We start from the raw sequence: 144,179 nt of genomic DNA, 5'->3' as shown, positions 1-144,179 counted from the left end.
TTCTTGTAAAGAAAATCTACTGGTAGTGAATTCTCTTAGGTTTCTTGTCTGAGAAAGTATTTCTCTTTCACTCATGAAGATAATTTTGCTGGATGCTGAATTCTAGGTTGTTGAGATTTTTCTTCTTCAACGCTTTACATACTTTATCCCATGTCTTATTTTATTCATGATTTCTGACAATAAGTCTTCTGTAATTCTTATCAATGTTTATCTTTTCGTGTTCCTTTTTTCTCTATCTTACAAGATTGTACTATTTTTCTTTTGTTTTGTGCAGTTTGAATGTGAAATACCTTGATGGACTTCTTTTTCTTTTTGGTATTTCTATTTTGTAGTCTTCAAGCTTCCTGTATCCGTTGGTTGGTGTCGCCTTTAATTTTGAAAACTCATGATTACTTCAAACATTTCTTCTATTCTCTTTTCTCTTTCTTCTTCTAATATTCCAATTATGAATTACACCTTTTGTGTAATCATTCCACAATTCCTGAACATTTTGTTTCTCCTTCTTTTTTCCACTTTACATTTCTGTTTGGGAAGTTTCTAGTAGCCTGTTTTTAAGTTCACTGATTCTTACCTCAGCCACACTGAGTGTACTAATAAGCCTATAAAAGGCTTTTTTTTTTTTTCATTTCTCTTATGGCATTATTTTTTATTTCTAGCATTTCCTTTTGATTCTTTCTTAGATTTCCACTGCTATACTTATACTATCCATCAGTCTTATATGTATTTACTTTTCCTTTAAAGTCCTTACCATATAACTTAATTATTATTAATTATTTAAAATTCCCTATTTGATAATTCCAAAATCTGTGTCATACATGAATCTATTCATAATTTTCGGTCATCATTTCAGATTGTGTTTTTTCTTTCCTTTAGGCATAACTGGTAGTTTGTTGTTGCTGCAAGATTCATAAGTTGAACTGCATAATAGGAATTGAAGAAAACAAGTTTCTAGTGTGAGGATTTATATTAATCAGGCTAAAAGTTGGGTTTTAATGATTGCTACAAGTGTCAGAGGGCTCAAATTCCTATATTATCTTTGATTTTATCTCCCCTCTTAGCTTTTGGTTTCACTAAACACTCCCCATCTAAGAATCTTTTTCCTGCATCTCTTCCAAGAGTAATCCTCTATTACTGTACTGGAGCCCTTTTAATAGGATAGTAAGGTGTGGAGGAGAGGAATAATCTTATGATTGATTAAATCTGAACCTTTTGTGTTTCTGGGCTGTGACCTTCACGGTGTTTCTGCTTATATGGCTCCTCTCACCCTCTGAGGGGAGACATGAAAGTTCCAGGGAACTGAAGTGAGAGGGATGTTCTTCCCCCATGGCTTTGTTATGGAGAAGGCTCTGGACATATTTGACAAGGATTGCTCCTTCCCTCCCTCTGATAGAGCCATAAAAGGGGTCTTTCTTCAGATGTTCATTATGAGAATCTGGTATGGTAACTGGAGGTAAAGCCCATGAAAGTGAGAGATTCTTTAAAAGGACACTTGGAATGATTGTGAGTTATTTCTCCTCACTGCTATTCACTGTATACCACATTGCAACCTATTTTACTTCCCACTCTCTATCAGCACAAATAACATTGGGTGAACATTCTCATACACGTCCATTTCCATACTTGGTGAGCGTATCTCTGAAATACATCACCAGGAATGAGGTGTCTGGAGTAAAGAGCATATACATTCTTCCAGAAATATTACTAAATACTGACATTTCCCCTTCCAGAAGGGCTGAAATAATTTACAATCACATTAGCTGTTTATAAGAGCTCTTTTTGTGCCACTTCCTTGTCATTATATAGTACCACCTGAGTTACTAACTTTTGCCATCCTAGTGCATGTAAAATGGTATTTGTTTGGTTTAATTTGCATTCCTCAGATGACTAATAAGTTTGACCACTTCTTCACATACCTATAAGTCATGTGGACTTTCTCTTCTAAAATGACTGCTCATTTTCGATACCCTTTTTCCTTGTGTTTTCCTTTTCGTTGGTTAAAAAAAATACCTCCACAAATCATTGTATACTCTTCCCCTCAAGAAGTGTTGCTTACTTCTCCTCTTGAGTGTGGGCTGGACTTCTAAAGAATAGAATGTAGCAGAAGTAATGCTGTATCACTTGATGTGGCCCAAATTGTTACTACCTGTATTGGAATGATTATTCATATTACCCCGTCTTTCTGTAATGTCTTCATATGTAATAGAATGAGTGTCAGGCTTTTAAAAGTTAAATGAATAAACAAAACTAACTTTTTTTTTTTTTTTTTAAATTTTTTTTTTTCAACGTTTATTTATTTTTGGGACAGAGAGAGACAGAGCATGAATGGGGGAGGGGCAGAGAGAGAGGGAGACACAGAACCGGAAACAGGCTCCAGGCTCTGAGCCATCAGCCCAGAGCCCGACGCGGGGCTCGAACTCACGGACCGCGAGATCGTGACCTGGCTGAAGTCGGACGCTTAACCGACTGCGCCACCCAGGCGCCCCAACAAAACTAACTTTTAAAAGTAAACCTATTTGTCTTAATCTTCCATATTTTAAAATGTTGACTCTTCCAATAATACCAGCTTAAATGGAATTTTCAAAAATGGAAATGCCATTATTCTCCTACAATAAAATAGAAATTTGTGTAAAAAGTTCACATTCTTTTTATTCCCCAATATACACAATATCCAAGCAATATTTAGATACTACTTATAGCACTTTGACCTCTCTACCCATAGATAGGACCCTCCACTTTCTAAGCCTTAAATTGCATGAGCACAGACATCAAAATATGGCATATACCTATAGCCAAAGTTCTTCAATAAATGTTGATACAACTGCTTCAGCAAACAGGAAAGAATTCCTGATTTTTTTTCCTACAAATTTTCTTAGAGCAACTGAATGGCAAAATTTATTCACAAAAATTCTTAGTCTTAATATACTTAAGCATTAACCCATTACTATATTCTGTTAGAATTGAAAAAACTTTTAAAAAGTAGATATTTTAAGTATGAATGCTTTTACAACTGGATTCTTATGTCTATTTTTGTTTTGCTCAGAGAACAATCTAACTTGTCCATCTAACACAGGGAGATCTCCAGTAAAAGATCGTGATTGCAATATTATAGTATCTTCTCTTCTAATTAGAAGAAAAAATATTACATAGTAGTATTAACAGGATTATTGATCCCAGTTGGTAATTTTTCTTATAAATGGTATAGATAAGGGTTTATTGTGGATAATTTGGAGTATTAAAACACATAAGACTGTATCATTCAGGGTTTTTTTTTTTTTCAATATATAATAGAACATAAAGTAATCAAGCTGCTTGAGATCAAGCCTCACCTGAAATGACTTATTTTGATACTTCCCAGTTAAGAGAACTAAACAATTCCCTGTTTTGGTTGAGTCAGTTTAAGATGGGTTTTATGTCACTGCAACTTCAAGTCTCCTAATTAAGGCATGATACAAAGCTCAAGTTAGGCTAAGATTTAAATGGTAGGCCCTCCAAATTACTTGGATTGTTTGTATAACTAACAGAATCTAAACTTCATTTGAAATACTTTGTGCTTCTAAACACATCCCAAATATCCTAAATAATCTCAAGTAGTAATAAGAAAGTGACCCATAGCCTGTGGCTGTCGAACAATAAGGTTAACTCATGGAGAGAAGCTAACATCATAGGAAGATCAGCACACACAGCTGTAAAGGAAAACTAAGTGAGGAAATTATTTCTCCAGAATTTTCTAAGGTAATGGAGATATTTTGCTCCACTTGATATAGAAAGGAGTATAGAACACTATAAACATTTTATTGAAATTCTTTGTATGATTGTTATTTAAAATGCAGTTCAAGAAATCTTTTCAGTAGCTGATAATGGTTTGAGATAAGATGTTCTTTGTAAAGCAATTTCCATTATTTTCCATCTACACCAATTTAATGTATTCAGTTGTTTAAAACAGCTATTTTTATATTCAGTTAAATGTAATATTACAGTTCATATCATTTTCTTTTCACAGGAAAGTGACTCCATGAATCTAAATCTAAAAATCTAAATCAAGAGAAAACAAATGTAGTATTTTCACATGAAAAAATTGTGGAATAATAAATCAGTTACATGACTTAACTGGGTCAACTAATTGTTTCTGAAAATCAACCAATTATTTAATTAAATGGGCTGGCCAATTTAGTAAAAATAGTAACCCAGTTTGATTTATAGAAATCTTTCTCTTGCATGCCTTTTACTTATTTAGGACTTAGCCAGCTGACAGGTGACCTCACTCACAAGGCAGTGGACTGATCCTTTTATCATTTTACTCCCAGTTTTCCCAAGGGTTCCAATAGCATCTTGTGTTTATCCCTGTTATTGCTCTTATAATAACAAGAGTTATGTGTGGCAGGCACAGCTCTTGAAGTACGTTATCTCATTTAAACTTCAACGAATCTATGAGACAATTTTGTTGCTGCTGGTGGTGTTTGTTTAACAAATGAAGATACTCAGGCTCAGCAAGTAAATTAATTTACCCTCAAAGTTAATTAATACATAACAAAGAGAAAGTATGATCAGTGACACAAGAGGAGAACTATGTACAGTGTTTGGTCTCAGATGTCAAAAGAAAAAGAAGTACAAGAAGGAAAGTATAGTGAAGAAAATCAAGGTAGGAGAAATAAGAGCTAAGGGCAATAATTATCATTGTATAGTTTTAGTGTGGTGTTGGTGGCAGAATCTAAATTGTGCTATAAAAAGGCAGTATGTAAAGAAGTAGTAAAGATTCAAATCTAGATCTAATTGATTTGAAAAGCTCATGGGTTTTTTCCTCTGTACTAGTAGTTCTCAAATATCAGTATGCAAAGGAAGTATCTAAAGATATTTCTGTGAATGCAGGTTCCTGTCCCAAACAGCAAATCTATAGATTGTTTTCAAATTCTTATTATTTAAAAAATTTTTAATTCCACTATAGTTAATATACTGAGGCCTTGCATTTTTTTTTTTTAAATTTTTTTTTCAACGTTTATTTATTTTTGGGACAGAGAGAGACAGAGCATGAACGGGGGAGGGGCAGAGAGAGGGAGACACAGAATCGGAAACAGGCTCCAGGCTCTGAGCCATCAGCCCAGAGCCTGACGCGGGGCTCGAACTCATGGACCGCGAGATCGTGACCTGGCTGAAGTCGGACGCTTAACCGACTGCGCCACCCAGGCGCCCCTGAGGCCTTGCATTTTTAAGAAGTACCATACATGGGGTGCCTGGGTGGCTCAGTAGGTTAAGCATTCGACTTGAGCTTGGGTCATGATGTCACGACTTGTGGGTTCCAGCCCACATAGGGCTCTGTGCTGACAGCTCAGAGCTTGGAACCTGCTTCGGATTCTGTGTCTCCCTCTCTCTCTGCCCCTCCCTCACTCATGCTCTGTCTCTCTTTCTCTCTCTCTCTCTCAAAAATAAATAAACATTAAAAAAAAAAAAAGTACCATCCAGGTGATTCTGATGAAGTTGCCAATGGACCACACTTTTAGAAACACAGCACTATTATGCCAACTCTAACAGGGAGCTTCTTGAAGGCAAGGACTTCATGGGTTTTCAGTAGTGAGCATAATGCTTGACAGAACCTCATGTAGATTCACAGAGCTAAGCTGCACAGTGGTTTGGAAAAAAAAAAATTGACTATAATTTGAAACTATTCATGTTACATGGACATGGCCATAATCTCCATAAACTCAAACACCCTGTTGTTTGTGTTTTGAATGTGCACACTTGGGGCACCTGGGTGGCTATTGATTAAGCATCTGACTCTTGATTTTGGCTCAGGTCATGATCTCACAGTTTGTGAGTTTGAGACCTGCATCGGGCTCTACTCTGACAGTGCGGAGCCTGCTTGGGATTCTCTTTCCCTCTCTCTCTGTCCCTCCCCCACTTCTGTTCTCTCCTTCTCTCTCTCTCTCAAAATGAATACATAAAAACTTAATAAAAAACATGCACATCGATGCTAAACAGTGTCACTTTTTGCTGCCTAGTAAAATCCTGAAGAGATTTGGATCTTTGCCCTGTGAATGGTCTCCTTACTTATTTCAACCTATAACAATTTTCATCATCTGTTATAACAATTTATTTTACAGGGCTTTAATCTTCCTTAAAACAAACTGGTTTATCTCAATCTATTTTTTAACTCTTGTGATTTTTTTTCTTATTCCAAAAATAATATATGCTTATTATTGAAATCTTCAAAATTTTAAATAAGCAATAAATATATCTCATTATTCCACAATAGATGATATATTCATATGCCTCCTTTCAGCCTTATAATTATTTACACATATTTATAAAAAAAGTATTATAAAATACATATCATTTTGTAACCTCCCTTTGAACTTCATTCTAAATCATTAATAATTTTTGTACTATTAATTTTCTTTAAAACCACACTTTAAATAGCCTCATACATAAAAACGTTGAAAAAAAAATTTTTTAAATAGCCTCATACATATGTAACAATTTTTAATCATTTGTAGCATATTTTTGGACTTTCAGGCTAATTTTAATGGCTTCATACTACAAACAATGTTGGGGAAATTCTTATATTTATATTTTAGCTCACTTTTTTTTATTATTCCTCTAGTGTATATTCCTAAAAGTAGAATTACGAGCTCAAAATAGAAGTATATTCGGGAATTTTTAAGTTTGCCATCTAAATTGTTTTACAATTACATTCTTCAAGCAGTATATGAAAATATCTGTTTCTAGGACTCTCACTAACAATGGATTTTATTTCTTGAAAAAAAAAACTTGGGTCATTTTGATAGTGACAAATAATTTTAAGTAATGTTTTAACTTAATTACCAGGAAGCGGAATCATTTCTTGTTTTATTATTTGTTAACATTTATTTTACTGCCGAATGCCTCTTATGTCCTCTTTGCTGAATGGAATTACTAATCTCCCAGCACTTTATGACAGACCAGAGGGATGACTTTCCCACCTTTGGTGTAAGATTCAACATTATTTTCTGATTTCATCATTGTTGAAGTGTTTCATCAAGCACTACTGATCCTCTGTTGTCAGGTCTGACCCTGAGTTATGGCGAGGATTAATGAGGTACAGAGGTAAATGAGATAAAGAAAGTAAAAGCTTGTCTCAGTAACAGATGGCTTAAAATTAGACTCTTTAGCAATTTGTACTGCTAAGATTTTTATAAAATTCAGTATTACTGCACATACATATTTTATTTGCATTTTCCCTCTAAGCTTATTTAATTTCTTTTTTTTTAATTTTTTAAAATACTTTTATTTATTTTTGAAGGAGAGAGAAACAGAGCATGAGCAGGGGAAGACCAGAGAGAGAGGGAGACACTGAATTCGAAGCAGGCTCCAGGCTCTGAGCTGTCAGCACACAGCCCTATGTGGGGCTCAAACTCATGAACTGTGAGACCATGACCTGAGCTGAAGTTGGTTGCTTAACCGGCTGAGACACGCAGGTGCCCCAAAGCTTATTTATATTTCTTAATATTTTCCCCTTACCATCATAAAAAATCCAAGACCAGATAGCTTCACTGATGAATTCTACCAAACATTCAAAAAAGACTTAATACCTATCCCTCTTAAACTCTTTCAAAAAACTGAAGAGGAAAGAAGGCTTCCAAACTCATTTTACAAGGCCAGCATTACCCTGATACTAGAACCAGACAAGGACACCACAAAAAAAAATGAAATTATAAGCCAACATTCTTGATGTACACTGATGCAAAAATCCTCAACAAAATATTAACAAATCAATTCAACAATACATTAAAAAGATTGTACACTATGACCAAGTGGGATTTATTCCAGGAGTGCAAAGATAGTTCAACATCTGCACACCAATCAATGTGATACACCACATTAACAAAATGAAAGATGAAAATCAGATGGGGATCTCATAGATGCCCAAAAAGCACTTGAAAAAATTCAACATCCTTTCATGATAAAAAAAAATCTCAACAAAGTGAATATAGAGGGACTATATCTCAATATAATAAATGTCATAGTAATATCATACTGAATGGTAAAAAGCTGAAAGCTTCTCCTCTAAGATAAGGAAGATCCAAGAGGATGCCTTCTCTTGCCACTTTTATTCAACATTTCACTGAAAGTCCTAGCCAGGGCAATTTGGCAAGAAAAGGAATAAAAGGCATCCAAATTGGAAAAGAAGTAAAATTGTCACTATTTGCAGATAACATTATACCACATATGGAAAACCCTGAATTCCACCACAAACCTGTTACAACTAATAATAAATTCAATAAAGTTGCAGGGTATAAAATTAATATGCATAATGTGTTGCATTTCTATACACTAATAATGAACATCAGAAAGAAAGAAATAAAGAAAACAATCCCATTCACAATTGTATCATAGAGAATAAAAAAACCTAAGAATAAAATTAACTAAGGAGGTGAAAGACCTGCACACTGATATGGATGAAAAGAAATTAATGGGAAGAAAGTGAGGAAGACAAAAGTAAAAGGAAGGATATTATGTGCTCACAGACTGGAAGAATTAATATTAAAATGTCCATAGTACCAAAAGAAACCTACAGATTCAATGTAATTCTTATCAAAATTCCAATGACATTTTTCACAGAAATAGAATAAATTCTAAAATTGGTATAGAACAAAAGATCCCAGATAGCCAAATAACCTTGACAAAAGAACAAAGCTGGAGGTATCATTCTTTCTTATTTTAAACTATAAAATGAAACTATAGTAAACAAGTAGTATGGTATTGACATAAAAACAGACAGATCAATGGAACAGAATAAAGAGTCCAGTAATAAACCTATGTATATATGGTCAGTTAACTGACAACAAAGGAGACAAAAATACACAACAGGGAAATTACAGTTTCTTTAATAAATGTCATTGGGAAAACTGGACAACTACATGCAAAAGAATGAAATTGGACCACTATATTACATCATATACAACCATTAACTCAAAACTGATTAAAGACTTCAGTTAAGGGGTGCCTGGGTGGTCAGTCAGTTAAGGGTCCAACTTTGGTTTAGGTCATGATCTCACAGCTCGTGAGTTCAATCTCTGTGTTGGGCTCTGTGCTGACAGCTCAGAGCCTGGAGCCTGCTCCAGATTCTGTGTCTCCCTCTCTCTTCCCCTCTCCCATTCACTCTCTGTATCTCTCTCATAAATAAAATAAAAACGTTAAAAAAAAAGACTTCCATTAAGACTGAAACCATAAAAATCCTAGAAGAAAACATAGGTATGTGTGAGCTCCTCGACATCAGTCTTAGTGATGATTTTTTTGGATCTGAGTCCAAAGGTAAGTGAAACAAAAGCAAAAGTAAACAGCTGGGACTACATCAAACTAAAAAGCTTCTGCACAGCTTAGAAAACCATCAACAAAACAGAAAGGCAACCTACTGAATGAGATAAGATATTTGCAAATCATATACCTGATAAGTGGTTAATCCAAATATATAAAGAACGCATACAACTCAATTACAAAAGAAACAAAACCAAAAACAACAATCAGTTATGAAAAACAGAGAATCTGAATAGACATTTTTCCAAAAAAGACATACAAATGGTGAATAAATTCATGAAAAGATGCTCAATGTCACTAATCATTAGGGAAATGCAAATCAAAACCACAGTGAGTTATCACCTTACACCTGTCAGAATGGCTTTAAGTATTGGCAAGGATATGGAGTAAAGAGAATCCTTATGCACTGTTGGTGGGAATGTAAGTTTGTGCAACTACTATAGAAAACAGCATGAAATTTCCTCAAATAGTCAAAAACAGAGCTACCATGGGGCACCTGGGTGGCTGAGTCAGTTGAGCAGCTGTCTTCGGCTCAGGTCATGATCTCATGGCTCATGAGTTTGAGCCCTGCATCAGGCTCACTGCTGTCAGAGTGAAGCCCACTCGCATCCTCTGTCCCCTTTCTCTTTGCTCCTCCCCCACTCGTGCTCTCACTTGCTCTCTCTCTCAAAAATAAATAAAACATTAAAAAAAATAGAGCTACCATAGGGGCTCCTGGATGGCTCAGTCAGTTGAGAGACTGACTCTTGATTTTCACTCAGGTCATGATCCCAGGATCATGGGATCAAGCCCCAGATCAGGCTCAGTGCTGAGTGTGGAGCCTATTTAGATCCTCTCTCTCTCACTCTCTCTCTCTCTCTCTCTCTCTCTCTCTCTCTCTGTCCCCCTTATCCCTCTGCCCCTACCCCACTTGCTCTTTCTCTTGAAAAAAATTAAAATTAGAATTCCCATATAATCCAGCAATTCTACTACTTGATATCTATCCAAAGAAAATGAAAACACTAATTTGAAAAGATATAAGTATCCCTATGTTCATGCATTATTTACAAGAGCCAAATATAGAAACAACCTAAGTGTCCATAGATGGGTGAATGGATAAAGAAGATGTGATATATATGTATATATCATATGTAGATGTATGAATATGTATATGTACACACATATATACACACATGGAATACTACTCAATCATTAAAAAGAAGGGAATCTTGCCATTTACAACATGGACATAACTTGATGGTATATACTAAGTGAAATAAGTCAGACAGAGAAAGATAAATACTATATTATTTCACTTATATGTAGAATCTAAAAAACAAAACAAACAAACAAAACAAAACAAAAACGAGACATACAGATACAGAGAACATATTGGTGATTTTTCACAGGGAAGGGGGGATAAGGGAAGCAAAATGGGTGAAGGGAATTAAGAAGTACAAACTTCCAAAATTAGTCCTGGGGATATAATGTATAGCATGAGGAATACAGTAAATTGTATACAGATATAGATATAGATCTAGAGATCTAGGTATCTAGAGATAGTCAATAGTATTGACTATATCTAGAGATCTAGATATAGTCAATAGTATTGTATTAACTTTATAAGGTAACAGATGTAGCCAGACTCATTGTGGTGCCCATTTTGCAATGTATATAGATGTTGAATTAGTACATTGTTTACCTAAGTCAAATACAACATTATATGTTGTACCTCAATTATACCTCAGTTAAAAAAATTTAATTACCAATGCAGTGTTCTTTTTTTCATGGTAACTAAAATAGATTTTGTATTTCATATTGAGTCTGTTTTAGAGCAAATTGTATTTTTCCAGGAATTCTTACATTTTCTCTCATACAGTTATTTTTCAGGAAAAACATTTTCTTACTATTTTATCTCAATTTCAAGCCTATTATGCATTCTTTTCTTTTTATTATTGACTATGTCTGCCTTTTTTTTATTTTTGACTATTCCTGCCAGAAATTTGTTTCATTAGTCTTTAGACACACTGTCAAATTTTTCCATCGTTGACCATCTATTACTTCTTTGTTTTTCATTTACATCAATTTCTGCTACTTATTAATTTTTCTTCTAGGCTAGTGATTTTTCCTTCTTTTTCTAACTTTTAAAGTGTGTGCTTAGCTTACTAATCCATTTTTTAAGTTTATTTATTTATTGTGTGTGTGTGTGTGTGTGTGTGAGAGAGAGAGAGAGAGAGAGAGAGAGAAAGAGAGCACATGTGTGCATGCATATAAACGTGCTCTAGCAGGGATGGGTAGAGAGAGGGAGAGGGAATCCCAAGCAGGCTCTGCACGGTCAGCATGGAGCCTGACGTGGGGTTTGAACCCACAAACCATAAGATCATGACCTGAGCTGAAACAAAGAATCGGATGCTCACCGGACTGAGCCACCCAGGCAACCCCAACTTTTTTCTAATAAGAGTATTTAAGGTTATAGTTTTCTTTTGGGTGTTGCTGCTGTGCACTGAAGTCCTTTGGTTTACTCTTTTCTTTTTAATTAATAGTCTTAATTTTTTAGAGTGGTTTTAAGTTTTAGAGCAGTTTTTTTTTGTTCTGTCATATTTCATTATAATATTTTTGAACATGTTTTTAATTTTGAAATGTATACTTTCTTTAGTTTTGTCTTTGTTTGTAATTTCTAAATTGATAGCATTTTGGTAAAAAAAACAAAGACAAAACCCAAAACCCTGATTTGTAGGATACCAATTCTTTGAAAGTTTGGAGGCTTATTTGCTGGATTTTGGTAATCATTCCTTATGTTTGAAAATAATGTATATTCAACATGTGAGTTCAGTGTCTAATATCTTTATATAAGTAATTTCCATAAGGACTGGGATTTTATTTTTCTGTTGTAGTCCATGCTGCATGTATGTTAAACTGTGTCTAGTCCTTAACAGGCACTCAATGAATATTTGTTGAATGAACAAGTTCTAGATTAAGATTGTTAACTGTGTTGCTCAAATCTTCTAGACTTTAACAGTTTTTTGAATTTATCAATTTCTCCTACTTCTGCCAATTTTTGCTTTATATATTTAAAAATAATATAGCTATATATCATTAGAATTGTTATATGCATCTGATAAACTTTACCATTTAGTTATAGCTAGAAATGCTTTTTATCCTAGAGAAAAATGTGTATTATTAAAAATTACTTTATCATCTTTAAAATATTGTTTTCCCAGTATCTTTTTTTAAATTTAAATTGTTATTTTTTCTTATGTTTTATGTGTGTTTTACATATTTTTTCTTATGTTTTATCCGAATCTTACAACCCCCAATTGGCTGAATGGCTTTTGAGGACATGCTTTTTAAATGGAACATTTAGTTTATTTATTTTAATCACTAATATAGATCGTTTTTTTCTATCATTTTCTTTGGGTTTTCTATTTCATATTTTCTGTTTTTCCTCATATATGAAGGCCTTTTTAAAAAATATAAGTTCTTTAGTGGCAGACTGTTGGTTAAGATGAGAAAATCTATCTGAAACTGTCATTATTTCATTCAGTATAGCATTCATTGTAAGTTGAATATTGTTTTCTTTTAGAGTACTTTGAGGATATTATTTCACTGTTTTCTACTTGTATTTCTAACTATTAGTTTATTATTGTTCCTTTTTACATAATTTGTCTTTTTGTCTGCTTATGTTTGTTAATCTATATTTTGACTGGTGTACAAATGAGTTTTTTTTTTTTATTGTAGTTTGGGATTTCTTTGCTTCCTAAATGTGAAGATTGCTAACTATAATCAATTCTAGATTTGTTTTTTCCAGCTACATGTCTCTCCCATTTGCTCTATTATCTCCTCTGGAAATCTGGTGCCTCATACCTTCCCTCATGTTTCTTATGCTTAATTTCATCTTACCTGTCACTTTGTCTCTCTAGCCACAATTTTGAGTAATTACTTCATATCTACCTTCTAGTTCACTAATTTACCCTTTCACAATATTCAATCTGTTCTTTAATCCTTCCTTGGAGTTTTTTTTTTTAATGTTTATTTTTAAGAGAGAGAGTGACAAAGTGCGAATGGGGGAGGGGCAGAGAGAGAGGGAGACACAGAAATCTGAAGCAGACTCCAGGCTCTGAGCTGTCAGCACAGAGCCCGATGCGGAGCTCAATCCTACAAACTGTGAGATTACGTCCTGAAGTCGGATGCCCAACCAACTGAATCACCCAGGCGCCCCATAATCCTTCCTTTGAGTTTTTAATTTTAATTATGGTATTTTCCATTTGTAGAAGTTGTGTTTTTCCCCCCTCAAATTTACCTGGTCATTTTGATAGTCTCTTGCAGCTAATTCATATTTTTTATTCATTCCTATTATTTTTTAAGCTTTTTTATTTGCATATAGTTGGCACACAATGTTATATTAGTTTTAGGTGTTAAATGATTTCTGTTTGCTTTTGCCAGATACCTTGAGATGCTATCAACCTTTGTTGACTTTTATAAAATTCTCAACTATGACTATTCGAGTTGCAAAATTAAAAAAGATTCAAAATTTTAAACCACAAACAAGCCTACTAAAGGCTATGATTTCTCACAACAAACTTTTGCCCCTTTTCCTCTCAGAACCAAAGCTGAGAGCAATAGCCTCTCTTGATGTCTGCCTCTGAGGAAAGATGCTCCCCCACCACCCCAGTTTATCCCTTCTTGAAGTACAGCCTTTCCTGAGCCCTAGCTTTATTAGTGGGAGAGGTCTCTGGTATGACCTGTGAACACTGTGATAGCCAGGGCTTTTTCTTTTGCTACCTGGCCATACACAGTAATTGAAACAGTGGTTTAGACTTCTCAAACTCTACTTCTCGAATTTAGTATGTACACAGGTCACTTAGGTATTTTGTTAAAAGACAAACTCTCAGTTACCAGGTCTGTGGTGGAGCCTGAGACTCTGCACGTCCAATGGTGATGCCAACACTGCTGGTCTGAGAAGCAGCATTGAATAGCAAGACTATGACTATTAGGGACTGCACACCCTGTACGTATTCAATGGCTTCATCACTGGTTTACCTCCAGGGATTTCTCCTCCTAGTGTATTGCTGGCCACAGATGAATTCACTTAATTTAGTACAATTTCATACATTCAATAAAAAGGATGTATTATATTCAGGGGTGCCTGGGTGGCTCAGTCAGTTCAGTGTCTGACTCTTGACTTCAGCTCAGGTCATGATCTCACAGTTTGTGGGTTCAAGTCCCACATTGGGCTCTGTGCTCACAGCACAGAGCCTGCTTGGGATCCCCAGGCTCCTTCTCCCTCTGCCCCTCTGCTCATGCTTTCTCTCTCTCTCAAAATAAATAAACTTTAAAAATAAATAAATAAAGGATGTGTTACAGTTTATCTAGCATGTTTACGTGTTTTGTAGTATGCAGATTTTAGTCTACTATGTTGTAGGAAACAGAATTCTTCTCCAAATAAGGAAGAGAGTCTTAAAATCTGTGGCATTCATGCTTAAACTCATCCCATTAAGCATTTTTTTGTGTGTGAACTATAAAGTACGTTGTACTGATAGAGATTTGGTCACACATCTTCATATGGAATAGATATTGGTCATTTTAAGTGACTTTTGGATTTGCTTTAATGATACATATGAAAAGAAAAAAAGAAGAAATGAAATGAAGATAGAATGAACTTTTAGATAATTTATACAAATGACAGATGAAAAATAGATCTCATACAAACATGCTAGAAATCCATAGCTTGACTATTTCCTAAAGCAGGGTCTCATTAGAAGATATTTACTCTACTTTTGATCACTACATTTAAAATTTTTTTAACATGTATTTATTTTTGAGAGACAGACAGAGTGTGAGTGGGGGAGGGGCAGAGAGAGAGGGAGACACAGAACCCAAAGCAGACTCCAGGCTCTGAGAAATGTCAGCACAGAGCCCAATGCAAGGCTTGAACTCACAAACCAGGAGATCATGACCTGAGCCGAAGTTAGATGCTCAACCAACTGAGCCACCCAGGTACCCCTTGACCACTACATTTTAAAACATACTTTAAAACCCTCTCTGTCTCTGTCTCTGTCTCTGTCTCTGTCTCTCTCTCTCCATAGATATAGATATAGATATAGATATAGATATAGATATAGATATGTATAGATAGATATAGATACAGATATATGTATATATGTGTATATATATATACATATACACTTTTGTATATGAATTGCAACCATTTGATATTTTTCATATAAATGTTTAGATTACTTAAAAAATATTCATCCAAACTCACTCTGTATTATTTTATAGCTTTGATTAGATATCTAATGATGCAGAATAATTGATTTCTGGTTGTTTCATGCCAGGCAGGTGAATTCCGCTAAAAACCTGCTCTCTAATTATTAAAGTCCCACTGCAATGACTATTTTTTAAAGAATAAAAGGTTAGTACAAACTATGATTATTTTGTTTAACTGCGTTATAAAACAACCAACCTCTTAAAGGTTATCTTAATCAAAATCTCAAAAAGCTGCTCAAATCAACAGTGAAAACTTGACACGTCGGGTGGCATTTGGATCTTCGAAGAGCTCAAGATCAGACAAATGAATGCTAAAGATTTGAATGTAGATATTATTTATAAAGTCACCTAAGATCATTTTTATTTAAAAAAATAAAACAAAATGTTCCTTATGCACATTGTAAAGCACATTCTAAAGAAGCATAAGCCAACAATAGATTTTAAAAAAGAAAAAGAAGAAATAACCCATTCTTTCTCCACATGAAACAGCGCACCAGAAACGAAACTCAAATGAGGATAGGTTGTTTCAAGTAAGGTATACAAATAAAATAAGCAAAGACATAAAGCACAATGAATTACTTGCATAGAAACATAAAGTGAATGAGAATTGTCCCCCCAGATATAGCAAAAGGAAATGATGAGATTAGCTAAAGGTAAAATACGTACTGCTAATGAGAATAAAAACAGAGACATGAAATAAATCATACCTTTAATGGTTACTGTTCTGAGTTAAGAGAGACCATCTGATTCACTGAGAAATACACAGATTCTTTAAAAAGGGTCATTGGCAAAAGAAATGCCAGGGGAACGAGGAGACAACTTGAACACACACAAATTTCCAAATCCGGATGCCACAGATTATGAAAACTTCACGAGGAACTTGCAATCATTTTCACAGACTCCCTTAAAATTATTCTTAAGATATTCTTAAGAACAAGACATGTTTGAGAGGAATTAAAAAGCAAAAATAGAACATAAAATATAAAACTGACTTAAAAACTGAGTCAAGTAATCTTGGATATGGCTTAATGTAAGTCTGCTAAGAAAAAGTAAATATTATGAGGCTATACCTCGTAAGTTAAGTTCTTAAGAGTAATAAGGATTGTATCTTTTCAATAGATTTAAAAAAGTTCTTGGTGATGGTTTCTCCCTGGGATAATAGTAAAGTTTAGGGATAGAACAGATGTCAGATCCTCCAACTCAGTGTTTTAATGTAAAACACAGGGACTGCTGAGTGAAATATGAAGATCATCTACTATTTTGTCCATCCTCTGTTTGTGTTCATACATGTGGCTCGGCTAAAGAAATGCACCTATGTCCCTTCCGAAAGAACACAGAATCAAGTCACGTTTCCCTCAGTCACTCTCTGATCAAAATGGCTAACACCGCTTTCTGTGATTTTTGGTGTTTTTGCTAAGAAGTGAAGGAGGTGGCGCTTCATCACAAAAAATGAAGAGGCTGGAAATAATGTTTTAAAAGACTTTTATACAGCTTACATTCTAAATATCTCATATAATAAAATTCAAAACAATAAGCTATTAATAACCCATGTTCACATAACCTTATAAATAAGGCAGTGTACTTTGAGAATCTTAAATCACTAATGTATTTTATGCCTGTGTTTTTTTCTTCTATATGAACAGGTCTGCACTAGTCTGCATTAATTAAATTTAAGTAGGATTTCTGAGCCTGGATCATCATTAAGTCTGTGGCCCTGATTTAAATCTGCAGTAAAACATTTCTCCATTAAGTCTTGTGCTTTTGTGTCATATTTCATACACTAGTTGTCTCTTAATTAAATCCATGATGGTCCACCAACACAGACTATTAAAATAACTATACTTTGCTCTTGACATATTTATGAGACAGAGTCATAAGACTATAGACTGATACTTGAACTACTCACTAGAAATGCTAATAAGATTATGATGAAGGTAAGATTAGAACATTCCTCTTCTTTCTCTTCTCTTCTTTCTCGAGATTTATTTTTATAACTGCACACTTCTATTTCAGGTTCTGACTCTTTCCCCAGACCATCTGAAAGCTCTTTCATTGTGGAATAACTGCAAATTAATAGTCAATGGAAACCTTGTAAAGTGTTAATTTATATCACATGATGTTAATATAAACATTGAGATATAGTCTCCTCTGAGTTTTGCTCTATTCACAGCTGCAAGTAAATACATTAATCTAGACATGTTTGCCAAGCCTTTAGGTGTTCAGAGTGAAGAAAATTTACAAGGACTGAAAAGAGAAAATAACCCTGAGTGAGAAAGCAGTTAACTTTTAGATGGGGCGAAAGGAAGTCCACATATGTCAACCTCAGATATACTGAATTTTCAATCTGCTCTCCACAAAGAATGATGGTCTCTTCCTGGGTGAATTTCCAGAGAACTTAGCATATGGTGAAAGAGAGTTTCCAGTTTCTTTTGTTTGCTTTCAGTAGCTTGAGATACGCTTTGGGTTTTGTTTCATTTTTCTTAGAAACATTTTTTGTTTGTTTGTTTGCCATGGAAGGGTAGGGCCTTTAAAGGGGGAGAAGTGTTCTTAAAAGGATCAGGAAGTTTCAAATGCCTGGAAGCTGTGTCAAAGCAGAGAACACAGACAGAAACAACAGGAGACTCTTCATCAGGTGATCTAACAGGGGCAGGCATTATCTAATACAAATACAGGGAAGAGTTCACAGTCTTTAAATCCATTTATTTGCTTCTTACTGGTATCAGTAAATGTTCTGCAGCTTTTAAAAATAATACCGTGCAATTCATCATTCAGCTCTGCTTTTTTAGCTGAAGTTTTTAAAAGTACTGCAACATGAGAGATAGACTTAAAATAAAATATAGTTTTATTACAGCCTTGGTCTGCAGTGATCAATGCAAGTATAAAATAAATTCTAATGTCTTGTCAAGAATAGCAGCTACAGTCAGGCAGCTTCACTAAACACATTAAATCTAATAAAATCACCCTCACGTACTCCTGACACTAGTAGTAATTAAAATAACTTGTTTCAAAAAAATTGGTCCTATACATGAATACTTATTGGCAATTATTTCTTAGTTCTTCAAACCAAAGATAACATAATTTGATTCTCACACAATTTTCTTGTAAATGCGGTTCATATTGGGTTTTATATGCAGCTTAAGACTGTTAATTGCCATTTTGAGCCTCACAGTAAAATAGAGTTCAATATGTCGCTTTTCTCAAGCATAGAGAAATGTTTGAGAAATGCTTGTCTTAGTCTAATGAACTGTGAATAATTTACATCCCGAGTCCTATTTTTCAGTATAAGTGGTTCTGACTTTTCTTAAAGCTTGTAAAGCCTAATCAACTTGTTACATTCATCTGATTAAAGAAATCTATGGCAAAGTAGAAAGATGAATCCAGTGCTTCTGAAAGGCTGCTTTGGTTGTTGTTTTGATTTTCTTAAGGCCACTTTTTCATTTGGATCTATTTTTCCTTTCCCTTTCTAGACCACGTATTATAAACTAAGGATTGTACTTTCCATATCTGTGAGAAAATATTATCTGACTTAGAATATTTTCAAAACCCCCTACCTCCTGGCAGGCACACTCGATAACTTCCTGAATTTACAGAGACCTAGCTGTTCTGTCAGAAGGAAAAAGGAGCTGTTTCAGGGTGCGAACATTTTTCATTTCTGAAAGAATCACAATTATGAGATGTGATTCCGGCTCTTTCGGAGCACGTGTGCTTAACAGAACTAGCCAAAGAGATCAAGACAGTGAATCTATATTCAACAACGACCCCTGAAAACAGCAGCTTTGTGTCACCGGCATGAGAGGGTGGTGCAGACATTTTATCTTGCCCAGGAGCTTGGAAAAGAAGTAAGCTAATTTCATATTTGCTATGTATTTGCTCAAGGATCATTTTTTTGCAAAGGCATCTTTTCAGAAGGACTTAGAAATATATTAGGGAATGTGTGAGTCCAAAGGAATTTTAGAGACAATTTGATTTTACTCATTTTGTGACAGAGGAAACTGAGATCCAGAGAAATTAAGTAACACATTTATTCTTTCATAACCATGCAGCAGAATGATTGATAACAGAACAAAGGGAAATCAGGATGTCGATTATTTGAAACCAGGAATGTGAAAAGAAGATGTGGGAAATATCAGTGAAGGGAACTGCGAACAGTGTTCTTTCTGAGACCATTTTACGCTATTGCTGCCAATATAAGAGATCTCTGCTTGAAGCTACTTGCCTGCCAGCTATGTGATTTCCTTATCCTCAATGTGAATGTGAAAGGGCTTATATGTAGTAGAAAATGAAGGGGAGGGGAGAAAGAAAATACTTTATTTGCATTTCGAACCTGCTCAAATATTGAAAATCCATGAAGTTAAAAGGCAGAAGGGAGTCCCACTGTGTTTGCATATGTAATGCAATATATATTGTTCCAGGGCAAACCGTTAATTAGAATACGTCAGAAGAATCAGCAGACAAAGCAAGAATGTGGATATCAACCACCCAAAAAGGCCAAGGTATGGAAACTAAAACGGAGACACTGACAAGAAAGATGAGGGAATACTGGAGTCAAGTTTGGCAGTAACTGAGCAACCAGGAGACGGTAGGCCAGGAGGCTAAAACAAGATAAGTGATGACTTACGTGTTGTAGGAAATCAGAATCTAGGTATAAATGAGCAAAATATATAATCAGGAGCTAGCAATCTTTTTCTGTAAATGGCTAGATGATAAATATCTGGGACTTTGAAGGTTATATAGTTATATCCTCCACTTTGTCAGCCATATACAATATATAAAATGGGCATAGCTGTATTCTAATAAAATTTTATTTATAAAAAGAAGCACCAGGTAGATTTGGCCTACAGACTATAATTTGTCTATGCTTGTTTTAGATAGAAAGGTGGGTCTAGATAGATAGATAGATAGATAGATAGATAGATAGATAGATAAGAGAGAGAGAGAGAGTTAGTGATGTAAATTCTTTTTCCTCTATTAGCAACACACCTACCTATTTCTGAGTTGTATCTAAATACAATCTAAGAATGATGGAGGAATATAGACTCCTATTAAAAATAAAGAACACATGTTTGCTCCAAATAAACTCCATACCATGGCCAGAAAAACGTTAAAAATATAAATCAGAACCTATGATTAAAACCCTTCCATGGTTTCCCATTACAAGCAGAATAAAACTCAAAGTTTAGGACCATGTCTAACTCTCAAATTTCACATTTTACCATTCTCTCCCTTATTCACTACACTTTAACCAAACTGGCCTTTTGATTTTTTTTGAGCACTAAAATTGACACCAAAGTCATTTAACAAACTATCATCACTGCACGAAACCCACCTCTTCATATATTGGTACGATTAGCTTCATTTCAATATTCAGGTCATCAGAGACACCTTCCTTTTTTCCCTTTCTTCATAGCACACTCATTAGTGTTGGAATTTACTTTATTCATGCACTTGTTTATTTTCTATCTCCCTCACTAGAATAAAACTTCTATAAGGAAAATAAATATGTCTGTGATAGTCCTCACTACATTCTAGGACTCACAGAAGTGACTAACACATGGCAGATGTTCATTAAATATTTTTAAGTGAATGAATAAATGAATGAACCTTATGGAACTTTTTCATACATCTTCTTTTGTGTTGCTCAGAACAGCCTTGCAAGGTATTGTATTACTGCCACATAATAGAACAAGCTCTCATAGAAGTTATATGATTTGTCCACATTTACTGAGCTATAAAATGGCATAACTATAACTTTAAGTTCAATATTTGTCTCTGAACCCAGTTTATTTAACATTTGTTATCTATCAAAAACTCTATTAACATTTTACAAATATTAGCTCTTTGTAAAGCCTCTGTGCCATAAATACTACTCTTATCATTTTATAGGTGGGAAAAGTGAGGTACAGGAGAGGTCATATAACTGCACAAAGTCTCATGAAAAGCCAGTGGCACAGCTTGGGTTCAAACCCAAGTATTAGGGCTCTAGAGTCCTTGTTCTTAACCAATACCTCATGCTGTATTTGTAAGACGTAACCTGTCCACGAGACTCTTGGATTTGAACAATCAGAAACATTATTTGCTTCCTCAAATTAGTGACTTAAAATAGCACCAACTTATTCTTTTACACTTCTGGAGATCAGCAATCTGGAATAAATCTTATGGGACTAAAATCAAGGGGTCAGCAAGACTAGTTCTGTTTGGAATCCCCAGGATCGAATTAATTCCACTGTCTCTTTTAGCATCTAGAGGCCCAGTGTATCTCTAGGCTTGTGGTCCCTCCCTTTATCTTCAAAATTGGTGGATAGTAATTTCTGTTTTTGACACTGACCCTTCTACATCCCTCTTATAAGGACTTTCCTGATTGTATTAGGCCCACCTTGATAATCCAAGATAAACTGCTTTTTTTTTTTTTTTAATTTTTTTAACGTTTATTTTATTTTTGGGACAGAGAGAGACAGAGCATGAACGGGGGAGGGTCAGAGAGAGAGGGAGACACAGAATCGGAAACAGGCTCCAGGCTCTGAGCCATCAGCCCAGAGCCTGACGCGGGGCTCGGACTCACGGACCGCGAGATCGTGACCTGGCTGAAGTCGGACGCTTAACCGACTGCGCCACCCAGGCGCCCCTAAACTGCTCTTTTTAATAAACTTAAATCACATCTGCCAAGTGTCATTCACCTTCTGAGGTAACATTAATAGGTTCTGGAGATTCGATTGTGAAGATCTTTGGAAGACTACGGCAAATAATATCTATCCAATTGCTTAATATCAGGTATTTTAACCATTTAACCAAGTATAAGTGGGATAAAAGTCAATCAGTAATACTGTCACTGCCCAAGTATCAGCTCAGTAATGTCTACCCCGACTGACTCCTTACTCTAAATTGCCATCCCTGTATCCATTACCTGCATCTCATTTTCAATCTGCTCTAATTTTTCCCACAGCGCTGCCACCATTAACCACTATAAAATCTATTGTGTCTCTTCATCTAGAACATAAACTCTGTGAAGGAATGAGTTTTGATGGATTTGTTCACAGATATACTCCATCCCTATGCCTTAAAAAGTATCTAGGACTTGGAGCACATGGGTGGTTCAGTTGGTTGAGTGTCCAACTCTTGATTTCAGCCAGGTCAAGCCCCTTGTGGGTTCAAGCCCCGTGTCGGGCTCTGTGCTGACTATGCAGAGCCTGCTTAGGATTTCCTCTCCCCCTCTCTCTGCCTCTCTCTCTAAATAAATAAATAAATAGATAAATAAACTTAAAAAATATCTAGTGCATAATAGGCACTCAATAACTGTTTGGTAAATAACAAATCTACAAATAAACATCAGCACACAGATCAGTCTCTGAGACAGTAGGGTAAGATTGATAAAATAATAGCTTTGTTTCAATTAGTTTTTACTTGACTCTTTAAAAAATAATTTATGTGGATGCTTCCACTACAATTGTATGGTCTTACTATTAAACCCTTTGTGGGGCGCCTGGGTGGCTCAGTCGGTTAAGCGTCCGACTTCAGCCAGGTCACGATCTCGCGGTCCGTGAGTTCGAGCCCCGCGTCGGGCTCTGGGCTGATGGCTCAGAGCCTGGAGCCTGTTTCCGATTCTGTGTCTCCCTCTCTCTCTGCCCCTCCCCCGTTTGTGCTCTGTCTCTCTCTGTCCCAAAAATAACTAAACGTTGAAAAAAGAAAAAAAAAAAATTAAACCCTTTGTGAGGGCAAAAACAAGCAATCTAATGTTATAATAATACATTTAGGGGATAACATAATATCTGGCACATAACAGTCACTCAATAAAATTTTCTAAATAACTGAATAGATCAAAGATTTGGGTACACAAAGAGTTAACTCATTTGCTATGTTCATAGTTAAAAATGAATCTTGGGGTGATTGGGTGGCTCAGTCAGTTAAACATCTGGCTCCTGATTTCAGCTCAGGTCATGATCTCAGTTTATGGGTTCAAGCTCCACACTGAGCTCTGCACTGGCAGTACAGAGCCTGCTTGGGATTTTCTCTCTCTCCCTCTCTCTCTGCCCCTCCTGTGCTCTCTCTCTCTCAAAATAAATAAAATAAACTTAAAAAAAAATAAAAATGGGGGCACCTGGTGGCTCAGTCGGTTAAGCAACCGACTACAGCTCAGGTCATGATCTCACGTTTCATGAGTTCAAGCCCCATGACGGGCTCTGTGCTGACAGCTCAAGTATGGAGCCTGTTTCAATTTTGTGTCTCCCTCTCTCTCTCTGCCTCTCTCCTGCTTGCACTCTCTGTCTCTCTCAACAATAAACATTAAAAAATCATTTAAAAGGTTATAAAAATGAATCTTTTAGTATGCTAAAAAAAGATTATGCTTATTGATTATACCAGAATTCTAACAGTATATTTTAATACTGTCTTTAAATATATACATCCTCTATTGTTTTTAGTGCAAACTGTGTGTTATTGTATGTGTGTGAGAGAGAAAGAGAGACAGAGAAAGAGTTGGAATATCACTATAATGAAATGGAATTGTTTTCATTAAAAAAATTCAAATAGATTTTAGTTCACTTTTTTTGGTACCGGAACTTCTGAGTTATTTTGACAAAAGCAAATGGGAGTCTGGAGCCCATCTACTCAATGTCAGGACTTAGAACAATCAGTTACTTTGTTATAAGCAAATATAAAAAAGACTATACTGATTCCTTTGACCACATCATGATCAAGATAAAGCTTTAAGCTGATGGATCACTGAGATGAGAGTTAACACTGGACTATATTGCTATGTGCAAATTATCTAAAAGTCTGAAATGAGGCAGATTTTATTTAGTCAAGATCATCTCAAGAATTTTTTTCTTTGTTTTTTAAGTTTATTTATTTTGAGAGAGAGAGAGAGAGAACACGAGAATGTGAGGAGGGGAGGAGCAGAGAAAGAGGGAGAGAGAGAATCCCAAGCAGGCTCCATGCTGTCAGTGCAGAGCCCACATGGGGTTCAACTCACAAAACCATGAGATCATGACCTGAGCCAAAATCCAGAATCAGGCACTTAACCAACTGTACCACCTGGGCACCCGTTTTTCTTTTACAGTTTCTAATTCAGTCAGCCATTTCCATATGAACAGATAGTAGAATTAATTTTGACCTATATCACTAGATCATCCTTATGACATAAAGAACATAAACATTTGCACTATTGCTTGAATTTAACTTTAAAAAAAATTAAATGTTTATTTATTCATTTTGAGGGAGAGAGAGTGAGAAAGCAAGCAGGGGAGGGGCAGGGAGAAGGAGAGAGAATTTGAAGCAGGCTCTGTGCTGATAGCACAGAGCCCACGAGGAGCTCAAACTCACGGACCATGAGATCATGACCTGAGCCAAAATCAAGAGTCAGATGCTTAACTGACTAATCCACCCACACCCATGAACTGTGAGATCACAACCTGAGCCAAAATCAAGCGTCGGATACATAACAGACTGAGCCACCCACCCCCACCCCCCTGTATTTAACTTTTAGAAGAGCGTTCTAGGCTGTATAGGATATAGTAGTTTGAGAGTTAACTGTTCCATCCTCCTCTAGAGTAGTTCACTTTTTGTCATTTGTGTGGGTGTCTATGAGTAACTCACATGATGCACTCCCTGCATTTGAGAGTTCTCCTTAGTCCTAACTGAAATACCTATTCAAATACATCTTGTTTTATTTTCTTTTGCTTTTAAAATGTTAGCTCTTTCTGTGGACAGTAGTTCTTCTTCCATTTGAATTTACTAGATCACTCCATAGTTTAACTGTGGTACATAACTCTTTTGAAATTGTCCTTTAAAAAGCAAAGACCCTAACTTTCCAGAAAGCCTTTTATGATTAATGTGAAATGGCTATCTGCCGGTACAGGAGCCTCACAAGGCTCTCTGTCAGAGTGCCAAACCGTAGTTAGAAGTGCCCCAAAAACTCCTGTGAATGCAGAATTGAAATTACCTTGCATTATCATTGCATTGACATGTCTTCATTTCAGACCAGATAAAGTGTCAATTCTATTTAAATAAACCTCACCCTCACAGAGGCTAGAACTGTCCTTCACTCCTCCATTCCTCCCCTATCTTTTTTTTTTAATTGAAACCACCACAAAGCTGGAATTGTGAATGTTTTACTTGAATGTTTTAAAGTAAAAGTTGAGTTGGCAGTGATGTTAAAATTTATTGGCCCACTTCAGTAAAAAAACAAAATCTACAGATGGACTTATAATATTTCACTTTTATTCTTATTCTACATAGCTGGACTCCTGCTTAAGTAGGAGGTGTGGAAATTAATTATTTTCCTCCCATGTGTACCATCCTCTTGTGGCTTCTGTCACAGATCAGTACACTGTGGGGTTTTATAATCAGAATTCTGCCTCCAAGGATGCCTCGTTAAGTGAATAATATCACCAAATCTTACTTGGCGACTGGCTCATTTGAGTCATGTGACTGGCTGGCCCTCTCTTCAGTATTGAGGTAGGGTAAGGGCAGCCTCTCATTAGTTATATTTACAAGGTAGCAGAGCTCAAAATGCAGAAAGAGAACACAGAAATTTCAAGCCTAAGAGACCTGAAAGTACATGTAACTAGTCTCTTCATTTTCAATGAAGAAAATTACTCTGGAGAGTTTTAGAGCATTGTCTAGGATCCCATGGGTACTTTGAGGCAAGGCTTTCCAACTATACTGTGCTGTGTCACTGTCTTTACCCTATGAAACAGAATCCCCGCAGCAGCAAAGTAGACCTACTATTAAGACACGTGTGTATGCATTAGATGTCATTTCAGAAATCTAACCACATCACTCTGTCTTAAAATCATTTTATGGCCTCCTCTCATTGCCTTCAGCATAAAGTACAAAGCTGGACATTGATGTCCCTTTACAATCTGCCTCTTGACTTACGGTTTCCTGTGTTAAGACCACCTCACAGGCACCCTTATTAGCATTTCACTAAATACACCATGTTCTAACTCATATCCCCCTTCTTGAAAATAAAACTTATTGCCTCTACCTGGAGTTGTCTTTAGTCAGAGATAACCAGCTAATGACACTGTCCTTCATGAACAGAGCATTACTTTCTTGGAAGCATTTCCTAAGCCTCTATAGGCCATTTAGGGCTGCTTCTCCATGCTTTTCCCATAATACCTATTTTATATCTCTCATAACACTCTACCATTTCTGGAATCCTCCCATCGATATGAGCACCATGATCACAGAGACTTTAACTTTTTAATTTCTGTATTCCCAGTGCTCAGCATAGTGTCTGACCCTGGTAGGCATGCAATAGATGTTTGTTGAATGAACAGATGAAAATAAACATGTGTTTAATTGATGATCACACACCTCTCTCCTCCCCATTTTATCTTCATTTCCACCTCTGTGCTTATGGCCATCACTACTTAAGAGTTCTACCATCTTTTTTTCTTTCAGGCAGATGAGCACGTTATTCCTAATAATAAAATAATTCCCAGCAACTCTTTAATTGCTTTCATTTTCAACCATAATTCCCAGGGGTACATAATAAAGACTAAGACCTTATGCAACACAAAGCAAAGTGGGGATTTGGCCACTTGACCATTAACTAAATCAGTGTAGATAAGCAACTCGAATAATTTAATTTCTGCAGTAGAGGATAAGTGACTTTATTTGACATCATACTTCATATTTATGTTTCGTTAAGAAACATGAAATATGTGGAAATCATGTGGATACTCAGATAGCTCAGATTGAGCTCTCCTTCTGTTATGTTTTCATAGATCAAATCAATGAGATGTATGTTGAACTTTCACTTCGTTTTTTGTGGATTCATTGTCTAAATGGGTAGTCTTTTTCCTGAAGGCTCATCACTGGAAAGAAGATATAAAATATGCCTCAGAGGAAAGGAGTCTTGCTATGATACCGGGGAAAAAATATAAAAAATAGGGGCGCCTGGGTGGCGCAGTCGGTTAAGCGTCCGACTTCAGCCAGGTCACGATCTCGCGGTCCGTGAGTTCGAGCCCCGCGTCGGGCTCTGGGCTGATGGCTCGGAGCCTGGAGCCTGTTTCCGATTCTGTGTCTCCCTCTCTCTCTGCCCCTCGCCCATTCATGCTCTGTCTCTCTCTGTCCCAAAAATAAATAAACGTTGAAAAAAAAATATATAAAAAATAAACAAAACAAAGCAAGAATAAAAAACAACTGGATTTAGAACAGACTGACTAGCTCCAACCCAAGTTATCATGTGACAAGTCGTGAAACCACAGATAATATTAAAACATTCTACTTAGCTAATCAGATGAAGTATGATAAAATTTTGTATATGTAATATCATGTTTTTAAAAGAGAATTAAATTTTAGGCTATTTTCTAAGTCCATTAATTTCTAGAATTAGAAAACTTCACTAATGGGAATATAGCAGACCTAAATAGAGTTCCCTACGTAAGTAATTTTAAATGCATAGTTCTTTTTTAAATGGTCACATAAAAGTTCAATTTATAATAATATTTTGAGACAACTGGTTAATGTTGTTAAACTATTCAAATGTAGTGCTTTGTAATGATTCATTCCCAGAATGCCATACCCTGAATGACAAATGCTTAGAAAAATAAAATACAAAGAAAATTAAAAAATAAACTATTATATAGACCTTTTTGTGAGAAATATATTACAGATTGGTAAAGAAAACTAAAAATTCCTTTCTGCTTAGATGAATTGGATATATATATATCCAATAGTTAATGTTCTTGGCCAGTGAGAATAGACACAGGGGTGTATGTGTTTTGTGAATCTGCAGAACCAAAAGCAAACCATAGCACCAGGAAACACTAAAACAAATATATCACACAAAGTACTTGCATTTTTAAGACATATATTCTCTGTCAGTTTCTAAGATATTCATTTCTTTTTTTCTTGATATCTATTATGATATATCTTGCAAACTGAGAAGATGGCAGTTTGAGAATACATGATGATTTCCTTCCATGTAGGAGATAAAGAGAGCCACCTACAAAGGGTTTTCTGTAGACTGGGGACTGTAGCCAGTTATTCAAGAAAGCTCTTCTTCCTCCTTGAAGTAGTACTTAATGAACCGGGAAAAACAAGAAACTGGGTATCTTAATGCTCTTTTCACAGGACCCTGGACGATAATCTCAAACTCTCCAGACTAATTTTTTTCCCAAGGCCTTGTAGAATGTTTCCCACCGAAAGGTAAGAAATTATTGAAGAACGAATAATATCTGATATTCAAGGTCAGAGACATTGACAAACTGTCCCCAAATTCAAGCATATTTTTCTATAGAACTTTTCTAAATTCACTCTGCAGCTCACTAAAAGTGTGGAAAGAAGAGCATTCCCAGGCCGGGGTAGATATGGGGGGACATGTGGGGAGGAGAAGACATCATAGTCCATGATCTGCTAGGAGTAATGTTGTTGACTCTAAGAATGGCACCATATTATTTTGACTATCAAATTAGATAAAGTATAATATTCTTTGTAAACTATTAAGATGCTACTAGCTTCAGGTATTAAAATTATCAGTCATTGAGAGTGATCTTTGTAATTTTTGTTTCTTGCATTTTTCCTGCCACTATTCTTTTTTTTAAGCTTATTTATTTATTTTTGAGAGAGAGAGAGAGAGACCAAGCACACGAGCTGGGAAGGGACAGAGAGAGAGAGAGAGGGAGACACAGATGAAGCAGGCTCCAGTCTCCAAGCTGTCAGCACAGAGCCCAATGTGGGGCTCGAACCCACAAACCACGAGATCATGACTTGAGTTGAAGTCGGACACTCAACCGACAGAGCCACCCAGATGCTCTCCTGCCACTATTCTTAAAATATATTTAGTTTCTCCAGGATGTCTTGTGAGTATAAAAATTTTACTGTTTCTTCCTTTAACTTTCTCCACAGAACCTAGAGAATGTTTATTCACTCAGCATTTCTTGGTGAATGATAAGTAGTTCCACAGGTGTTATGAAAATTCACTGATATTTGGAAGCTCTCTGTCCCATGCTAATCACAGGCTTCCTAACTTTCTTTTATCAGATGCTTAGAGTAACCCAAATCTGATTGTTCAGTGAAAAATTTCATTCAATGAATCAATCAACGACACAGTTTTTTTTGTATGAAAAGAACACATATTTACTGTTGTGACAAAGACTGCAGTTGTGAAGCATGCTAACATCACAGAAATTTCCACAGAATTTATTATTTTTTGTATTGTCATTATTATTTCAGGTATCATTCCAAGACATCACACTGTAATGAGCTATGGGTTTTGTGATGGATGACATCATTTCTTTATATTCTGATGGCTGGAATAGCCCAACTGTTCCCAATTCTGTGTCTGCACTCTTTCAGCTTTTAGAGAGGTGTCTTTTTCAGCTAGCAATAGCATAAGGCTCTGCCTCTAGAGTAACAACGATAGCATGTCAAGGAGGGAAATAGGCTTCGTTGTACCTGTGGTTTGATGTAATGGTTGTTAGGCACGGATCCACAGAGAGAAATTTCACATAGCTCAGAGATATTCAACATCTGCCATAAGCCTTGACCCTATTCTACAACAGTGTCTATAAGCTATGGGGGGAACATGTTATTGAAGGATGTCTGATTCCAAGAACCATCACAGCTGTCACTGGGGTTTATTCTATCCACTGGCTGATATGCTTATCATAAAACCACAAACCTTGTATCGACTCGTGTTCAGATCTTGACTGTTCCCATTATACAAGAAAGAGTTAGAAAATAAACACTTGTAGCAGTTTCAGCTTAATGCTTTTTGGAATTGTGTCGGCTAGACAGCAAATCAAATATTCCCCCTCCTTCCCCCTCCTTTTCTACTCTTCCATTAAAACAAACACATAAAAATCAAATAAAGCATCAGATCACAGATCTTTGTGGTCACACTGCTAATGCTTGGAACTTGAAAATTGGACCTGAGAAACAGATGTGGTTCAGCTAGTAGAGATATGTAAATCAGCACAAGCTCTGGGCTAAGAAGAAGAACAACAACAAAAATCAGGTCAGGTCTGGAAGAAATCATGCTCTTTGAAAGTAAGAGTTTAAGCAACATTGTGCCTCACAGTCTCAAGTGCTATTCTATCGATATTTATGGCTATTAGGTACACTATCATGAAGATGCAGAACATGAAAGCAGAGAGACAGAGAATAGAAATATTTTTCAACTTATCTACTAGGTTGTTCATCTTATCTGAGAAGTAGTTTTTGGTTTCTGGTACCCCCATGTCCGAATAGCCATCAGTAGTTCTTATATAATTACTGTGGTCATTTCACTGCCTCAAAGTGCCAAGACTGTGATTCTTAGGAACATCACCTCTGTTTCTGTTTAACTAGCCAGAGCAATCCCCAGAACCATGCAGGCTTCTTTTTTCACCGTCTTTGATGTACACTTAGCACAGTGTTATGTAATGGAACTAAATACAAAAAAGTATTTCATAACAGTGAGTTAGGTGGAAGTTGTTAGACAAGGCAATTAGTCTCTTGTGCCATTGCTTGCACCTGACTGCCAGTAGTTAGGGTGTCCTTCACCTCACTCATAGTGTCTACACATGAGAGAAAAGATCTGGCTTTGAGACTGTTCCCTGATATTCTTCACTATAGTGCTCTTTGATATTTATACTCTTTATTGTACTACTCTAAGTCATCCTGGGTATATATTCCAGTTTTCTCGGCTTTCTGGGGCCTTGAAGCTGCTTTGGGATTGCCTTAGCTGTGACTACTCTCTTCACTACATGGATCCTGCACACAGTATAGACTTCACAGCGCGAAAGGAGAACAACTGAATTCCTGCAGCTCATTCTCTTCTCTATGCCAATAGCTTAGCATTGAGTGTTTTTTTTGGTTGGTTGTTTTTTTGTTGTTTGCTCTTTTAGCCAAGCAGGAAAACATTTTTGGCCTCCGAGGAGTCACAAAACAAACCAGAAACAAACAAACAAAAAGAACAGATCTCCATTTCTCTGGTCTTACTGTATCTTACCATAGAATCTATGCTCATTACCAGTCACCACTGAGTTAGCACTGCCTTCTTTTATACCTAATGGTACATTTCTCTGGAAGTGTACCATCTTTGGAAGTACTGGTTGTCATATCTCCTATGCTTTCATACTCAAGATTCTCTAAAATGCTAAATAATCAGCATTAAAAATGTTATTTAAAAACATTTGCTGACTCCCCTTGCCACTGAGCAGGTACTCCTGCTTGTCCTAATGCTCCTGAGATCCCTCGAGCTCCTCTGTGAGATTGCTGTGTGTCCTAGCCTGACAAGTGACTCACAACAGAAACACTGTAGTGGTAAGGGCTCCCATATAAACAGCTTTGTTCCCAAACTCCAAGTTGGTCTATAAAAACAATGCTTTATTACTGTGGCTATAACAGCCATAGTTTCTTCTGCTTAACTCTTATTTACAACATACAAAAAAGTTCTCTTCTGGGTTTGAACTGCCCATGGATTCCCTGAATATCCCCACGCAGATCACCATGGATCCACTGCTAACCGTGAATGATCCTGATGCCATCTGTGCATGCTAGAGGCCCGGATCATGTGGCAGAATTATCCAGAGAACCATATTAAACTGTTTATTCTCATCTCCTACCACAAACTTACTGAATTAGGATGGTCACGGCAGTGCTAAGGGAAACAATTCTCAGATGAGAAAATTGTTAACATTTAAAAATATTTTATTTTTTTTAATTTTTTTTTACGTTTATTTATTTTTGAGACAGAGAGAGACAGAGCATGAATGGGGGAGGGTCACAGAGAGAGGGAGACACAGAATCTGAAATAGGCTCCAGGCTCTGAGCTGTCAGCACAGAGCCCGATGCGGGGCTCGAACTCATGGACTGCAAGATCATGACCTGAGCCGAAGTCGGTCGCCCAACCGACTGAGCCACCCAGGCGCCCCTAAAAAAATCTTTCAAACAAGTTCCCTCTCCAGCCAGCCCAGCCTGAGTCTGCCGATATGCTGATATGAGGACCACCATTTAAACTGCACTTACCCTGTTTGAAAGACAAGGAACCTGTGTAGGACAAGATGTCAGTCCTTTGGTAAAGCCAACGTAGCTTATTGCTGTGCTTCCTGTTCATATTGTAGGACTTTACTCTGTCAAGAAAGGAGATTTTATATGTTTGCTAAGGATATAGTAGATGGTAATTATACCCATAAATTCATTTTGTGATGATTTTCCTGTTATTTCTCTGGTCACAGAAATTAGCAATCCGTTTTGTTTTCTAAGTATCAGAGGATCATTTATTCAGTATAAGTGATTATTTGCCAGGAGCTTACTCTATACCAGGCACTCTAAAGGTGTTCTGCTTCTCCTGCTGAACACTGACTGATATATACATTGTCATGTATGATTGAGAATTAGTGATACACGTAAATCCCAAAGCAAAAATAATTGGAATATTTGAATGAAATGTGAAGACGTTCTTGATATTATCAAATTAGCGAAGTACAAATATTTATTTTATAAAAATGAAAATAATACAATAAATCCTTCATTGTAACAGGTCCATTGCAGTTGTCTGACCCTACATATGCAGGGTGTGGTCCCCTAGAGAATTCTATAAAGGTTGAGAGCTCACTTCAAGAGGGATTGACACCAGTAATACACAAAGGAACCAATCACAGTGACTATACAGGAAATGACCCCAGCAGGAAAAGAAAAAGTTTGGCTTTATTTAGATACCAAGAATTCGCCAATCTACACTCAGGCCACTGAGCAGAAGAAGCCCTTGCCAGTCTGAGAAGAAATTCCTAAGCTTCCATGCAAAATACCACATGGTACCTGTGGATGTGATACAACATCTGTGAGGAGTAATATAGCATGGAAGCTTCGCTGAGGCCTGGAGACGAAAAGTATTAAAAATGTACTCAGCAAAAAATATACTGGAGCATAAAATTATTCACCAGCAAAGGGGAAATGACATTCTCAGAGCCAGATTTCTAGTAGAAAGGATCCCAACAAAAGGAAACAGGTCAGTGGACCTGCTGGAATGGCAACACACCTGGGTAAAAGAATTACATGGCCCATACCTGTGGTTCCCAACCTTGCCTATGTACTCTGTCACTGAAGCATATTCATAAAATAGTCTGGGATGACTTTAAACCATAGTGCTTGTTTTTGTTTGTATAATCTTTGCAGCTACTTCTCCATTCTTTTGCTAAAATTTCAGCTTGATAGATTGTTTCTAATATGCTTACTAGCCAATCTCCTGTACTGGCAGAAGGAGCAGCTGACCAGGTCTGCATGTAGAGGAGAGATACTGTCCTTAGTTTCACTTCTTCTAAATGGAGATTCCAGCACAGTGACTAAAGATGAATTCCTTGACGGCATGGGCTCTATCAAGTTATTGGCTTGTCTTTTGGACTCTACAGTTCTACCCTTAATGGTGTGCCTGTGGCTGGTGTTCAACTCCAGCTCCCATCGGGCCCCTGGAAGGATGCTGAACACATAGGAGTATAGTGTGTTATTCAAATGTTCATTTGTAGAATGAACCAATGAAGAATCTTGGCAGCCTAGAAAGAATACTGAAAATTTTAGATGCTTCAGCCAATGTGAGCTATATGTAATGGTCTTAGCCAAATATATTTATCAAACACTTGGAACTCTGATTTAATACCCAAAATTCTATTGAGTTCCTGAGGTGCAACAAATTATAAATCAAGACACTTGGCATGTTTTCTTGGCTGAGTGGGCAAATATTTACCCAAAAAAGCCAGGAAATCACTGTCTTAGTTTTTTGATCCATGAAATGGGGATAATGTCAGCCTCATGTGGTTGTTGCTATGGTTGGCCAAGACACTCTATGTGAAAATGCTATTAAAAGTACTAACAACTATATAAACATTAGAGTTGTTGTCTTATATTACAAATGCCAGATACTGAATTGATTATTTGCTTCTCTGTGTCTCCTACATTTTTACATGTGTAAATATATGGACAAATAAAAAATGAGGAGAAAAACTACTTAAACAGTATCCAGACCAAATATTTTTAGTATTCTTTACTATGCTTCTAAATATTTAATAGATTATTAGTAGATACAAACATAGAAGACACTATTTCACATTTGCATGTTAATGAAAAATCATGAATTATACATTATTTGCTGTGTGGAGTAGTGGAAACAGTATTCATTTTTTATGGCCATAAAAACTTAGATTGTCTCCTGAAACACACATCAAATCCCCTTCTGTAATAGTGCCAGAAAGATCTGCAAGCTTTTTAAAACCATCTCCAGCGAAATTAGATAGATTTGTTTGTGCCGCTTTGCAACACGTTAGTGTGAAAGTTCATTTTAAACAAAATAGTTTTAATAATGTCATTACTAATGTATATTTGGTCATCACTAAAAAAATGGGGTTTTAATATGAATGCTTCATTTTAATAAACGACAGAGGAAGCAAGTTGCCCTGAGTCAGCAGGAAGTGGTTATACACCAGAGAACAGCCTGATTGTGTTAGATTCATCCAGAACACTGAACAGTCCAGAGACGGTCCAAGAAAAAACAACTGGCTTTATTCAAATGATTAGGCTTACTGCAGCTCAATAGTGAGATTCACACATTCCCCTATTATTTCTTGACCTTGTGCCAAAAACTCCCACTTACAGTAATAATTAGAATTAGTGTTTCCAGTGCATGCCTCCATCTTCCTAACCAACAGAAAAAAAAAATGTGGCGCTTACAAACTATGCGTTAATGAAAATTTTCTTTACTTTGTTTGATTAATACAGCTTCATTTTCCTAACTCTTTACCATTATGACAAGTGTATATATACCTTCAGTTGCTAAATCCCTACAAGTGCCATCACCAGTATTGCCAATCCTACAGTTTTGAAAGGAACCAGTGTTTCTTTCTGCCTCTCATTAAATTTTAAAGAAATTCCTTTCATTTTCCTGGTCGGAGCACATATGTAAAGCTGTCTTTGACTGCTGTCAATCTGGGCTGCGTGCATTTTTTCATCAGTAAATGGAAAACTGTAAACACTTCAAATACTGAATCGCAAATGCTGGGATTAGCAAATAGTACAAATTACTGTGCCTACATTTTAATGAGAGGCACAGTTTGTGAGAACGGTCTGGAAGGGCCAATCTTCATTGATGTCCATGACATGGTTCTGTCTAAGAGACCCATCTGAACTACTCACTAGGCTTCCCGTTACGCTCAGTCTGCACTGTTACGATGGAGATGGCGAGAAGAGAGTCATGTCATATTTATGCATCTAGTGATTCTTGTAGCACTGTGGTTATTACCACTCACAGAAGCCTAACACATACATCCAAGGAGTTTACCCTTAGTTGGCAGGATCTAATGGGAAATCGAATAGAAATCAAAAGGTGTGAAAAACAAACAGGATAAAAATAATCAAAATTTAAAATATATAGTTAATAGAATAAATCTGATTGCTAAGCCAAGTGAGATCTGAATTCCTTGTAAGAGATACAGCTCAAGATTGGAATCCCAAAATCTATACTGGACCCTACGGCTCCGACACTAACTAATTTTACTTTGCCTTGATGAGGCATCTAGCTGGAGGCACTTGCACATTCTGAACCTTAGTTTTCTTATTTCTCAGACTGGGAGAATAAAATCTCTATTTCCACCACCTCCACTTGTTTGTTGCCATGAACAAATGAATAGAGATGAATCTTGTAAACTCTACATGGCTACATGTTGATGCTATTTTTGAGCTCATGGCAAGAGCCTGTATTGTAAATCCATGGTCTCATTCCCCTGCTTCCCATGGAGGCCCCCCATGGCTTCACAGAGCACTCTGTTCAGGGCCTTCAAGTCTTTCCACAACCTGGGCTCTGCTGCTCCCTCCACTATGATCCATTATGTCATACTAGCCTGGGGATAGGCCAAGATCATTTCCACTTCAAGGCCTGTTACGCGCAAGACCCTCTGACTGGGATGCTCTTTTCCCAGGTCTTTATGTGGCTGGCACCTCTTCCTTCCAAACCAGTGAAATTTTACCTCTGCAGCTGGTCTTCTTTAGACGCTCGCTAAGGTGTCCTGTCCCACAACATTCTCTGCCTATTGTCTTTTCACACTCTGAAATTGTCTGCCTCACTTATTTGTTTACCTGTTGTGAGTGCACATAGAACACAAGCTCCCTAAGAGCTTAGTGCTTATTAAATTGCCTGTCATGTTCACTACTTTAAAGTTGGCACCTAGAAAAATGCCCAACCCATAGCGGGGACTCAGTAATATTTGTATGAATGATGGCTGTTGGCAGCTCACTGGGAGTGGCAGAGGGACAGAAAGGCTTAGCTGGTGTCTAAAGACCTTGACTACTTCCCTTTTGGTAAACTGTCCCAAATCTGTCCCCTGCCCTCCTACAATGGCTCCTAATCTTTCCCTATACCAGCTGTCCAGTGCCCTCTATCTTCTCTCCTAAGATTAAAAATAGTAACAGTAATAATAAGTGAGCACTAACATGTAGCTAGGTATTTCACAATACATGATCACATTTAAATCTTCAGAACATTTTACTCTCGAGTGAACAGAGACTTAGAGAGATTCAATAATTTTTAAAGCTCTCACCCCCAGAGACAGAGCTTATTCTCAAATGCATGTTGGTCGGACACCCATGCTGTCTCCTGCACCCCAATGCTTTCTGTATAGCCAAGCTCTTGCAGACAGTGACTCACAGTCTCGCTTCAGCACACCTTGACTCCCCTTTTCTCTACACTGGCACCCCCTATCCTGGGTGATGAATTGACTGAATTACCAGAGACATGAATCAGGTAGATCATGCTCATGTTTTCCCATGAAGGTATATATCTTATCACAAGCCTTCTGAATACAAAATAACTGACAAGGGAACATGCCAGATTGATGATCATAATAACAGCTTACATTTATGGAGCACACACTGAATGTTAGCCCCTTGAAGCTTCATGACAACTCTGTGAAATGGGTACTCTTTCTATTCTTTTTTACAAATGAGGAAACGGAAGCATGATGGGGTTTCATTATTTGCCCAACTCACATGGCTAGCAAGTGTTGGAGCTGGCACTTATAGTCACTAGTGTGACTAGAAAGCCAGTGTGCTTAATCACTGTGTTAAACTAAGCCACTACGAGGGAGAGGCAAGGGCTAGTTGGCTTAGCCTATATATAAAACTCACCTCTAACAGCAACTCATTTTTCCATGGAACATCTGGTCTGAGATGAGCTTTTAAATAAATCACCTTCCATTTCTGGCAATGTTACGTAGTGCTTTCATCTCGTGATTATATTTAATATTAGAATGATTTTTTAAAAAAGCAGAGTCTTGGCAAATAATCTATTTTTCATTTGATGCAGATGAGCCATCAAGCTAACAATATCATTAATCACATTAATATATCTACCACCATCACTTTCTCTAGAATTGTTTCTTTCTCTTTCAAGGAGAATCATAGGAAATAAAACAACTGTGCCATAAGAAATCATGCAAAGAATTCACTGTTTCTATTTCAAGTTTTTTTTTTTTTTGGCTGCTGTCGTTAAGATCTCAAATCATATATTTTAGATATACAATTTCTTTAAGCCACACTAGCTTAAATAAGGGAGGATTCTAAAAGGAAGTGGAAATAGTTATATAAAAACCCGTAAGTACAGGCAGTTTTAATGAGAATTATTTCTTTTAAAATGAGACATTCTTTTAAGAAAGTCAATCAAAAGGAGGAAAAAAAAAATAGGACAGATAGAGACTTGTGGATCAGGCGTTTTAGTAATTAACCACCAAACTTCCACATGATATGGAAGAAAGCAAGTAATGTCTTGGAGAAATTACCCTCTGGAGTAAAAGGGGGAAAAAAAAAGATTTTGAGTTTGACAGTACAACCTTGTAGCAACACCAGTTTCTTCTCCTGCTGGTTCAAGGAGTTCTAAGCACCCTTCTGTAAATCATCATCTCACATCTATTTATTATCTTCCAGCTCAGTGCACAATACTATCTGTTACACATGGATACCAGCAATAATACACGAGGGGCTCCCGCATAAGAGGCAGCAAGCTCTGTGCTCATCTGCGTCTGAGTCTCATCCTGCAATGGAGTTTCTGCTCACGCCATAGGCACCATCATCAGCAATTAGAACAAAAGTATTCTGTTTGTAATATTTGCTCCTCTGTATTTTACCCATGCAATGTGATGTTTGTCATCTAGTGCCATATGAATAAAGTGTTTGACTGCCTTAGAGTAGCATAGGTTGAAGACTTTGTTTTCCTTTATTTTTTTACTTTATCTTATTTTATTTATTTATTTATTTATTTATTTATTTATTTATTTACTTATTTGCTGTTAGAGTGGGCAATTCCATAGCACTTTGGTAACCTATGTTACAAGATGCTTGTACACACAGTAGCACTGTTTCTCTTCAGTGGAGAGCTAAAATGAAATGAATCTCACATTCCCTCTACAATGCTACTAAAATGTTAGCTATTACTGCAGAAGAGGAAATCAGACTGTGTGGAACAAAAAATAACTCTAAATGTATGACGTGTTGCAGTGATTCTCAACATAGGCTATAAGAATCACCTGGAATGTTTTAAAAAAATACAGACACTCAGGTCCCTCATTCACGGGAGATGCTGATTCAGTTAGTCTGGGGCGGGGCCCAGACACTTGTCTTTTTTTTTTTTTTTTTTTTTGAAAGGTTCTCAGATAATTACCATTTGCAGGCAGGACTGAGAACAACTGTTATGGAAGAAAAGAAACTTCAGAGTCCAATTGTTGCTTTAATACTAGCACATGGTTAACTACTTATGAGACTGAACAAGTTTTTCAGTTCCTTTGTGGTTTCATCTATCATACAGAGTTGTCATAATGACTAATTAAACTATGTAAGTGAAACTATCTTGACAAGCATAAAATGTTATAAAATATATATTTTTTAAGTCCCTGAAATTGAGGAATCCTGAGGTCTATTGTAGATTAAGACATGAGTGTTAGAGGCAGGAAATTTGTCTGCCATCAAGAGTATCCTTTTATATCTCTTCACCATATTTCCTTACCTGTAAAATGGAAACAGTTTATTCAACTTATCAAGCAGGAAAAAGAGAAAGATAAATGTTCCCATTTGATAAAAGTGTGAGGATTAAAAAGTAACATATTTAAGGTGCAATTTCAATGCATTCTATTTTGCTTTGGTTTTGTTCCCTTTCTTTCAAAATCTCTCTGAGGATCAAATGAGTTCATTTATGTGAAAGCACATTATAACTATAATTTATTATCATTATGCTGTTATTATTATGTTGTTATTATGCCTCAATTTCTTCAACTGTAAAATGAGAGTACTGAACTAAATCATTCTAAAAATGTCCTCCAAGCACTAAAAATCTGTGGTTCTTAAAAGGGGAGAATTGTACAACCTTTCTCTTCATTTGATTCTTGTTCAGTGTGTGAGTGTGTATGTTTTGGACAGCATTAATGGAAAGAAGGTTCTTGGGTTGTCCTACCCTAGAATCATCACATTCTGTGACTTTATTCCTCTGGAATAACCTACAGGAGAATTCTGAAGAGTTTATAAATAAAAATCTCTTTGCATTCCAGAAGCCTAAGTGCACCTTGCCTTCTGCTGGTTTTAACTCACTGGGTGCTCAGATCACTTGGTTTCAAGCTAGAAGGCCAAAGGGCCAAGTCCACTGACTATATCTGCTCTACAGAATAGCCCTGAAAGGCCCATGTTGCTTTCCTGTGACTCACTTAGAAACAGAGCTGCCCACCTCCTCAAACAGATATTGTGTCCAAACTTCTGATGTTAGTTTGGGGGAGGGAAACACATTTCTGCATTTGGGTCAGCATTCAAGGGAAGTAACAGAAAAATGCTGCACTCTTTTAGTAGATGTATGTCTGTGTGGTCTCCTTGTTTATTGTGTGAATCTTTAAGCAGTCCTCTGTGCTGGCTCATTTCCTTTATAATATAAATATGCTCAGGTTTCTCCAATTTTAAAACAAAACAAAAGGAAATTGAAATTAAAAATCCTTCCTTCCACCTAATATAATTTTCTAGCTATCCCACTGTCTTCTTACTTTCATAACCAACACCCTTGAAGAGTTGTCAACACCTGCTGCTTATATTCCACCTCTTCCAATTCATTCCTAAATCTCCAGTAACCTGGCTTTGTCTCTAGTTTTGGCCAAGGTCAGCAATGACCTCCAAGGTGTTAATTTTAAAACGTCCATTCTTCTTTTATTTGAGCGCACTGACCCCCACTGCATCTCTGATTCCACTGATGGCTCCTACTTCCCCCTCTCTGCCCCGTCCTTAGCTTCCTTCAGGCTCCCTGCATCTCACATAGATCTTAAATACTGGTTACCCAGAAATCTGTGCCTTGACCCTTCTTCTGATCACCCTGCACACACTTTCTGGCTGACCTCATCCAAATGCCTGGGAGCGGTCATCACTTTCCCACACCATTTAGAAAGCAGCCTGAGGGAGGCAAACCCTTACATACCATTACCTCTGTAGGAAGTGCAACCTCAGAGAAGCATGAATGAGCACAAAGGGTGAGGAGTAGGAATACAAGGAGATCGCTCCTTCACTTTTGTGTAAAATACAGCTGATTTTGCTATCTCACTGTTGGCTTCAAAAAGACCATATAAAATCGTAGCGTGTCAGAAGAGACTGAAGAGCAGGGAAGAAGAATTTGCCCACTAATTCCTTTCCCAGTTGACCAAAGTCTGCCCCATGGGCACCAACACCTCCACAAAGAGTTGTGTCCTCCAGACCTTTTGGGTGTTGTCAGATCTATTAGTTTTCTATGGCTGTTGTAACAAATTACTAAAAACAGTGACTTAAATACAAATCAGAGGATGCAGAGAACCACAGCCTTACCAATCCATACAGGGACACAGACTGCTCTTTACCCAAATCCTGAAAACTCCCAAATTGATACTTACCATTCAGCCCTTCTTCTGGGTCCAATTCAAACAGAGGTCTCACATGTTCTTTGTACTAAACATATGCGATGTTAAATTCAACATCTTTTCTAACTTTCTGCTCCCAAGATCTATTCCTCCTACAGGATTTCATTTCATTAACCCAAGAACCACAAACCAGAAAGCAAACAGTCATCCCTGACTCCTCTCTCTGCCTCACTACCAACCTCACTACTCTTGACACATCAAAGTCACCAGACTCCATCTTTTCTCTTCCCTTCTCACCTCTCCTGCCTCATTTGGCTTTTATTTTCTGTTAACTCTTCTCCATTCTTCCACTTAACACTTGTTCCAATCAATGCTTCATGGACATCCAGATTTACCTTTTTTACATAAGGATCTGATCAAGTAAGGTCCATGTCCTTTTGCATACAGATTCCTCACTGCCTTTAGGATAAGATTGGAAGTCCCTAGCATAACAGTCAAGAAACTTCATGATCTGGACTTGACTTCCACTTGTCATACCTTACTCCATTCCTCCTTTTAAACTTCAAGTTTAGCCATGTTGAACTACCTGTACTTCCCCCAGTATGTCATGTTCTGTTACGCCATTCTTCCTCTGAACATGCTCTTTTCACTGCTTGGAATGCCCCCCTCCCCTCACTCCCTCTCCAGGGTTATGCCTACTCATGCTGCAAGACTTGGATCATCTTTCCCATGAAACCTAAACTCACTCAGTCCCCTTCCTACAATGTAGACACATTATATCCTAACATTGCTCTTGCCACACACTCTATTATGGTGTTTCGTCCTTTGCGATTTTATTTTCCTGCAGAATTGTGAATAATTTTGAGAACAGAGACACCATATTATGTACCTTTGATTCTCTGGTAGGTGGCACATAGAAGGTGTTTAATGAATGTTTGCCGAATGAATAAAACATCTGTGTGGTAACTTCAGTTTAATAAAATAAATTTTAATATTAGAGAGATCAGGTGGCTTAATACATTATCATCATCAACATCATATTATGAGAGACATCTAGGAAGAATTCTTTTGTAGGTAGAGGACTCTTGACTAGAGATTTCCTTTCCATCATTCTCTGCTACTGGTCTAGGACTTCCTCCTCCTAAGAGCTAAGAGTTACTACTGTGTTCCTACTGAGCTAAACCTGTTAATCCTCATACAACCTGATGTGATAGAACTATTTTATTTCCATGATACAGTGAGGACGCTATAGCACAGAGAAAGTAAGTAACTTCACCTGGATAATACTTGTAAGAGTCAGAGCTGGGATTTCATCAGAGACTCCCACCTACCAGAGCCTGCATACCACTCAACATACCATTCCTGCAGCCAGATGACTGGTTTAAGGCACAAGAAAATATGGACATCGGGAAACGTGGGTTCTCATTCCTGCTTATTTTTATCAACCTAGAGAACCTTGCCTTGTCACTGGGACTATTTCCCTACCTATGAAATGAAGAGTGGTGTTTGATTCTGATGTTCACTATGGTCCCTTCTGATTCCTATTTTGTTAATTCTATCGCATGTATCCAAATGAGCTTTAATAACTCAATGGGAAAGGGAATCGTTGCATTTCTGATGGCTAAATATCCATTTGCAAAAGGTGAAAAAAAAAGCCTTGTACCACAGAACTGACCAGTGAAGCGCAAGGCTGCCCACCACCTACTAAAACCCAAATGACCCTCTATATCAGTGTCTGTTAAGTGAATTCATCATCACTTCTTAAATCAGTTGATTATGGGAACAATTTATAAAATTACTTTTCATCCTTTGTTAGGCCCTCTTGGGTTTTTATCCTTTACTTCTTTTTTCAGTTAGATAAATAAAGTTACTTTCCAGAGCTGCTCAGGCACATCCTTCAGGTGTCTGAACAGGCAGAGGGAAGCCACTTTGTAGCTCATTTCTCTGAAGGCAAGTCCCCCCTGCCCCCGTCCCCGTTCCCTTCAGCTAAGGAAGATACTAAACACATTACATCTCAAGGGATGCATTCAGGGAAAAATATGACTCCAAGAGAAAGCAGCCTTTGTTACACAGTATGTTTCTTCTCAGTCACCATATGTATGAGATCATGGTTGTAAATATTACCCAAGCAACCCCCAAAAGTAGGAATGAGTGAGTGTGTGTGCTTGTGTGTGTAAGGGAAAATTACATTTATGCAGAAGAGGGTACCCTTCCAATAGAAATCTATTAAACTTGCAATTAAGTAAAGGTCAGGAGCCCTGGCTTCAAACCATGGCTTTAAGTTCAGGCTCTGCTCCTTACTAGGTACACAGCTTCCCATGTCTCATCTCTTGGAGTCTCTGCTTCATTATCTACAAAGTGGGTAGGTGGACAAAGATAATCCCTTAAATTCCTTGTAGTTCTAACATTCTGTAATTCTGATTTTTTGCTAGAGTTCAGAATTTGAATTTTTCCTGCTATCCCAGATACTGCCACTAAGGTCTCTTTCATTAAGTCAATTTCATGCAGTTCAGAATTTTATGCTTACTGAAAAACATATGAAAGAAGAAACACCCAACTTTTATTCTTCTCAATCGAATTTAAGGATGAGAAACTAGAGTGCAGATGGTTCCCCCTCGGTAAACTGCAGTGTGTCCACATTCCCCTGACTTGGAATCCTCTTCTCGTGGGTCAGAACCAGACCAGTTCTGAAGAAAGTCAGTTGCATCCCTACATTTCATCTAAGTTATATTTGAATGAAAACATTGCAAAATAAAACTCAGAATTTTTTTTTGCCAGAAGTCAACAAATTACTATAACTAAAAGACTGTTTGGGCTCTGAATCAACTTTATTTCTTGTCTTTTTGCTCTTTTGAAAATAAAAAATCTTATTTCCAGCTCATAAAGTAGCATTAGTTCTTATTATTCCATACATTAGAAGTCAACTGGTAATTCATACAAATTAAATTAGTGATTTTGCATTTAATTTACTGATGACAAACTACAGAATTCAGCAGTTTTGCTCTGATAACCTTTAAAATGTATTAATTCCATCAGTGATTTACATAGGGCTTTATTTCCCACTGCTACAAGCCTCATTCTCCAAAGCAGAAATGCCCCATGGTTTTTCAATTTGTTACCTAATCAGCACAACATATTCCTCCTTTTCTTCCTTTTATATTGCCTCCTAAATTTGAGACTTCAATATTTGAAGAAATTGCACCAAGAAATCTCACATGGTTTTTCTATTTCTGTGAACCTTTAAGGGAATAAACAGAGAAAAATTATTCCATTGAACCAGGGGTGCTGCTTGCAAACACAGTGGTCTTAAGATGATTGCATTCAAATGAATTTTTTTTTCAAATCATGGTACTTGGACATTACAAAAACTATTCCACAAATCCACCGAAAGCTCCTAATATCAATATATCAAAATCTCTGGGAACTATACCAATGGCAAATACTGGAGTTTTGAAAAGAAGTTGCCTAAGGTGATTCTAATGAGGCGTACTGTGTAAGAAAAGCTGCTCTCTCTACTCTCTAAATGCCCCTGTTCTGGCTCAGGAATGAGGAAGTATATTTTCTCCAGGCTTATCTTTCTTATTGTTATCTCCAGGCCAGAGGACCCCAGATATAATGGGGGTGACTCCAGAGTTCAGAAAGCGGTGCTTTGCTTGTTAGAACTCCAGTTTCTTTAAACTATTATAACCACATACTTTTGAATCTACTTACAGCTATGGAAAAACAAACAAACAAACCCTCCTTCAAAATTTAAAATGGCCTCGGAAGTGTTTGTCTTAGCTTAAAGGCAGTGAAATCGAATCATAAATTGAAAGTGCAAACACACCATTTTCCCCAAACTCAATTCAACAGAAGTGTTTATCTCACAGAAGGAAAAGATGGCAAAGAGGATCTAAGAACTACCGAAGTACCCACCAGAGATTCCTGGCATTTCCTATAGGAGGTATGGGACATTTGGCTGAACCAAGGGGGTTGACATGGGGCAAGAGAGTTTGGGAAGAAATGAAGGTACATTTAAAGCTTTATACTGAGAAAATGGAAAGAGGTTTGGCAAATGGAGTAGAAATATCCGTGTTCTAATATTCCTTGGAAGTTCAACAAAAAAGAACCTTGCTTGGGAACTCTTATTTGAGGGTTGTAATGGGGAACTCTGGTTTCAATACCAAACGGAAAGACAAATGTGATGACAATATTAAGGAGATCTAGTAGTCTACAGGAATGAAATAATATTCGTATAAAATCATTGTATTTGAAGTCACCTTATACTGTTTTTTTAAAATTTTGTTTATTTATTTATTTTGAGAGAGACAGAGATAGCATGAGTGGGGGAGGGGCAGAGAGGGAAGGAAAGAGAGAATCCCAAGCAGGCTCTGCACTGTCAGCACAGACCCAGCACTGGGCTTGAACTCACAAAATCATGACCTGAGCTGAAACCAAGAGTCTGTCGCTTAACCTGAGCCACCCAGGTGCTCCAGTCACTTTATTCTTTTGATTGCATTGTATTTGTTACATCTATACTTTGCCATGTTTGAGTTCTTCTAACACTGAACCTGTGAGGTAAAAATATATGATGTCCTATGGATTTTTCATAACAAAATATGACATCATAATATAGCCTATAAAATATGACCTATATATTACTAAATTTATTTTTTCATATGTTTCTTATCAAATGCACCTTCTTATGTAAATGTTTACATTTTCTTTGTAAACTGTTTTATAAACAACCCTGCACCTTCTCCTTAATGTTTATTTTAATTTCAAAGAGGCTCAGGTTCTATTCATTTGCTGATATTGTGTGACATTTAAGCCAAACTTGGTCTACTAAACCTTTTTTTTTTTTTTTGTAATTCACATTTTCTGGTTTTGTTGCTATTCTGAAGGACTCTTAGAAACCATGCCTTTTCATTTTCCACTTTCCAAAGAAACTCTCTTGATTACTGTCCTTTCTTCATTTCTTCATTTTATATTTTGCACTCCCACATTTCTATTACAACTAAACAGACAAACAAAGATTGCAGTTTAGATTTCAGGCAACTAGAATCTCTATTTCGTGAGGGCAGTGACTTTGTCCTTAGTTCCTCAGTATCCTCATTGTTTCTCCAGTTTCTAGGACAGTGCCTGTCACAGAGTAGGCAGTCAAAAAATATTTTTTAAGGACTAAATTATTAAAAGCACTCTTAGGGGGCGCTTGGGTGGCTCAGTCAGTTAAGCATCTGACTCTTGATTTAGAATCACATCATGATCTCACTGTTGTGATATCAAGCCATGCTCAGTGTGGAGACTGCTTGGGACTCTCTCTCTCTCTCTTTCTCTATCTCACGCTCTCTCTTTCTCTCTTTCCCCTTCTGCCCCTCCTCTGCGTGCACTCTCTCTCAAAAAAAAAATTTTTTTTTGAAGCACCCTTAGGATCAGTTGACCACAAGTCTTCCCAAGAAGACTCAGGAATAATGCCAGCCCAGATGGTCTGCACCAAGGTGAGCCTGGTGGGGTTTTGCCTAGCAGAGATGAGAGCAGTCTAATGAATCCTATTCCAAGTGGGAAGTTGGAGTTCAGAGTCAACACAAACTATCATTTTCCTAAGAGTGTGGATCAAGTGCCAGTTCTTAGCCTCTTCCTATATGTTCCATCCTGCTGTTATTAAATAGGCATGCCCCATTAATTTCTACGGCATGGCAATGTAAAAGCTGTATCTTATGATTTCACTGATCATAATGTGGATAAAGAAAAAAAACTAAATAGCAAGATCACATTGTATTTTTGAACCACACAAATGAGTTTTAAAGCATTACTGAGAAAGCAAAAATTACCAGTGAAGTATGGTATTTGTTGAAGGAATTAGAGGTAAGCCACTAACACAGTCGTTATTTAAAAATTGCACAGTAAGTTCTCAGCCCAGATAATCTGGATATTTATATCACTGAAAAAAACAATATGTATATGAATTGAACCACAGAACATCATTTTAAAAATATATATAAACCTCATGATAAATCTTTGAAATATTTGCTTTTTAAAGTTACATCTTCTAATGCAATATCCAATTCCTTAACGCATATAAGGATATATGACACTGAAGTATTTGTATTTTATTGAAACACTTTTGTGCAGTGTGTGTATGTGAAGAGTCTCTGGGATGTCTAACTTGGTACATTTTGGATATATTCCCATGTGGTCGCATTAGTTTATTACAGTAATTGAAACCAAAGTTTAAATTTAACATGTGGTAAAGAAACCTACTTCTTTATTAAGGAGATTGAGATCACAGTCTAGTACTTAAGGAACTTGACTCACAAATAAGAACCCTATGTAATTTTTCCTGTAGTCTTGGTATGTCACCTCTGCAGTTTATTTTAATGCCTAATCTTTTTGCTAAACAAATTCCAAAAGTTGAATCAAGGGAGTTCTGTGATGAGATTCTGGTTGACACCAATGCAACCAATTCTTGCCATAATAAAAAAAAAAGTTTTATAAGACTTAAAAGACTAAATATACTCACTTTAATGGCTGTTTAAGATGTATCAGATTATTACCAGTGTGTTTATGATTGGGAGCAATGGGAACAAAAGTCCTCCTCTACTGGCAATTTGCAATACTCAAATCTCTAATGTCATATTGTTGACTTTTCTGTGATCGTAGTATACAACTGTGAGTGAAAAATCATAGATGTTGGAACAAGGCCATAGCCAAAAGAATAGTATAAGCCTATTCTGTACTATGTTTCAGGGCATTTAAAGTAACACAAAATAGACTTTAAAAGTGTGAGTTAAATGCTAATGTAAAAAAAATCATAAAGTTTCACTCGGAGTTATGTTATAGAAACAGAGCAAATGCTATTTCTCTGTGTCAACAACTCCTTCTCATCCTTTAAGGCCCACTTGTTGCCCAGACCCATTTTCTTTTCTTTTTAATGTTGATTTATTTGAGAGACAGAGAGGGAGAGAGAGAGTGAGAATGCAAGAGTTGGGGTTGGGGCAGAGAGGAGAGAGAGAATCCCTGTCAATGCAGAGCCCAACGTGGGATTTGAACCCACCAACAGTGCAGAGCCTGACATGGGGCTCGAACCCACAAATTGTGAGATTATGACCTGAGCCAGATGTGGGGCTCAAAACCATGAACCAAGAGACCATGACCTGAGCCAAAATCAAGAGTCAGATGCTTAATAGACTAAGCCACTCAGCCACCCTGCCCTGGCCCATTTTCTAAAGCAGAGGACCTAAGAAGAGATAATTACTTCCTCTTTTGTGATGTCCCTATTCTCTGTATTTTTACTAATCATGGTCTTTATGCAGCTATTTATCTAATGTCTTTCTCTCCTTTTACATTGGCGATACTTAAAGTTTGGGATTAAGTCATTTATTAGTATTTGTGGTAACAGTTGCCTAACACACAGAAGACACACAGTGAATCTGAAGACACATAGTGAATCTGACTGACTTATTGAATATACCACAATTTTAGTTTTATCCTCAAAGTATTTTTTTTAATATGGGTTGATGCTATATTCCAGGGGTCAGAAAATTTTATCCATAAAAGGCTAGAGAGGAAATATTTTAGCATTTGTGGGCCATATTTAGCATTTCTGTTGCAACTATTCAATTCTCATTGTAGCACAAAAGCCATCATAGACAATACTTAAATGGATGAGCTTGGCTGTGCACCAATGAAACTTTATTTACAAAAACAAAAACTGGGCTGGATTTGGCCTGCAAGCTATAGTCCGTCAACCTCTGCTAATCCTTCTAATCTTTTGTCCTCATTTTTCCTTCTTCCTTCAGTGTGTTTCCCCATTGCTACAATGAGTTTCTGGCCTCATTCTCCCTTTCTTTTTCATCTGATAAATACTTTCATAACTTAAGATTCAGCTCGATCAGCCACTACTTCCTGAAATATTTCTTCACCTCTTTGAGAAGCATTGCCTTTCTGTCCTTTGGACAACCATGGTGGTTCTGTTATATGATGGATTGTATTTGAGTAAATTTCCATCTCTGGTTTTAGACTGAATGCCTTTAGAACCAGATCTTACTCATTTGCATGTCTACATTACCTAGCACATGCCTAATACACAGTAGGTACTCAATAAATGTTTGCTGAATTGTCAGAAATCATTGAGTGTTACCTGGGATACAAAATACAGGCTATAGAGACAGACTATAAAGCACGAATTTATCATTTCAAATAATATAATTTCACTTTTCTTATATTGCTATTTCCTCAAAATCAACAACTTGCTCATAATCTAATCAATCATGTCACGAAGTGCCAGCATTTCAGTATCTTCCATAGAAATCTCATTCTTTCATTAAAAAACATGCACTTGGGATAAAAGTGAATTCCAAGTCTGAGGGATAGCAATTAGCAAAATCAGTGTCTGGGGCACTGCCTGCATATAATTGGACTCATGGACTATTGCCTGTAACAACTGCAATAACGATACCTAACATTTACAGTGTTCAAGCTGCTTTGTACAAAAATAATCCATTAGAGCAGGCTTAGTGATCCAACAGCAATACACCACACCTCCAAGTCAACTGTGAGTTGTTGCCCATGCTGCATTTTATTGCTCCCGGTGGAGTGCACTATTCAATATCCTACGTCCCACATCTGTGGCTCCATCTCTCAGAACAGAAAGGATATGCAGCACTTACTTTCTTAGTCAGAAATATTATTTTCAGTCTAGTCAGACCTACAAATTTTAGGACCTTTGACTCTGTGAGAAAGTGTTGAGCTTTTCTTTTCTATTAGTTGTTTCTTATATGCTGATGAGAAATTGTGGTGTAATTCTGGCTGGGCCTTCACTATGGAAGTGAAATGGATTTTGAAAGCTCTGCTAAGTACTGGCAGCTTGGCACTGCTAAAAGATCTGGAAGGACTTTTCAAGTCTGATTTAAGCCAACACCCACCTCTGAACTCCTCAGACATAGCATTTATTTCTAGTTTCCACTACCACTTGCATTCAGGTGACTCAATCTATGTGTCTTGTTCTAATTACTCTCTGAGCACTAGGCTAAATTTGGACAATACCATAAAGAAACTAATGCATAGCAGATTTAATCTCTTCCCAAAGTCAGACTGCATCTTTAAGATGTTCCTGGGAAAAAAGCCAATTCTGTCTCTCAAATTACAGACTAACTCTGTCACTTGCTAGCTAGAAAACACCTCTTGTGTCCTGTGAGACTCCCCATTACTGTTAAAATGATCCCACCATCCTTCTAAGAGAGAGACAGTATGCTATTTGTTAAGAGTGGACTCTGGAGCCAGTTGGATTGGGTTGCGGTTGCTAGATAAAACCCTGGATGTCTAATAAAATTTGAATTTCATATAAATTATCAGTAGTTTTTAGTACAAGCATGTTCAAAATATTACAAAGAACATACTTCTACAAAGAAATTATTCAATGTTTATCTGAAATCCAAATTAAACTAAATGTCCTGTATTTTAATTTGTTAAATTTGGCAATCCTAGATTCTACCACCAACATCTAACCTTGGCAAGTTACTCAGCTCTTCTGTTAAAGGGGTATAATAACAGTATCTTCCTAATAGGGCTGTTCAGTGTAACATTAGAACTGGCATATGGTAAGTGTTAGTGAATTTTATTTTTCTGATCCTCTAGAGCAGGGATCAGCGAACTTTTATGTAATGGGCAAGACAGTGAATATTTTGGACTCTGCAGACCATATGATCTCTGCTGCAGCTGCCTGCTTGACTCTTCCATTGTAACCATAGACAATCCCTAAACAAATGGGTATGGTCATGTTCCAATAAAAGTTTACTTACGAGAATAGTCAGTGGGCAGATTTGACCTGCAGCCTATAGTTTGCTTTGATCTAGATTAAAACCCTGTAGTAACTCTTCTACTACCCCATATTGTATCCACCACCTTTTTTATTACTGTCCTCATCCCCTTTCATGATAAATTTCCTATTTTAAAGAAACTTCTGATGGACCACTATCACTTACTACTTAATAATTCTAATACTATCTAATATTAATAGAATGTGACTCATTTTTAAAGCATTTCACATGGATATGTATAGTGATATTCTAATTATATATGTTATATAAATTTTCACAACAGCATCATAAAGTAGGTTAATAAAAATTTCTTGATTCTTATTTTTAATAGATTTTACTTTTATGCATTATCTTTCCCTTTCTTCCGTGGTCCCCTGCAAGTGTCCTATGTTGCAATTTACCTGGACAATTTTGCTATACACTGAACATTCCCCTGCCTTTTATCTTTATGGATTCTGCATGTTCTTCCTTTATGACGATATGCTCTCTATCCCCTATCTTCTTATTGACAGATTGTATATTCACAGAATTAGTAGAAACAGAAAGATCAAGTTGTTAAAAATAAAAAAAAAACACTCGAGGTTGTTTCTGCTTGTTTAATAATTGTGTGTGTGTGTGTGTGTGTGTGTGCGTGTGTGTGCGTGTGTGTGTGTGTGTGTATGTGTGTATTTCAACTGGTTTGTACCTTTCTCTTCATCTACTTTGAAGTCATATCACTTCTTTGTCCAATGCTTGGGAAATAACATTCCAATGTGACTAAGACCCAATTTGGCCTCATGTCTCTTGATTCCACTCTGATTGCTGCTGTCAATGAATGACTTGTGGCTCAGCACACTAATAGCTCTTCAACAAAGCAGGCTTAAAACCAGAAGCGGGGGGGGGGTTCTTTAAAGAAAAAAAATCATAACAGTTGAGAAATTAGAAGCCCTCTCTTATTATTGTATTGCTCTCCTTTCATCTTTAGCCTTCTGATGTTTTCTTTTCATTTCTTCCTTGATGCCCCAAATGAATTACCAGACATTTTAATGAGATGAGGCTAGGTCCAGGCCTGGCCAATAATTAACTCCTTCCCCTCTGTCAGATGGTTAGCATTTTATGGCATTTCTAGCCTCTGGGAGTTTAAGCATAAGGCCCAAGTATGAAAGTATATATCCCCTGCACAATTTCTAGGATAAGCTGCTTCTAAATCATCAGTGAAGAATTCTACTTAAGAGTCAACTTCAGATAGATTCCGGGGATGGGGAAACAGAAAGAGCAGGGAGATAGAGGCTCAAATACAAAGGTAATTTTTAGCCAGCCTGGAAGAAGTATGATGTGACTTAAAGAAAAGATGAGGCCGGGAAGAAGATTGCCACAACAATCACCACAAAGAGCGAGAGACATATAGTTCCAAAGTCTCAAGTGAGACAAGGATTGAAAACATTATCTATAATCCTCCTCATCAGAAAGTAAATTTCACAAAGTGGGATGTGGAGTAGATAAAGTTCAAACTTCTAATACAGAAATCTATTTTTCCTCCAGAAATATAGGTTAAGACTTTGACAAGTTTTGCCAAATGTGTGCATGTGTTCTATATCTCCACACCACTTAGAAAGCATTGATTACATGACATTTTGAAATGGTTCAATTAGGTAGCTCAAAATGTCTGCAACATAAATTATACAACAAATATTGCCCAGGGAGCCTCCATTTTGGTTTTAAAACCTTGCCTGTTATGTTCCTTTTCTGTCTTCAAATGGCTGCACTTTTCCATGGACAGCACATTACTCTTTGTCCTAAACACACTTTAATGAAATCTTCACAGTGTTTTGCCATTACCTACAATTTTTAATAGTGGGGTCTCAGACTATTTCAGCAATAAGGAGTCCAATTGTCTTCATCTGCTCAAGGTAAGGTTTGGAAGGAGATAAGCCATCATATAATCAGGTCCTACTCCTCACCCACACCCTAAGACCTTTCTCTGTAAGGTGATAGCTGAGGAAGGCACCACAGAGCACAGAGACTGCTGGGCCAAAAGGGCTCAGAGCAATGAAACAAAAAGGAAGATTAACAGTTCTCAAAGTTCCCAAATCAAAGGTGCCTCTCCAGGTCACAAGCACTTCACTGGAAGGGCCACTCACTCCAGCACAAGAGTGGAGGCATGGTGTCCCTGATGGTGATTTGGCCCCTGTTCCCCTCGCTGCTGCTTTCCCTCCTCAGTCCAATGTGTTGTAACTTCATTGATTAATCCCCTGGCTTCCCTTTTCCTTTCTTACCAGCACTTTCATTTATTTGGCGAGGAATAGCTTCTTTCCAGAGGGTAGATTCCAGTGTGGGTGAAATCAAGTGTCCTGTCCAGTCTTCTCTTCACCTAGAGTCAGCCACTTGACCCAAGCTCAGTCTACCAAATGATTCCGGCTTAGAATGTGAACATGAGTGCATGACACATGAAAGAAATCATGGCGGAGTCATTCACTCCGGCATCCCAGCAGCAGGCTTTGGGTGTACAGCTTTGCTATGAGACCATTTCCATATTTGCAGCTTCACAGCCACTGGAAACACTGCAGCACAGATTCACTCCCAAGCATGGTATCTGGCTTTCTATACATTCTGTGAGCTTCTAATATCCCTCAAGAATATTCCCTTTTGCTTAAGTTAGCCAGAATCAGTTTTTCCTGCTACAAGAGGAAAACCAACTGGCAGATCCAAGTTGGCTGCTGAAAACTGTTGAGAAGAATTTACCATACTCTCAGGGAAATTGTGTGTGTGTGTGTGCATGTGTGTCTATGTGTATGTGTACGTGATGAAGGGAAAAAAATGGGTACAGTGGCACTTTCATCTGGTGACTGAAGAAACTAGCACACAGAGGTGAGACATTTTTTCATGCTCTTCTCTATTCAGGCTAGCAACCTCTATACATTTCTATGCCTCCCCATAAAATTATAAGGAAAGACCTGCCTAAATAACCCAGAAAACCGCCAGAGGATTAGCAGAACGGAGTCACCGGACCCAAGTGCAGACGAGAGGCCCACGGAAGAGGGTAGGAAGGGCGGCGAGGCGGTGCGCGCTCCACGGACTGGCGGGAGGGAGCCGGGGCGGAGGGGCGGCTCGCCGGCCAAGCAGAGCCCCCAAGTCCGGCTTGCAAAAGCGGAGGGGCCTGACGGACTGTGTTCAGACAGCAAGCGCGACTTAGCGTCTGGGAGGTCATAAGTTAACAGCTCTGCTCGGAAAGCGGGAAGGCTGGAGGACAAAGGGAGGGTGAGCTGCGGAGCCCCCGGACGACAGAGCTCAGTTTGGTGGGGAACAAAGGCGCTCGCCAGCGCCATCTCCCCCGCCCATCCCCCGGCCAAAATCCCAAAGGGAACCGGTTCCGGCCAGGGAAATTGCTCGCTCCGCGCAAACACCCAACTCTGTGCTTCTGCGGAGCCAAACCTCCGGCAGCGGATCTGACTCCCTCCGGCTGCCACAGGGCCCCTCCTGAAGTGGATCACCTAAGGAGAAGCGAGCTAAGCCTGCCCCCCCTCCCGCCGTGCACCTTGCCTACCCACCCCAGCTAATACGCCAGATCCCCAGCACCACAAGCCTGGCAGTGTGCAAGTAGCCCAGACGGGCCACGCCACCCCACAGTGAATCCCGCCCCTAGGAGAGGGGAAGAGAAGGCACACACCAGTCTGACTGTGGCCCCAGCGGTGGGCTGGGGGCAGACATCAGGACGGACTGCGGCCCCGCCCACCAACTCCAGTTATACACCACAGCACAGGGGAAGTGCCCTGCAGGTCCTCACCACACCAGGGACTATCCAAAATGACCAAGCGGAAGAATTCCCCTCAGAAGAATCTCCAGGAAATAACAACAGCTAATGAGCTGATCAAAAAGGATTTAAATAATATAACAGAAAGTGAATTTAGGTAATAGTCATAAAATTAATCGCTGGGCTGGAAAACAGTATACAGGACAGCAGAGAATCTCTTGCTACAGAGATCAAGGGACTAAGGAACAGTCACGAGGAGCTGAAAAACGCTTTAAAGGAAATGCAAAACAAAATGCAAACCACCACGGCTCGGATGGAAGAGGCAGAGGAGAGAATAGGTGAACTAGAAGATAAAGTTATGGAAAAAGAGGAAGCTGAGAAAAAGAGAGATAAAAAAATCCAGGAGTATGAGGGGAAAATTAGAGAACTAAGTGATACACTAAAAAGAAATAATATACGCATAATTGGTATCCCAGAGGAGGAAGAGAGAGGGAAAGGTGCTGAAGGGGTACTTGAAGAAATCATAGCTGAGAACTTCCCTGAACTGGGGAAGGAAAAAGGCATTGAAATCCAAGAGGCACAGAGAACTCCCTTCAGACGTAACTTGAATCGATCTTCTGCACGACATATCATAGTGAAACTGGCAAAATACAAGGATAAAGAGAAAATTCTGAAAGCAGCAAGGGGTAAACGTGCCCTCACATATAAAGGGAGACCTATAAGACTCGTGACTGATCTCTCTTTTGAAACTTGGCAGGCCAGAAAGAATTGGCACAAGATTTTCAGTGTGCTAGACGGAAAAAATATGCAGCCGAGAATCCTTTATCCAGCAAGTCTGTCATTTAGAATAGAAGGAGAGATAAAGGTCTTCCCAAACAAACAAAAACTGAAGGAATTTGTCACCACTAAACCAGCCCTACAAGAGATCCTAAGGGGGACCCTGTGAGACAAAGTACCACAGACATCACTACAAGCATAAAACATACAGACATCACAATGACTCTAAACCCGTATCTTTCTATAATAACACTGAATGTAAATGGATTAAATGCGCCAACCAAAAGACATAGGGTATCAGAATGGATAAAAAAACAAGACCCATCTATTTGCTGTCTACAAGAGACTCATTTTAGACCTGAGGACACCTTTAGATTCAGAGTGAGGGGATGGAGAACTATTTATCATGCTACTGGAAGCCAAAAGAAAGCTGGAGTAGCCATACTTATATCAGACAAACTAGACTTTAAATTAAAGGCTGTAACAAGAGATGAAGAAGGACATTATATAATAGTTACAGGGTCTATCCATCAGGAAGAGCTAACAATTATAAATGTCTATGCGCCGAATACCGGAGCCCCCAAATATATAAAACAATTACTCATAAACAGAAGCAACCTTATTGAGAAGAATGTGGTAATTGCAGGGGACTTTAACACCCCACTTACAGAAAAGGATAGATCATCTAGACACACGGTCAGTAAAGAAACAAGGGCCCTGAATGAGACATTGGATCAGATGGACTTGACAGATATATTTAGAACTCTGCATCCCAAAGCAACAGAATATACTTTCTTCTCGAGTGCACATGGAACATTCTCCAAGATAGATCATATACTGGGTCACAAAACAGCCCTTCATAAGTATAAAAGAATTGAAATTATACCATGCATACTTTCAGACCACAATGCTGTGAAGCTTGAAATCAACCACAGGAAAAAGTCTGGAAAGCCTCCAAAAGCATGGAGGTTAAAGAACACCCAACTAACGAATGAGTGGGTCAACCAGGCAATTAGAGAAGAAATCAAAAAATATATGGAAACAAACGAAAATGAAAATACAACAATCCAAACGCTTTGGGACGCAGCGAAGGCAGTCCTGAGAGGGAAATACATTGCAATCCAGGCCTATCTCAAGAAACAAGAAAAATCCCAAATACAAAATCTAACAGCACACCTAAAGGAAATAGAAGCAGAACAGCAAAGGCAGCCTAAACCCAGCAGAAGAAGAGAAATAATAAAGATCAGAGCAGAAATAAACAATATAGAATCTAAAAAAACTGTAGAGCAGATCAACGAAACCAAGAGTTGGTTTTTTGAAAAAATAAACAAAATTGACAAACCTCTAGCCAGGCTTCTCAAAAAGAAAAGGGAGATGACCCAAATAGATAAAATCATGAATGAAAATGGAATGATTACAACCAATCCCTCAGAGATACAAACAATTATCAGGGAATACTATGAAAAATTATATGCCAACAAATTGGACAACCTGGAAGAAATGGACACATTCCTGAACACCCACACTCTTCCAAAACTCAATCAGGAGGAAATAGAAAGCTTGAACAGACCCATAACCAGCGAAGAAATTGAATCGGTTATCAAAAATCTCCCAACAAATAAGAGTCCAGGACCAGATGGCTTCCCAGGGGAGTTCTACCAGACGTTTAAAGCAGAGATAATACCTATCCTTCTCAAGCTATTCCAAGAAATAGAAAGGGAAGGAAAACTTCCAGACTCATTCTATGAAGCCAGTATTACTTTGATTCCTAAACCAGACAGAGACCCAGTAAAAAAAGAGAACTACAGGCCAATATCCCTGATGAATATGGATGCAAAAATTCTCAATAAGATACTAGCAAATCGAATTCAACAGCATATAAAAAGAATTATTCACCATGATCAAGTGGGATTCATTCCTGGGATGCAGGGCTGGTTCAACATTCGCAAATCAATCAACGTGATACATCACATTAACAAAAAAAAAGAGAAGAACCATATGATCCTGTCAATCGATGCAGAAAAGGCCTTTGACAAAATCCAGCACCCTTTCTTAATAAAAACCCTTGAGAAAGTCGGGATAGAAGGAACATACTTAAAGATCATAAAAGCCATTTATGAAAAGCCCACAGCTAACATCATCCTCAACGGGGAAAAACTGAGAGCTTTTTCCCTGAGATCAGGAACACGACAGGGATGCCCACTCTCACCGCTGTTGTTTAACATAGTGCTGGAAGTTCTAGCATCAGCAATCAGACAACAAAAGGAAATCAAAGGCATCAAAATTGGCAAAGATGAAGTCAAGCTTTCGCTTTTTGCAGACGACATGATATTATACATGGAAAATCCGATAGACTCCACCAAAAGTCTGCTAGAACTGATACATGAATTCAGCAAAGTTGCAGGATACAAAATCAATGTACAGAAATCAGTTGCATTCTTATACACTAACAATGAAGCAACAGAAAGACAAATAAAGAAAATGATCCCATTCACAATTGCACCAAGAAGCATAAAATACCTAGGAATAAATCTAACCAAAGATGTAAAGGATCTGTATGCTGAAAACTATAGAAAGCTTATGAAGGTAATTGAAGAAGATTTAAAGAAATGGAAAGACATTCCCTGCTCATGGATTGGAAAAATAAATATTGTCAAAATGTCAATACTACCCAAAGCTATCTACACATTCAATGCAATCCCAATCAAAATTGCACCAGCATTCTTCTCGAAATTAGAACAAGCAATCCTAAAATTCATATGGAACCACAAAAGGCCCCGAATAGCCAAAGGAATTTTGAAGAAGAAGACCAAAGCAGGAGGCATCACAATCCCAGACTTTAGCCTCTACTACAAAGCTGTCATCATCAAGACAGCATGGTATTGGCACAAAAACAGACACACAGACCAATGGAATAGAATAGAAACCCCAGAACTAGACCCACAAACGTATGGCCAACTCATCTTTGACAAAGCAGGAAAGAACATCCAATGGAAAAAAGACAGCCTCTTTAACAAATGGCGCTGGGAGAACTGGACAGCAACATGCAGAAGGTTGAAACTAGACCACTTTCTCACACCATTTACAAAAATAAACTCAAAATGGATAAAGGACCTAAATGTGAGACAGGAAACCATCAGAACCTTAGAGGAGAAAGCAGGAAAAGACCTCTCTGACCTCAGCCGTAGCAATCTCTTACTCGACACATCCCCAAAGGCAAGGGAATTAAAAGCAAAAGTGAATTACTGGGACCTTATGAAGATAAAAAGCTTCTGCACAGCAAAGGAAACAACCAACAAAACTAAAAGGCAACCAACGGAATGGGAAAAGATATTTGCAAATGACATATCGGACAAAGGGCTAGTATCTAAAATCTATAAAGAGCTCACCAAACTCCACACCCGAAAAACAAATAACCCAGTGAAGAAATGGGCAGAAAACATGAATAGACACTTCTCTAAAGAAGACATCCAGATGGCCAACAGGCACATGAAAAGATGTTCAGCGTCGCTCCTTATCAGGGAAATACAAATCAAAACCACACTCAGATATCACCTCACGCCAGTCAGAGTGGCCAAAATGAACAAATCAGGAGACTATAGATGCTGGAGAGGATGTGGAGAAACGGGAACCCTCTTGCACTGTTGGTGGGAATGCAAATTGGTGCAGCCGCTCTGGAAAGCAGTGTGGAGGTTCCTCAGAAAATTAAAAATAGACCTACCCTATGACCCAGCAATAGCACTGCTAGGAATTTATCCAAGGGATACAGGAGTACTGATGCATAGGAGCACTTGTACCCCAATGTTCATAGCAGCACTCTCAACAATAGCCAAATTATGGAAAGAGCCTAAATGTCCATCAACTGATGAATGGATAAAGAAATTGTGGTATATATACACAATGGAATACTACGTGGCAATGAGAAAAAATGAAATATGGCCTTTTGTAGCAACGTGGATGGAACTGGAGAGTGTAATGCTAAGTGAAATAAGCCATACAGAGAAAGACAGATACCATATGGTTTCACTCTTATGTGGATCCTGAGAAACTTAACAGGAACCCATGGGGGAGGGGAAGGAGAAAAAAAAAAAAAAAAGAGGTTAGAGTGGGAGAGAGCCAAAGCATAAGAGACTGTTAAAAACTGAGAACAAACTGAGGGTTGATGGGGGGTGGGAGGGAGGGGAGGGTGGGTGATGGGTATTGAGTAGGGCACCTTTTGGGATGAGCACTGGGTGTTGTATGGAAACCAATTTGTCAATAAATTTCAAAAAAAAAAATTATAAGGAAAAATTCATGGAAAAATGTGCTCTACTGTGTAAATATCTCTTCTCTCTTCAAACACTACCAGGAGTTGCTAGCAGGATATTCTTGGTTCTTAATATGGCATTCAGTAGTAGTAACTTGCAACCAAGTGGCAGCTTGTTGCCAGCCACTATGGCCAAGAAGGTGAAATCTTATCAGTGGTTATTGCTATTTCCATATTCACCCACATTTCAATACCCTCCTTCCTCGTGCCTGTCCTCCAATCATCTCCCCAGTGTTGGGAATGTTGGAGTTCCTTCTACTGAGAGTGTTCTCACCAAACCTCCACCTTTGCAGGTCAAAATTACTCTTCAAAGCTCCAAGCCCAAAACACAAAAGAAAATGAAATTCTGACCTTAAACACACTCTTGTAATTGCTTTCTCTATCTCTTCCTCCCTAAGTTTGACTCGAGAGGTCTACTCTAAATGACATTTTTTTTCCTGGAAAAAAAATGCTTAAGGAAGGAAAATATTTAGAAACTCTAAATTTCTTTCAACTGTACCACTAATTGCTGTGTAACTCCGAGTGATTCAATACTTCTAGAAAATGGAAGTGAAAATATTAATTTTTTTTTCAACGTTTATTTATTTTTGGGACAGAGAGAGACAGAGCATGAATGGGGGAGAGGCAGAGAGAGAGGGAGACACAGAATCGGAAACAGGCTCCAGGCTCTGAGCCATCAGCCCAGAGCCTGACGCGGGGCTCGAACTCACAGACCGCGAGATCGTGACCTGGCTGAAGTCGGACGCTTAACCGACTGTGCCACCCAGGCGCCCCGGAAGTGAAAATATTAAACAGAAATTAAAGTTCCCTGATGTGGCACTGAATTACAATTCGGAGAATACTTGGAAAACTCTTGCCTATCTTTGATTTACAGTGGTAGATGGGAAGTGGGGAGGAGCTAACCATAAAAATCCATAAAAATCAAACAAATCTCTGCTCAGTTAGCATTAAAAGAACAGCTTATGAAACACATTTAATATAGTTTGTAGAAATATATAATAAATACATTATTCTTCAGGTAATTCCTAAGACAATATTGGCAAAATGGCTCACTGGGCCACATTTCAAAAGCTTCTGTAGCTATTTCAAGGAAGAAAGAACAATAGGCCACCCTTGCACTTCTAATCCCTAAATGCATCCCCATGTTGGAGTTTGATATGTGAGTTATTTTAATGCCATTCTGAATATTTTAACACAGAACATGCAGTTGTATTATGTTTACATGTTACATGTAATAACTCAATAATAATGATCTTAAATGTACAAATCAGTATAGACAAATTATATTTTTCGTAAAAGGGAATTTTGAGTTTTTCCATCACATTTTCTACCATTTTTTAAAACATGTTTGGAAGTGTTATGAATACCTAGACTCCAGGGGAGCATCCAAACTTTAACCTGCATGAGTGGTGGTAGAAGGTGTAAGGAATGGGGAAGAAAAAAGTCACAGAACATGGATAGAGGTGACCACTAGATCACTCTTCCCTTGACCCCAGCTGGTGGCAGGAAACAAGCCACCGCGTTAATGTAAAACTTGTTGCCTTGATAAGACAAAAGCACATTGTCTTACAGGAGCCTCACTTAGTAACAATGATTACTATTTCGAAGTGACAAGAAGGAAAATTACACGAGAAAATATTTTCTATGATGTCCTCATACTGTGATCAGGGAATGAATGTTGAGCATCATTTACTCTCTCACTCAAACATTTTCACTTGAAAGTTCTTAAAAATGAAACTTGCTCCATGTTTACAAATGGCAGGAGCAAAATAGGAACAACATTTTATCTGGTAGAAGCAAAAAAGGAACAGTACTTTATTCTTATTTTGGAAATTTTAATTTACACACACACACACACACACACACACACACACACACACATGCACTGCACCAAGGTTCTGGTAAGTGATAGACAGCAATCAGTAGTCTTTTTTCATGCACTCCTCCTCCTTCTTCCCACTTCCATTTCTTGTTCTCTCCTTCCTCTGTGCTACTAAGACTTTAGCTGAGCACATTTCCCAAACTCCTTTTAAGTTAGCAGTGACCATGACCATGCCTTTTTTCCCCCCTCTTCCTTCTTCTCTCTCTTACTATTTGATTCTGCTTCCACACCTGAATGTGGTATAATTAAGAAGTAAGTATAAAATTAGAGGTATGAATAAGGAAGCAAGGCTGCTTATAAAAGATAAAATTGGAGTTCTTGGGGGAAAACAGCAGCCTCCTTATTTATGTCTTTTGAGGATTACAGTGTATACAGTGAATTCCATACTTTTATACACAGCATGGTTCTTATATTATCTTTCCTGGGTAGTCTTAGTTGCCAAGTTAAATTGTAAATTAATTATGCTAGTAAACTACTACAAAGGCATCCTCTATATTTTTTTAAAACATCTAGGTAATTGATTCTAAAAAGCACATGCTGACCAGATACTTGATGGTTGATTGATGGTTGATTGATCCTATCAATGAACTTGGGAGAAAGGGTATTAGATGTATGGATGAACAAAGAAATTATAGAAGGTCAGAGTTCTAGAAGATTGTATTTTAGAGGAACAAGCTTTTTATTCAATCATTCATTCATTCATTCATTCATTCAATAAAGAACTACTGAATTTATTATATTCCATTTAACATATTTGATCCTAGAGTAAGACAAGGATGAAGAAGCATTCCTTATCTGTATTAAGGAATTAAGTAAATTAAGGTAAATCCTGGATACTTAACCTTGGTGGTTGTATTAAAAGGGCTCCTGCAGGGGCGCCTGGGTGGCCCAGTCGGTTAGGCGTCCGACTTCAGCCAGGTCACGATCTCGCGGTCCGTGGGTTCAAGCCCCGCGTCGGGCTCTGGGCTGATGGCTCAGAGCCTGGAGCCTGTTTCCGATTCTGTGTCTCCCTCTCTCTCTGCCCCTCCCCCGTTCATGCTCTGTCTCTCTCTGTCCCAAAAATAAATAAAAAACGTTGAAAAAAAATTTAAAAGGGCTCCTGCTTTAGTCACTTTCTAAAGGCCCCAGGAGTAAGAAGCTGGAGTAAGAAGCTGTCATGTATATTATCAGAGAAAATCACTAAAGGAGGACTGGGGACAGCCATCCATAGAAGAACCACTGGCCATCTTGAGAGTCACAATTAGGGATGGCACACAACTGCCTCCAGTTAAACCACAAAAGCTTCTGTAAGAGAAAGAGGTGGTATTAAACACCAGCCAAGTCCAGAGAGTATGAAGTCATCTTAGAATAGCACTTCTCAAAAATGAAGTATTTTCCTGATAGCCATTCCACAACCATGATGAAGGAGAGAGCAGCTAGTGCAAAGGGCTGAGAAGAGAGAACAGGTGAGGAGGCCAACCATGCCCTCTTCCCAGAAGGCCTGCAGGTCAGCCAGTCCCAGGTGGGGGAGAAGGGGACTAGAGTTGAAGTGCTGATTAACACATTGGACTAGACATTTAAAATTACTGAATTGAGGGGCGCCTAAGTGGCTCAGTCAGTTAAGTGTCCAACTTAGGCCTGGGTCACGATCTTGCGGTTCATGGGTTCGAGTGCCACCTTGGGGCTGGAACCTGGAGCCTGTTTCAGATTCTGTGTCTCCTTCTCTGTCTCTTCCCCTCCCCAACTTGCATTCTGCCTCTCTCTCTCTCTCTCAAAAATAAACAAACATTAAAAAAAATTAAAGTTACTGAATTGAGACTATACTTAAGGAGACTATATAGGACTTTTTATTACTTGGATATTAATGGAGAACTTATGAGGTTGTCCAAGTTTCTATGGCAAGGTGAGGACAAGGTGATTACTCCCTAGGAATCCTGCTTGTTCAGTATTTAGTGCATGAGCATACTGTTTCTTCCTAAGGGATGAGATTTTCTTCTTTCATAATTTGCTCTCAATTGTCCCCATACTATAGAAGCCATGACAATATTTTTCTCCACAATGAAAATTTCATTTTCACAGTGTATTGACTTACTGCAGGTGCTAATTATGAAGCTGCAAAAAATTACAATCACAAGTACATACAGTCCCAGAATCGCATAGGACCTGGCCCATGTGCTCAATCTTCTATCTATAGCATGTACAACTGGCTTAGAAGTGTCTAATGAGGAAGCTCTTTGAACAATTTCTTGTATGCCTCCTGAGAAACAACTTTGACTTCCTCCTAAATGCTCCTATTCAACAACATGGGTTAGAATTCTTAAAAGAAGAAGGAGAAGAAGGAAGAGGAGGAAGAAGAGGAGGAGGAGGATGAGCAGGAGGAGGACAAGGATGAAAAGGAGGAGGAAGAAGAGGAGGAGGAGCAGGAGGAGGAGGAGGACGAGGAAGAGAAGGAGTGGCCAGAGCAGCAGCAGGATTTGGATCTCTAATTACCCTGCTTTAATAAGCACTTGAAAAAGGAATATAATATATACATCTAGGATTGGTTACAGGTTTGGCTGCTCCACTGTGACCAAAATAACTGTGATTGAAGCAGAACAAAAGTCTGTTTCTTTCACGTAGCAGTCTGAGCTTCAATAGTCCAGGTCTGACTGATGGCTCACTCCACAGAGTTGGGACTACTAAATTCCTTTTTCTCTGTCCTATGCCATCTTTAACACAGGGCTTCCCCCTTTTGATCTAAGAGAAGTGATGAAATTCTCTTGAATGAGAAGACAGACTCTTCTTTTTAAGTATGTGAATCAACAATTTTAAATATCATTTCTGTTCACATTCCATTAGCCAGAACCTTGTCACATGGCTACTGCTAATTTAAAAGGAGTTTGGGAAATGTGCTCAGCTAAAGTCTTATTAGGATAGAGGAAAGGGAGAACATATGGATAATAGGGGAACAACTAGCCATCTCCCATTTATATACAAAGACTTAAAAAAAACACCTCTATTACAAAATTTCATTTCCAAAGCATACCTATCTTAGAATAGGTCCTCCAGAAAGTAAAGCCCAGGGCAAGGATTAAAGTGTAAATGCTTGAATCAGAGGTTCTTGACTAAGGGTGTTGAGGATGAAGCAAAAATGGTGAAATGAGGCAAGAAAAACCTGAAAGCAATGTGATTTGATGCAGCACGATGGCTCAACGTGTATCATGTTTTCAGTATGCAAGACTTCTCCAAAGAACTGACAAGGAGACATTGCATCTCAGGGCAGTGCACAATGGGAGGAAGCAAAGAAATACTATCTAATTGTTTCCTGCTCATTTCTCACTTTCCAATAGTCAAAGTTTAACCCACTGGGAGCTAATGCTCCTGAATTTCTAAATATTGTAATTTGGCCTCTTGAAAGGTGAGAGCCAACTTGGTGTGGTTAGCAATAAAAAAAAGATGGGAAAAGAGAGGCAGTTGAAGGATTCTAAGAAGGTGCACCTAATACATCAAGACAAGAAATCTAATTTTCAGTGTCCATTCCTGATTCCCTTTTCGGTGGAAAGTTTCCATTTGAATTACAGTTTTCGCCTTTCTCCCGACTTTTTCATTTACTGATCTCCATGGAAAGAGACATGATTTATCTGAGATGTAAATGTGGATGAAGGGACCGGGCAGTATGTGGCTTAGCCACATCCCCACATTTTTTGGTAATCTGCCTGTTTGCGGAAAGTTCTTTGTGCAGCTTGGTGCCACACAGGAGAGTTGGTGGTAGAGGCCCTGCCACTGAAGATGCTAGAAGGCCTTTGCTTGCCTGGTGCCAGCTCTGACTAGGGAGAGTGGCAGCCTCATTCTGAAGTTGAGTACTATGAGGTCTATCATTGCCTTGGAATTAAACTACATTCTCCAGTATCTGCTTTATCAGTAGGAAAATTGATAATTTTATTTCCACCTGCCTTCCTCTCTGTCTACTGCAGAACTTTTCCTGGGTAAAAGAGAGTTGACTCATTAGCTCACTAAATATTCAACAGAGGGATGCCTGGGTGGCTTAGTTGGTTAAACAACTGACTCTTGATTTCAGCTCAGGTCATGATCTAGCAGTTCCTAAGATCGAGCCCCATGTCGGGCTCTGCACTGACAGTACGGAGCCTGCTTGGGATTCTCTCTACTCCTCCCCCGCTTGTGCTCTCTCTCTCCCTCTCTCTCTCTCAAAATAAGTAAAAATAAAATGTTTAAAAAAATTCAACATAAAGTAAGAAACAACCATCATTTTCTCTATAGGCTCTTTGCTGCTATTTAAATAGAAAAAATTACACGTGGTCCTTGTACTTTTATTATTACCATAGCTATAATTTATTGAGATCATAGGGTATTCCAGGCACTGGGTTAAGCACTGTGAACAATATTTCACATCATCCCTACAGCAGGCTTGAGAGTTTTACAGATAAGCAAGCTGAGACTTACTTCTAAAGACACACCGATTTACTCAACATATGTTTATTGCCTACCTACTATGTGCAGTACTGAATGAAAAACTAGGCAGGTTTTACCCTCGTGTAATATAGGGTTTAACTGGAGACATATATTAATCAATTATTCATATAAAGAAACACAAAACTGCTATAGCAATTAGTGGCATGCATGAGAGACACAGTGTACAATATGCATAATGAAAAATGAAAAAGCAATGACAAAACTGGGTTCTGAGCCATGCATGGGAAATAATTAGAGGAAGTGGTTGGTTGGGAGATGGGAGTGGCAGGAGAGGAGAGACTTCCAGATGCAGGTGTAGCATGTAGAAAGGCCCTTGTGGTAGAAGGAAGTATGAAGAATACAGAGGATCCTTTGAAATGGCCATTCTGGCTGGAATAAATGAGAGGAAAACTGGAGAAGCAAGGTCAGACTGTATAGGGGCCAGCTTCTGCTTTTAGGCTCATTAAAGCACTTTTGTTTTATTCTAAAAGGAATTCAAAGCCATTGAGTGGTTTACAAATGTGTTGTGATGCAGTGATGCTTGTTCTGACTGTAATTTGGAGAGTAGATCAGAGTACAAGTCAGAATGCATGCTTTTTTATGAGTTAAGGAACTTTTGCCAGCACCCATGTGAGAAAAGCTGGTGACCGAAATGGAAAGATGTGTATAAATTAGAAAACTATGTAAAGGATAGAATGGATGCTATATGAGGCCTGAGGAAACCAAGGTGTCAGGTGACACTTGGGTGTGAGGACAGGGTAACTAGCCAAGGGTCAAGAAGTTGGTGCGCCTATTTACAAATCCAAACTCTTTCCATTAGAAGATAACCATAAGCATGTCTGCTTCAAAACAATTTCACTTGAGAGAGATAATCCGGCAATCTGCTCCACCAGGTTTACAAGGAGAGTTTCTTTCTCTCCTTCTTCTTTACAATATCTGGCTTTTAAAATCAGAACCATTTTCCTTTAAGAATTTTCCAAAATATGTGTTACTGAGACACAAAATCATGCGTTACTGAGACAGAAATCAATACAAAGTTGCCCTGAGATACAGTTAAAACCTTGTCAAAATCATATAATTACTCTGAATTTCAGATACATTCCTTCCTATGACAATTAAATGTTTTTTGATGGCCAGATATACTTCATGGACTTGGTAGACAGCACTACTTAATGTGACTATAGTGTTGAATATTTGGTGAAAGTTTTTCATGTTAACCAATGTTCTAGTGCCTCTGCAAGGTAAGAGAGAAAAGAAAGGTGTAGTTATCCAAAAGTTGGTTTTTATTTAGTGGATCCTATTTTTGCATCTTCTTTTCTCACACTGCAGATCTCTAGGACAGATATAACTTTACCAAAATACCTATTGTGCTTTGCAGCTGTGTGATACATGCTTTCCTAGTTATGGATTCACAAATACCATGTCTTAGCTTAGCTAACAAGGCTTTTTTTTTTCTTAAATGAGGCAGAATAGTTAAGTGAAAGCCCCTTAATTTGAGCATGAGCGTTTCATTCCAATTAAGCTTGAAGAATCAAAGAAAAGAGAGTTGATTTCATTTTTTTCTGAAGTGAAAAGTAGGCAGCACACTCAAAGATGAAAACAGTACAGTAGCATCTGCAAATCGCACATTTTTATTTAGAACTTAGGTCAAATGTGAAAAACTCTATAGGGTATGGTATGAAAAATGAAACTAATACAAAATATAGTAATGCATTAACAAGTCGATGGGAAAAACACCAGCCAATGCATGTGTTATTTGCCTTAAAATTACAAGTGTTCAAAAGCCATCAATGGCACCATTTCATGATTGGCAACAATGTGCTATGCATGGCTATGCAATACTGGAAAGTTGTGTACAATTACCATCACTTTTATTAATGTTTCTTCTGACCCTGTTAATAACGTCTCCATTTCTAGAAACAATTTTACTCTTTGAGAAGCGTAGGCTTATAGCCAGTTAATCCGTGCTACCACCTGTATTGTTGGCTTAGTCCTATTGAGTTAATTACTACTGTGTCTAATTAGCCAAGGACATTAGTTAGGGTAGGCTAGGACACGCTGGAGAAATATATTTGCTCGGAGATCTCAGCCACTTTACAGAAAAAGCATATACGTCTCACTCATGCTAGATGTACAGCTCTGATTAGAGATGGGTGGACAGTGGGCCACTAAGGGACTCAGGCTGACACTGATACAACTGTCTGGTGATGCTGCTATCCCAAGTAGCTTCCAGCGCCTGCCTCTAAGTACCTCAGACTTACATCATTTCCACTGCCAGCCAGAACTCATCATCCAGCTTCAAGCTAATTTCAAGGGATGCTGGGAAAAGCAGGGAGCACGTGGAATATTTAGTAAGCATTACTGTATTTGTTACACTACATTAGCCAGGTCTGTACAATATAAGATTGACCAGATGGCAAACTTTGATTGAATTTTTTTTTTTTTAAAAAGAATTTGAGCATGACTTCACAAGAGGAATGTCATGAAGTTTCAGGATTAAAAAGAGATTCTGTCTAGGCTGAAGAGGGAACACAATGGCCATAGTTATTATAGGAGATTGATGTAAAGTAATAGAAGAAAATGAAGTAGTTAAAGAAAAAAAAGAATATCAATCTGAGATCCCAGACCCATGGAAAAGGTAAGTTAAATAAACTAATTAACAAAGATGGTCTTCTTGAAAGAATAAAGAAAAAATGAAAATTGAATACAACATCTTAGACCCTTAGTTTCCTCATGAGAAGTTTTGATGTCACATGATGAATCACTGGATAATTCTGAATAAAGGAATGATATCTTCAGGGAACCAAAGGCATTTCAAACTGCAGCCCCTTATTTGTTTTTAAGTTTATTTATTTATTTTGAGAGAGACACAGAGGGAGAGACAGAATCCCAAGCAGGCTCCATGCTCTCAGCACATAGAGCCCAATGTGGGGCTCAATCCCATGAACTGTGAGATCATGACCTGAGCTGAAATCAAGAATCAGACGCTTAACTGAATGAGCCACCCAGGTGTACCCCAACTATGGCATTTCTCAACCAAGTAAAGTCAAGATAATATTAAGGAAATACAATAACCTGGGAATTTGTTAAGGACTTGAAAATAGAGAAGAAGGTGTATATTAAACATAATTTTGGCAATTTAATGGTGTATATGTAGTTCAAAGAACAGGAATGAACTACAATGACCCTTAGTGGCACTTGGTGGTTTGAGAAAAAAAAGGAGGGAGAATGTGAATATATAGAACATAGGAGAAAAAAGACTGAAAGAAAGAGCATTTGCCTCTTATATTTTTAAATTTGATAATAAAGATCTATATGTGAATGGTGCAAAACATTTTTCTCTATTTCACTTTTCATCACAATAATAGTGAACTAGCAATAATTTAAATTGATTGCAAAGCTCTATGGCAATTGCTTAACATACACTATATAGTTTTATATTTATAACATATTATGATCCAGCTTATGACAAGTTATGGCTTACAAATGACAAGTAACTGATCAAGATCAAAAGAGCTCATAAACTGGATGTAAGCCCAGGTTTATTAAAACCAGAGGCTGTCAATAAAACCTTTCCTTTCAAGGTTTTTCAACCTCTTTATTTTCCTTTCAACCTTTCAACCTCTCTATTTTCTATTTTTCTTTTATACCTATTTTCTTTTTCCAATTTTTTTCCATCTATATATGCCACATTCTGAAGTTTTGAAAGCACTTTCCCCTATAAAAAATAAAGGCCAAGTTATATTGCACAAATTAAATTTGAGGGAGATAAACTAGGGGGTAAATGTGCAGGTCCTAATTTTTCCTAACTCAAATCCTATTGTAAAGCTTATTGAGTTTGCTAAGGAAATGAAACAAAGAACAAATAAAGAGAGCAACTACCTTCATATTCAACTTAGACATCAAACTGTGTCTTCACAATTGCTAAACAACTAGGTGAAAAGTCAGGGAAATACAAATCAAAACCACACTCAGATATCACCTCACACCAGTCAGAGTGGCCAAAATGAACAAATCAGGAGACTATAGATGTTGGAGAGGATGTGGAAAAACGGGAACCCTCTTGCACTGTTGGTGGGAAATGCAAACTGGTGCAGCCGCTCTGGGAAACAGTGTGGAGGTTCCTCAAAAAATTAAAAATAGACCTACCCTATGACCCAGCAATAGCACTGCTAGGAATTTATCCAAGGGATACAGGAGTACTGATGCATAGGGGCACTTGTACCCCAATGTTCATAGCAGCACTCTCAACAATAGCCAAATGATGGAAAGAGCCTAAATGTCCATCAACTGATGAATGGAAAAAGAAATTGTGGTTTATATACACAATGGAGTACTATGTGGCAGTGAGAAAGAATGAAATATGGCCCTTTGTAGCAACGTGGACGGAACTGGAGAGTGTGATGCTAAGTGAAATAAGCCATACAGAGAAAGACAGATGCCATATGTTTTCACTCTTATGTGGATCCTGAGAAACTTAACAGGAACCCATGGGGGAGGGGAAGGAAAAAAAAAAAAAAGAGGTTAGAGTGGAAGAGAGCCAAAGCATAAGAGACTCTTAAAAAATGAGAACAAACTGAGGGCTGATGGGGAATGGGAGGGAGGGGAGGGTGGGTGATGGGTATTGAAGAGGGCATCTTTTGGGATGAGCACTGGGTGTTGTATGGAAACCAATCTGACAATAAATTTCATATATTTAAAAAAAAAGAAAAAAAACAACTAGGTGAAAAGAAAAATGGTAACTTACCACTTAAGTAGAAATGGCTAGAGCTGCACAATCTCTACACACGTTATCAATTCTGGGAAACAGAAAGTAATTGATCATCTTGGGATTGTAATTGTAGAGAAATTACACGGTACTTGTCTTTTTTTATCCTAGTCTTGTCCAGGCTTTCATATTTTCAGGCATTTGACTTTTAAGTTTTCATCTCATAACTTAAGCTCTGTGGAATAATATTTCATTTCATTCTGTTGTTTATTATTGCAAAATATAATATTACCTAGAGTATTTCAACTGCCTGATTAATTTCCGCCTGAAGTCTCCTGGATATTACTTTAAAATTACAAAAAATGACTTACAGACTTCAATGAAACCTTTCCTGCCTCTCCCTAACCCAAACTCCTGCTTTTCCCTTCCTTCATTTATTGAACCTTAAAGTCAATAACAACCTTGACAAATATTATGGCATATGCAATGGACAAAATCTGATAAAAATGGCAGAAACATTGCCGTCAGTGCACTTCATGATACCTGGAACTACAGCAAGATGTTCGGAAACCCCAAAGAGGGAAAGCGATTTTACAAGTAGGTTACAATTTTTATTGACCTCCATCCTGAGTCCAATATCTTTGTTCTAAAGAGTGGAACTAGCCCTTATGAAAGAAAATCTCTTCATGTTAGAAATCCCAGCTGCCTTGTTTTCCCCAACTAAGTTATGTGTAAAACATAAAGAGAATTCTTAGATCTGCTGGGATATAGGGTTGCTAGGGTGACTGTTAAAGAAAGTGAGCCTGAGACTATCAGAGATCAATAAGAAAGGGAAGGCACTAGGGGCTAAAGTTAGAAATATTAAATCTTTGGACAAGACCTTTTTCTCTAAAGCTTAGAGATCTAATTGGTTTTCTTGGTTTTATCTCTCAGCAATGGTTACCTAACACACAGACACCTCTTTTCAGATCATACACTTGTTATCTCTCTCAGTTTTTTTGTATTTCTTCAAGACAGACATGAGATGAGTAAAAATTCATAACCAGGAAAGAAGTGCTGTTTTTGGCGGTTATATTCCATATCTTCTGTTATCTCATCATTGGGTCAAAATTTATCTTCTTGGCTTTTATCTTTCCCATTGCCCCTTCAAGAAAAAGAAAAATGCCCCTATGCTTCAAACTAAAGCCTCCTTACACTATACATAGATATCCCCAAGTACATAAATAATTATGAGCCAAAACTGAAAATATCCGAACACTATTGTAAAAGTGTATTTGTCACTCTATGCAGTGGTTCTATGTGGGAAGGAGGAAAAAGAGGAAAAGAAACGAGGAGAAGGCATTACCTGACTCTTAAAATCCCTGACTAGAAGTGACAGATATAAATTCCATTGATAAGAAGTCATCACTTGGCCATACCTGGATACAAGAGGGGCTGGGAATTACAGTCCCTAGTTGGGCAGCTGCATTTCAGTAACAACTTTGTAGTGTACAGTCTATAATGTAGATTCTTCTATAGCATGCACAGGAAACCAGAGATTCTGGTGGATGGTTGGCTATCTACAATATTATTTAAATATACAAAAATTCCACCCTTCATGAAGCTTGTATCTAGTAGGGTATAAGCATAAAGTAAGGAATATCTATAGTAAATTCTATAGTAGAATTAAAAGAGATAAGTACATGGTAGAAAAGTAAGGTGGAGAAAAGGTATAGGAAATGTGGGAAGTGAAGTTCAACAGGATGGTCAGGAAGGGCTACTGAAAAGGTGCTAATTGAATAGACCTGATGGGGATTAGGGAGAGAACCATGTGCTATCAGGACAAGAGCACTTCATGTATTGGTGGAAGTGTAGCTTGTATCTACAAGAAGCAAAGAGGTCTTGTGTGGCTAGGGTGGAGTAAATTAGAAGGAGGTTCTAGGAGATAAGTTCATCAATAGAAAGAGGGTAGATCAGAAGGTCTTATACCTATATAAGGACTTTGGCTTTGACTCCAGGGTAAAAGTTCGTTTGATGATTTTGAGCAAAAAAGTGGCATGCTCTGCCTTACATTTTAACAGAATCACTCTGGGTGCAGAGCTGAAAACAGACTAAAGCAAGACAAGGTAGATGCCTGTAGAGTAGTTAGGGGAGTATGAAAATAATCAGGCAGGCAGTAATGGTAGTATGGATCAGGTTTCCAGCATAAGCTGTAGTGAGGTGTGGCTGGATTCTGGCCATGTTTTAATAGAGCCAGAACAATTTTCTGAGCATTTAGATGTGGGCATGAAGTAAATACAAGAGTCAAAATGATTTTTGGTCTCAAGCAACTGAGACACAAAGTTGCCACTGAGGAATGGAGGAAAGCGGTTTCAACCAGGTTTGAGGAGTGATATAAAAAGTTCTATTTGAACATGTTGAGATGGGTATTCATCATCAAAGTGGAGATGCAGGCTAACAAATTGGTTGTATAAATATGAAGTTCAGGGGAGAGCAATTGGAAAATTTGGGCATTTCCAAGTTCTACAAGATATTGACTTCCATGAGACTGGATGAAATCACCAACAGGCTGAGTGGTGAAGGAGGAGATCCAGGGCTCAGCCAGGAAGTGCACCAATGCCAGGAAAGTGGAGCAAATGGCAGAATATGTATCTCATCTCATTGTGAATATCTGGAAAAGTGGACTTGGAATTACCAAAAGTTCCTGACATCATGATAACAGGCCCATCCTTGAGAAAAAGTACTCAGAACAATTGCAGTTAAGAAAAGTAAGTGAATTATATGTATTATTTTGGAAAACCTGTAAATGTTAGAATACATACAATTAAGTATAGATACATAATTTCTTGGACTTCATTTTATTTAAGGAATTCAGAGTTCTGACAAATTATGACTTTCAATGAGTTACTATTGATCCATTTTTATTTAGACCAATAGGGAGTTTCCCAATACTAGCTTACCACTATGAAAATGACAAATTTCCACCAGGTGGATACTACAGTACATTCATTTGCTATGATGCCATAATCTGAATGAAGAGGAGAACAGAAAGAGAACAGATTTTCCAGGCAGAGATATAAGTATAAAATCACTGTCTATAAAATTTAGAGAATTCCAGTCTAAAGACTTCAATCGTCCATCACCTCTATCTAGTTCCAAAGCACTTTCATTGCCCCAGAAAAGAGACCTTGTACCCGTTAGCAGTCAGTCCCCTTAGCTCCTGGTAACCACCAATCTCCTGTCTCTATGGATTTTCCTGTTCTGGATGTTTCATATAAATGGGATTATATAATAAAAATATTTTAAAAAACTTCAATCTTAAAGAATCCTATTAACTATTCATTTGACCAAATTCTATTTTCCTTCCTAAATATCACATATTTTTCTGGCTTCCTTTATTATCTCCAATTAATGAAATTTTAAGTCACTAACACCCATGTGGAAAATGCTATGGACACTAAATCACAAAGAAGGATACAATCACTAAATAAACTTAAAAAGAGACTGGGAAGAGTAGGTAACAATAATATTATTACAGCTAGTACTTACATAATGCTTTCTATAGGTTAGGTATTTTTCTCTTGGTAAAAGTATTATTATTATTATAGCTAATATTTACTACATAATGTTTTCTAATTAGGCATTTTTCTTAACACTTTGTATCTATTTAATATAATCTTTATAATAATTCCACAAGGAAGTATGATCTGCATTTTGCAGATGAAGAAACTGAGGCACAAAGGGGTTTAGTAATCTGCCTAAGATCCCACTGCTAGTAAGAAATCAGGAGCTGGACCAGACAGTCTTGCTCCCAAGTCCCAGCTTTTATCCTCCATGATATGCTGCCTCTGAGACATCATTATCGTCAGGTTTTTCATTTTTTCACTTACTGCCCATTTTTTAGTCCTATTCTTTGACTTAATCACTTCTACCTGTTAATTAAAACAAAGATTTTCTTGAAAGAGTTCTAGTATTTTTGTCATTCATTGTCACAACAGATGGGTCCATTGGCCATGATTCATTAACTTCATTCACTCATCCAATTAAAAGAAATACTGACTATCCAATTTGTGGCAGAAATTAAATTAGGTAATAGATTTTGTCAGTCAAAATAATAATGTAAAGGGGTGTTAGGCATGTAAATGTAACTGGAATTTAGTTTGACAAGTGATAAAGATCTAACACTGGATCCTTTGGGATCAAAAAGAGGGGGACAAGAATGAATTATTCCAATCCCAATCTTAGAACTAGGAGAAGAGTCAGTCATTTGATGAAGGAGGAAACATAAAGTATAGGCAAAGACAATGGAGTCAGCAAAGATATGGAATGATAAACAATTACAGTGAATTAGAAAAATCCCAAATAGCTCAGCTTTATTCATATTTTTAAAATCATTGAGTACCCACTAGGTGCCATACACCATGCTAAATATTGGAGATTTAAACACTAAGACACAGTCCCCATCCTCATGAAATTTATAATCAAGTCATGGGTAACTCTTCAGAAGGGACATAGTGTCTTTTAGCATAAAGACATTTTCAGTTGTTCCTGTTTAATACTAGCTTCTTTTGAGTAGCAAAAATCAGTATATTTGAGGACGCAGTCCTTGTTTGGAGAATATTCACATTTCCACTTAGTGGTCTTCCCAAGACATGAAGCAGACAAGGACTTATCTTGCAGGGACTCCGTGACAATGGCTATGGGGCTTTTATCTCATCCTAATGGCAAGAGGAGACTCTGAAGGACTTAAATCTGGGACTGACATGAGATGGAAATGTCTCATGCTTTATGTGTTTTAATGTGCTGCTTCTTTAGCCATAATGTCTCTCTTAAAAAGAATTTAAATTCTGCAAAATGGATATCAGAATCATAAAACAGTAAACCTCATATAGCAATTTACTATAAAACAGAAGCTTAGATATAAAATGAAGGGAGATAAAATAGGCACATAAGTTACCCTTAACATCTGTGCCGAATAAAGTTAAAATACTGGAATTTCAGATGCTGAGAATAACAATTGTGTTTGCTAGTCAGAGTCTGCTTTGGTCCATTTGAGAAAAGCATGTCAGTCATTCTTAATGGGCCCTGCAATACCCTAACCATGTCTTTGCCAAGACTCTCATATAATAGTTACATGATAAGCCCCACTGTGCTTCACAGTAAATCAGGGAGTTCTACAGCTAAGTTACACGATAAGCCTTGCTATATTGAGCAGTAAATCATGGAATTCCTCAATAAAGTTACACACTAAAACTCCCTAGCTTATTTATTTATTTTTTTCTTTATGGTATCATCTCCCAGTGGTGGATAAAGGTCACTGATATGGCTTCTGCTCACCTGCTTCCCATTATCCCTTTGGTGTACACATTTCTGGAAAATGCTTCAAGTCCCTCCTATCACATCTAGATAACGGTGAATTTTAAACTTGACAGAAACCCAAAAGACCTCAGAACTGGAGTCCACACTGATGGCTTGGTGAGGATTGGAATGGGGTATGTGGAAAAGGTGTGTGAAGTGAGAACTCTACAGAAGGAGCAAAACTATGAAGCCTTAACATACATTTGGTTCATGGGGAATCAATGAAATATAGGTAACAGTACCATCAGTAAACACTCTCTAATGATAATGTAATAATTAGAAATTATTAGATTTTCTGGATGAGGCTGTATTTCCCTAAAGATATTACAAATATTATTTAATACATAACTGAAGATACCCAGCACTTTATCCAAGTGTGACAGGGTACTAATGGGGTCTGGGAAAAATAGTAACCATAGTCTGTCCCTTTCTCCCTCCACTACCCCAGGGTACAGAATGATCATAGATATAATGAACTACACAATTAGGTAGCAGGAAATGAACAGACCACATGATTTTATGGACTAGTAAGGCCTTTTATCACGAGAGTATGTACACTTTGAGACAGATTTCCTTCTGTTTAGTTATACACAACTCACGTGCACAAATATGGTAACATAAAATAAATACAGAATACTGAGATATGAATATTGCAAACTAGTATACACTCAAACCTTACTCAGTCTCAAATATAATTATCAATTTAAAAAATTAGAGATTATATCTAGCTTCTCAGAAAAGATTTGCAAGCAGAGTAATGCATTGCCTGCTCATATTACTAAAACTTCATTACTCTACAAAATAGCCTACAGTACATTTGTAAGTATACTATTATCATAAATAATTAAACCCAAACAATCCTGGTCAAAATAAATAACCAAGGTACATTTTGTACTTTAATAATCTTGTTTTGACTGTGGGTTTTTTGGAAAAATTTTTTTGGTTTGTTTTGTTTGATTCTTATTTGCTCAAAGTGTTAATTCCCTCAAATTGGGAACCCACATTTTTTTCTCAGTTGTCAATTAAATTTAATAAGGACATATTGTGTAGACAAACGATCTTATGTAAAATACTGTTAGTGCAGCAGTACAAAGAAACTTAACAGGAATTTCAAGTTTGAAAAATTCAATGTTAAGCACATTTTTACCTAAAATGTAGGAGTGTATGTTTTTTTTCTCTATTCTTTATAAGTATGCCTCAAAAAACTTAGTCCATTTAAGGGAAGGTCTTAAGGCTTATATCTAAGCTTTAAAAAGCTTATACTGTATTTTTTTCCCAGAAGGAACAAAAATAATAATGTGCTTAATTTCAACAATCCATATATAGTAAACACAGTAAGTAAGAGACATGCAAAAGGCAAAGATCCAGCATTAATACTATATGTCTCTCTGATTTTCGAGATGGATGGACGAATGGATGGATAGATGAATGGGCAAATAGATGCTCTTTGTTGACAAAAACAATCTACAAAAAGAAATAAGTACCATTTGTTAGGCATCTAATGGGTCAAGATTTGAGCTATGTGTAATATACATAATCTTTAACCTTCATAATTACATATCAGTCACATTTTTTGCACATGGTCAAACAAGTCCAGGGAAATTAATTTTTCTAGTCTCATATAGCTAATGAGAATCAGAGCCAGGATTTAAATTTACAAGTATCTAGGTACAAAGTCCATGTCTTTCTCCTATGCTACACTTTCCAGTAGATGTGAGAAAGTGGTCCCATAGTCTCCCTCTGAATAGGTCAGATCTCTTAAAGAAGGAGCAGGGCCTCCCATTAACTGTCTGGTCCAGAGAGCAGTGGGAAGACAAGTTCATTCACTTTCCTTTATTTGATGGGCTGGCTGCTACACATTATATCAAAAAGGAAGGATGAGTTGTTATTTGGTGCTCCTATCTGATAGTTTTCTTCCAACAAGGTGCTTATGGTACATGGTGAAAACAAACAAAAATAAACAAACAAAAATAAAATAGAAAAAAAAGGCAACACATCTTATGAAATTTCCTAATTTAAAGAAAGACTTTCTAATTAAATAATATTTTTCTTACACATTTTTCTTTTTTCTTTCTTTTTTGTATGTGTTTAGAGTAGTTAGCTTATCTGTATTCAGATTCAGATTGTTTTCTTAACCATGTGGCTTTGGGTGAGAATATGGGAGGAAAGGTGAAATATGTAGAAATTGTTTCTTTAGTAATTCAAATTTCTATGTACTGAGTTGTTTACTCATCTACATTCAAAGCAGATTTTTCCTTGCATGCGCCACTAGTTCAAAAATAGCCATCATCAGGACACTCCTGGAACTGGCCTAGAATGCAATGGGGTGTTTTTGCAAGGCTCTTACCATCTCTGGAATTTGTAAAAGAAGGCTGGTAGATGTCTTTTTTATTTTAAATCTAATTATTTTCCTCATTGCAACCTCATAAACTTAGTAAAAGTTTCACAGCTTCTGATGACGTCTGGCTACCAAGGAGCCATCACACTGCTTCCAACTCTTAGCAATGTGATGAAAATCTGTTCTACCCGGACAGGTAACAAGAGGTGAAGAGAGGACTTGATCCTTGTCATCTCTAACTTAAGGAGTTAGATCCTACCAGCGGCATTTGGAGGTCTGTGCTTCAAAATGAGCAATATCTCAAAGGGTAGATTGCTTTGTTAAGTAAACTGAAGAATTTTCTCTGATATGCCAAGTAGTGTGTCCCTTGTATTGAAGAATGTGCACCTGCTGCTGTCAGAGGAAGGAAAAGAGGAGTCTGGGAATGTCAGAGCCCTTGCCCAAAGATCCTTACCTGTGGCGCAGAAGGCAGAAAGGGAAACTAGTTGGTGTTCACCCACTTCTCAGGTGAGTGGAGTTACTGCTCTAATTGACAAGAGCAGGGCAGACAAGCACCTTTTTGGCACTGTATGTGGACAATGCTGAATGAGTAAGAATAACCAGATTTCCTGGTGGATATGCATTCCCCAGGATGCTTTAGAAGCATATTTGCCAGAAAGGAAAGAGGAGAGATGGCAGAATCAGAGGGCAGATCTTAGCATCTCTGTAAGAAAGTGGCTTACATGAATTCCATCTAGATGTGATTGGCCAAAGTAAGTCACGTAGGCAAGGCTGATGTCAGTGGGTGGAGAACACAAAGCTTTTACGAGAGGGATAGCAAGTCATTGGAAGCCATAATACAATACAGCACATATTTTTATATATGTTTTATAATGGGATGGATGGGTGCCCCCTGTCTCCTTTCTTGATTGGGTAAGAACTTTTGGTATCTGAATCCTGATGGGCCTGTCAAGAGGCCCCTTGCTTTGGCTGATTTAATCCTGACCACTTTACGACAGCTCTTAGCTTCATAGGTAGAGAGCCTCAGCGCACTGATTTCTTTGTTATTGCCGCTTGGTGTCCTGTAAGTAGCACAGTTGCACAGCTCGCAGCTCAGGCCAGTTGGGAAACGTGACTGCAAGCCTCTTCCAACAGATTGTCACTCGTAAGAGCCAAGCCCTTTCGTACCTTCTGGATGTGTACTGCTGCCCAGCCCCAAAAGGCTCCTAGGAAACATGCAAAGAAAGCCATGGTGTCTGCTGGATTCCAAAAGATATTTTCTCCACATCCTGTACTTATTGATTCATGACTAAAACACCCAGTTGTGCTATTTACAGAAACTCCGGGTTCGGTCCTCTCTGACTTTGCGTCCAGATCCATGGCAGGTAGCACACTCTAACGCAGAGGTACTGCCACTTGACTGTGCATAAGAATCACCCTGGAGGCTTTTTAAAATGCAGACTCCCCAGATACTCTTATTCAGATGGTTTGGGACTGGGCCCAGGAATCTGCATTTAACAAGCTCTGCAGGCACCTGCTGCATTAAGGGAGTTTGCAACGGTCTTAACCGTCCTGAGGGACGTCCACTGCAAAGACAGGAGCAAGAAAATAGCTGCCCAGTGCAGAAGGTGCTTGGGGAGATCGTGTCCCTGTCCTAAACGGACTGTGCTCAGGGGCTGGCTGTATGGTCATGAGACATCTTAAGCAAGGGATGCAACTACCCTCTCTCCTTCTTCTTTCTGCCACACTTCTCAAGAGCAGCCACTAATGACTCATATCATCAAATCCAGAGGCCTTTTCTGAGAGTTCAGACAGCTCCACTTCTGGCAGATGCTCCAGTTTTTAGCCCCTTCCTGACGGACTGGTATATAATCCTGATTCTACATGAATTCTCTATTTCCTTTGCCACTTCCGTTTCTGCTTCCCCCACTCCACACAGTCTAGAAATCCACAGGGAGTTTTCTAGGTCAGCTTTTATAAAACTATAATAGATTTTGTCCTAACTGTAAAAGTAATATAACTTACTGTAGAGGATTTAGAAAATGTAGATAAGCAAAAATAATAAACAGCAGCCATAATACCACTACCCAAAGATAAGCTATGTGGTATTACCTCTTTTTATCTGCTTATATATGCATATATTTTTATTAAAAAATGAGATCACACTGCATACTGTGGTCCTGTAACTTGATTTCAGTATAGTGAACGTTTTTCTGTTATTTTCTTCTCAAACATCATTTTTAGTGGCTATGCTATATTCCACCGGATAGTCCATTTATTTAACCAATTCTCCACTCTGGGGCATTTAGTTTCCACCTGTTTTTAATTATAAACCATGCCTCAATGAAAAAAAAAGAAGTATATTAGCCAGAATGTTTTAAATATTAAAATTTTCCTTCCAAGCCTAACTAAGTTCTTGCACACAACTGTCATATTACCTGACTGGAAAAATTAGCTTTGTTATGCTACTTTCCTGCCTTAAAAATCTCTAATATCTGCTATGCACATGCTTCGGTCTGGCATTCAAAGCATTTCATTCTCAGGACCATCTACACACTGAGCTTTATATTCTACCTGTGCTACCCAAATTCATACACTATAATCATACTCATCTATTCACTGTTTCCTGAAAACCAGGTTGTTTTCACCTCCATGCCTTTCCTTATGCCATTTCCTCTCCTAATTTGTTCTTCACCCTCCCCTTTACTTCCTTCAAGGGTGCCAAGACTCCATAAAGCCTGTGAACTCACCACCTCGACACTGGTTTCTCCCACTTCAGAGTTTGTGTGGTATTTAATGTCTGAGACCCTCATTTGGTTCATGCCACTTGCTGCCTTTTATTGTTTATCTTTGTGTAGATAGTTATTTTCTTTACTAAGATTTTTGTAAGCATTTTTCTACTCAAGATTATCATTTTTCTTTTTTGGTGTTAATTCCCTTGCTTCCAGAACCTAGAATAGTCTCTTACATTTAACAGACGCTCAATAATACGCAGGAAGAAATTAATTTAAACATTTTTAATAATGATTAAGCTCGGTTTTGACAACCATCTTTTTCATGTAGTTTCCAAAACAGCTCTGAGGAGTGTGTAATATTATCTCAATTTTACATATGAGGAAAGTGAGGCTCAGAGAGATAAAGGGACATGCTAGTATTTACAAAATTCAAAGGACACTGTATCTGTCTTGTTCCCTTCTAGATTTCAAATGTCCAACACATTCCCTTGCATATAAATAATTTCTCTGCAGTAAGTTTGTAATAACGTTGGAGGTATAATTTACCTCTAAATCCCACAATCTATATCTATGATATCAAAGAGTTTAAGGATTTGGCAAATTCTAAGATATTTGTTGTGAAGAAGTAACTTAAAGCTGTTTTGCTTCTCATGAAATTTGGAAGAATTAGCTCTAAACAACAGGGTTGTTCCAAGTTCCAAGGAACTTCCACAGGATATCATTAAGTGTTCTATTTCTTCTCTTTCTTTCACTCTTTCTTTGTTGTGTGTGTGGTTGGGTGTTCTGCAATCCAAAGTGTTTGGGAAATGCTGGCTTAAACAGTCTCTTTACTATGACTTATATGTACTAAGATAGATTATGAGGCCTATCCCTCTCCAGGGATGAACATAATAAGGAGCATTTCTCAACAGCATTTAGCCATAGAACCCTTTCTCTCACAACTCCAAAACAAGCTTTGAGAAACAGTCTTACAAGTAAAAAAAAAAATATGTATGAGATATTTCTTATGGGATCCTAAAGGAAGTCTGGGTGTGTTGCAATCAATTCCTCAAATTAAGAATGCTGTCAAAAATGGGTTATCTCTAAGTGCTCTTTAGTTTATTGGAGGAATTGGGCAGTATGGCCTGGGTCTAGTACATGATAATGTTTCTACTCTCATATCTTGGAGCTTAATATTTTCTGTTTTATTATCAAGTTCTCTTCCATTTATTTGGGAATCTGATTCAAGTGAGACAGTTCAGATATATGTTTACTGTGTGCAGTGAATATTTATTGTGCTTTTCCAACAATAGCCCCTTCCCCATTCTTCTGGAATCAGCATCCACTTTCTTTGGGAGACTGCCATTTCTCATCCCTGTGTGATTCTACAGGGCCTACCAAATACACGGCCATGGGCTGTGACACAGGCCTCGCAAATGAGAATTTACATTCACCTGGCCAGTAATTAGTCTAGTGGAGGGCATATAGTCCAAGCCAGGCTAATCAGAGTCCTTCCCAAAGCTCTCTCAATTTGGACCTGGAGAAGAAGTCCTTCATGCTATGTTCTAGAAGCTGGAAGATTATGCCTCTTGAGCTACCAGTGACCACATGCTCCATATATCAACAATTGAAAAAAGATAGCTAACCGTAAGAAAAACTAAAGCTGTCCAGAGACAAATAGTGATGAGACAAAAGGAGAGAAGAACAGGAGAGAGCAAACACGAGAGAAGGAGCAAGCATGGGCGAGAGAGCAAAAGAAAAAGAGCTGGACAATATTTTCCTGGATCCCTGCTTTTGGTCATGTCTGAAGCATGTTTCACCTTGGACTTCAGGGACATGACTCAATGAATCTTTTTTTTTCCCCCTTAACTAGCTTAAGTTAAGCTACTGGTGCTAACAGCAAAGACAAAGCTGGTCAATGTCAGGGTGGTTTTACATAGTGTGCCAAAAAAATGCATTCCCTTAATTTGGTAAGTATCTGCGTCCTTAGGGTCAGTGTGAATGACAAGATACTGTAAGTTTTTAAATTTATAAAATAGTACTATTAGGACAAGACCTTGAGAAAAAAATATAATCCAACTCCCTGATTTTGCAGGTGAAAAAACTTGAGGCATAGAAAGCTGAAGTGACTTGTCTAAAACTGTAACATCAGCTGAAGTACCACAACCAGGACTACAGTCAAGTCCATGTTCTTTTCCATTATAATGTATTTTCCAATTTTGTCCTTTTTTTTTCCTTCCATAGCGAGAGTGAGTAGGTTATGGCACTGTGTATTGGGAGGCTGTTTATGTTCGTAGAGAGAATATTGAACTTAGAATAGAAAGTGTGAGTTTGAATCCCAGGTCTGTCATTTCCTTAGGCAACTTACTTAACCTCACTGAACCCGAGTTCTCCTTCCACAGAAAATGAGGCTAATAATATATACCCTGCATACTTTAAATGATGATTTTTGTAAAAGCACTTTGCAAACTCTACAACACTATTCAAAAGATATTCTAAAACTTAGTCTCTGTCATCATAAATATGCTTTATTTTCTTATTTTGTAAAATGAGGTTTTTACAACTCATTTCAGGGGCAGTTACCCCTTTATCCACATAGGGTAATGACCTTATATTTTGTAGTAACTATTTCATCTTACTCTCACACTGAGAAATACAGCCAACCTAATAGCCATAGGGTATGCTTAATTCTGGATGTGCATTTCAGGATGGTAGTATAAACACATGCTACAATTGATAGGACCTATCCAATTTTTCTGATCCATATTCCTGAGGGCAGGGTCAATTGACAGAATTTTGTTTTCTCTTCTCAACAACTCTAGCACACCGATTGAGGCTTAATTTTTCTAAATAAAAAATCATTTTTACTGAAATCCTTTCTATTATAAAATCAGCATGATAATCCTCCTCTTAAGATTATCAGAGGGAGGATGGGGTACATGCCCTCAACCTAAAATCCCCTCGAAAAACTTTCAGTCATAGATCTCAAGTTGTATAATCCTAGAAATTTTTCAGGATATGTGTATGTGGAGAGGAAGCAAATTTATTATTATTTTTTAAACAAAGCCAGGACAGGCTGGCTTGCTTTATTTATTTATTTATTTATTTATTTATTTATTCATTCATTTATTTATTTAAAATTTTTTTTTTCTTTTTCAGGGAGAGAGCACAAGCAGGGGTGGGCAGAGAGAGAGGGGGACAGAAGATCTGAAGGAGGCTCTGCACTGAGAGCAGTGAGCCTGGTGCGGTTCTTGAACCCACAAACTGTGAAAACATGACCTGAGCCAAAGTTGGATACTTAGCCAAATGAACCACTCTGGTGCCACAGCAAATTTTATTATTGTTTCTGAAAGCAGTCGCCTTTTCTACAGCAGATTATTCCTCTCTACACCAATAACATCGGAATTTACTTTGTGACTTTCTTTGACCAAAAAATTTTAAGCTGAAGTGACACATGACATTTTTAAGCAGAAGCTTTAAGAACCATCAAGTGATTCTGCCCTCTTTCTTTTTCCCTCTGCCATGACACTAACAATACCTCAGACTGAAGATGCTCCTTCAGCCTGAGTCCCAGAGTGAAATGCCAAAGCCAACCCTCGATAAAGATGTAACATGACTGAGAAATATACCTATATTAATGTGAGCGTCTATATTTTGAGGTTTTTTGTTACTGAAGTATAACTTAGCCTAAGCTCACAGACACAGTCTGTGATGATACGTTAAATACACTGAGCACTACCATACATCAGAGATATTTCCCTCTCAGTACATATAGAGCAACTATAGCATGAGAAACTCAAACGAGAGGAAAATACAGAAACATACTCTAAGGAAAGTACACGTGTGTCAATGACTTATTGTTGGTCCTTTTCATACTTCAGTTTTTTTTAAATAGATAAAATTCAAAGATTCTTAATGATGATCCTAAATATTTTACAACTTCCTGTCATGAAATAAAGCTATCCCAAGCCCTGCTAAATTGAACACTCAAATACCAATCCATCGGCATTCGTTAAAGTGAAAAATAAATCATAATCACTCAGTGGCACTACTGACTTTTATTGTATTTTACCAGAAAGAGTAACTGAAATTGCCCTTGTGAATTCCCCCACCATAAATTCCTTCACTGGGCTGTCTTTCCTCTCTCCTGCAAGTATATTTGTCCAATGTCATTTGGCCATCAAGAACTTCCTCCAAAGTTTTACTCATAACAGCATGCAGATTCTAATGGATCATAGGTTTAAAATCCAATTTGAATAGTTATCAATTTCACATAGAAACCCTGGAAGTGCATTATTTGATCACACTATTATCTGTTCTTTGTCTCTCATTAAAAAGCAAAGGATGAACATGTTTCCTTGCCCCCAGAAGAAAATTGATTTAAAACATAAAGTACAAAGTTTGCCTCAAATGCCCTTTAAATTAGTGTCTCCAAGAAAATCCTCAAATGGAAATCATGAGGAATATGTGGAACAATTTCCAATATAACCTATTTCTTAATCTGTGAAGCAATTTCCAATATAACCTAACTTATTTCTTAATCTCTCTGTCCAGTGGCATAATATCAGCTCACCGCAAACTATTCCTGGTTTATACAATTTAGGCACATTCCATTATGATTTGTTTACAGATTATATCAAGAAAAAAAGTATGGAATCATTAAAGATAAAGAAGCACCAACCCTCTGAGCTCCTTTGTTGTATTTATATCTTAAGAAATTGTGCCTTTAGTTGCGAATTAAAAATGAATTGTCAGGTTCCCTTAATAATTAATGTTGAAATGAACAACTGTTTCAAGTACAACACATTGTATTTAATGTTAAACAGCGTTATATTTACTGTAATTCTACCTTTCATCCTAATGTCAACTTCTAAATCTTTAATGCTTTAATCACACTTCTTTTTCTGATATCCCTTGTGAGTTCCTCAAACCAATGCCCACTCCTTTGTGAGAAGGTGGGCATTTTATGCTGCAAGGGTTAGTCAGCAGCAATTGTTAATTATTAAGGAAAACAAAATGCAGCTGCTGGAAAATTGTGTTTGTTCCCAGCAGAGCATGTTACCTTTAATCTCTACTGACACTGAGGCAAGCAAAGTCATAAAAGGGAGATAATGCATTTCAAGAACATGGCCCCACAGAAAATTAAAGAATTTCCTATAAAATTAATGAGCCTAATTACCAGATAATGTCTGCAGATGCCTTTCAGTAAGTTATCCGCCTTTCTGATAGAGAGCTGGAAAGAGGGGAAGCCAGGGGGTGAGGCCCCAAGGAGCAGCTTAGAGGCTGGTTGGGTGGAGCCAGGAGAAACGGAAAGAAAGTCAAACTTTGTACCTCAAAGTTTCTATTTCTCCTCAACTGATAAGAGGATGACGGGCTAATATTTGTTAAGAATGTGCCGTCTGCGAGGTAATGTACTAGGCAATGTGTATTACAGCTCAGTCACTGACCATGTTTGGGGCCTGGAGCCATTATTCACCTGGGTTATTTCAAGTTTAAGATATTTCATGTAAAGCACTTAGTACAATGCTTGCAACCAAAAAATCATGCACTAAATATTACCAAATAGTTATTTAATTGTCACTGCAATTCTGAGAATGAGATACTGTTATCTCCACTATCATTATCTCCCAATTCAAACAGCTAGTAATGCAAAGAACACAAAAATGTGAACTTGGGTCTCTCAGGCTACAAACATTGAACCAAAATTATGTCTTAGATGTGTAAAATGGACCATTTCCCCCTGAAACAGATGAATAATTAAATAAATATTTACTCCCCTCTTTAATGGGTAAATTTTGTTTCCAACTTAGGGTTTATAGAAATTCAAGTGGGAAAGATGGCTACATGGAAATTTCAAAAAGGAAGAGCCTCAATGAACAGACCTTCAAAGCAGCCTGAATTTCCATAATCTTAAATGCCTGCTTTGCACTGCTCAAAACCTACAGCCCCATTCAGGAGTCAAAAGCCACAATTATCATCCAAAAATGAATCCAGAGTAGTGAAACTACAATAAAGACAATTGTACAAAGCTTAAAAATGCTTTCAAAAGTTTTTAGAGTTAACTGAGCTTCGTAATGCTTCTAGGGAGGAGGGAATCACTGGGATAGACTCTTCGGCACCCAGGATTGATAAGAATTCTCAGAATAGTCCTAAGGTGAGACATCCCTAACCATTATTGGTTCATAAACCACTCTGATAATGAATCCTATGGATATTCTACTGAGGGGGGAAAAAAGCACATATGTACTCAGGTTAAGAATCCAGTATGGATTTTGCTTGACCCAGTGAATTTTAGGAGTTTAAAGTCTAAGTTAGATTCTTTGAAACCTAAATCCAAGACAACTATAAGCCAGAGCAAGTCTTTTTATACTATCCTCCACTCATGAAGCTTCCCTGAGGATTGGAGTTGACCCTGATGTGCTCAGTGGTCCACAGCTAGCTGCTGAGTGATCACTGGGTGGCTGGGGATACCAAGAGCACAGCATCTGCTCAGAATTGAATTGGCACTCACTGCCCTGTGATATCTGGCCCAGACTCATGGTCAGGACCCCTCAGAAGCTGTATCTTTTCATCCCTCCACATATTCTGGTCAGATAAATTACTGCTAATAGTATATCTTATATAAAATATATCTTAATGTGAATTTTTACTCCCATGAGATTAAGTAGATATGAAGGCATTTTTATAAATTATAAGGTACTATATGCAAGCTATAGTTAAAATTCCTTGAACTATTTTTAAGTTTATTTTATTTTTGAGACACAGAGAAAGCATGCATGAGTGGGGAAGGGGCAGAGAGAGAGAGGGAGAGACAGAATACCAACCAGGCTCGACGCTGTTAGTGCAGAACTCAAGGTGGAGCCTTATCTGACAAACCTGAGTCAAAACCAGAAGTCGGTTGCTTAACCAGCTGAGCCACCCAGGCACCCCGTTGAACTTTTTATTTCAAGAGAAAGTGGACAAAAGACAAGGAAATTAACATTTTCCATTATTTCATGTAATACTATATAGCAACACTCAATAACAATTCCTGCTTTATATTTAGGGAAATACACATCATAAATGTTTAAAAGTTTCTCCTTAATATCCTGAAAATGTTTATCACACTTCTCCATGATGCAAAGATTAAACAAATTGCTGAGGTATGAAACTCGAGCAGAATATTCCTTAATGAAGATATTCCTTACTGACTTTAGATTGATGTTGTGCCAATAAGAAAAAAACTTCATTCAGCAGCTGCACTTTCTCAGTTACAGAATAATATTCCATAATGATCAGAACCCGTGTAACACAACAGGACAAATCTTAGTTGTTAAAATCATAATTTTATTTTGATTCAGGTGTGATTCAGACACACCTGGGTTCAAATCCCATTGCTACTTACTAAGTGTGTGACCTTGGAAAATTTACTTAATGTCTCAAAGCCCCATTTGCTTCATTAATAAGAAGGAAACCTCTTTCTCATGAGGCTGTCATGTAGATCAAATGAGAGATGCAGGTTAAGTGCTTAGCATAGGTCTGATACATAGTAAACCATCTGTATATGTTATCATTTGTTCTGCCATTTATCATGTATATATTACATACCTCTTATGAATAATCCCTTCAGTGTTTGTGGAAACTGACATTCCAGGAGGTGGAAGTAACCCATTATGATAGGCGACTCTGTCTTTCTTTACTTTTATCTCCTTTTTCTCAAGATTTATCCCTTGGCTTTATTTCCACCCATACTATGCATTTTCTCCTTTCATTGCTCCAAACAGAAGAGGCTTCTTGCTCAGCATTAAGGGAAAGAGATAAATAAGGCCAAGCACCTTCCCTGATGACCTCAATGTTGGTGAGACAGAGCAGAAAACGTCATGATTATTTTACATGGTGGGCTATCAGCACCCAGAGAAGGAGCAGAGAGATCACCCCCTTACCTGGCGTGGGTGAAGAACTACAGGAAGTCTGACACAAGAAGCAAAGTATCGTGTACAGATGTGGCTGCAGGTGAAGCTAGCAAGGTAGCCAGAGGACAAACATGAAAGCATAATGAACCTCAAGAAACTGGATTTCACTCTGAAGGAAATGAAGAATCAACAATGTGGGGAGGGAAAGATGGAAGGAAGAAGGAGGAGTGGAACTGATAATTTTCAAGGCATCACTGAGGTGGGGAGCACCACATGGAAGAGCAGATTTAGGGAAAGAGAATGACTTCAGTTTGGAACACTGATCTGGAGGTTTGTAAGGCTACTGAGAGGCATTTTCTTCTTTTTGTCCATCTGAAAGGGGAGTTTGAGGTATAGAGCCCATTATTTGTTTCCCAGGCGTGCCGTAACAAAGTACAACAAATTGGGTGGCTTAAAACAATAGAAATTTATTATCTCTCAGTTTTTGAAGCTAAAAGTATGAAATCAATGTGTTGGCAGGCCATCCTCCCCTCTGGAGCATGGGGATGGCTCTAGGGGATGAGTTCTTCTTTGCCTTTTCCTAGCTTCCATTGGTTGCCAGAAATCCTCAGCAGTCCTAGACTTGTAGATGCATCACTCCAATCTCTGCCTCCACCTTCATGTGGCACCTCTTCTCCTATGTCTTTGTGTCCAAATTTCCCTTTCCTTACAAAGTTACCAGTCATTGCATTATAGCCCACCGTAATCTGGTGTGACTTCATTAAATCTGCTTATATTCACAAAGACCCTATTTCCAAATAAGGTCACATTCATAGGTTCAGATCGACATACATTTCAGGGGGACACTGTTTTACCCAACAAAACCTCCACATCCCATTTATGAGGGTGTCATCAGTAGCTGATGGGCTTTGAAGACTGAAGGATACCATGCAAAACCACCCTCGCAAGACTAACACTTGGTAGTAGAGGTCACCAGAAGCACAGGGACCAGAATGAGCAAGAGCCTGCCCAATAACTTAAGAAAACTTCAGCCTCTCCTGTTCATCCTCTTGCCTAAACCGAGCAGACCTTAAGGACTGAGATGTCTCAGAAGTCTACATAAACTTTTGGAGTAGGAGAGGAAAAGTAAGAGGGTTGACTGAAGCCACCCTCCTCACTTAGATGGTAGAGGAAAGAGTTTTGATTTAAATATAGTATTGAGGTTATAAATAGATTAGACTAAATTTTATTAATTGTCAGTGACTGAAAAGTTATGGAATCTTCTCAGATGTCCTTAGTGAGCAGAAAGTGAGATTAACATAGTAAAGTAGAAGTCAATTATTAGAAAATAAAATTCACATCTATACCTAAAGTATGGATAGAAGGCTCCTCTGATTACAGGCACTCTGGAGGTGTCTAATTAGGCTGAGATTCACAATGAAGTCATGGTCAAAGGCCGTAACAGAACTCATGGGAATAGAAGAAGATACCTCTACAAGGCGATCTAGTATACCATGTCTGGGAAGCAGAACCTAAATGAAGCCACAGAGAGAATTTCACTCAGAATGAAAATAAGAAAGGTTGTTTTCAGGAAGCCAAAACAAGCCCCAGAGGACTTGTATTATACTGACCTCCTTTTCTACATGTGCCTTTTTCTTGTCCTTTTACCATCTGCAAAAGAATTTAAGTTTTACACAGTAATATTCTCTATTCCTCTTCAAAGTGCTCTCTTTCTCCAATCCAGTCATGATAGTTTCTGGCAGAGACCATTTGTCCTTTTTTTAAAAAAATATCAGTGTCATTTTTCAAATAGCTCCCTTATCCCTACCCTTCCTGCCACTGCCAGTCAAGCACATTCTCTGAAGACACTGTATGCAGAACAGGATACTAAGAGCCAAACAGGGAGACTGAAAAGTGAAAAAGAACACTGGAGTTGATCAAAATGAGGAAACTTTGCTTAGGCATGGTTTCGATCCCCTCTGGTCATCTGAGTAGATATTCTAAGCATACTGTTTGAACTGGGGTTCACCATGAGCTACATTTTTAAAAGTCTGCTTTCCCAGTATTATCATGCCCAGCTAGAGTTACTTATTTCATTCCAGCTCAGTAGGAATCCACAGGCTGCATAAAAATACATTAAGAAATATTTATAAGATGGCAAACAGGACCAAATGTATGGGAAAGAATAATATTGTGCATTGCTCATTACAAACATGATTATTTTGTGTATGTAACGGATGTGTTGTTAAGGCACAGTGGGTTGTTTGAAGTTTACAAGTTTGTTATGGATTGATTTATTCATGAAATGCTTTGTTTCTATGACAACTTTATTGGTTTGCCTGTGGTCTAAATACATATAGGCATGGCAGGAATTCCACGGTACAAAACAAATTACACACTCCCCCCTGAATCACTTGCTGCCTTTAGGGAGTGTAGCAAAAGGATTTCCAACCAGGGCAGACATCACCATACACAGGGCCAGCATTAGAGAGATCACATAATAAAGGGGAAAAAGGCTTTTAAAAAAGAACAACTTAAAAGTCTCCAACGGCCTCCAACTCTGTAATATAAGGAAAGATGGAAATGAGCAATGAAATGCCCAACATAAGAGAAATACAATCTACCCACAATGCATGAGGTTTTTATTTAAGAAAAAACACTGATCAAAGACCCATATTTCCTCTATAAATAATACCCCTTGAAGGATACCATTAATATTCACAACAGTTGTGTAACTACAAAAGAAGCTGAGAATTGTTGTTTAGAGAAAATCATAATGGGTTTTTGGAAGATAAAAGGAAAAGGTGGAAGAGAAGAAAGGGAAAGAAAAAGAAAGATATTTACTGCAGACCAAGGATAATCAAGGAAGGAATGACTCTTACTTATCCAGTGAAACTTAAGTCAGGGAAATCATGCCTGAGGAGACTTAGACATTTTGAAAGCTGGAAAAGAGAGAGTAGAATTGAAATAATGTTCCTCATATTACCCCAGAAATGCATTCCTATGTATACATCAGAGAAAAAAAAATTAAAACTAGGAAGATTATTTAGAATAAAATTGTTGCTCTTCATAAATTCAAAGAATACTATGTTACAAGAGGAAATGTACATAGTCCTATATATAGTAAAATAGTGTGAATTTTGATTAAAAATTTACATGAAGCAAGATGCATTTTCTCAAAATCATCATTTCATATTTTTGTGAAAGCTACTTTAAATTTTCTGCTCTTATTTTCATTTCCACAGATACTGTTTTGTGCTGGTAAATGAAGATTAACTTTGAGGTGTGTGACTGCCTAAACAATCCTCTCTTGGAATCAGTTCCTCTCCCCATTTGTCTCCTAAGGGGCTGTATTAGACAACCTTACACCCACCACTTGACTCTGCCATCATGGCTGCTACAGATTAAGTCAGATTTCAACAGCAGTCAGTGGTAAAAATTCAACCAATATGAGTGCCTTGATTTTTGTGGCAGCAAAACAATTCTGTATACATTTTATATATTACACAGGGCATAATAGTCTTTGTTTATTGTATCTGATAGTGTCTAAGCAATTTGGTAGATGAAACACCCTAGAAACCATCTCTTTCTAAAAATTAGAACATATGTATATTTATATTGTCATTTACACAAACTGTATTTGTGTGATTGAATCAGGAATGTTTACATACAATAATTGAACTTTCCATATTTTGACTTTAGGCTTCAGAGTATTTGCTGTGATACTATGAGAAGCTTGTACCAAGAGAGTCATACTCCCACAAAGTATTAAGAGATTGCCACTTATATGCCAGTACGTTTTTCTTGAATTCAAACCCTTCTCCAATTTGAAAAGAAATCAGTAAACACACTGACTGCACCCCATCAAAATCAGTTTCACAATTTGACTCAAGAACACACACACACACACACACACACACACACACAAATTGAGTAGACTCCTAGGTGAACTGAATACTGAATTTTTCTTGGGGAAATTAAAGTGGCATGATCAACCAGTTATTCACATATTCTTTTAATAAATTGTCTGAGGTTCTGCCATATTTACACACTTTTCCCTACCTTGTAGATTACCCATCCTTGGGTAAGCCAGGCAGTAAATAAGTAAATAAATCAATAAGATCCTGACAAATGGTGATAAGTGCTATGTGGGAAACCAATGTGGAGCAGAGACCGGTAAAAATAGAGAGAGGGTAGAGACATTACTTTAGATAGAAAAATTGGGCAGTGATTTTTAAGCTTGGAGGTTCAGAAGGTTTGCCATGGAGGGTAAGGGGGTGGGAAGAGGGAGAAACATGTTAAAACAGAGGGAAACAGTGGCTTAAAAAAAAGTCTTGGAGCAAAAAGGAGCTTGGTATGTTTGAGAATAATAATAGTGATATTCAGAGCTAATACTGTTCCAAGGGCTTCACTTCTTTTATGTCATTTAACTTAGAAAAGGCCAGTGTGTCTAGCACATGAAAAGTTCTTAATATATGTTACTTGAGTAAACAGATTTTAAAAATAACTGTGTACATCCTACAGAAGTCTAATTATTTATCTATGCGACTCAAAATACAGGATTGGAAAGGGACCTGGTATGTGAATATTGAAAAAGATACTCAAGGTGTTAGCTAGACTTATCATGGTGATCCTTTTGCAATTTATGCAAATAATGAATCATAATATCATACACCTGAAACTAATATAATGTCACATGTCAATAATATCTCAATAGAAAAAAAGAAGGAAAAGATACTCAAATGACACTGACATGCACCCCTGCTATTTAAAAAAATAGCACTACTCTAAGCAAGGAGTCTATTTTCAAGGTGCAGCTTCTGGAATATGTATCTTTTACTTCATTTTACAACAAGGAAATTTATCTGGATAAAAGACCACAGCATAGCACAACTCCAGGGGGCACCATTCACATCAGCTTCTTTGTGAATGGTGCCCCCTGGAATTTTGTAATGCAGTGGTCTTGCTGATTAAGCTGTATTTCCACAGAGGTCACTGGGATACAAAGTAGATGTGTCTGGCTTACCTAATTGCACTTACCTCTGAAGATAAAAAAGAAGAGAGAAGAAAAGTTGAATCTCCTTAGAAGAGGCTCACAGAGAATCCTTCTGGGGAACACATACCATATGAACATTTTATCTCAACACTTTAGTGCCTGAACCATTTTGCTAATTTGACATGGGAAGCGCTAATAAGATAAAAAGCTCAGGCGTCCTTATCCCATTAGCACTTCCTCTATAGTTTTTCTGACCCACATTCTGACCTGATCTCTCCCATATTCCCCATGGCTTGTATTGTACTGATTAAAACCTTCATCCTTTTGAAAAGATGTTGGGGAATTGACTGGATTTAACTAAAATTTCCAGCTTAAATTACTGTGTGAGTTTTAGCTGATCAGAATCCATTTAGCATAGGCGGCAGTGGCCAAGTCAGGGGATAGACGACAGAGTAGAGAAAGGGTATAAACAGAAGGAGCCAGTTAATAGGCAATTAAAGCTTCACTGCCTTCCCACCACCACAAAGCTCCTTATCTAGACTCACAAACGCAAGGAAGAAAGCCAGCCAGTTGAAAATCGCTGTTTATTTTGCTTAGCCTTTTTCAGAGTTTTCTTTCTGTTTTGTTTTTGTTTTTGTTTTTCAGATTCATCTGCATTCATTTGGAACTCTTATTTCAGACCCCTAGCCTCATCTCTCACTGAACTTTTTTAGAATTTCCCTTTATTCAAAACATTTACATTTCTCTATATTGCATGCATGCCAGTGTATTTTACAGATAACTAATGAAGGGATATGGTTGTATTCATCCCTATCACTCTAAGTGAGACATAATCTGTCTTTGCTCTTCCCCCTGCCAGGATACATATCCAGGCTTCAGTTATTTCCTGTTTTAATTACCACAACCACCTACTTCTCGGCCTTTGTTTCCTATCTTCTCTCCTTCTTGTTCTGTTTAAATCATTCCTGCCAAGTCAATTTTCCTTTCACGCTTGGGACCAGGTCGGTGTATTCCTTGGATGTTGACGCAAGCTTCTTTAATATTTATGCCTCAACTTTGGACTCTGTCAGCTTCAAGATTCCTTTATTCTACTAGCACCTTGTTTTCTACCTCTCCATTCAACTTAGGCATTAGTTCCTCAGTACCCAGTCTTGTCTTTCTTCCTGTTCCCCAATTTGGTGGTATCTTACATAGGTAGGAGGCCTGTCCACCCTTATTCTTTTTGTCAAGTGGAATACAGTACCACTGTATAGGAGACCTATGAACCATCTGGCATGAGTGTTCATTTCACTGAGGAGCAAACAGGCACAGGAAGCTCAGGTAGCTGCTTCACGGTCATCCTAGAGTAGCTGCAGCAGAGGTAGCATCCATGCAGCAAAGGCCAAGGTAGAATCTAGGTCTCCTGATTCCCCCTTGTGACTCTTCCTCCTCACCAGTGGTTCTTAATGTTTCCAAGCATGAGAACCCCTTCTTGATGTTACCATTTTTAAAAAGAGACTTCTGGTTAGATATGGTAGCTTGAGAACATTTGTCTACCTATTTTTCCTAATAAAAATCTATCTGAAATTATTATAAAGAATATAAACATGTAAGTCCAGAATACCTAGTTTAGAAAAAGAAGGTATCAATGAATGACAGAATTTCACCAAATTCTGGAAAATAGAGACTGGTTTGAAGGATAATTACTGATAAGAACAGTTAGCTTTCTAAGCAACTAAGTAATAGATATTGTTTTAATAAAAAAATTGTATTAAAAGAAAAACACACTATTTTTAAATAGAGAAGTTCTGTATAGTAAAAATCACACTTTTAATTTTGAGTGATTACATGCTCAAAAGGTTAGTTCAAATTCAGGAATATTTCAAAATAAATTTCTGATTTCTCAATTAAATAGGATCTGAATATATGGGAAACAGTGTATGTGTATGAAATGTAATTCTGTCAATATATGGATACTGTTTGATACCCAAATGGTTGACCAGACTGACTGCAATAACTTGTTTAACTATTGCACTTCAGGCACTACAACTCCAGACTACTCTGTCAATCTGGTAAAGAGCCTAACAACTCATTATTGAAGAAAAACAGATTCTTATTGGAAAACCATGATACTTCAGTGGAAGAAGACAGCATTTCTTTGTAGGACCCAGTGCAAGTAGAAGATTCAGTTGGGTTAGAGGAGATCTGAGTATTTGAGGAAGAATGTAGAAGAAGAAAAGGAACCAGTGAGCAGAGAGAGTATTTGCCTCTCAAAAGAGTAGAGTTCAATAACAAAACAATGTATTTTAACAAGGCAAAAGGCTCGCCAAAGTCATATTTAGGGGATTGGGCTTAACTGGTGCCAAGTTAGGCTCCATTTCCTGTTTTTAAATAATTCAAATAAAAAAAAATAATTCAAATAACTCAATTTTTTCCCTCTATTCATGTATATAATAATAATTTTAGTTATTTAGGTAATTCTAGAATTTTTTTTTCCAGAATAAATTAGATAGCTGTCTCCATCCTACAATCAGTTATGAGAGAGAACGACAAGCCTGTGTCCACAGTAAATAACACTGTAGGCAGTATTCCTATTTTCTCCTACACTTTCAGTCAGGCCCAGACTTTTTCTATACCCAGCATATAAGAGACTAGACTGGTCTAGCCAACCAGCTCTAGTTCTAGCTCATCCAACTCATGCTTTTGGAATCCTTGTATTTTCATTGTCTTTGTAATATTAGGTCTATCTTGATAGCTTTCAGATCTTGGAAGTTTTTTTAGTTTAAGAATATTGACTAAAATGGCTTAAATTTGTATTTTTTATAAAATAAAACATTTTTCATAAGAAAAAAGGCCTCTCTAATATGGAATGTCTTTATATACCTTGTCTCTGATGCAACCCTGAGTTATTATTACTCTCAACTTCTTTGAAAGCACATTCCTCTCTTTCCCCCTTTCCCTCTCTCTCTCTGTCTCATCTCTATTTCTCACTGTCTTAATTTTCTGGCTCTCAAATTTCAACATTAGGTATGAAGGGTGAGATCATGTTGGAATTTTGAATTTTTCTTCACAGTGGTGACTACACCCATCTTAATCAGCAGCCTTCTAATGAGCAAACTGAGTTCTATGTAAGTGTAACTAACAAGGAAGAAAATAAGTACACCCAAACTCTCATTTGTTAGATTTTAAGAAATAAGTTGTTTACAATCAGACCAGTAGGTGAAAGGAGGCCACTTGAAGGACCAACTCAGTGAGCTGAATTTAAAGAAACAGAATTTAGGGGCGCCTAGGTAGCTCAGTCAGTTAAGCATCTGACTCTTGGTTTCAGCTCAGGTCATGATCTCACTGCTGATGAGATCAAGCCCTGCATCAGGCTCTGCACTAAGTATGGAGCCTGCTTGAGACTCCTCTCTCCCTCTCTCTGCCCTTCCTCTGTTCTCATGGGCTCTCTCTTTCCCTCTCTCTCTCAAAAGTAAATAAATAACCCTAAAAAAAGAAACAAAATTTTTAGGAAAAGTTCTCTTTTGGCAAACATTTTCTCCTTATGGATGATAACTGCCAACAAAAAAATAAAGATGAGTATTATGGAGCAGAAGGCAATTGTGGGCACAGCAGTTAGTATTATACTATAGTAATGGCTCCACTTTCTGGAAAGAAAAAGAAAAAAAAGGATTTTGGAAATACTTTACTATTTCTTTTTTTTATCAGTCAAGACTGGCTATGGTAACAAAAAGAAGAAACAAAATAAATGAGTTCTTTTTCATGCCACAAGTCCAGTGTGGGTCTGTGGATTGGGGTTGGAGGACACAGATTCCATTCAGGGACCCATCCAGACTGATGAAGCTCTAATCTAATACACACCGCAATGCTCTCTTCAGCAGGGAGAAGGATGCACACTGGCCAGGAAGATTCTTCCTAGAAATGACACATCATGCTCCTACTCAGTAGTATTCTAGAAAATGTTCATCAGCCAGATTTTTGAGAAAAAAAAAACCCACTAGTATGTACTGTTTGCAAATACCTGAGTATAAATGCTCCCACTGTGATTGATTTCAAGTCACTAACATGATCACTATGGAATAAAGAAGAAATACACACCATCATACAGCATTTTCACCATATAGATAATAGAAATACCCTCAAAAACACATGAGAGTAAAATATAGTGAAATAATGCTTTTGAGTATTTAATATATTTGTTTTAAATTTTTTTAATGTTTTTATTTATTTTTGACACAGAGAGAGACAGAGCACGAGCAGGGGACGGGCAGAGAGAGAGGGACACACAGAATCGGAAGTAGGCTCCAGGCTCCAAGCTGTCAGCACAGAGCCCTACGTGAGGCTCGAACTCACAGACTGTGAGATCATGACCTGAGCTGAAGTCAGACGCTCAACCAACTGAGCCACCCAGAAACCGCATGTTTTAAATTTATATAATTTAGTTGATGCTTTTGAGTATTTATTATCTCTGTTTTAAATACAAATCATTTCTCAGTTTATATCATTTAGTTGTTAATAATGGCTACTTTCAATTATAGGCTCACCAAATTTGTGCTGATCAGAGTTGGTATAACCTTCAGGATACCACTGGGTCCACTTCACTGGAGAAAGCAAGTGCAGCTACTCCTATCTTTAAAGGGAGCAGGGAATGCAATCCTGCCTTGCACGTAGAATGAATACTTCAGTTTCCATGGAAGCCTTGACAACCAATTTTAAATCATATTTATTTTTCAAAATTCTAGTGAGAAATTGAAGACAGGTTAATTAGACTTAGGCAGAAGAGCAGATATTTTAGGATTACTCAGTGAATGGCTCAGTTAGCTAACACTAATCTATCAGCTACTTGAGGACCAGGAGTAGATTTATTCATCTTTGAACTCAGTCTCTAGTGCAATACCTGGCATGCATAGATTCTCAATAAGTATTTGTGTGAATGAACTAAAGTTAGCAGTATATACTATTTTCCGATTCGTGTTTAATCTATTCTATATGCAGTAAAGTTGCTAAAATATCAGTATGTTTATTCATTATTAAGATGCTAAATTACTGGGGCTCCAGGGTGGCTCAGTCGGTTGAGTGTCCGACTTCAGCTCAGGTCATGATCTCCCTGTTTGTGAGTTTGAGCCCCGCATTGGGCTCTGTGCTGACAGCTCAGAGCCTGGAGCCTGCTTCAGATTCTGTGTCTCCCTCTCTCTCTGCCCCTCCCCCACTTGCACTCTGTCTCTGTCTCTTTCTCAAAAATAAATAAACATAAAAAAGTTGAAAAGAATAAGAAATAGAAGATACACTAAATTATTTGGGTGCTTTGGTGGCTCAGTCAGTTAAATGTTCGACTTCAGCTCAGGTCATCATCTCGCTGTTCATGAGTTGGAGCCCTGCATTGGGCTCGGTGCTGACAGCTCAGAGCCTGGAGCCTGCTTCAGATTCTGTGTCTCCCTCTCTCTCTCTGCCCCTCCTCTGCTTGCCCTCAGTCTCTCTCTCTCACAAAAATACACTAAAAAAAATTTTTTTAAAGAGGATAAGTTTTTACATGCTATGAGTACTTTAGAATGAAGGAACAATTTCTTTGGCCCTTTAATCTATGAGAAGACTTATTTTTATTATTATCAATCCTAGATATTGCAGTTATAATGGGTGGGAATGTTTCTTGTCTTCCTGTGATTGTAAAAGTAAATGCTTTTCCATCTAATCTAAGCACAGACCTGGTGCATGCATTTGCTAAAGTAACAGTGGCATTGAGTATAACTTTGGTTTGTTTTTAACCTGTGCTGCATTCACTTTCCTAACGTATTGTCTAAAGTTGCCATAGATTGTTGACAGAAGGATCATTTGTCTAAAGATCTAGGGGCTTTTTTTTCATCAGTGATGCCTTTTAAAGGCTATGAAATCTGACATCGATTCACTGAAATGACATTTTAGCGAAATGGTGTGTTTTCTTTAATCGTCTTAGATGCAACAATTTCTGCCTGTGGAGTCAACAGGACTCAAATTGTAATAGTTAGTTAATTTAAAGTGTTTTCTTTTTTAGACTAAGATAACTTCTTCCTTAAAAAAATAATATAGAAAAGAAAACACTCATTCAAAATATGTTTTTATATTTTATAACTAGTTATTTGGTCTATTTTAAAATCAGTTACTTATTAAATATGTTGCTCTTTTTCAAAACAATTTTTTCTTCCTTTCCTTGCTCCCTCCCTCCCTCCCTCCCTCTCTCCTTCTTTCCTTCCTCCCCTCCTTCTTTTCTTTTACTTTTTATTCCTATCATGCACAGATTTTGCTAGCATACCGGTGTTACAAAGTTTCTGAACTTCTAGGAATACAACAGGCCCATGAACCTGAGCCTACTCTTCCTGCACTTCTAGTAAGAGCCCAATTTTCTTTAAAATCTTTAAAGCATTATTTTCACAGGGCATTTTTTTCTACAAATAAAGATGTACTTGTTCCCCTCAACACCCAGTAATTTTTCAGAAGCAAAGCAATTTGCTACAAATGAAAACAAGTATTTTGTTATATGTGGCAATCAGGATTCAGCAAGAGAAGTAAAATCACTAGGGAATATATATGTATCTCTCACATATCTTTACATATATATAAAGGGAAGTGTAATAGAGATTTAACCTTACACAATTGTGAGAGCCTGTCCAGTATTCTCCATAAGGCTGTCTTTGTATCTGATGTTAGGGCTTCAAGTCCACAGGTCAAGCAGTCATGAAGGGAAGAAGCGTACAACATTCAAAATCAGACATTAACATGAAACCCTCAAGAACAGAGTGAAACCTTCCATTTCTTGTTACTTTTGACTTTGACGGTAGCGGTGACCTGCAGAAGCCAGGGCCCTGTGTCATATTGTTACAGACCTGGCCCATGGTTGCAGAAGCTGAAGACGGATCTAGAGGCAAGTTGAGCAGTTACAGGCCCCTGCCTCAGGCCAAGAAGGTGAGTCAGCAGGTTAGGGATAGCATATGAGCTATAAAATGGCTGCTGCTTCGTTTCTGTCTTCCAAATCTAACAAGAGTCTTTCTGTGGACTACCCTAACTAGAAACACACACAAAGGAGAACCTGGGGTAGCCAAGCTGATACATGACAAAGCCACAACAGTTAGCAAATGAGTCATTCTGTAGTCTCACTTTGCTCAACCCCACATCCAATCTAACACAACTTCTATCAGTTCTACCTCCAAAACATATTCTGAATTCGTCTTTTTCTTTCCATCTCCATTTCCACTTTCTAAAACAACCCACCATTTTCTCCCACTTGGAGTCCTGCAAACAGTTTTATTGTTCTGCCTTCATTAGCTCTTACACGTCCCCAACTATTCTCTAAAAGGTAGCCAGACAAAGCTGGGCATGCCTCTGCCCCCTTTAAAACCTATCAAATCTTCTTTTTATCCATAAAATAAAATCCACATTTCATGGCAACAACAATGCCTAACATGCCACATGACCTCACTCAGGCTTCATCTCAGGTCATTTCCTCCTTGTTCAGTAAGCTCTGGTCACACCAGTTTTCTCTTGCTTCATTCCTTAAACCCTCTAAGCATGTTCCCACTTGAGGCCTTGGCACATACAATTCACTTTGCCAGTAATTGAATTCTCTCAGATTTTCATTATTCTGTCTTTTAGTCCTTCAGAAATGACACATTCTCAGAGTAGTGTTCCCTGAACACACAATTATAAATAAGTACTACCTTCCAATTCTTCATATGTTTTTTTTTATAACATTATGTGTTTTTTTCACTCATAATATTATTATAATCTGTAATTCTAAAGTAATTTGTATCCACTTTTTAAATATCTGCCCCTGCTTTCTCCCATAAGACTATACATTTTTATAAGGACAGGAGTCACAATTTTTGTTCCCATTATATACCTAGAATCTAACTCAGTACCTGGAAGTAAGTAGTCAATAAATGTGCGCAGCATCCATGAATGAGTGTGACATTCCTAAACTGAACGAATTTATACCAAATAATTAGCTTAATTTCACATGGAAAAAAAATAGAGAGGAGATATATTTAAAATTATAATGGGAATAGCAGAGATTTCAGAGGTTTATGGCATATCCACTAAATGATTGTTATGTAATCATTAAAATAATGACTTTTATAAAAAAATCATATGGAAATAGTGAAACTACTTATGAAATAGTGTTAAATTTAAAACAAAGGTAAAATATATTTAATATGATTCTGACTAGGTTGTAAAAAGATATATGAGAAAGCAAGGGAAAAGAAATGTATCAATATGCTAGTACTGCTTTATTGGAATCATAAAATTATGATTTTTTCTCTTGTTTTCTACATTTTTTATAAGAATAAAAGGCAAAATAGAAATGTCTAATATTTTTTACATCATCAATTTATGGAATAGTTTCACAAATATTATTTTATTTTATTTTATTTTATTTTATTAGTTTATTTATTTTGAAAGAGAGACAGCATGTGCATGCAGGGGAGGAGCAGAGAGAGAGGGGGAGAGAGAATCCCAAGCAGGCTTTGCACTGTCAGCACAGAGCTCAATGTGTGGCTCAAATCCATGAACCGTGAGATCATGACTTGAGCCGAAATCAAGAGTCAGATGCTTAACTGACTGAGCCACTCCAGCATTCCTCACAAATACTATTTAAAAAATTTTTTTATGTTTATTTATTTTTGAGAGACAGAGACAGAGTGTGAGTAGGGGAGGGTCAGAGAGAGAGGGAGACACAGAATTTGAAGCAGCTCCAGGCTCTGAGCCATCAGCACAGAGCCGGACACGGGACTCGAACCCAGGAACCATGAGATCACGACGTGAGCCGAAGTAGAACGCTTAACTGACTGAGCCACCCAGGTGCCCCTATTATTTTAAATAATACTCAATAATCCTATAGTATGTCTGGAACTATACACGAAATCTCCATTTTACAATCAAGAAACTCAAGACGAGAGCTTGTTAGTTGCCAAAGTCATGCAATGGCAGTGGGAGAGCCCACACTCTAACCAAACTGGATTCCTGTGTTTGCAATTCCAAAGCCCTATTTTACCCCCTCTGCTTTCTAGACAATGCCATACAATACAGTGGAACACTGAAAGCCAAGGGCTGGCATAAAAATGGCAGTTATGGTGCCACTTCCCACATCTGCACTACAGAAGAAACTACTGATCCATTGTGGTACTGTTTCCTGCAGAACCCAGAAATAACTTCAGAATCCTTCCTAACAAAACTCCAGCAATCACTACTGATGTGATATGTGATCACTACTGAGAATTCAAATCCATCTAAAAGAGAAGGAAACAAAAGCAGTGCAACTGGATAGAAGAGTACGACTAAGGCCGAAAAATAGGGTCACATTTGTTGGAAATGAAAACAAGTAAACTTAGTGACCAAGAGATTTAAGAAATAATCATTCGGACTCTACAGAGATAATGGGAATAATAATCAAATGGTATTGCAATACTGAAATGTAATAGTTGAGAAGTAAGGAGTGGGAAAGATATTAACAGCTATAAATTATGTAAAATGGGAAACCTATGTTAAATATTATATGTTATACGTGTTAAAGTTGAGACAGATTGAAAATCAGTGATAAGAAAAATAAGCGCTACAGAATATGGTGAAGTTCAGGAAATGGAGAACTCGTCGTGATAATCTGAAAAGCTTTCATAAGGGTATACTAGAACTTGAGGAAGACCCTGAAAGAGAAACATTATTCAAATAGGAAATAAGAGAAAAAAGAAAGACATTCCAGGTGAAGGAAGTGGCATGTAGTATGTCTAGTGTGAATTCCACTCTGTAAAGTTAAAATAAATAAGATACTCTTAGAATAATGAAAACTCTAGATCTTACAATCATAGAATTTAAGACTGAGGAGGAATTTCATGCCCTATGATCATTATCCTTGATCCCATCTCCTGATGTTATGAAGGAGTCTGAAAATCAGAGAGATTGCATATTTGACAGTGATTGTATGCCAGTCAGAAACCAAGTAAATAATATAATCTACTTCTCTTAACTCCTACTCTAATGCCTCGTCCACTTTCCTACGTGACTTTCAGTTTAGCTGGACATAAAGAATGGCAGGAGAAGGAGTAGCACTTGCTGAAGCAGATAAAGAGTTTGACTTTTGTTCTTTAACTAATGGAGAACCACTGAATATTTTAGAGCACCACAGTGATACGATGAAAATTTTATGTTAGATTATTCTGAAAGTGGTATTCTGGCATTTAAGGGTCAGGGAGAGTCCTCTGAAGATTTTGTAATCGTCCAGGTCTGAAATGGTATTTGCCTTAACTAGGGTGGAAGTTGCAAATGTTGAAAAAAGAGCAGATAAAATACAAGAAATACATCTATAAGCCCTGTAATACTTGGGAATTAGTTGGATATTAGAAATCAAGAGAAGCGGGAATTCAAATTCAAGTTAAAAAAATATATACTAGTGAATATATAAATATATATGCATTAGTATGCTATGGGATCAAAAGTAGCAAGAATCTATTTGGTTATGAATGGTCAGGAAGATGGTGAATTTGTTTTTGACATATTTTGATTGGGATAAATTTGCCACACTCAGTATGAAATGTGAGCTAGGTTAAAAGAATAACAAGGATGAAGACAGATTTGAGATGAAATGAGCTCTTAGCTAAAGTAGAATCTAGAAGACAGTATTAGTAGACCACTGAAAGTGCCTTGAAGAAAAGTACTTTGAAAGAGTAAGGGGGCTTCTAAAGTAGAAAAGCGCAAATTCTATAAGCATTTGGAAGCTCAATAAAAATTTGATTTATTTTTCAGCACCTTACTGGGGTAGAGAAAACTATATTAGTTTGAGGTAAAATGACAACATTAGAAGGCTCTGCTCTTCATACAGACATTTTACAACTCCAAATGTCTCTTCCATCTGTCACAAAAGTGGGTGGAACATACTGTACCATCTTAGGAATTCGAGGGCATTTATATAAAAAGTAGTTGGGCAAATGGCAATTTCTATCACAGCAGAAACATATGTAAAATTGTATAGTATTCTGGGAGGCTTACAAGATTTTTCCTTAGAATAAATTTGCTAGAGCAGAGGTCACAAATCTGAATGCAGCATAGAAGTTTCTAAGTCATATTTACTGAAAGGATACAAACCCCTTATTGTATTTTGATCCAGAGGAATGGAGAAGGAGTTGGCAGCAAGAAAGGGGGAAAGACCAGGAAAAGCTGTTTTCAGTGTGAAAGTTTTGGAACTGAGGTGGAAAAATTAATTTAGTTTTGCCTCTCTTAGAGGGTGTGTGAGGTACAGGAAGCCCCAGATTCAGTACATTGGCTCAGGGCAGATGGGACCCTGATACTGGGAGATCTGTCCAGTCTCTCTCTTTATATTCCCAAGGGATGAAGTAGTTGATGGACTTCTATTCTTTCCTTAAACCTAGAGTTTCTATTCAGTCTTTCACTAGCATTGAATTTACCTTAAATTTCCAGTGAAAGGTAGATCAGTATATGTCAGGAGAAAATGGGAAAAAAAGGAAACATTTTATTTCTGGTATATATTTCTTTTTGATTAATATTTGGTAATTTATAATTTTAGATATACTTCTCCCTCTTTTGTTGTAATTCCTCCTAAGTTTTAAAAAGTATTTCTTTGGCCTGGGTGGCTCAGCTGGTTAACTGTCCAACTTTGGCTCAGGTCATGATCTCATGGTCTGTGAGTTTGAGTCCCATGTTGGGCTCTGTGCTGACAGCTCAGATCCTGGAACCTGCTTTGGATTCTTTGTCTCTCTGTCTCTCTCTCTCTCTCTGTCCCTCCCTTGCTCACATTCTATCTCTCTCTTTCTCAAAAATAAACATTAAAAAAAATTTTAAAATTATTTCTTATGTGCTATTTTTTTAAAATAAATTTAGCAAGTTTGACCCACTTTTAAGTCAAGTTCTCCTTTTATTTTTCTCTGGAAACTAAAATTAGATGTTTGGATTTCTGTTTAATAAACACAAATATTCAGAAATGTGGTTTGTACATGAGCAACAACTTCTGTTTGGTAATTGGCATTTTTCCTCTTTCTGGTGAATCACATTTGTACAGCTGAATTTAGAAATGCTTTACTAGAAATACTGCCAACCTTAATATTATACTTTTTAATATTTTAAAAAGCCACTGATTTAAAATAGTAGAAAGAAAAAGTTGTGGCAACTAAAAATGACACTGAGGTGATATATCTGGAATCGCCTCACTTTGTCTCTTAAACAGATAGTAAAATGACATTTGGGTCAGAGAGGCCTCATTCACATTTGATAACCTCTAGCTCTTAAAGGGTGCTCTAAATGCATTTCCATTTATTTCTGATGGAATGGTGACCGTATACTAGGGGTTCAATAAATATTTTTAGAATAAAAAAGGGAGAAGAGAATCATATATATATATATGCACACTTTTTAAAGTGGAAATATACAGATTGCGTTTTCCTTTTAAAGACAAGAAACTCAAGAAATTAAAATGAAAGCTTTGTCAGGTGTAAACCTCATAATGAAATGTGTAGCTTGATGCCAAGTCCAATATGCTGCCAAATCACTTATCTGTGTTGGCAACTCTGTTTTGTTTTTTTGTTTTTTTTCTAATAAGAAAACACCTTTTTTAAAGTTCCTTTTCTTCATCCACTTGTCCTGAAAATGAAATCTGGAGGATTGATGAGTGACTGACAGCTCTGGGGTAACCTAGAAAGCTCAGACTTGCACTTGTGTCTTATCACATCCTCAAAGCACCACAACCTGCCATGTAACCACATCGCCACAGTTGGCCACAGTACAGGCTCACTGCTCAGCTCTAGTAGCAGGTGGCTGTTAACTGAAACCAAAGGCTGACATTATCGTTACAATTGTGCCTTGATCCTGTGCCTACGAATACAAGATACAGTGATTGTGTATGTGGGTTGTAGAAAGGTATTTCTGGGGCTTAGAATCACATTTACAGTTCATGTAGTTTATGTATTTATAAGCACTAGTATGTGCAAACTTTGTTATGTGTGCGTATCTATCTATATATAGATAGACATAGATTTTTTTTAACTAAGAAAAAAGGTTTTACACATTTTTTTCTCCTTACGTTACAGCTGTCAATTTGGTTTCAAATGCCAGGTTGGTGTCTATGTCTGGTATTTTGCCATTTTACAGCAACAGCCATAAAATGAGCTTTCAGATTCTCACACAGGGAGGGTCTCAGATCTCTGGGGACATTACGTCCATGATTCTTTTGCGCTGCCTGTAAAATATAGACCTAGTAATTCAGCAACTGTGGAGCTGTCATCAACAAGAGAGGGAGACCTAGAAGGAAGGGAAATGAATATTCATATGACAAATGCCGCCTAGAGAAGCTGGGAAAATAACTGATAAACCAATATATTTGGCTGAGGTATTTCACACGATTAAAAGAAAATATATTAAAATATGGATGGGTGGAAGGCATTTCAGGAGGAACTAGTCACCAGATGGTAAGTAATTCTAGAGATCTTTTTTCTTTGTGTCTATGACTTAGAAAATGGTCATACTGAAATGACCTATGAGAAGCATACTTTCTTAGAGGATTCTCAAGTAAAGATAAGTTCACGTTGATGCCACAGAAAAGGTTAAGGAACACATTTGATTTTTTTATCCAAGGTACCGAATTCTTTGAAATTCAGGACATAGATCTATTTCTGTGAAAAAGTCAGCCACATTTATTGTTTATGGAGGGAAATAGCATGATACAAGAGACGTAAACTAAGACTATACCTAGTGTTTCCAGAAGCTTGTTTTCCACAGAGAGTTTTGGCCCAAGGCATTTTAAAATTAACTGACTGGGTCAAGGGAAAGGTACCTTTATAGCCTGCACTGGCTAAAACTGATCATAAACATGTCCGTGATGGCATAATAAACTTTCATTCAAAGCCACTAGGCCAAGTAACTAGATTGTGAAAGTTACATTATACTCAAGTCTAGAGTTTAGAAGCAAACAACACACTGTGGACTTTATTTCCCAGAGAGATTATCAACTTTGGATCCATATTAACTTGTGGAAGGTATGCATTATAGGATTCAAGGTTTCATATTATGCCAGTTTAGGGGAATCAAATCCTGTTCAACAATAGGTTGGGAGCCCTTTCTAATAATTGTTAAAGGATTAGGAAATTGCCCCACTGCCCTGATGCCTTTTACATGGAGGGTGCACAGAGCTTTGATGGCCCTAGATTTTTTGGGTGTGGCCATCAAACTAATACCTGTCCCATCTTTTTGATCCATTAACATCTTCTATTAAGCCTCTAGCTTCTAGATATCAAACTAATCCATACTAGACTAGGAGCCTGGACCTTGTTCCTTTTCTCAATCTGGTATCTGCTTTTCATGTTTTTGCAGCTATTCAGGCACCAATGTGAGGCTGAAATCAGCCATCCATCAGAAGCCCAATTGTTGTGCCTGACTTTCCTCCTCAGATTGGCCTCTCCACTGGAGAACATCTCTAGCCTTGAATTTTGTCACGTTTGCTATATGGGTCTTGGAACTGTTGACTTGGGACTACTGGTCCCTAGAAGGTTTATATGTCTGTTAAGAGTATTTTTTAAGTTCCTACTGAGAAAAGTATCAACTTTCTTCATCCAGTCACTGGGAACTTCCCAAACGCTTTGGAGTCAGAGTCAGCCTAGCTATATCAAATTGAAAATCAGTTGAACTGAGCTTTGATCCTGACCCTAGTATCAACTGTATAATCTAAGGCAAGTTCCATAAAATTCTTGGGCTTCAATTTCCTCATCCATATAAATACTAAATTCTCAATGAGGTTCCTCCCCATTTTCAAAGTTCTTTGATTTTTGTGCTTATGTACCAATGGTTAAGATTAGTCATAAGAACTGAACTGGTAGAAAAGGGCCTATTTAAGTAGACCTTCCTTAGAGGTGAACAGAAACATCAAAGGAGGTTTCCTTTGAGTGTGTGTAGCCAAATAAATCCAAGCATGGCCTGAAATTTTTAGAAACATGATTACAGCCATCACTATCCTTTGTATTTGAAGAGAGTGCTACTGACAGTGATTGCTATGTTCTCTGGATGGGAAACTGGAATTATCTAAATGTGTTCAATAACCTTTTTCAAACACAGAGAAAGGTTAACCATATTTGCAGAGCTTATCACTGAAGGTAACTTCTGCCAACAGTATGAACTACCTTACCCTTCTATTACTGACCACCAAGTAAATCTGTCTAAAGCTATTGTTTGTAACTGCCCAAAGCTACTACATGATTGGAAACAGTTTTTCGTTGTGTCCCAAAGTGATTTGAAACCATTTTTATTAGAGATGTTACATTAATCTTATTACTAATGGCATTATCACTGTCAGTATTTAATTGTCTTGTTTTTGTTCACTGATAATTTTAAGCCTAGCCAAACCAAAGTTTTAAGCCTAAATAAGTAAGAAAATTGCTTGAAATAACCAGCTTCAAAGATACTACTGAACAAATCTCTCTATAACGTTTTTGGAATGATTAAAAAATTACGGAAATTTAGGTACTGAGTTCCCAACTCTTGTAGAATTAGCAACAGTTCTTCCACTTCCATAGACCCACTACATCAAAATAATTTTAATTTTCTCTTTTGTTTATATCAGTGGGTAAGGCTTATGCATCAATTAAACCTGACGAACTCACTGGATCTCCATATGTGCTGTTTTGAGCAATGAGGACCTGGGCATCTGATAGAATAAGGAATTTCTTTCAACTCACACAGCTAAAAATGCTAGAGTTCTTATTCTAATAGAAGCCTAATTAATTCACAGTTTTAATTTTTCAGCCAGACTGTAATTTTGCCATTCATTTTTTCACTTACTCAATTATACAGTACTATTCAATTACAGGAACTCTACTAAGTTATGAGACTATGAAGATAAGCAGGACAGAATCCCTGCCCTTCAGGAGATAAAAGTCTAGAAGGGGAGACAGTCAGCAAAGCAATTTCCATCACAGTGCGGTGAGGGCTATGAAGGAGGGAGCTCCATGGAAGGAGAACGCAACTCAGACAGGAGGGTTGAAGGATGTACCAGCTGTCTTCAAAGATTGAGAAGACATTAGCATGGAGGAAGAAAATGGAGGAAAAAAAAAGAACAGAGTCACAGAGGCCTTGCAGATCAGGCAAACAGTTCTGTATGAGAAGAGCAGTGGGTACAAGTTGGAATACTGACTTGGAAAGCCAGCCTAGGGTCAATCCCGACGAGTGTCTTATACAATGATGATCGATTTGGATGCTATTTGGAAGGCAATGATGAGATACTGATGGATTTTAATCGGTCGTAACCGTATGGAAAATAGTTTTCAAGGGAAAGAGCTAAAAACAAGATAAGCTAAAAGCATACAGACACCAGATAATGAAATTTAGTAAGTGTGGATGAAGGCAAGAGGTCAAAAGATTACAGAGTGGACACATTTCGCAGATGTCAAAAAGTTACAGCACATAGGATTTTGATACTGAGTGGATATTTATAGATGAAAAGGGATACCTGGACAGACACTTACGAACATTTTAGATTTCTGGTTAGCTATGGTACAACAGAGGGAGAAAAGAGCTGGTAGTACCACATTCCATTGTGAGCAAGTTACTCTTGAGGTACCCCAAAGTGATCTAAATCTTGGTAAACCTGAGAAACAAATCTACTCAAAGTATCTGAATGTTAGAGTCTGGCACAGACACATTTCTGGGAACTGTCAGGAGTAGGTAAGAAAAGAAAATCCAGGGAACTTATTAGGGAGAAAAGAGCCATGTACACAGTCCTGAGGAACAGGATTTGTGTTTGCTGGATAAAAGGGGGCTGCTAATGACAAGTAATGACAAGAGAGTACCTGCCTCTAACATTTGCAGAACAGTACAGAATAAGTTTGTATAAGATCTTACACTTTCTCTTTCAATCCTGGGCTCCATCTGTGATTTGTGCATGTGTATGGATAGCAGACACCTCTGCCTGCAAATCCAAGTTCCATCAAAACCTGCTCCCCTACATATGCCACTGTTTTGCCACTCTTTGGGCCTAGAGGGAGTGCATTCTGGTAGGATGTCCCCCAGGGAGGACAGACACAGGGAAGAGGCCCAGTTTGGTCACAGCAACAGTCTCAGAGTCATCTGGCAAATAAAATATGGTGGCCCAAGTACCTAGAGTGGGATAAATGGGTGGGAAAGAAGTTATGATAAGTGGATGTGTCCCTTTGGTCTTGATACTCTTCATCCCTGTTGAGAGGTAAACATTAAAAGACACAAAGAGTGGCCTCTAATGCTCAAAAGCAAAGGCAAGATGCCCCAGAAAGCCTGGTCTAGGGGTAGTATTGGACCAGATAAGCAGAATGAAAACTCAGAAGTTTTTGTTTTGTTTTGTTTTGTTTTTGCAGAGCAACAGAAAGAGATTTCAAGATATTAAAGTAAATTGCTACAGAGATGTCAAGTGTAAGATAAGGGTTAAAAGGTAAGAATGTCACGTGAAAGATGAAGTGTTCATCGTTGTAAGATTATTTGATAATATTAAAATTCTTGTTCATTTTTTAGGTGTCATAATGATAATATGATTATTAAAAAGTGTTTATCTTTTAGGGATTCACACAAAAGTATTAATTATGTGCTACATGTTTTGGTGTATAGGATTTTGCTTTACAATAATCTGATTAGGCTAGTGGATGAGGTCATAGATGAAACAGAATTGTCTATATGTTGATAGGAGGAGAGCATTATATTATTCTCTTCACTTCTGAATGTTTTTAAGGCTCTCCATAATAAAAAAAAATAAGTGTTTGTGGAATTTGGCAGCTATTAAGGTATTGGTTTCATCAACAGGAGAGAATGTTCTGAGTAGGGCTGGAGGTGAATATGAGACTGAAATCAGTTTCAGAAAGAATGAGAGAGTAACAAGTAGAGATGGCAAGGGTAAAAATGAATCTCTTCTGGTAAAAAGGAGGTGGGGTGATGGATAAATGGGAGCACAGAGTCAAAGGATGGATGGGTTAACTTGGAATACATTTATATGCTGAAGCTTGAAAGAGCCTAAAATGAGAAAGAGGTCAGGTAAGAGGTGACATCATGGCCCACCTCTTTTCCTGAGTAGAGTGCCTATTCTTAGCCATGTTGGCCCTTGCCTTCGCCAAGACCATTTAGCTACTTTCACTTCCTGGTGGGGCAGCAGTTTCAAAAGTGTGGATGGCAGAGCCAATCTTCCCTGGGCTAAATCCCTGCTCTCTCACTTGCTTTCTGTGGCATCCTCATCAAGTGTCAATCATCTCATTTGAAAAACAGCAATAATAGTAGCTACCTCATATAGTTACCATGAGGATTAAATCAGTTAATACATAGGAAACACTAGAAACCGTATCTAGAACCTGGTAAGTAATATGTAAGCGCATTATTTTTGTTATTGACCACACTGCTCAGGACAGTAAATACTTTAACATTTTATCTCGTCCAGGATCATGTTATTAAGAATCAGCCATACTGGCACGCCTGGGTGGCTCAGTCGGTTAAGCGTCTGACTTCAGCTCAGGTCATGATCTCGCAGTTTGTGAGTTCAAGCCCCACGTAGGGCTCTGGGCTGACAGCTCAGAGCCTGAAGCCTGCTTCAGATTCTGTCTCCCCCTCTCTCTGTCCCTCCCATGCTCATGCTCTGTCTCTATCTCTCAATAATAAATAAATGTTTAGAAAAAAAGAATTAGCCATACTTCACTAATTCTATGGTCCTTTGAGCCCTCCACACCAAAACTGCTCACTAAGTCATGTTGGCTCAGTCTGTATAGTTGTTTTTCTGCCAGAATTTCCCATTGATTAGTCTTCTCCTCCAAAAGAACTGGAGCTTATTCTGTACTCCTACCCCTTTTCTGAGGCACTGACAAGCTCATAAACTCCAACCCCTGAGGTTTCAATCCTGTTTCTAAAGCCTGTGGTGCCTGGCTTGTTTCTCCACGGAATACAGTTAACCCCCAGAAGTGACACTGAATTAGACAATGTCTGTTGGTTGCATTTTAATGTCCTGTCTTCTAGTATATGTGTGTGTGTGTGTGTGTGTGTGTGTATACATATATATACACGTACACACACACACACACACATACACACACACACACACATTTCAGGAGAGAGACAGAGAGAGATGGGGGAAAACTCTCAAGGACAAAATCTGCCATAGTAGGACAAATGGAAAGATCCTTTTCTAGAATGTGTGTCTTTACCCAACTGATGTATATATGACAAAAAACCAGAACAGTTCACAGGGTTGATATTTGACATGTTTCCTCTGAAGTGCCTGGAGCCTGGAGCAGTGCAGTATGCACATTAGTACCCAATATGTATCTGGGGATGATATGGGAACCCATGGGAAATACTGTAATAACAGAAGTGCTTCCCATTTAGAAGGATGGAGTACAAGTCATAACATGAAGCTATTTCTAGGGTAACCAATAGTTCTGGTTTACCTTGAACGTTACCAGTTTTAGCACTGAAAATCTTGCATCCCAGGAAACCTCCTAGTCTTGAGCAAACCCAGACAGCCAGTCACCCTATATCTGACCTATATATTACATATAAGTGCCCAAAATTCTTTTAGAAAAATGCCAGATTAGCCAGATGAATATATCTTTTCTCTCTCCCAAGATCCCAAAAGAGTTTTCTTTTTTAATTTTTAAAAAGGCAACATCTCACAGGGATAAAGAAAGTCAAATCAAAAATCAAATCAATTTAGCTCACAGGGATAAAGAAAATCAAAATTTCTCTTTCACAAAAAAAAACAAAAAAAAAAAAAAAAAAAAAAAAAAAAAAACCGCGGGATCCAGGGAGCAGCAGATTCGACACAGGATTAAGATGAAAGGAAGCCAAGATAAGAGCTGTGCAGCAGGCCTAAAAATTAACCAGTACAGATTTTAGTAAAAAAAAAAAAAAAAATTTATTTTTCAAAAAGGGAAAAATTGGGGATGGATGGATGGCTCAGTTGGTTGAGCATCCAACTCTTAGTTTCAGCTCAGGTCATGAGTTCAAGCCCCACACAGGGCTCTGTGCTGACAGTGCAGAGCCTGCTTGGGATTCTCTCTCTCCCTCTCTTTCTGTCCCTGCCCTACTTGTGCTCTCTTTCTCTCTCCCAAAATAATTAAATAAGCATAAAAAAGGGTGAAATTGGACTGACAGATTTATGACATGTTTTGACATTTGGAAAAAAATAATTCAATGATAAATGTCTGCTAGGTCTGATAAAGAAATTTTAAATGTTCTAATATATATTTATAGTATAGTACACATGTGGAAAAAGAAGTCTTAGTAATCTCAGGGAAAAATTGTAAGGCATGAAATATGTTCTTAATACATTACTTTTCTATGCAGTAAACAATATTTACATAGACAAAATAATGTCAACACTACTGTTTTAATGAAAAATTGTTAGAGTACCAACTCTAGAGGACAAGTGAGTAGGCTGGAGTGCGTAGGAGAACTAAGTCGTCATCCACCATGACAAGAAAAGCACAGATGGTATCTGAAAATAATAAATAGGGTATAATTGTGAGCACAGAGTCCCTTTTGCACCTTATAGCTGTGAATCAGAAAAGCCTGAAGAGCTGAAGGAAGCCAAGCAGTGAGGACTAGGTGGAAGGTGGGGCAATGTGGGCATGTTGAGAGTGTGTCAGGCAGAGTGAGCCTGGCGTAAGGCCCCGTGCCAGAGAGGATTGGATGTGGCATCTGGGCAGCCTGGTTTGAGGTGAGGATGGAACTCTACAGAGATGTAACATCTTGGAGGGTTTTATTCAAACATGTAAAGATTTCTATTTTAATCGTAAGCATACATCCATTAAAAAGTAATCCACAATGTGGTCCGAGGACCCCTAAAAGTCCTTGGGGGTCTTTCAGGGAGTCCCAGGGGTCAAAACAATTTTCATAATTCTAAAATGCCATTTGCCTTTCACACAACCTTTCTTTAACAGTATGGAGTGGAGATTTCCAGAGGCTACAAAGACTATGATGATGTCATTTTTCTGGTGTCTGTGTGTATTTTTGTGTTTTTTTAAAGATGTAAACATGCGTATTTTCAGAGATTAATTCAGTACATTATCAGTATTTCTATTGGGCATTAACTAGTTATTTTGGTTATACTGGCTACAATTCTGTAACCTCATTATCTTTCAACAAATTGTTATTTTGAAAACCTTAAGTTTTCTTTCAACTGGTGCAGAAACACATAAAGAATGAATAAGCATACTTTCACGTCTTGTTTTACAATGTATTTAAATTTTGAAACTTTTTCTAAGTTGTTGATTTTTTCCAGATGTGTTTCTATTATATACCTAAATATTTTCTTCTAAAATAAAATAGCTTATTTACAATATATTTTTATTATATTTTAGGACTCATCATTGACTTTAAAAGAGATTAGAAGACTTGCTTTGTTAACCTACAACTATGCCATCTAAGTCTAAAGATGCCAAAAACAATGAAGCTGACATATCAGAGAGTTCTCTGATTCATGGAAGAGAAGAATCTACTCCAAAGAAACTAGGCAAAATTGTAAATAAGAAATGAAAATATGACAGAAGTTATATTTCTCTCAGCTTTATAGATGTTAACAGAACTTCTGGAATAGTATTATGGTGCCAGTGAAACTGTGGCATCATTTTTAGATCAATCATTTAGAGTTGAAAGGAAAAGGAATTTAATATTTTATATATAAGAAAAATGAACTTTTAGAGACAAAATTGGCTCACCACTTTGCACACCAGAACTGAAAAAAATCACTAAAGCATTAGGGTTACGTTATATTTCGCATCGGATGAAGGCATGCACACAATAGTTAAAAGAACTAATAAAGCCTTATAGAGTTGCCACTGCTGAATACCTGTTGGATGAAAAGGCAGTAAAAGAAATCATGGCACTGACAATTTCCAATGACACGGTACAGTGTTGAATTAAAGACTTCACTGCAAACATAGAGACTGGGGTTTAGGGGCGCCTGTGAAGCTCAGTTGGTTGGGCGTCCGACTTTGGCTCAGGTCATGATCTCACAGTCTGTGGGTTTGAGCCCCGCGTTGGTTGGGCTCTGTGCTGACAGCTCAAAGCCTGGAGCCTGCTTAGGATTCTGTGTCTCCCTGTCTCTCTGCCCCTCCCCCATGTTCTCATGCTCTCTCTCTCTCTCTCAAAAATAAACATTAAAAAAATTTAAAAAAATTAAAAACTGAGTTTATATATGCTCTGTAGAATAGTATTTTTGCCTTACAAGTGAACCAATACACAGATGTGTTTGGACTGTTTGTCATTTTGTTTGTGTGTGTCTGGTGATACACCAACTAATCATTGAAAAAAAATTATCTTATGTGAATCCTTAATCACAAACACAAGTGGTACTAATATATTCAGAGTTGAATACTTTTTGTGAATTTAATGGTTTATTCTGGAACAAGCTGTATTGACACACTGGAGAACTACTTCCTACACACAGTAGGAAAACTACTGGTACCTTAGCATGAATCGAAGCTATGGCACCAAACTATACTAATATTGTATTCTCCACTGAACTCCCCAGGAGGGGAGGGAAAGAGAGCCAGTTTTACTTAAGAATATCCTGGTAAAGTAGGAAAAATGATCACTTATGCTAAATATCAACCTTTGAGTATACATCTTTTAAATATTCTATATATGAACTGAGAAGTACAGCATTTCAGGGACACACCCAAGTATGGTAGTCGTCTCAGGGAAAAGCATTGTGCAATTATTTGAGTTGCAAGCTGAACTAGCTGCCTTTTCACAGGACACCATTTTTACTTGAAAGAAAGACTTGTGGACAAACTAGGGTTATTCAGACTTGCTATGTGGCAATTATTTTATTAAAAATGAACTAAGTGAGCCTATCACTTCAAGCAAAATGCTGATGGTTATAAATGATAAAGTTAGAGGTTGCAAGTGAATTTGGGAAAATTTATATCCACTACCTTGAGCTTCCCAGCTTCCTAACACTTAAACACTTTTGAAACATATAGTAGTGATAGTAACAAATGTGATATTTTGATACTGTGTAATGTAATGTGTCAACACTGGGAACATCTACATAACTCAGTGCACTAATATTTTCCAAATGAATGCATGATGTCTAAAATCACTTATGGGTAAAAGATCCATTCACAAGGCTAGAAAGACCAATGAATTTTAATGTATCAGGGTGCAAAAAGTTAATGGGTCTGTTTTCAGATTCCAAAATGCAACTAACCTTTATGAAACATTTTGGTGTAATAAAAGTTCAAAAACTACCTTGCCCCCCCAAAATAAGTACTTTTGATCCTTAAAAAAATAAAACTTGTTGAACAAAAGTTTTAGTATAGTATCAAAAAAGATGATCTGAATAGGTTATTAACATACTTCTCCCTTTTCAAACTACTTATCTCTCAGATACAGGATTTTCTTCATGTGCTTCCATGAAAAAAAACATATTGCAATAGATTGAATGCAGAAGTGGAATATGAGAACCCAGCTGTCTTCTATTAATTTGGACCTTAAAGACATTTGCAAAATGTAAAACAATGCTGCTCTTGCCATTACTTGTTTGGAAAATAGTTATTTTTCATCTAAAAGTGTTATGTTCATTATAATGTGCTAATAATTATTATTGCATATGATTTAATAAATATATTTTCAATTTCTCAGTTTTGATTTGTAATATGGTAAATATCAATAGATATACCCACATGAACAAAAAAGGGGGGTGGGACTAAATAACCTTAAGAACATGAAGGAAGACTCCTAAGCCAAAATAGCTTAAGAACCACTGCACCAAATGTTTTATGCAAGAGTATCATTATGGGATTTATTCATTAAGAACAGTTTGTAGGATAGAGGGATACTCATAAAGAGTATAGGAGTAGGATAAAGGGATACTCATAAAGAGGTCATTGCAGTACCAGTCTACAGATGATGGTAAATTAAGCTGGTGTCAGTGAAGATTGAGAGTAGTAAACATATTTGAGAAGTATTAACTGATAAATCTAAGACTTGGAGAAGGACTGGGTCTGAGTTGATTAGGGAAGCATAGGTGAGCAAGATACAGTGTCAAGGAATACTCCCAAGTTTCTGATTCTTGTAAAAGAATGATCATCTCCCAACCTATAAAACACAAGAAGATAAGACAGGAGAATGGAGAGTGAGGTGATGATTTTATGTCATGTTGGGCTTGAATTTCCCCTGTTACGGTCAGCTAAATTGCATGCAGTTTTCCCCCATAATTTATCTCAAACTACAATTGACTCAGAAATGATTTTGAGTTAACACGTAGAGCAAAGCAATTTGTAATTCTGAAGATCTGTTTAGAAGGCATAAAAATATTTGAATAGAAAGGCAAAATTTGGTGGTTGGACTTGCTTAACCACAAAACATTCTCTCCTTATTGATGGGATGATTGCATTTTTCAATGAGCTAGTCCCCATAACTGCTCAGAGTGTGCCCTTTTCAAATCGCTAAATGGTTTCCTGGGTGTACTGCCCTGCACTGATGCTGGGATATGATGTGGGTGGGATAATCATCATGTTATCTTTGGTGATACATTCTGTTAACTTGACAAATTAAAAACTAGTTGACAAATGCATAAGGCTAGTAACTTTTCTTGGATATTTTTCATAGAATATAAACTATTTTAAAATGCAAATACAGTATTGATATATTTTGGTTAACAGCATCTCTTTGCATCAGAAGGATAGCGGGGAAATTGTCACAGAACACCAATGAAGTTTTAATCTGTAGTGTACATCTTCTTACAAATTCAAAATTTGTATCAGATAATCCTTTGTTTATCCTGAGAACAACCCCAACTTGGTATTTATCTTATGTGCCTGCATTAGCTCACTGACTTTCTGAAAATTATATGCTAATCATTAAAGCATTCCACCTTAGTGAGAGACCAAAAAAAAAAAAACCCAAAAAACAAACAAACAAAAAAAAAAACGATGTGGGAACAAACAAATAGCCTGCTTAGTATACTCCAGACATCCAAGGTGGGCAATTGTATGTGAGAAGAGTGAAAAAACAACTAGCAAATGCATTCCCTCTTAATTTTGAAGGACTGCTATCCCCATCGAAACCCCCTGTGTGGATGTGTTTGTACACACACATGAGTTATAAGCAAGAACCTTTTTCATTAAGGGTGCGGTGTTTTTCATGCTAGTGCAGCACCTATCTATCTTCTTTCTGGCAGGGCTGTCTGCTTTTCGGTCAGCATCTGACTAAAGATCAATGAGAGAAAGCTTTTTGAAGGTGCTTTCAGGTCCTGCGGCAAGGGAGATGATCAGAAAGCTGCCATAAGCTTCAGACCCACTTGACAAATTAGGAACTATTTTGGTGCTCTATAAACTGCTGTCACATCAGTTACAAACACTAATTAGAGATGCAATACTTTGATAGTGAAAGTGTCCAGTGCATTAAATACCACTTTTGCTTGCTGCAATTAGCTTATACATTGACTTACACTTTACAGTGTAAGACAGTCAGATATTAAAATGCATCAACCATTACTAAAAAATTTATAAGGTAAATATGAGCTAACTGTCAAATAGCTTTTTTCCTGTTGCCCTTTGACCTTTCCCGTTCTTATTTTTCAATGCTTTTGCACACAATTTTTTTCAACCTGTTTTCATTTGTCTGAACTAAATGTCATAGCTTAGGATAGCCAACTATCCAGCATCAATTAATCAACTTCTGCATTCTGAGAATGAGGTGTATAAGAAATACTACCTCTGGGTTTTATGGAGCAAGTAGCCATTGGGCCATTATAGCATCCGGCAGTCCCAAATAGAATTTTATGCTTTTTCAGTGTAGTCTCAGTGATGGGATATTATTGATGAACAAACATTTAAAAATCCATCATGCTGATTTTTTAAAAACTACTTTAAAGTTTTTTTTAATGGCATTTCCATTTTGGTAGAAGGATAAGTCTGCATTTAAAAAAATATCTAGCAATAACTGACAGAAGTGGTATGTTTTTAACACAAGGAAAGAGTGGGAAAAAATGTCAGGATTTTGGTGCTGATTATCTCTATAGTTCCAATAATGTTTTTTTTTCCCTTTAACTTTGTGTGTGTGTGTGTGTGCATGTGTATTTATGTTGGGAAGATATATTTGAAATCTTTTCAAAGATGAAAAAGTGTGTGAAATATAAACCTCAACTTATTTATGATGCATTTTTGAGATGGCATATAAAGCATTATTTTAAAATCATACACTGGCTTCAGATTCCCAGATAAATTAATTAATCACTTTTGCCTTCCCTTATTCACCCAACACAGCCCACAGGGCAGTATGTTCCATGCAATTGTTCCGAAAGGATTTGTTGAGGAAGAGATGGATATGAAGTAGTAATTCAATAACAATCTAAGTATGAAGTAAAGATACCAAAACAAATTGGCTCAAATGTAAAAAAATAAGAGAGTCAAAATAAAAGATATTAAGAAAGAAAGAGAGAGAGAAAGAAAGAAAGAAAGAAAGAAAGAAAGAAAGAAAGAAAGAAACCCAACAATGATCGGTGAAATGGACATAGTTCAAACAATTGCTTTCAAACTATTTTGTGTAGCACCTTACATACATAACTTACAAAGAAGAAACTAAGTCATCCATTTTAAATGCCTAAAAATCAAATGTTACGTAATTTTATGGAAGCAAGCTCTGGGATCTGAGTGTCTCTGCTCTCTCCCCACTTCAGTTTACATCAGGGAGATGGCATATGGTAGAGGATGGCCGGAGGCCTGCAAGTCACAAGTCACTCTTGCAGAAATGCTTTCAACGGCAACATTGTGAAATCCAGTCTAGAAAATGGATGCAATAATTCTCATCACTTCTCTACTTCAAAGAGGGCTGGAAGGATTAAAGAGGTAGTGCTCCAAATTCAAATTCACGTTTTCCTCCAAACCTCAGCAGAATTCCTTGTCATCCCCACAGAGATGATCTGAGTGAGAAGTGCCATTAAGGAAATAGTAGCACACTCAGTAGAGCTCCGAAGGGATTCAGAAGAGCTCTGGCAGAAGTTGCGGGCTAGATATAAACTCAGCCCAGCGCTCATAAAGCACGTTGAAATTCTCAAGTGATAGGCACTACATGGGAACAAATCATTCTTAATTTAAGAGATAAACATGCCGTATCCAGAACTAATAATGAAGGGGCTGGAATAAATATAAGACTATAATGATTATGATCATTTATCCCTAAATCTAGCTTAGCGTCCCAGTGACAGCTGGAAACATTATGACAATTGTCTGCCCTGTGCTATACAACGCTGACAATGTTCAAGGTTTCTGGTGTTGCTCCGACTGTCACTAAAACAAAACAGACAAAGCAAGATTGATCAGTCTGCAATGGTCCAAATCTTAGCACCTATAGAAACATGCTATTCACCAGCTCTAGCAATTAGGAAAAGCTCATGTGATTTCCAACCCATACATCTGCTCTATATGTTTCCTTAGCTAGACATTCAAGAGGCAAAATGTGTACACAGTACCAGGTCACTGGTATTCAATGTCAGAGATCACACTATCTACACCTTTAAGAAGAATGAAATGTATAAGTAGGGAAGAATTCCAATCTTTTTATAATTTGCCATACAATTTTTTAAGGAAAATGTTATTTTCTTTTGGTACAAGTAGTTGTTTCCGAAGACACGTGCTATAAAAGATTATTTATTCATCATGCTAAAGTTGAAAATATAAAATAGTTTAAGAGCATCTCTACCCATAAGTTAGACTCACATTATTAATCTTGTAACATCACTTGTGAAGATTAATTTTAAATTTTCTGTACTAATTGGAACAATATGGAAGTGTGGAATGTGACTACAGAGCAATGGTATTGGTTCTGATTTATATCAATCTGCTAATCAATTGTTTGGAAATAGCTCACTTATTATGTTTGACCTCATCCATTCTATACTACTATTTCATTGTTATTTTTTCCTTTCCACACACTTGCCCTGTGACTTGCTGAAATCCAGATACTCTGGGTATAGAGAATTTTCTATCTACAAATGTAGTCATCCTCACCAACAAAATGTGTTGAGTGTAATATGAGTTGTTTTCAATTCTTTAGTTAGGCCATACTAGTACTCACTAAAGTACTTGCCAAAAAATTATTCATTCATTCATTCTGGAATCTACTGGCCATTGATAAAACAGGTTGAGGTCTGATAATGTGAATGGCCTTTCATCTTTATATGAAATATTTTGCCACTAAACTAATACATTTCATATGTTGTCAATGCCACATATTGAATTAAAATCATATAATTTTTATATCCCAAAGGTTATTAACTGTGGTCTAATCTGAGTGTGTTATGTGTCCAAGGTGAAGATTGGGGTTAGAGGGGCTAAATGTCTTCCCTTAACTGGTTACCATACACTGTTAGCATGAATGAGAGGAAACTGCATGGCTTAAGGTCAGGATTTAAATTTGCTTCTTACCACCTGAATGACATTAAGCTTGTTACTAAAATATTATGACTATTCCTTTCTTAATTTTTTTCAAATATAGCCACAACATACACCCATTTGAATAGAAATATATTCCTTCTCTCCCTTCCTGTCTCTCTCTCTATATATACATAATACATATTATATATTCAATATATCTATTTAATATCTATTCAATATATATTATATATTCAATATATATTCAAATATAATGCAATATATTTTTCTCTTTGAATATGGAGTATATTTTAGGTTTAATACACATACACACACTTATTATATCAAATATCAAAAATGTAGTGCTTAACACTACATGGTATGGTCTTTTAACTTCATTTTTGAAAATATCAAATTGACAAGGTTCATCAAGTCTATATCACTCATTTTTGACCTAAGGGGGGAAAAAACTGTATTACCTTAGATTTATAAGACTTTTTCATCAAATTTGACTGATTACTGTTTTTAAAAACCAAAGCTTCAGGGGCACCTGGGTGGCTCAGTTTGTTAAGCATCTGACTCTTGATTTTGGCTCAGGTCATGATCTCATGTTTGTGACACTGAGCCCCCTGATAGGCTCTGCACTGATAGCACACAGCCTGCTTGGGATTCCCTCTCTCTCACTCTCTCTCTGCCCCTCCCCCACTTGTGCTCTCATTCTCCCTCAAATAAATAAACATTAAAAAAAAAAGGCAATGCTTCATTGATTTGCATGAGGCTCACCTGTGAGTTGCAGAAACCTCCAAGTAACACTGACCTTCTAAATCTCTTAAAAAGAAAGAATCGTATTTTTCTTTCATCCTAAGTCAGAAAGAGGAGTAGGCTTGAAGATAGCGGCAGAGTAGGAAGACCCTAGGCTCGCCTGGTCCCACCGACCCATCTAGATAACTATCAAATCATCCTAAATACCTCAGTAAATGACCTGAAGACTGGCAGAATAAATGCCACAGCTATTTATGTAAAAAAAATCAGTCAAAGAACTCACAAAATATGACAACATATACCTAAAATGTGGGAAGGAAAGAAGAATGAGTTCAATGTAATATAGACTGCTATATGCAGAAGATGTTATATACAAACTGATGGTAATCATATATCAAAAGCCACTAATAAATATGCAAAGAATAAAGAGAAAGAAATCCAAATATATCACTAAAAAATCAGCAAACCATGAAAGAAAGACAAGAAATGATTAGACACAGCTTCAGAAACAACCACAAAACAAATAATAATATGATTATAAACACATAACTATCGATAATTACTCTGATTATAAATGGACTAAATGCTCTAATCAAAAGATACAGAATGACAGAATGGATAAAAAAAAACAAGACCCATCTATCTATATGCTGCCTACAAAAGACTCATTTTAGACCTAAAGACACCTGCAGATTCAAAGTGAGGCACAGAAACATCTATCATGCAAATGGATGTCAAAAGGAAGCCAAAGTAGCAAAGTCAAAGTAGCAATACTTACATTGGACAAAAGACTTTAAAACAAAGACTGTACTAAGAGACAAAGAAGGACACTATATAATAATAAAGGGGACAATCCAAAAAGAAGATGTAATAATTGTAAATATTTATGCACTCAACATTAGGAGCACCCAAATACATTAAACAGTTAATAACAAACATAATGGAACTAATTGATAATAATATAATAATAGTGGGGCACCTGGATGGCTCAGTTAATTAAGCATCCGACTTTGGCTCAGGTCATGATCTCACAGTTTGTGAGTTGGAGCCCCGCATTGGGCTCTGTGCTGACAGCTCTGAGCCGGAAGCCTGTTTCAGATTCTGTGTCTCTCCCTCAGTCTGACCCACCCTCACTTACATCCTTTCTCTCTCTCTCACTAAAATAAACATTAAAATAATTTTTAAAAATACAAAAATAGTAAAGGACTTTAACTCCCCACTTACATTGGTGGACAGATCATCTAGACAGAAAATCAACAAGAAAATAATGGCTTTGAATGACACACTGGAAAAAATGGATATAACAGATATGTTCAGCACATTCCATTCTAAAAGAGCAGAATACACATTTTTTTCAAGTGTACATGGAACATTCTCCAGAATATCACATATTAGGCTAACAAATAAGCCTCAACAAATTCAGAAAGATTGAAGTCATTCCATACATCTTTTCTGACCACAAAACTATGAAAATAGAAAGCAACCACAGGAAAAAATCTGGAAAGACCACAAATACTTGGAATTTAAATAAAATACTACTACACAGTGAACGCATCAACCAGGAAATAAAAGAATAAATTAAAAAGTACATGAAAACAAATGAAAATGAAAACACAATGGTCCAAAATCTTTAGGATGCAGCAAAAATGGATCTAATAGGCAAGTTTATAGCAATACAGGGTTACCTCAAGAAGCAAGAAAAATCTCAAATACACAACCTAACCTTACATATAAAGGAACTAGAGAAAGAACAACAAATAAAACTGAAAACCAGTAAAGGAATGAAATAATAAAAATTAGAGCAGAAATAAATGATGTGGAAACTAAAAAAACAAAAACAAACCAATAGAACAGATCAATGAAACTAGGAGCTGGTACTTTGGGAAAAAAATCAATAAAATGGATAAGCTTCCAGTCATACTTACCAAGAAAAAAAGAGAAAGAAGTTAGGTAAATAAAATCATAAACGAGAGAGGAGAAATAACAGCCAACACCACAAAAATACAAACAATTATAAGAGAATATTAAGAAAAATTATTCGCCAACAAATTGGACAACCTAGTAGAAATGGACAAATTCCTAAAAACATATACCAAACTGAAACAGAAGAAATAGAAAATTTGAACACACCCAGAACCAGCAAAGAAATTGAATCAGTAATCAAAAAACTCACAACAAAAAAAGTCCTGGACTAGATGACTTCACAGGTGACTTCTACCAAACATTTAAAGAGGAGCTAATACCTATTCTTCTCAAAGTATTTCAAAAAACAGAAAAGGAAGGAAAACTTCCAAATTATTTCTTTGAGGCCAGCATTACCCTGATACCAAAACCAGGTAAGGACACCACTAAAAAGAGAGCTCTTGGCCAATGTCCCTAATGTACATTGATGTAAAAATCCTCAACAAAACACCAGAACACTGAATTCAACCTAACATTAAAAAAAAAATCATACACCACGATCAAGTGGGATTTATTCCTGGATTGCCAGGGTGGTTCAGTACTCACATCAATCAGTGTGATACATCACATCAATAATAGAAAGGATAAGAACCATATGATCATTTTACTAGATGCAGAAAAAGCATTTGACAAAGTACAACATCCATTCATGATAAAACCCTCAACAAAATAGGTTTAGAGGGAATATACCTCAACATTAAACAGGCCATATATGAAAAACCCACAGTTAACATCATCCTTAATGGGGAAAAACAGAGCACATTTCCCCTAAGGTCAGGAACAAGACAAGGATGGTCACTCTCACCACTTTTATTCAACATGGTACTGGCTGTCCTAGCCTCAGCAATCAGAAAACAAAAAGAAATAAAAAGTATCCAAATTATCAAGGAAGAAGTCAAACTTTCACTATTTGCAGATGACATGATAGTCTATATGGACAACCCAAATGATTCCACCAAAAAATTGCTAAAACTGAGAAATGAATTCTGTTCAGTTGCAGGATACAAAATCAATGGACGGAAATCTGTTGTATATCTATACAACAATAATGAAGTAGCAGAAAGAGGAATTAAGAAAACAAACCCATTTACAACTGCACCAAAAATAATAAGATACCTAGGAATAAACCTAACCAAAGAGGTGGAAAACCTATGCTCTGAAAACTATAAAACACTGATGAAAGAAATAAAGACAACACAAAGAAATGGACAGACATGTCATGGTCATGGATTGGAAGAACAAACATTGTTAATACTACCCAGGATAATCTCTACACTATTTTAAATGTTTATTTATTTTTGAGAGAGAGATAGAGCATACAAGGAGCAGAGAGAGAGGGAGACAGAGGATCCGAAGCGGGCTTTGCTCTGACAGCAGAGGGCATGACGCGGGGCTTAAACTCACGAACCATGAGATCATGACCTGAGCTAAAACCAAGAGTCAGACGCTTAAACGACTGAGACACCCAGGTGCTCTACACAATCTACACATTTAATGCAATCCCTATCAAACTACCAACAGCATTTTTCACAGAACTAGAATAAACAATCCTAAAATTGAAAACCACAAAAGACCCCAAATAGCCAAGGAATCTTGAAAACTAAAAGGAAAAAAAAAAAAGGTAGAGACATCACAATTCTGGATTTCAAATTGCATTATAAAGCTGTAGTAATCAAAACAAAATGGTACTGGCACAAAAATAGATGCATAGATCAATGGAACAGAATAGGAAACCCAGAAATAAACCCACAACTCTACGGTCAACTAATCTTTGACAAAACAGGAAAGAATATCCAGTGGGAAAAGTCAGTCTCTGACAAATGGTGTTGGGAAAACTGGACAGCTACATGCAAAAGAAAGAAACCAGACCATTTTCTTTTCTTTTCTTTAATTTTTTTAATGTTCACTTATTTTTGAGAGAGAGAGAGAGAGAGAGAGAGAGAGAGAGAGAGAGAGAGAGATGGCAAATAGGGGAAGGGCGTAGAGAGAGGGAGACACAGAATCTGAAGTATGCTCCAGTCTCTGAGCTGTCAGCACAGAGTCTGACGCAGGGCTCGAACCCACGAACCGTGAGACCATGACCTGAGCCAAAGCCAGACACTTAACCGACTGGGCCACCCAGGCTCCCCCAGACCATTTTCTTATACTATACACAAAAATAAATTCAAAATGGATTAAAGACCTAAATGTGAGACCTGAAACTATAAAAATCTTAGAGGAGAACATAGGCAGTAACTTCTTTGACATTGACTGTAGCAACTTTTTTCTAGATGTCTTTTGAGGCAAGGGAAACAAAAGCAAAAATAAACTATTGGAACTATATCAAAATAAAAGTTTCGTCACAGTGAGGAAAACAATCAACAAAACTAAAAGAGAACCTACAGAATGGGAAGATATTTCTAAATGTTGTGTCTGATAAAGGGTTAATATACAAAATATATAAGGGACTTATAAAACTCAATGCCCATAAAACAAATAATCCAATTAAAAAATGGGCAGAAGATATGAACAGACATTTTTCCAAAGAAGACATACAGATGACATATAGACACCTACCATCAGGGAAATGCAAGTCAAAACTACAATGAGATATAACCTCATACCTGAAAAAATAGGTAAAACAACAACACAAGAAACAACAGGTGTTAGCAAGGATATGGAGAAAAGGGAATACTTGTGCACTGTTGGTGGGAATGCAAACTGGTGCAGCTACTGTGAAAAACAGTACGGAGCTTCTTCAAGAAACTAAAAATAGAACTACCCTATGATCCTGCAATTACACTACTGGGTATTTACTCAAAGAATACAAAAACACTAATTTAAAAGGATATATGCACCTCTATGTTTTATAGCAGCATTATTTACAATTTACAATAGCTAACTTATGGAAGCAGCTCAAATGTCCATAGATTGATAAATGCATAAGGAAGATGTGAGGTAGATCTTTCTTTTCTTTTTTCTTTCTTTCTTTCTTTCTTTCTTTCTTTCTTTCTTTCTTTCTTTCTTTGTCTTTCTTTCTTTCTTTCTTTCTTTCTTTCTTTCTTTCTTTCTTTCTTTTTCTTTCTTTCTTTCTCTGTATCTATATAATGGAATATTATTCAGCCATAAAAAAAGAGTTAAATCTTGCCATCTGCAATGACATGGATGGAGTGAGAGAGTATAATGCTAAGCAAAATTAGAGAAAGACAAACATCATATGATCTCACTCATATGTGGAATTTAAGAAATAAAACAAACAAGGAAAGGGAAAAAGCGAGCGGAGGTGGGTGGGGGGATGGGTTAAATAGTTGGTAGGGATTAAGGAGTGCACTTGTCATGATGAGCACTGTGTGATGTATAGAATTGGTGAATCCCTATATTGTACACCTGAAACTGATAAAACTGATAAACACTGTTATGTTTAAAAAAAGAAAAGAAACAAAGTCAGAAGGAGGCCATGAAGAGCTATTCTGTGACTCTGAGATTTGTGTTTCTCCCAACTTTCCATTCTGTGGTTCAAGTATCCATGACTCAGGATGGACTCCAGCACCATACCCATGTTCCAAATTCTTGCATGGAAAAAGTGGCCAAGAAGGTGCAAACGTACATTCACATGCTCTCTTTCATTAATTCACCAAGTATTTCTTAAGTACCTACTATGTGTTAGACCTTATTCCAGGTTCTGGCAATACAACACACAGACACACACACACACACACACACACACACACACGCACACACACAAGGAAACAGAAACAAAAAACAAACAAAAAAGCCAAAAACAAAAAAAACAGATATCTGCCCTCATGAAGCTTCCCTTACAGACTTATCCTACATAAGGAAAATCCCAGAAGCTTCCATCTGACACTTGTCCAGCTGAGATTGTATAGAAAATAAAAGAAAATATATTTTCACCTTTAAGCTATTAAGAAATGTACACTTGACCACTCAAAAAAATGTGTATAAAAAATGCTGGCAGGTTTCTTTAAAAATTCAGAATTTTTAAAAATGTATTTATTTATTTTAAGTATGAGAGAGAGCTGAGGAGGGGCAAAGGGAGAGGGATAGACAGAATCCCAAGCAGGCTCCATGCTGTCAGTGTAGAGCTCAATGAGGGGCTCAATCTCACACACTATGAGATCATGACCTGAGCTGAAAATCAAGAGGACACTGAAAGTGGGAAAGTATTTAGATGAATATTAGGAGAATGAAGACAGTTTGGCAGCCTCCTAACAAAAGAGAACACACTAAAGTAAATTATAAATAAAACTTAAAAATTCAAAATGATTAAAATATGAAGTTTAAGGTAAATATAGTTTGACATGCCCCCATCACCATGCATTAGATGAAATTCCAATAATTTCTGAAGTAAAATATTACATCTAATATCCATTCCCTGATAATACTTCTAATGCTAGTTTTCCTTTTCTTTTCTCCCTTCCTTCCTCCCTCCCTTCCCTTCCTTTCTTCGTCTGTCTCTCATCTTTCCTCTCTCTCTCCAGACTTTTAACATAAATTTAAAGCATCTGTCAAATTCAGTAGATTCAAGTCTGAGATCAAGTCTCACTTCACAAAGTTTGAGTGGCTTGGATACTCTCTAGTAACTTAACTAACCTTATTTTACACAGCTTTCACCAGAATGGAATTTGTTATGTTAGGAGACAGAGAAAACTAAAAAAAAATAAAGAAAGAAAAAAAATAAAGAAAACTAATAAAAAATATAAAAAATAAAATTAAAAAAATAAAACTAATAAAAAAAATAAAGAAACCTTCTTTTCTGAATTACAATTTAAAATTTAAAAACTGATAGCCTGCCTTTAAAATTCTGCAGCATGGTGGGGCGCCTGGGTGGCGCAGTCGGTTAAGCGTCCGACTTCAGCCAGGTCACGATCTCGCGGTCTGTGAGTTCGAGCCCCGCGTCGGGCTCTGGGCTGATGGCTCAGAGCCTGGAGCCTGTTTCCGATTCTGTGTCTCCCTCTCTCTCTGCCCCTCCCCCGTTCATGCTCTGTCTCTCTCTGTCCCAAAAATAAATAAACGTTGAAAAAAAAAAAATTAAAAAAAAAAAAAATTTCAATTAAAAAAAAAAAAAAAAAAAAAAAAAAAAAAAAAAAAAAAAAAAAAAATTCTGCAGCATGTTGTGGTGGAAAAAACAATGGACAGGCAATGAGGGAGAGGTTTCAGTTCTAGGGAAGCTTCTATGTATCTATATCACCCTAGGAATATTATTTAACCTTGAACCTCAGATTCCATATCTTCAAAGTGAAGTTGTTGAATATGATGATCATTACTATAGCTTATAATTCTATAACTCTATGATGCTAACTCAGTATCATACTTGGAAATGTATTCTTTAATAAGGAACAGTTTATATGTGTGTGAGAGAAAGTGGAGAAATTCCCTCATGCTACTGGATGACATTACCTTGAGAATGACCAGACTCTCCAGACAGTCTATCATAGTTCAGTCCTCTTGGACTATTTTAACAATGAATCAACCAATCAAGCAAAGAAAAGTCAGGCATACATTACTATACAGAAAAGCAGCATTGACATTTAAAAAAAATCAGGAAACTGACGTGATAGCAGGAAATAGACAATTCACTGTATAAAATTTTCATGTATTATTCTTTTTGTTCTAGAAAATAGTAGATACTTATGCTATATTTAGAATTACTATCTCTACTGGTTTTCTCTGCATAAGGAACAAGACCCTTATAACCAAAGTGTAGTATATAAAGAAAACATTTTTAAAGGAAAGGTAAGTGGATTTTTAGTCCAATTCAGTGCAAATAATCTCTTTTTTTTCTTATAATTGTTTTTTTGATTATTATGGCCAAAGTCTGAGAATTTTCATTATCATTTCACAATTTAATATTTTATGTGTGTGTTCCTCATAGTGCCTAGCACATGTATAACACATAATAAATATTTTGAGAGAATCGCTAAAACAATGATTTCCCCAAATCATTATTTTCCCCTTTAAATACATATTATTTTTTGTAACCAAAAATCAAAGGAAAAACAAAACAAACCAAAGGAGTTACTAAGTGAGAATGTTAATCAATAATAAGTCAGATATTTCTCTTCAAAATGATGAACTTACTGTTTTAGTATGGAGAGGACACATCAAATATAATATCTGCACTGTTAAAGAACAGAGAAAAGAAAACATTTCTATTTTATATTGTGATCTAGGGAGAGGGGCAGAGCAGGTTGATTGGCCATATGTTCAAAGTCAAAATCAGAAAATGTGAATTACCATCACAAAATTTAATTAATTTATTCCTGCTTTAAAAAAATATTTTTGTAAACCATGAATTGCATATTAATTTCTCAGTATAATGACATATATTTCAGACTGATAGATGACATCAATGTAAAAACTAGTAACACAAGAAGGGTGCCAACTATTACTACCAAAGTTACTATTGTTCTAAAATTTCTCAACACTGCATTATTAAAGAGAAATATGGATAGAGTATAACAATAGGAAAGAATAAAATAAAATAATTCTATTTCAAAATGATATTACAACCTAACTAGAAAAACCATGAGTGATACTTGAAAAGTGACTAGAAGTTAGAGAACATGTAACAGCCACCAGATATAAATATACAAATCAATAGCTTTCACTTATGCTATGATGAATTCTAAGAAATAATAAAAAATTAACAGAACAACAAAATGCTAAAGAGTTAAGAAAAATATTAACATTTAGGGATATTTTTAGAACTAATGAGAAAAATATGAGACACAAATAAAACTTGAATAAATACTGAAATATGTTACTTAATGGGAAATCCAGTTACTCATGGAAAAATGTCAATTCTTCCCCAAAATTAACTTACAAATTCAATGAAATTCCAGTCATAATCTCAATATTTAATTTGGAACCTAACAAAATAACTTTATGCTTTGTCAGGAGAAAATTTTTGAGACTAGCCAAAACAAAAAATAATAAACATACGCATGGATTGAGCTGAAGGGTGCTGTGCTACTAGAATGTGCTTCCAATGCTAGATTTGTTTCTTCTTTTTTTTACCCCTCCCTTCTTTCACAAATAACAAGCCTAATATAATGGGCATATATGAACATCCTTAGAACAATTACAGAATCTCTATGCTCTATATTTGAGGCTATATTTGTGAAATGTCCATAGGCTCAGTACTGTTGCATCTTTCTGATAAATTTATATTTCAGTGACCCACTTATTTATTCCTGTTTTTTACGTTTATTTATTTATTTTGAGAGAGACAGAGACAGCATGAGTGGGGGAAGGGCAGAGAGAGAGGAAAAGAGAGACAGAATCCCCAGAAGGCTCTGTGCTGTTGGCACAGAGCCCAACTCAGGGCTTGAACTCATGAACCATGAGATCATGACCTGAGCCAAAACCAAGAGGTGGATGCTTAACCGACTGAGCCACCCAGGTGCCCACCCCCACACTTCTTTATTCGTATTAAAAAGTTGAACTCTCATTCTTTTTGTTTTGTGTATAGGGTCATGCCTGCTTTATTTTAATTAATATTTCCCATACAAATCTTTTTCCATTATTTTACTTTCATTTCAGTCTTTCCAGTCACTATTCTTAATTTGTATCTCTTGTTAATAGCAAAGAGTATTGAATATATTCATGTACAAATACAATCAATCTTAATATTTTAACTAGTAAGTTTCTTCTATTTATGTCAATGTGATTGCAGACATTTAGATATATGCTTATCATATTATGCTGTGATTTTATTTACAATACTTTCCCCATGCTTCTTTTTGTTTCCTTTCCTGCAATTTTTTGGATTAATGAAACTTCTTTAATCCTTTCCTCCCATTTTACTAGTAAGGATGTTCTGCATTCTACTTCTAATTTCCAGTATTAAATTTTTAACATTATATATTTGATATATGTTGAAAATAAAATTGATCCTCTACCTACCTCCCTATAATACAAGTCTTCCTCATTGTCATCTTTTGTGTCATTTTTGTCTATAATTTAATCTTCCTTTTTAATTACCCAAATTAGTTACTGTCATTATTATTTATACCACCAATATCAACTTAGATTTGCCTACATGTTTATCTGTTCTTTGCTCATCATTGCCCCTTGACTCTTACACTCTTCCTTTTGGGTTCAAGTCTTTCTTAATGAAAATGCACTTTATAATTTTTCTAGTAAGTCCTGTGAGTGTCACCTTGCCTTTGTTTCCCTAAAATGTCATTTTAAATTTATTCTTGAGGATAGGTTATTTAATTTTAGGTTTCTATGTTGACAGTTTTTCACACTTTAGTATTCTGAAGTTGTAACTCCGGTATTTTCAGTCTCTATGGTTGAGGTTGAAGGAATACTTTAGTCTAATTGTTGGGCATTTGTAATTAATTAACATTTTTCTGATACCAAAATTTCTTTGTCTTTGATGTCATTTACTTAATTATGATATTTAGGCATGAATTACCATTTTATTATTATTATTATTCCTGATTCCTGGAAATTGTGCATTTTAGGCTTGGAAATTGACTTTTATCAATTCTGGAAAATTCTGAGCCTTTCTTTTTACTTCTTCTGGTAATCTTATTAATGCATATTGAAAGCACTGTTTCATATTCCCTATCTCTTTTGTCTTTCTGTGCTGCATTATGATATTTTCCTCCCACATTCTTCTTCCAGTTCGCTTAGTCTCTCATACTTTGGGGACATCTGATCTGCTTTTTAAATCATGCATTAAGTTAAATTTATGACTATGTTTTTCTATTTTCAGAATTTGTATTTGGTACCTTTTCAAAACTGCATCTATTTGTTTTTAAACAGTCTTTTGTCCTCTTGTTTTCTATATTTTATCACATTAAGAAATTTAAATACACTTATTCTATAGTCTCTTTAATAGTACTGTTCTATGTTCTCAACTTCTGCAGGTGTTAGTTAATTCTTTTTTTGTCTAAATCTTATTCATGGTGGATTGTTTCATCTTGTGTGTTGTAATTTCTTTGATATTGCCTTATCTTACGTAAAGCATGGTGTTATTATGGGAATTCCAAGCATCTCAGCTTTTGAAATCTCTCTCCAGAGAGCTCTGCATTTGCTTCCAACAGACACCAGAGATGTGTCAATGACCAGAGACTAATTTTCATGTTTATTTCTCAGCATGGGGTTCTTGAAATACCTGAAAAGTGTAAAACTGAACTCCAATTAATTGGAGACACAGGTTGTAGATTTTGAATTCTCAGAGGAAATGTTTTGTGTCACCCAGAGTCAAAACAAAGGTTGGCTCAATTATAGCCATTCACATCCAGCCTTTCCATGGGAGATGGAAGTCAAGCTGGGTAGCAATACTGTATCCTGTACACCATCTCCATCACATCTAGCCTGCCATATCATCATTGGCCAGAGTTCTGCCTCTCAGCTACCTCTTTGCTCCTGGTGCATGGGGTTTCCCATTTTTGTATGCTTAATAGGTTCAGCCATTTTATTTGTTTGTTTAATTCTAAATATCGAGACAGCAACTTTGCAAAGCTAATGTAGTCATTCGTTTTATGAAATAGAATTCTGAGACTTTATGAATTAAAGAAGGACACAGGAAAAGGTCATTAATGAGTACAAATGACTAATAGTACAAATGACTAATAAATACGGAAAATTCTATTCCATTATTAACCAAATAAAGACAAAATAAAATGCTATTTGTTCACTCATCAAAAACAGAAAACAGTAAAATGAAGAGTAAAGTGTAAAAACCCTGGACACACCCTGGCATAGTGCACAATTTCTGAAGGACATTTGAGATCTCTCTCTCTCTCTCTCTCTCTAAAATAAAAATATGTTTATAACCAACTTTTTCAGTATTTCTATTTCCAGTATTTCTTAAGAAAGTAATCAGATTTATCTATAAAATTTTCATTAAAATATTATTTATGTCCACATTAAAAAATCCTTAGTCAACTAACTAAATCACGATATACATAAATAATAGAGGAATGAGCAGTTATTAAAAATAAAATTATACCATAAAAATATTGACATGAAAAAATATTTATGGTAGAGGAGTAAGTGAAAAAAAAAGAGCACAAAAAGTATGTACCCAATATGTAAAACAGTTGCAGATTATAAATTTATGTGAAAAAGATCAAGTTTATACACAAAAATACCAACAATGTGAATTTCCTAAATAGGTATGTAAGTTTATATTCAGAAAACAAAAATGAAAAGTGCTGTCAGTCAAACATCAAATATCCTGTCAGTCCAGTAAACTAGTAGTTTGAAGCTACACAAACTTAAGTCTTTAATAATATTCGCTATTTCAGTGACCCTCTCCTCACTACACATACTGTGAGTTATCAAAAGCAGTCAGTTTTATTCATTTTTATGGTATTAATCAAAGCTCATAATAAAAGCATAAGAAACTAGTCGATAAAATAAATAAAATTAATGGGTAAACAAATTTTAAATGATAAAGTTATATAGTCAACTTTCTATAGAACAGTGATAATTTTAAAAACATAATGTAATGAATCATTGTTTTAAAATGTGTTACTACAGTAACATTCTAGAAAGTGGATCAAATATTTCAGAAATTGATCTTTCTAAATGAATAATATTTTGAAATGCAATGATTAAGTGTATTCATAAGATTTAGATTGCACAAGCTATTAATAAAATCAAATAGAAATAAAATTGTCTGAGTGTAAGAAGAATTTCAATTTATCAGTAACATCCTCATAAGCCATCCCCCCATAATACATTTCAACCGAAGAATTTAACAGCATTGCTTCTGCTAATGGCTCTTCAGTTTATGCTTTTTGAAACAACTCATAGGAGAGGAAAGAATGGGAACATTTTCAATGCATTCAATACTATACTTCCTTTCTCAGACTTAGTAAGCTCCATCATAAGTGGGTATCAAAAAGGGCTCTAAATGATCTCTGAAAAGTGCTGGCTCCATATATAAATACAGTCATAAAAACAACCCAGAAAAAAATCTAAAACAAGACAGAAAAATCCTTAAGAAGCAAATTACATACTATATATGTGATAGGGAAAGCTTAGAAACACACAAAGGAAGTGCCTTCTGCTCTGCAATTTTGCAATGATATCCCACTCTAGAAGTCAGGCAAATTACATTGATGAATGCTTGGTACAATATTGCCTTCATATTTTAAAAATTAAATCAATATTCAACAATATAACCCTTTGATAATTGTAAAGGATAAGCTTTAGGATTTAAAAGGTATGAATGACCTTGAAGAAAACACAAAACTCTACTAGGATTTTATGTTAAGTTATTCCAAAGCTCTTTTTAGTATCCGAGAGAACAAATCCATACTTCAGCCCAAAATGTTACAATAATATAAAGATAATTATACTATCAGAGTCTGGTGTGAAATTCTGTTGTTTAAATGGTGTGTATTTTTAATCAATCCAAAATCTCTGATTTGGGGATTTAATGCCAGTGATGGCTGTTAATTTCTTCAGATTAGTACTCATCATAAAAAGCATATTTCCATATGAGTTTTTCTTGCCTTCATAAAATCTTATCCCAAGACAGCTAAAATCCTTCTGAGAGCACAAACAGTCAAACCTGGGCTCATAATGCAGAGATAAAACATTCTTTTATGGCAGCATTCATTAAGGTACTAGACAGAATACAAAAAGCAGCAACAGGGAGCTTTCCCCTAAAAGCTTTTAATACAACTCTTTCCAAGACCCATTAAATTGGACCAGCACTAACGCTTCTGGCCACTCCCATCTATTGATCCCCATTACTATGGAGCCCCCTACTCTGTCCAACTGAAGTCCAAGGTAATTTATCTTTGATGAATAGTCTACTGAAAAGTCACTAGCACAAAAGCAGCAAGTCAGAATTCAAACTCTGAGTGAGTCAATTGTCCAGTGCTGTCTATTTATTCCTGAGAAGCTCTTGCTAATATAAATGTTTTGTAAATTTCTTTCCCTTAGCTTCCATTTGACTTACCCAAACAGGCCCTACTACAGGTAGCATTTATTGAACACATACTATGTAGCTGCATTAGAGATACATGCTTTAAACATCTTTATTTAATCCTTCAAGACCATGATGGACCATTTATCTCTATTTTGCAGATGAAAGAAATGAAACTGAGGGAGTTTAAGAAACTTTCCCAAATCTCAAAGCCAACAGGTGGCAGAATCACTGTTTGTAAAAGCCTTATAGTGATTCTTTCCATTCACTTCCTTTATATTTTTATTTTGGGCTATGCTACCATGTACCAGGACCTGTGATAGACAGAGCTTAGCAGTGATGATCAACATGGACATGATCCCTGTGTTCATCGTGCCTCCTGGCCCATGAAAGCAAAAATTGTACACAAGTAAATTCATATAAATTACAAATTGTAATAATTACTATGAAGAACAATTTTAAGTTACATATATTATTCTTTTGGCAGCATTAGTAACTCTGCAAATCCCTTTGTTTCACATTTATTTGGTGCATTATGTTTTCAATAATAAACCCATAAAATATGTTTTCCAATTTCTTTCTAATCAACAGAACGACTCATAGTGTCCTTAATTCAAATAAGCAGAAGTTGTTTTGAATTGATTATCCTTCACCCATAGGATAACCATCTATTATGGACCATACCATCCCAGTTATGCTTCTGGTCTCAATATCCCTCCCAGGTCAGCAGTTTGTCTTCTCCAAAGTATCGTAGTTTGGGTAATAAATTTATACAATCACTCTACTTTTACAGTATCTAGAGCAGTTTTAAATGTACTTTGGAGAGAACAGTGGAAAGCTTAAACTAATTATGTCCTACAAACAAGCTGCTAGAATCTTTCCAGACGTGATTAGATTTAGTCTTCAGAATACCTCACGAAGTGATGGTTACTCTACTTACTTTACTGGTGAGGAAACTGAGAGAGCAAGAGACATGCTCAGGGTCACAAAACTTCAAGCTCCTTTGTTTCAATCTTTGACGATCACACTGATCATCACCCATGCGCGCGCGCGCGCGCACACACACACACACACACACACACACACACACACTATACACATTTACATAGAAACAGTCAATGTCTCTTCCTTCTCAAGTAGGACACAGAAATAGAAAATGGCCTTTTTTAAAGCTTATGATCGATGGCCTTGACTGGGAGAATAGGAACAGAAATGTCTTAAGGATCTCAAATACAATTTGCAAGTTATACTTCCTAAATATTTCTCAAACATTATTCTCCAAACATTGACTGAGTCCCTTCTTGGCGCCAGACATTGTGGTAGGTACTAGAATACAACTAAAAACAAAATGAATGTAATTTGTCCCTACCTACATGAAGTTTGCAGTCTAGTGGAGAAAGCAAACAAAAACAAGTCAACAAAAATAAAATAAAATAAATATAAACTGCGCTGCATGCTAGGAAATTTAAGAATAACAGTTTAATAGCTTTCTCATGGGTTATCTTATTTCAATATGCCAATGGGCCATCTCCTATGCCATCAGAAACTTCTGAACACAAACTTGAAAATGTTTCTCCATTATTTAAATCTCTTTGACTCCTCCTTAAAACTGAGCATAAGTCTATACGATGCAAACTGCTTTATGATTTTGTTTTCTGCCTATAAGCTTTTGTATCCATTTGGCTTTATAGATCTATGACTTATATTTTTTCATGATTGAAAAATTGTGACCTAAAAAATAGGCTCAAAATTATAAAGTAAATGCTACAAAATAAAAATTCATATATGATTAATTATAGGTATAAAAAAGTACCATTATATCAAGTATATATACATATATATTTTATATGTTATATTATATAGTATGTATTTTTATACATTATGTTACATTTAGAGACATACATTATACTTATATAGAAAACCCTAAATATGCTATTCCATTCTTTCTTTTTTTGCATGTCTGGTTAACTCCTAGTCATCATTCAAGGCTTAAAGATCCTTCCCAAAATTCAGGGCAGAATCTGTATGGTCTGCCACTAAGCCCCCATTAAGGCTTGTTTATACCCCTTGCCTACTGTAGCCCTTATCATATTGTTCTAGGTATCAACACTAGCCATTTCTAAAGGTTTTTTATTATTACATATCCCTATCAGTAAAACAAAAAAAAAAAAGAAGAAGAATGTTGCCTGCATATTCAATATGTCTACTTGTATAATTATAAATGACATACATTTACTACCATACTAATATTTATTCACACTGTATACATGTTCAAAATAGAAACCAAAAGGATGAGATTAGGATGAAAGTAAACATTATTAAAAAGTACTTTTCCTTATATTGTTAGAAAAACCTCACTTTCAATTTCACTAAAGGTCATAAAATTTAGTATTATCTTTGTTATCACAATGTGATAACATATACTTCATTTTTTAAAAATCTCGCTTAAAATCCTTATGATGTAAGAATTCAAAGATACAATTCTGAATTCAGTTTATTTTGATACCAGTTTTTAACGGTTGTCATAGCTGGAATAGATATTTCATTAATTTATCCAAAGTAAAAATTCCTTGCATTTTTGGTTTGTGTTTGTCCTTTTATTTTTGGAGGGAGAAGCAGAGTACAGACATGGGATCCCAGTATTAGAAATTTAAGTTAATTATGCATTTATTTTTATTTTTATTTTGTCTATTAAGGGATAATATACATACAGTAGAGTGCATATAACTATACTGCTACATTAGTTTAATATGCAAACAGCCATGTAACCGTAAACTGATCAAGATATAGAACACTCTTACCATTCTCTAAGGTTCCATTTAACGAAATTTAAAAAGAGGCAAAACTAACTAATGGTAACAAAGTCAGTAGCCTTTTCAAAAATTCTGTCAAAAGATATTCAATGAGTGTACAATGAGTGTACAAAAGAATTCATGGTCACTTCGTGTCTTATTACAAAGTATTGTAAAACAATCTTTCATTTAGGAGATTTTAACCCACAAATCCACTAAACCTGGCACAAATAAACTCTTACTGGTGGAAATAAATTGAATGTGAATAAACAAATGATAATACAATCCTCAACTCTTCCCTATCATAGAAGTCCACTCTTCCTTAAGGAAAACTTGTACCTTAGTGACATGTGGCCATCTCCCACCCAAAACAAGTTATGGCATCAATGACAATCTATATGTTGACTATCAAGAAATCAATACTTATCTGAATTTTTAGATAAAATTATAAGCAGAAATTGTTTTTTCCCAATGGACAGTTTAGTACAAGCTATGGATATGCACACCCCTTTGGAGACCCCTGCTGTGTTTGCTTATTCTGTTAGACTGTGGAGCCCTTTGAGAGCCAAAGATATATGGTTCATTGTTGTACCTCCAGTCCTTGAATACCTAGCATGTTATCTGGATGGACCCCAGGAGGTCATCGCTGTTTGTAAATCAACTAATTGACTAAATAAATGACGGAGTCAACCAATCAATCAGTCAGTCAATGAACAAGTGCACAGTGCCTGGGACTCACAACACAGCAGTGGTAGGAACCACATAACCAAGGGACATATGGTATAGGTAATGTAAGTTACCTATGGTATAGGTAACAACATTTTCCTGACATTTCAAAGTTCAAGAAAATCCTACTAGCACTGGGGTTGTAGGGAGCTAGATCCTGAACACTGACATTTTCCTTCAGTAATCATCATTTGGATATTTTTTAAAAGTAACTCTCACGAAAAATCCTATTTTCTGCAGTACTTTTTCACAACAGTGATTCCCAGGAAACTGGCTTTCAACATTAGGGTCAGGGACTAAGTTCTGCTCACTAGCTCTAACTAAACACACTCAGTAATACTCTGGGTTAACTGACAAATTGCTGAATGTCCCTGAACATGGTACAGGTGCCTTTGCATATGGGATCCACTAACATAAGCCAAGACAAAGCAATCAAAACTATTTGCATCTCAAAAGGAAAAACAGGAGTCACTTTTATTAAATTAAATAAGGGCAGAAATGCTAAAAGTAGGACAAAGATATATGTTTTAAAACATATCTATGCAGCAAAAGAATTAGCGAGTTTTACTGTACTCAGTAGGCAAAACCTTTTTTTTTAATTGGTCTGGAAAATAACTGCTACTTTAAGAAAAGAACACATCTATGTGTATTATAGGAACTCTTAAAAAATAAATAAGGAGAGAAGGGGTATTGCACTCTGCCAACCTGGGAGGCTGAGAAAGAAGCTAAGCTGAAGATATGAGTGTTATGTTAGCTGACAAAGTGTTCATTTAGTGTTTACCCACTCTAGGCAAGTCAGTGAACCACAGATGGCCTCTTACAATAATCCTTCACCTGCAGTGCTTGTGGTGGGGGCAGTGCAGGGGCGTGGGGTGGGGAAGCTGGCATCTGAGAAATATACAGTGAGCTGTTGATTATTCATGTTGACCATGTGAGTCAAGTCACAGATTTATTTAAAAAATCAATGTAGATTCAACCTGATTGCCTTTGCACATAAATTTGAATATATGGCTTAGTCTGGGTTCTGAAAATTCCATCAACTTAAAACAAAATAATAAAACTATGTCATTATATCTTAATAGGGAAAGCTGAAATATTGCTGTGTTTCCCCTGCACAGAGTTCTTCCCCTTTCATGCAGATAAGAAAGCATCCTATTTGACCCATGAATAACTTCCATTTTGTACACTATGTATTTCCTAGATTGAAGGCAGGTAATTAGGGCTGCAGGTAATCAGAGTAAACTAAAAAGAGGCAATGCTACAGAATCAGAAAGATACTTATATGTTCTTCACTCAGAAGAAAATATATGGATGCTCTATGTCCTTCACTTGTTCTGATTGTTCTCATGATGCACCTTCTGGAAAACAGATGGGGAGGAATAGCTAAATTTTCATCCTATCTACTAAACTTTCATACAATAACTTAAACATTCCCTTTAGGCAGTACTCAAACATCTTAGGTTAAAATGTTCAACCGTCTAGTTTTCCAGTGCCCTGCTCTGCTTTTCTGGGATATGGGCAACATGCACAGCATATAGTGGTGGAAGAGAAGTGACCTGGAGCTTCATGCCTCACAGAATGCTTTGTAACCTCACTCATCTCAGCCAGATATGGCCAGTCTGGGTTTCCCATGGACCAGAACAAGCACCATCTCAGGACTTCTGCTGACTTCAGATGCTATAGTCTGCTGAAGCTATATCTGTGATCCATTTTTATTTTTTCATTTGGCTAGAATCCATCTGTATTCCCTCTTAATATGGCACCTTGGTTCTGAAGGCTCTGAAGGCAGACTACTTGGAACACCTGTCATGGCCTCCATCTATCTCCTTACTGAAACGTCTCAACCCAGATCCTCATAGCTGGATTATGTGCCATATGCCTCAGCAGAACACAATGGAAAGGCCACAAGCCCTTACGCTCACATTTTCCCGTAGAAACATCTGAGTTTTGTTCACTCCATACAAGAAGTGAAGAATAAATTTGGCCCTCTTTCTGCCTAATCCTAGTCCCTTTGCTGCCTGCAAATTTTACTTTAACTATCCCAAGTTGGTCCCAGGAAACCTATGAGGCCAGACCTTCCCAGAACAAAAGCCCAGAACAGGAAGTAGGATTCCATGTAGTATACACCATCACACCAGCCAGTAGAAACATTCACGTGGCATGCAGATTAGCCCTTCCTTATTTCCACCTTTTCAATAGCATGTAAGTGCCTCTAATTGGGAGAATCTGATTTGCATCCAGAACTTTAGCAGTAAGGAAGCCTGGAAACGATATATTTTAATTTTCTAGCTTCTGCAACACAGGAAGACAAACTAGGAGAGTAAAACTATCATACCCACTTCAAGTAAGTCTCTAATTATGCTCATTCTTAAAACTTCACATAGATTTATGCCTAGCTAAGAAGCCTGCTTACTCTGGGGAATATTACGGACATCCTAATGGGAACTGAAGTCTCATACTACTAATATCTCTGTAAAGAAATTTTCATTTTATAGGAATAAAGGACAATGATAAATATTATTTCCTGAAGAGAGTAGGCCAAAATGCCGACAAGTCTTCTCCATTATAGTTCCTGCAAATTTTATAAGAAGGAAGAATGAACAGCCTAGACAAATTCTAGAACTTCTTCTCTGGGTTCCTCTTAGTGCTTCTCTATCTATTTAGGGCGTATTTTATCCTATTATTTACAAGCCCAAGAAGCGAGCCTGGATTTGGACTTTTGCCCAGCAAGGCCTAATGTGAAGAAACCCCAGAGGGATTTTGCGCTTTCTGCCATTTCAATTCGCTAGAAATTGAAATGCCTCTCTATTTCCTGGGTGGAATGGTCCGCAATGTTTTTCCAAAAAGCCACCTACGGGAAGCGGGCCTATACTCTCTTCTTTGTGTACAATCCTGACCTGCAAGCAGGGATCACTTAGATTCAGTTTTCCATGTTCAGATACAGGACACAGTGCAATGTGCTTAATCATTTTGTCAGAAGATTTTTTTTTTCAACGTTTATTTATTTTTGGGACAGAGAGAGACAGAGCATGAACGGGGGAGGGGCAGAGAGAGAGGGAGACACAGAATCAGAAACAGGCTCCAGGCTCCGAGCCATCAGCCCAGAGCCTGACGCGGGGCTCGAACTCACGGACCGCGAGATCGTGACCTGGCTGAAGTCGGACGCTTAACCGATTGCGCCACCCAGGCGCCCCATTTTGTCAGAAGATTTAACATAGCGATTAAGAGCACAGGTTCTTGAGCCAGACTGCCTAGCTTGAATCCTCATTCCTGCACTTATTTAGGTATGCAATCAGGGGTGAATTTCTTAATCTCTTTGTACTGCATTTTCTTCATCTGTATAATAAGGTAAAAAATAACACATAGGACTTCTGTGAAGATTACATTAGTCAGTATATGTGACGTCCTTAGAATGGTGCCTGGCTCTGTTACACTTAGTAAGATAATAAAACTCTTTCTATGAATTTTATTAGTAACGCATCCTGAA

The sequence above is a fragment of the Lynx canadensis genome, chromosome C1 (genome assembly GCF_007474595.2).
Source record: "Lynx canadensis isolate LIC74 chromosome C1, mLynCan4.pri.v2, whole genome shotgun sequence".
Taxonomy (NCBI): Eukaryota; Metazoa; Chordata; class Mammalia; order Carnivora; family Felidae; genus Lynx; species Lynx canadensis.
Note: the sequence above shows the minus strand (reverse complement) of the source record.